This window comes from Myotis nattereri (genome assembly GCF_964212035.1).
Source record: "Myotis nattereri genome assembly, chromosome: 1".
Taxonomy (NCBI): Eukaryota; Metazoa; Chordata; class Mammalia; order Chiroptera; family Vespertilionidae; genus Myotis; species Myotis nattereri.
The window spans coordinates 43,003,054-43,147,232 of NC_138075.1; the positions used below are offsets into that span (position 1 = coordinate 43,003,054).

At 46.5% G+C, this 144,179-nt stretch overlaps 2 protein-coding genes and 2 pseudogenes across 5 annotated transcripts; 2 read left to right on the top strand and 2 right to left on the bottom strand.

Annotated features, from left to right (window-relative positions):
- Positions 1-1,490: 1,490 nt before the first annotated feature.
- Positions 1,491-50,185, bottom strand: KIF23 (kinesin family member 23). The gene is made up of 23 exons (XM_081101531.1): positions 49,476-50,185; positions 44,769-44,838; positions 41,935-42,063; positions 26,042-26,147; positions 25,464-25,600; positions 25,149-25,258; positions 24,543-24,713; positions 21,421-21,533; positions 20,959-21,080; positions 17,484-17,586; positions 13,079-13,158; positions 12,875-12,994; positions 12,505-12,631; positions 12,017-12,175; positions 11,029-11,186; positions 9,475-9,648; positions 9,036-9,215; positions 8,454-8,765; positions 5,069-5,299; positions 4,131-4,213; positions 3,853-3,931; positions 2,968-3,038; positions 1,491-2,013 (listed from the first exon to the last, which is right to left on the bottom strand). Exons 1-23 carry the CDS (start codon positions 49,667-49,669, stop codon positions 1,998-2,000), a joined length of 3,045 nt encoding a protein of 1,014 aa, XP_080957657.1. The 5' UTR covers positions 49,670-50,185; the 3' UTR covers positions 1,491-1,997.
- Positions 18,252-18,722, top strand: LOC308526425 (large ribosomal subunit protein uL23-like; annotated as a pseudogene). The gene has a single exon. The product of its transcript is annotated as a large ribosomal subunit protein uL23-like (transcript).
- LOC308527218 (large ribosomal subunit protein uL22-like) lies at positions 26,279-27,554 on the top strand (annotated as a pseudogene). The gene is made up of 2 exons: positions 26,279-26,324; positions 27,027-27,554. The product of its transcript is annotated as a large ribosomal subunit protein uL22-like (transcript).
- Positions 50,186-58,742: 8,557 nt separating the features above from the next.
- PAQR5 (progestin and adipoQ receptor family member 5) lies at positions 58,743-96,713 on the bottom strand (the record flags this gene model as incomplete). Of its 2 annotated transcripts, XM_081112103.1 has the most annotated exons (7): positions 58,743-58,984; positions 61,853-61,994; positions 64,126-64,222; positions 71,075-71,201; positions 75,347-75,552; positions 77,315-77,442; positions 96,630-96,713. In XM_081112103.1, 7 exons carry the CDS (start codon positions 96,678-96,680, stop codon positions 58,743-58,745), a joined length of 993 nt encoding a protein of 330 aa, XP_080968229.1. The 2 variants fall into 2 exon arrangements, with proteins under 2 accessions (XP_080968229.1, XP_080968228.1); XM_081112102.1 differs by lacking the exons at positions 75,347-75,552; positions 96,630-96,713 and having other exon boundaries at positions 77,315-77,354.
- Between the last annotated feature and the right edge of the window lie 47,466 nt (positions 96,714-144,179).

Sequence of the window (144,179 nt, forward strand, 5' to 3'; positions counted from 1 at the left end):
TTGATAATGGCCACTCTAACAGGTGTAAAACTACTCATTGTAGTTTTAATTTGCATTTCCCTAATTGCCAGTGAGGTTGAACATCTTATATCTATCTATTGGCTGTATGTCTTCTTGGGAGAGGTGTATTTTCAGGTCTTCTGTAGGGCTCCTCCCCCCCCCCCCCCCCCGCCCCCCTTTTATTTTGGTTATCTTTACCTGAGGACTTTTTAAAAAAATATATTTTATTGATTTTAGAGAGGAAGTGAGAGGGAGATAGAAACATCAACGACAAGAATCATTGATTTGCTGCCTCCTGCACACCCGCTACTGGGGATTGAACCCACAACTGGGCATGTGCCCTTGGCTGGAATTGAACCTGGGACCCTTCATTCTGCAGGCTGATGCTCTATCCAGTGAGCCTAACCAGCTGGGGGAGGATATTTTTCCATGGATTTTTAGAGTGGAAAGACAGAAATATCGATGTGAGAGAAATACATTGATTGGTTGCCTCCTGGACTCTCCCGACCAGAGCCTGGGCCAGGGAGGAGCCTGCAACCAAGGTATGTGCCCTTGACTGGAATCGAACCCAGAACCCTTCTATCTGCAGGCCAACACTCTATCCACTGAGCCAAACTGGCTAGGGCTAGACTTTTAAATCCATTCCACAAATGAGACCAACTAAATGTAAGGCACAATGGTAGATCCTGGAAATATGTATTATGACTATCACACAACTTTGTATAGTTTTTTTATTTAAATGTCTTTATTGATTTTAGAGAGGAAGGGAGAGAGAAACATCAATCGACTGCCTCCTACATGCCTCCCCATCAGGGATTGAGCCTCCAGTCTGGGCATGTGCCCTGACGGGAATTGAGCCAGTAACCCTTTTGGTGCATGGGATGATGCTCAACCAACTCAGTCACACCGGCCTGGGCAGGGCACACAACTTTGCATTTCTTAGTGCTTTTTATTTCAATTCTTTTGGCATATGTAAGTAGCAGAAAGTAAATATGGCCAAACCGGTTTGGCTCAGTGGATAGAGCATCTGCCTGCGGACTGAAAGGTCCCAGGTTCGATTCCGGTCAAGGGCATGTACCTTGGTTGCAGGCACATCCCCAGTGGGGGGTGTGCAGGAGGCAGCTGGTCGATGTTTCTCTCTCATCGATGTTTCTAACTCTCTGTCCCTCTCCCTTCCTCTCTGTAAAGAATCAATAAAATATATATTAAAAAAAAAAAAAAGAAAGTAAATATGTACATACAAAATAAGTTCTTAAAATGGTTTTAGTATTGGCCAGTCACTGCCATTTTTTTAAAAAGGCATTTTCCTTCAAGATTTTTAAGAAAACTTTTTAAAAAAATTGACTCTAGAGAGAGGAAGAGAGAGAAACATTGAGAGGTTGCCTCCCGCATACTCCCTGACCAAGGATTGAATCCGCAACCTGGGTGTGTACCCTGACTGGGAATCAAACCCACACCTTTTGGTATATGGGATGACGCTTCAACCAACTGAGCCACAATGGCCAGAGCCAGTCACTGATATCTTTATTTTGAAAGTTTGAATTGTCCAATATGTCTAAAGTGCATTTTTGCAGCTAATCAGTAGCAGCATTTGTTTTGTTTATAAAACCTTAAGAAATATTCAGGCAAGAGCTGGAAAAGTCACAATATAAAAGAAAGTGTGATCTATATATCTTCTTCCTTAATCACTCAAGACAAACACTTGCACGGATTAGTTTATGAGTATACAAGAAATATACAAAAAAATATCATTATTAAAAAGGTCCATACGGCAATGAGAAAAGAGGGTCTCTCTTTGCTGTTAATATTAAATATGGCAAGGCGTATAATATAAAAAGTTTGTTGAATCCTAGATATCTTTGGGAAATCTTTGATCTAGGCCAGTGCATAATGTATCTGAGGTCTGTGAGAGTCAACAAAGCTGGACTTCTCCCAGCATGGTTTTGGAAAAATCACCAAACACAATGAAAATGTTCTTTCGTTACCGAGACATTAGTTCATGGCTTCTTGCGCCTAAAATGCAAAAACAGCATTTAGTGTTGAATTTTGCTATCAATTTCACATTCGGGGCAGTTTAATCTCTAGGAGAGCTCTAAGATAATTCAGCCAAAGGACTTGCATGCATGTATATGAGCATAACCAATGGACAGACTGGGGGGTGGGGACAGCTGGGACGAGGTCAATGGGAGAAAAAGGAGTCTTATGTAATACTTTTAACAATAAAGAATAATAAGAACAGATAATTCCTGGTTTTATCATGGGAAATATTCAAGTCCTTCTGAGAAAGCAAATAACCGTTACCAACTATGCTTATCTAGTATTAAACTTAAAAAACAGGACATCTTTCCATCTTTATCCTGTTACAGCGATTTTATATATTGCCTAAGGAATACATGTGTTAAATATGAACACGTGGACTTATTTAAGTAGATATTTGAAAAGGAGGAGTTTTACTAATATGGAAAAAGACTGTGATCTGGAATGGTCTTTAGAGATCATCCAAGACTCTTGGATATGTGTTTAATAGAAGAGGGAAAGTATGATTCCTTTCCAAACCTATAAATTTCACCATTGTTTTACTTTAGTGAACACTTAATTGCTGTAACAAGACCAAGAGGCACATTAGGAAAGAATGAATTACAGGAAGAGCTATCATCCCTGACAAAAGCCTTTAACCTCCCTTCCTTATAGGTGATCTCAGTTCAGCCTCTGAAAGCTTTGACCATTGGCAGAATATGAACAAGAGTGAGCCAATCTTCCATCTCCTTCTGTTCTTGCAGCTCTAATTGCTCTTATCAAGCCCTGCAAGGTCCTCAGCCCTGTTGCTGCCTGCTGCAGTCTGCCAGTAGGGCCCAGGTACGCCAAGGGGTAAGTAAGCAAAAGCCACTTATGTCCTCTGAAAAGAAGTGGATGGTAGGGAGAAGGGTGGTGTTGGAAAACATACAGGGCCCAATTACCCATACTCACTTGGGTTGTGCATGATGCTGATATCCAGGTCCCAGCTGAGACCCTGCTCTCATCTCTACAGCCACAGAGCACTGATAGGAAAATGACAGAAGAGGAAAAGATCAGTTCCCTCAGAGTCTATAAAACACAATTCTGTTTAGATAAGTTCCATCAAGCTGAAATCCACCTTGCTTTTCTAGTTCAGCACAGGTACCTGTTAAAATACCAGTCAGATACTTGCAGCTTATTTCACATAGGCCACAAAGACTGTGATCTGGAATGGTCTTTAGAGATCATCCAAGTAATTTTCCTCGAGAAATTAGTGGCTACAGCTTGCCTGCCCCCCCCCCCCCCCCCTTCCCATATGAGTCTCTTCTTAGGAACAACAGTTCCACAGCAAAGTTCTGCTTCAGAGATTCCCATCCATCTGAAGTGAATTCTTGTTATCCTAGGGCAGCAATTTTCAACCTTTTTCATCTCGTGGCACACAAGCTAATTACTAAAATTCTGCAGCAATACCAAAAATACCTTTGCCTATCTGACAAAAAAAAAGGGTATATACTTTTGATTGATTTACAAAAAAATATATAATAGTAGTAATTATCTACCCTTTTTGCTCCAATGTGACTTTTTAAAAAAATCAGGTGCCTACACATGTATAGGATTTCTGGTACCAAGAATTAACCAAACAGACACAACCTTATTATGCGACATGACCAATAAATAAGATGCAACTTCAACATTATTATATGACCTATATATTTATGGTTCAAGACAGGGCTGCACTGGCAATGTGAGATCAGACCTCAGCTACTCCAAAGAGCATGAAAAGCTACAGCTGTGAGGCTTAAAATATGACACCCCTAATTTTTATTAAGCAGACAAGTATTTAAGTTTTACCCATACCCTGGTTTCTACATCGGTCCATTCAGACTCTGCACCATCTGGTTGGGCAGGTGCTACTGTGGAAGATCTTCGTTTTCGACTGGAGAAAGGGGAAACATGATGCAACAATTATTTCTGTTGTATATCTAACAACACAAAACATTAGAAATAGGGGAAATATCACTACAGTTCTTCAGAGAACAAGAACAGAATACACTTTTACAGGCTAGTCTGTTCCTGGAGAATGAGCAGCTAAGAAAACGACAGTCCTCTAAGGGACACATTGGATGCTAACTCACCCAGTCGGTGATTCTTGTTTCAAAGTCTCAATATCAGTAAACTGAACAGCTTGTCCACCACCCCTTGTTTTATAAACATCACCCTAGAGCCAAGAAAAAAAGTCATCATTACACTTTCATACATTCAAATGATAAGCATACAGATATACTTTAAACTGATACTGCAATCACAAAACCAGATGGTGCTTGGGACTGGTGGGCCTGTACATTAAAATACTTCAGAAATTTGAGTACAGCTCTCTCACTAAACAAGAGGTCCAATGTGATATAATCAGTAACATTCTTAATTGCAGAAAATATTATTCCTTTTCATTCAACTTATAAAAACTATGCTTAGGATCAAGAAATTTCTGAATGTTCTAAGGCATTATACTTTCCTCTCTGGGTGTGCCATCCCCTTCATATTCAAATAACTGTCTTATTTGAAACTATAGTTATAATAAGAACCATCCTCTAAATTGAATTTGAAATTTAAAACTTTTTTTTCATCTTCCCTGATAATTCATTGACTCTACGTTCAGGGGGAAATTCTTCTATAGACAGACAAGAAAGGGCTTTGGGTAGCTCAATACTAAGTAATTTTGATAGGTCAAATTTTAATGTGGGCTTTTTATCTTGAACTGACAGGAAGCAAAGGTAGTTCTTTGTTTAGGTTTACTTTTCAAGTAGGGGTTAAAGTACACATTAATTAAAAGTACATAATAAATCTGGCATTCCTCTAACAAACCTGAGAATCTAAACTTCATTAAATAGAAAGCAAATTTAGTCCTGGTTTAACAGATTCAAACCCTAAGCAGTTACTTTAGTTTTGTAACAGAGATTATATCATATACCCGTTTATGTCCCAGTGGACAGACACTGCCTGTGTATCATCGAAGGAATGGAAGGACAAATGGATTTTTGTTGACTTTTTTTCTCCTGTACAAATTTGTTTTTACCTTAATTAGTTTAGTTTCAATCTCCCCATCGGAGGCTAGTTCTTGGTGGGTCAGCATGTACTTCTCACACTTAGCTAGTGCCTTTTCATTTGCAACAGACACTGTGATGGCATGAGGGACATGTGGCTGCATGACTGTTGCAGTTTGCACGTTAGAGGCAGGCTTATGATCTACCCATCTGTCTCCTGCAGAGCGTGATCGTCTGTGTCGGAGACGAAGTGGTGGTGCGTTCTGATCAAGTTGAAAGGAATCAAGAAACAAGCATAACCCAGAATTAATTTAAGGTTATTATTAGAAGTGCAGCAGGTTTGGCTACATTAGTCGCTGACAATTTAAAACAAATGCATGAACTTTTTCAAAAGCTAAATATGTTATTCAAATGCTTTAAATGTCCTCTTTGAATTTAAACACAAAACCAACAAGCATCTTTTAACACCAGCTTGTATATTATACATTCTACCAGGAACTTCCCTTTCAACAAAGAACGGAAGGAAAAATTCTGGTAACGCTGTTAGTCTTCCCTGTGTAGGTAGTATTCAAGACAAAATCATTTCATATTCTTAATCAAAACCCAGTATTTGTGCTTGTTATTGTGAGGTAATCTATTAGGCCCACAACTATGTTAAAAGCTTCAATAATAATATCAATAAAAGCCTAAACATTTCATAGATCTCTAAATAAAAGAGAAAACATGCCTTATACAAAGACAAAAAAAATAAAAGCTGATTGGCCTGTATAATACAAAACGCTAAAGAACATAAGGTAAAATTAAGAACCCCATGTATAAAATAAGCAAATGAATGTAAATAAAGTACTTCTGAGTATTTTCTGAAATTTTAAAATCTCTAAACGGAAGTTCATTAAAAAAGGTCAAATACAACAATGGCTATAACATATCCCCAACCCCCAAACGTTTCATAAATAGTTCCAAGAACCAGATAAATAATATAATGTCAAACCATTCTCTATCATATAATGAAAAACTATTTGCTTCCAAGTCAAATGTCATGTAAGTTTGGAAAAGCTAAATTTAGCATATTCAATCTGAGAAAACATCCTATAAGACATAGTTAATAGTTTGAAACAATGAGTTATCTTTGGTAATTTGCCAATTGTTTGTTTGTAAAACTGAAAGCAAATGAAACCGTGTGCCACAGGCCAAATCCTTCCAAGCTAGTCAAGTATGAAGACTCCAATTTCAAAATGCATATCTAGAGCACTAAAGTATTTTCCCTATATAATTAGAACAAATGAAGCACTAGTGCTATATCATGACAGTATAAAACACGGCCAATATAGTTTGTCCCAGAAGATCGCCAAGCTTCACAGCAAGCAGGAAACTTTCCATTCTTAGATAGTCTGGCTCTCATGATCTACATTTAGCAAAAGTGATAGTTTTCTTGAGCACATTCAGTAATAAATGTATTCTGAAACAAGCTTCAGAAAGATGACAGACCTTAACAATCTACTACAGTTTATGAAATAAATGATATTTAAAATTTCATCCTTACTGAAGTATAATTTCAACCTATAGGACATAATTTTTGACCAACAAACCTAAATGCATAGATACTAGCCTAAACTTTTCTGCTGCACTTCTTAAGAGATTTTGATTTCAAGTGATAAGTTCAAGTATCTCTAGTAAATCCTCTTAAATATCTCCTAGCCAAATTAGGTGTTAAATTAATGTTGACTAGGCATAAGCAAACCATGAGTAGTTTTGTCCATAAGCTTTCATGAAATAAAGGGGATTTACTAGAGTTGATCAGAAAGACCAGTCCCCATCATTTGCTCCCTAAAAAGGTTTAAAGCGGTATCTGCAAAGCACAGAACTTAAGAGACTTAAAAAAAAAAAAAAATCAAAGGCAAATAGTTACTATAAGATTAATTTGTTTAGAAGAAAAAATTTAAGAGAGCTATATATTAAGATTTTACTAAATGTAAGTTCACACTAGTAACTTGGTTCATTTATTCAGATTTAGGGAGAAACTTTACCTTAATCCTTAAGAAGAAAATATAAATGTGGATTTATTTAAACACCCTTGATTGAGGCAGAGCCCTTGTAAATTGAAATAAAGGTCTTGAGATTAAAAGCAATTTATTAGGCATGCAAACCTTCAGTAGTTATAAAATAACTGGCCTGGACTTTTCAAAATAGTCCATGTCATGAAAATAAAAAAAAGAGCAGAGGACTATATATTAAAAGAGATTAAAGAAACATAACAACCACATGCAAAGCATTCACCTTGATAGAATCATGCATGGAAAACAGGAAAGCCATTCCTGGGACAACTGGGGAAATGTAAACATGAACCATATGTCAGAGGACGTTTACTCAGAGCTAATATTACCGTTCTGTAGTGTGATAAAGATTATGGTTATAAAGAATTAGTCCTTATTCTTAGGGATGAAGTATCATGAAGTCTGACTACTTTCAAAGGTTCAAGGAAAAAAATGTTTACATATCTATGTAAAGTAACGATTGGTACATGTAGGTAAGGGGAAAAAAAGATACTGTACCATTCTTTTGAGTTTGAAGTTTTTCAAAATAAAAGTTGGAAAGATAGTTTTAAAAAGTAAAAGTTAAAAAAATAAAAGTTCAAAAGCAGCAAAAAACCTAACTTGGGAAGAAGCCATAAGAAAAAAAATTTGGAGCCCGGCTGGTGTGGGTCAGTGGTTGAGCATCAACCCATGAACCAGGTCATGGTTGTATTCCCCGTCAGGATACATGCCCAGATTTCGGGCTCGATCCCAAGTAGGGGGCATGCAGGAGGCAGCCAATCAATGACTCTCTCATCATAGGGGTTTCTCTCTCTCCCTCTTTGAAATCAACAAGAAAATATTAAAAAAAAAAAAAATCAGAAAATGTGCTATGACACTCATATTCACATGCTTATTAGCTTATGCAACTAAAAAGCACAGATTACTCCGGCATGTGCCCTACTGACCGTGTTCACTGAACACAGGCACTTTAAAAAAATGTGTTTTTTAATTATTATTTTAAAATCTTTTTTTCTTTGTTTTTATTGATTTCATAGAGGAAGGGAGAGGGAAAGAGAAAAACATTGACTGGCTGTCTCCAGCATGCCCCCTACAGGGGATTGAGCTTGAAAACTGTGTGTGCTCTTACCAGTAATGAAACCAGTGACCTAGTTAGTGGTGCATGGGATGATGCTCAACCAATTGAACCACATGGGCCAGGCTTTTTCAGCTCAAGAGCTAGGCCTCAATTTTGGGATGATTTTATCTTTCAAATTAATATAAAAATTAGACCTTGTTTATAATGGACCTCACCCACCTTTCTGTCGAATTTTCTGAACCAAGGTATAAAAACACAAGATTAAATTCTATTGCTATAATGCTTTAAAATGACACTGGCACTAACCCTGTAGCATTGATCCTCTTCTACTTCTATCTCATTTCTGAATGTAGGAACCAACTCCCTGCCTTCAGTCCAGTACATCCCTCGCCTTCTGTCTGACACGATACAAGTTTTACTTTGTCCTGGCTCCTGCTGCCTACGCCTTGCAATGGATGTGACATTGGGAGGTGTGTTGTACGAAGGAATTTTCTGCTCCCATTCCGAAATACAGGAAGCTACAGAGATGCTGCTGCAAGAGTTAGAGCGCCTATGTAGATGTGGCTGGCTCATGAGTTGCTGGCCGTTGGAAATCTGAGCAATAGAGTTACCAGAAAGCTAAAAAAATTGAAAAGAAATTAATGAGCAAGACTGAAAAACTGAGAGAAAGAATTCATTACTTTTCTATAATTTAACACATGAAGGTAACGTTATAATTTATTTGTACTAAATTACTACATTTTTATACTAAATTTGTGTTTATACTAGATTAAAAACAATTAAATAGATGTCTGAGAAATGTAAGTAATATAAAACAAAAAACTGATTCTCATAAAAACAAGTCACCTAACCTATCCCTAAGTTACTACACAACTACAAATAACTTACAGGTACTGGCGATGGAGAAACAGATCTTGGAGCAGCTTTTTCTCGATCCCGCTCCCGAGAGGGTCTCTCTGGCTTTTCAGTTTTGGGTTCAGTAACAATAGCCTTCAGTTGTTTCAGTTTCTCATCTTTCACCCAGAGCTTATTTTGCATCTCCAGTTGTTTAGCTGCTACTCGACGCTCCTGTGGATTATCAGTGGTAATATATGTACACTCTACACGTCCGCCAGATGACTGAAACCCTGTCATACAAACTATAGTGCTCCAGTTCTTCCTGAGGTAACTACACTTCATGTTAATGAATTTCAAGGGCAGAGAAAGGAATGAACTGAATAGGCAACTACTGCCACCACCACCAAAACCCTAACCCAGGTAGTCATTCAAAACACTACAATTTGAAATAAGTCACCCGTCTCTGCGATAGCAGAGGGATGACACTCACGCATTCTTTCTCCCACTTCATTGTTGTTTCCGTCACCATGCCTTGCAACCTGGCTTCTAGCCTGCGTTTGTCAGAAAACTGTTGCTGAAGTTTCTGATTCTGGGCCTCAAGTTCCTGTTGCAGATTGCGCTTATCTTCTTCATAGATAGTAGTTGTTTTCTCTAAAATTTCAATCTGGAAGGCAGACCGTTATGTTCAATAATTGGTATGTAAATATATAGCTCTAAAACAATCTTTTATAATTTGTTTATGGCAAGCAGAATTGTGGAAAGAAAAAATCATGGATAAAGCATTTTCCTCTAAAATTTCACCTGAATTTACTACCTTAATTCCTAGAAATGACAACTTTTTAAACATGTTCCTCACACTGAAAGATGAAGTTATAAATGATTTAATGTAAAAATTATTTTCCCCTAAAATCAGGCCTAATATTTTTTCATTCTTCTTATCAGCCAGGTCATCCTAACAGTCCGAATTCCCAGACACTGGACTGCTGCTTGGTTTGGCCCTAAGTCTAGTCACTGGGCCTGTGCTAGTGGAGGCTGGTCAATGTTGGAGGAAGATGCTGCTTTTTCTATATCCAGCACTACCTCAGGCCCAGGGTCTCCGCACAGCTGACTACTATGTTGGCAGCAAGAAGGGCACCATGTATTATACTGAGGTGTGTTGTATGAAGGTGGAGTCAGAATGGACCTTGGTTCAGCAACCTCAGTAGAGTTCTGGCTAAGAAAGAATTCAGAGCCAACACTCAAACAATAAGACAGTTTATTTAGAAAGTCACAGAGGTAGAAGTGAGCAGTGGAAAAAAATAAGTTAGATAAAAGGGACCCTTGGAGCTTAGGAAAGACAAAGGTAAAGGTCACGGGGCGGGGGGAGAAGGGTGGGAGCCATCGTTCTCCAGAGAGGGAGAGCGCCAGGCCTAAAATTTTTTAAAATTTATTTCATTATTATTTTAAAAAAATTCTTACCAGGGGATATGTTTCCATTGAATTTTAAAAAGAGACAAAGGGAAGAAAGAGGGCAGAAGGGAGGGAGGGAGCGAGGGAGGGACATCGCTTGGTTGCCTCTGTATGCCCCATGACCAGGATCAAACCTGCCACCTTTTGGTGTATGGGACTACACTCCAACCAACTGAACCACTCGGCCAGAACCTAAAATTTTATTTTTAAGGTTATTTTGGTTGAGATTAATTTCTCTCTAAAATGAGTGTTCCCCCCAAATGATTCTCTATAAATGAGTGAACAAACATATATTGTCTAGTAATAAGTTAGAAAACCAAGCTATAATCAAAGCTAAGCTCTAGAAAGCCCTTTATAAAGCTTATTTGATTGGGCCAAAGAACATCTTCAACTGTTAACATCTAACTCATAAAATTAAAGAGCGTAACATCCCTTTTATGCTTTTCACTCACATTTCCTCTTTTTGGGGGGTGGTAGGTTGAAGATTAGCAAATAACTAAGTGATAACTCTTAGCAGTATTTATAGACCTGGAGAGCATAAGGATTAAGTCAGAGAACAGTAGTAAATACCCATTCTAATATTGTCAAAACCAACCTTATATTCTAAAGTTTTGGTTTTTTTCTCCAGTCGTTCTATTTCCATTTTTTGTCCTGAGATCACCTTTTCTTTTTCATTCAGTTTTCCTTGAATGGAGTTTTCTTTATTTGAAACACCCTTGTCAAATTCTTGCAACATACCTTTAAAAGTAAGAGCTGAAACAAAAGCATGCAGGTTTTGTTTATTCCAATTCCAAAATAACAAACGCACTCAACTTTTTTAGCCAATACTATAGTCTTTCATTTTGCACTATGACATCCCAATCCTTATGGGTAAATAATTGGCTTTAAAACAACAAATACAAAACCAGAAATAATAGATTCATCCTAGGAACAGTTAGATCCAAATCGAATCTCTAGTCACCACTTACTAGATATGTAACTTGGGCAAGTTATTTATCTGAGCACATTTCCTCATTTCAAAGTGGGAATTTAAATACCACTTATCTCATACTTTTTTTTTTTTTTTTTGGTGAAGATGAAAATGAATTGATGATGGTGCTAGAAATAGATGTATCACTGAGCATTAACTATGTACCAGGCTGTTCACTCTTCTACATGATTTTTATAAATTATCTCACAACAACCCTCTGAAGTAGAACAATTACAATCCCCATTTTGTGGACAGGGAACTAAGAAAGAGAGGATTAAATAATCTGCCCAAAGGTACAGTTATAAAGTGCCTTGCAAATAAGTAGGAACTACAAGTAGCTATTATTCCTTTGTGTACATCACTTGTTAGTTTTAAAATGGGAGACAATACACACCAACTTTTTTCGTTTGCTTTACTTTCTTTGAATACAAAAAAAAAAAAAAAAAGCCATGGGAAAAGTTCCTTGTCAGTCTAATTAAACAATGCCTTGAGCACTCACTACAAGTGCAAAGAGAGACAAAATAATCCTTTCTTAAAAATCCACCCCACTACAAAACTCAGATTCATTGCAAATTTCTAGAGTTAAAATGATTGTAAAAGGTTTTGGCCTTACATTGTTTGGTGAACTCATCCATCATCATTTGTCGTAGCTGATGGCGTTTCTCTAATGTTTCAATAAGCCTGGGGAGAGTCTGCTCATCATTGATATCCAAAATCTCGCAGGACGGCAAGGGTGGAAAACTCTGTAAGACCACTTCTGTAACCAACAGTTCTGTATTGAATTATAAAAAAAATTTTAAAGTTACACAGCAGAGAAAGAACTTATTTACACAAGTTTAACACTGATTAGAGCTCCAGTCCAATTAACTGTATTTCTTGAGTTGTCATAATCATACTTTTAGCTGTAAAAAGAAAACCAGGAAAAGTTTAAAAATATGAGTTAATCATATGTAACAAAAGAAGTCTCATTTATATACTACTGGTTCCGATTTCTTTTTGCACTTGATGCTTTAGGGTAAGAGAAATGAACAGTTTTCTTATGTGAAATAGATTAAAAAGACAGACCAATCAGTGGACAAATAATCTGATTCCAAAACATACCATCTCCAACTGGACCTGCCCGAATGTGGTTCCTGTATCGCCGTCCAGGTGTTAAACCACATATTGCCTTGTCTACTGGTCTTGCTACTTCAACTTCCTGGGTCACTTCTGCAAATCTCATGACTTGCTAAAACACAAAACAAATGGAAGTGTTTTTGTTTGTTCTTATTTTTACAAATAAACATATCCAAGTCCTGCCTCAGAAATTACTATGAAACAATATTAAATTGACCATCAGCTCATTTCTGTAACTGATGGTTCTGCACCAATTCTTTAAATGTTCAAAATGTCATTCTTCACAGATAGTTGTCAGAGAGTTGTTTTCTCTGTAGAAACCTGAGACTGTATAAGATAAATACATTAAAATTACCAAGCTTTCTTCATAATCTTCAGCCTTTGGATTCACACACACGATCATGCGTACTTTTCCTTCCCCATCAAAGTAGTTCTTGAACAGATGGGTTAACTTTGAATCTCGATATGGAACCATCTATAAATACATTCAAATCCAAATAAACATGTAAGGCAAAAAAGGCACACAAATAAACTATACAAATGAAAGGCTGTTGCTTACCTTGTTAGTTCCATACATTTGGTTCTCTCTCAGGACTTCCATACATGTTCTTAGCGTCATTAGTGATTGGTTAATGTTACCTAACAGAAAAATATACACAGAAGACATCTGAAAAAAACAGTGTAGTCTGTTTGGCTATAAAATCCCTATTGCATACAACTATTAGATGGAATTAACAGATTTTAGTGGCTCAATTTAAAGAGCTGTCCATGCATGGTCTGGCAGTATTTTAATAGCAGTGTTTCAGGAGAGGTTAAATATCATCCTTCAGGGATTCATCAAAAGGACTCTCCAATGAATGCAACATTACACTTCATGACCCATTTTCTTCCAAATCTTAAATTCCGTGAAATAGTATATTAGATGTAGCTGTTTAATGTCCTCATATAAAATATTATCTTTAAAGCATGGCCATTTCAGGCTACAGTTGGCTCCATCAACACTGAAATCTCTCCTGCACCAAGAGGGGCTCCTGTTTCTAAGTCAAATGTCTTAGGACCCAGCTAATCCTTGTCCCTCTACATTTAAAGTAACAAGTATTTTTAGGTGGCATACTTGTTACTTTTGAAACCACTCTTGTTTGGATTTCTGAACAAAGACAAGTCTGAAAAATTAATCAAGCCTCCAATAGCACAGGAGATCTCACCTGCATAAACCCCAAAAGTACGTAAGAATTTGTTTATTTTGGAACTCTGATTAAGGTTGACTAACTCAACCATATTTTCATCCTTGGCCACCCTCTCAAAACACATGGCTCATCTGTACCCTCATAATATTCCATGATTCATGATTTATCTTCCTTGACCCCCAACTCCCAATGTCTTTTCTTCTACCACAGTGCTCTCAGGAACCCATATTTGTTAACAGATTTCCCTAAATCCTCAAGCTCTCACAGAACGATCCATTCATTTCTTTCCCTAATGGCCAGGTGTCCATATTGTCCATGCATACACTTCAGGGAGTCTGCATACTTGATGGGAAATAAATTACTTCTTTATTTTTATAGCACTTAACAGTTATTGCTAATCTCATGATATTTATATTCATTACTACTTTGAAAGTATGTAGTTACTAGACCTGCTGGTGGGTTTTTACTTAAAGCAGCACATAAATTACTGTATGACAAATGTTTTAAGAATACTTTAAGTATTTCAATCTAATTGGTTTCCTTTATAATCCTATGTATTTTATGCCATATATTAAAAAAACCAGAGGCCCGATGCATGAAATTTGTGCAAGAGTAGGCCTTCCTTCCCCTGGCTGCCGGCTTCCCTCCGGCACCAGGAACCTGGGCTTCCCTCACAGCTCTGGCTTCATCTGGACAGTTGTCTAGGAGGACGTCCGGTCTAATTAGCACATTACGCTTTTATTATTAGATATTATTCTGGAAAATGTCCACAGGCTTTACCCTGTACCCATGGCACAAAGCCCTGAAACCTTATCCTTATTTTCCCGTAAGGGTAGTGCTCTCCCCCTGCAGCACTTTTTGAGTAAAAGTTGCTTGTTTTCTAAAGCCTGACATTGATAAGGATGGTGAGTAGAGGGAGGCCAGCAACGTTTTCCTAATTCCTTGCTGCTGCCTTCTAATGTTCCTCCTACATGCCAGCTCCTGGTCATTTCAGTATTTATGAGGAGAATCACTCTCACATGCAGTCAGAAGGCCCTGTCCTCAACTCCAGTAAATCTTTATCTCCTTACCAATAATGTAGCCAAACAACCACACCATCTTGGGGAACCTGAGGCTGTCACATGCCCCAACCACAATTGTCTTCTCTTCTAGTTCTCACTCCCTAAACCTGTGTTCCTCATCCATATTAACAATGACAGTCCCTCCTGTTTCTTCCCTCTAAGCATCTGAACCATTAGGTTTAAAAAAACACCAAAAAACAAAACACCAACAAATAAATCCCAGGTTTCTACTTTGTTCCCAATCCCACTACAACTCTTTCCACATCAAGGTTAATCCTTCTTATTATCTGAATTCCAGATTCCTGATCTTCTTATACAATAGTCCCCCCATATCCACAAGTGATACGTACCAAGACCCCCAGTGGATGACTGATAGTACCAAACCCTATACATACTATGTTTTTCTCTACACATACATATCTATGATAAAGTTTAATTTGTAAATTAAGCACAGTAGGGGATTAGCAACAATAACTAATAAAAATATACTATAATAAAAGTTATGTAAATGTGACATTGTTAAATAAAGGTTTCTTGAACACAAGCACTGTGATACCAGACAGTCTATGCTGAGATGGCTACTAAGTGACTAACAGGTGGACAGTGTATACAACGTGGACAGGTCCCAGGCAGGACAGTGCAAGATTTCATAATGCTACTCGGTGCAAAACTGTAAGTTATGAACTAGTTCTAGAATTTTCCATTTAACATTTCAGACTACAGTTGACTTTGGGTAACTGAAACCAGGGAAAGCAAAACCACACAGATAAGGGGACTACTGTATACACATATGTAATGTGTATTTTTTTTAGTTATTTCATAATCCCTTAAGTCACCTTCTTTGTTCTTCATAGGCTCTTTATTTATAATTTAATATATTTTTATTGATTTCAGAGAGGAAAAGGAGAGGGAGAGAGAGAGAGAGAGAAACAGCAATGCTGAGAGAATCATTGATTGCCTGCCTCCTGCATGTCCCCCACTGGGGATTGAGCTCTCAACCCGGATATGTGCGCTGACCGGGAATCGAGCTGTGACCACATAGTCGACACTCAACCACTGAGCCACAGTGACCAGGCTCCATAGGCTCTTTAAATGAATCATCAAGGGCTTATTCAAGGCTCTGCCCTCAGCTTGTTCCTCTCTGTTCCCCATGAATAATCTTATCTCCCCCATTGCTTCTATCATTTCTCTTTTGGCAAAACCTAAACATGTCAGTCTCAAGTCAAATCTCTCTCCTTCCAAATCTATGTGCTTCTGCATCTAATTACTAGGCACATCCACTTGGAATATTTGAACATACCCAACACAAAATTCATGAACTGCCCATACCTGCATCTCAAACTGCTCCCAAACCAAGCTCCTCTCCTCCTCTTTGTCACTCTTCACAAGCGGGTGGACGTGCTTCCTAACTAGTTCTCGGGTTTTGTTTGACTTTTGCCTCCAGGTCATATGATTGCTCATCTGAATTATAGTAAAAGGCAACTAACTGCTTTTCATCTCTAGGTTTGCCCCTGGTAAGTTCATTCTCTCCACTGGAAAAATGACCTTTCTAAAAAAAACGCATCCTTCATTGGCTTTATGGGGCGGCTGTACAATGGTAGAAAGACACAAATTTTGAGAGTTTGAACCCAGGCTCTAATCTTGTGGAAATTACTTCTTCCAACCTCCTCAACTGAAAAATGGCTGATACAATTCTGAAAAGTCCAAGAATCAATAAGTCAAGCACATGCATAGTAGATACTATGAAACACAACAGTCCCTTAATAACTAACTGGTAGCCACCATTATTCCCTTAGGATAAAATTCAGATTTTTTTAATATGATAGACAAGGTCTTCATGACCTTGCTCTGCCTGCTCTCCTGCCTCTTTGTCAGTTTACCACTCACACTCTCCACTTCCGTTGCCTTGACCCTGCAGGTTCTCTCAAGACTGGTCTGTTTACAAGTAGCAACCTCCTCTGTCGGGGATGATGCCTTTAATCCTGTCCTTTTTCACAGAGCTCACTCCTCAACTTAAGTGTCAACTCCATGAATTCTTCCTCCAACCCCCATCTCCCTCCTCAGATTGGATGAGGCAGCTCTACTCTGTACTCCCACAGTAACTTGTGCTCACTTCCATTACATTCTACTGAAATGGTCTCCTTATCTGCCTATCTCTTGTACGAGGCTGGGCTCTCTAGGGCAGGGCTCAATTCCATATATCTATGTTAATTCCTGGCACACAGTAGGTACTCCATAAATGTTACTAACATAAAACATAACTTGAACGGCTACACAAAATGAAAGATTAAAATAAAAACAAAACACCCACAGAGTTCCTTTTAATTGGCTTTTGTGTTCAAAGATTCCCCCCCTCCCCCTCCAGAAGCCAATTTTTACCAATATGAATGCTCAAGTAACTGTTAAATGACTTCGCTTTAAGGACCCAGGTACTGGCAATACCAGCAATAGATATAACAAATCCTTTCAATATGAATATAACTTGTATTTATTTTAGTCAGTTTTCCATGCTCTTTATTAAACAAATCAGTGTAATGTAACAGATTGATACTAAATCAGTATAACTAAAGCAACAGCACTAACCAATAAATTTAGCCTCTAAATTATGAAACTTAAGACAATTAAGCCTCAATCGCCCATCAATAAGCAGGTGATAAATTGGCATTGCAAGCTTTTAAAAGGTGTAGCAATAGATAAGTAGTATGTTTTTACTCACCAGCTTCACGTAATCGGTTCCCTTCTGCTTTTGTCCGGTTAGTTCTTTCACTTCCAGCAAGATCCACCAAGGACAACTGGCTTATAGTGATTTGTTCTTTTTCCTGAAGAGAAGATCATAATGTCAATAACGTAACATGAGCTATAAGTGGTTTACAATGTTCTTTAAACATATTTAATTAACAAATTATTATGAATATAATATTTGCACAATACAAAATGTACTAGTAGGGGCAAAGGACACAACTTTTGGGGGAAAAGTTTGCTAAAAGCATATGCTAAATATACTCATGACATTAATGATTACTTGCCCATTGTCTGGTCTTCTACATTATGCTGTAAGCTCCATGAAGGGACTCTGCCTTGTAATGACTATCTCCAGAACCTTACACAGTGCCTAGCTCTCAGCAGGAGCTCAATAAATATAAGCTAAATAAGTGAGGCTAGAATAGGGCTAGCCTAAAATTTTTTATAATCAGATATTTTAATAACATTGTGATCTAATAATTTCATAATATGCTAATAATTTTTGTAAGAAATGAAAGTCAAGAGGTACATAACTGACATTGTAATGTTAGATGTGATTTAAAGGAAATCAAGTGTATATGGAAGCTTGATTTATAACCATTTTCTAGCTAACATTTATCAAGTGTTGACTATAAGCCAAACACAGGATTAAGAACTTTATATGAGGAGTTTATTACAGTAAGGTCAAATAGCCAGGGCATTAAAAGGAAATCAAAATTCAAATCCTGGCTTTTTCACCAAGATGGCTCCGAAAGCTAAGAAGGAAGCCCCTGCCCCTCCCAAAGCCGAAGTCAAAGCAAAGGGTTTGAAGCCAAAGAAAGCAGTGTTGAAAGGCGTCCACAGCCACACAAAAAAGAAGATCCGCATGTCACCCACCTTCTGATGGCCGAAGACACTAAGGCTCTGGAGGCAGCTTAAATACCCTCGGAAGAGCGCACCCAGGAGAAACAAGCGTGACCACTAAGCCATCATCAAATCCCCCCTGACTACCGAGTCAGCCATGAAGATGATAGAAGACAATAATACACTGGTGTTCATTGTGGATGTCAAGGCCAACAAGCACCAGATCCAACTGGCTGTGAAGAAGCTCTATGACATTGACGTGGCCAAGGTCAACACCCTCATCAGGCCTGATGGCGAGAAGAAGGCTTATGTTCGACTGGCTCCTGACTATGATGCTTTGGATGTTGCCAAAAAAATTGGAATAATCTAAACTGAGTCCAGCTGCCTAATTCTAAATATAAAAATTTTACACTGTAAAAAAAAAAAAAAAATTCGAATCCTTCAGTACCATGCTGTACCATTTCTTCCTGCCACCTGGAAACTTTCGTGATACCACAATTTCATAATGTATTTTGAATAGAATTACACTTTACTAACTTAAAGTTATTAAATAATTTATATTTGGGCTCAAGTGTGGTTACTAATTGATGTAAGCCTTGTAGTGCGACAGTCCCTGCAATAAACAGTGACCAATAGGTCAGCCAAGAGAAGAACCATTTAGAATTGGACATCTCCTGAACTAATCCTACCCTGGAAAGTTAATTGCTGACAGTTTAAAACCATTAACTGAATTTCCACATACAAAATGAGTCTTTAAAGGTAAAACAATGGATCACAAATTCTTATTTATAAATATTTGTAAACCTTTTTCATAGCAAAAATCCAGGTTAGTTTTCCAAAACTGCACATCTAACAGAATAATTAAAACCAACACCTACATATATTATTAATCCTAGAGGAGCGATTTTCAACTTTTTTCATTTCATGGCACACATAAACTAGTTACTAAAATTCTGTGGCACACCACAAAATATATTTTTTGCCTATCTGACAAAAAAAAGTATAATTTTGATTCATTCACACTAGATGGCTATTGTGTTGGCTGTCATTTTTTTCAATTTGACAATCTAAGGGAAAATAGGTCAGTGCGCCTACTAAATGGTCAGGTGTTACTTGTTTTAAAAATTCTTGCGGGGAGAACCAACCAAAATAAAATAACTGAAGGCCATCTTGATGGTCTTGACACTAATTTTTATGACACAAATTTATAAACTGATTTTCTATTTTAAAAATTAAAGACCTAGATTTTAAATGTGTATTTAACTTGATGTTTTTAATCAGCATAAAGATCATTTAATAGTCATTAAAAACAGTTGCCAGAGATAATCTGCATGGAGGAAAAAAACTTGCAAATGGCTACTAAGTTGGAAGCATTATTTTTAATATGTAAGATAATCAGAATACTCACAATAAAATATACAACTTTTTTTAAAAAATTTGATTTTTAGAGAGAAACAGAGGAAGGGGAGGGGAGGAGGGAAGGAAGGAAAGGAGAGAGAGAAACATCATTTTGCTGTTCCATCCATTATGTATTCACTGGTTGATTCTTGCATGTGCCCTGACCGGGATCAAACCCACAACCTTGGTGTATAGCAGCGGTGGGGAACATCTGCCCCATGGGCCATATAAGACCTGCAAAATCATTTGTCTGGCCCTGCCAAGGCATTAGGGATGAGTTAATTATGTGTTTGACCAAATATAGCAGGCTAATTTTTAAGCTGATAATTTTGTGTGGCCGAAGAATGTTATAAATATCCAAAAGGCCCTTGACAGAAAAAAGGTTCCCCACCTCTGGTGTATAGAGATGATGCTCTAACCAACTGGGCTACCTGGCAAGGGCTCAACTTTTTTAAGTATAAGAAACCACCTTGAGTAGCATCTAGATTTGTAATGAAGAATGATACAGTTTGGATTAAGAATCTTGGGCTGGATTACACAGTGCTTTGTACTGGATCTGCCGAAACATCTGTCCAGCTTGGTATCGTGTGAAAGTCTGTTACTTTTTGGGCAGACATATATAAAAACTCAGATGGTCTCCTTAAAAATCAGATGGTCTCTTCTGCACTGAAAGCATTTTTATGTTTTCTAGTTAAAAATTAATATTTTCTTATAGACCTTGTGCAATAAAGCAGAAGCAAGATGTGTGATTTCTGCAAATGCTTTAACAGCTGGTAAAATTTAAAAAATTAATATATGTATTGGTAAAAATAAGTTTTAAATTACATTTTAATAAACTAAAAAAAAATTTCTGTGGCACACCGGTTAAAATCTTTGTTCTAGCAGTGATGGCGAACCTTTTGAGCTCAGCGTGTCAGCATTTTGAAAAACCCTAACTTAACTCTGGTGCCGTGTCACATATAGAAATTTTTTGGTATTTGCAACCATAGTAAAACAAAGATTTATATTTTTGATATTTATTTTATATATTTAAATGCCATTTAACAAAGAAAAATCAACCAAAAAAATGAGTTCGCGTGTCACCTCTGACATGCGTGTCATAGGTTTGCCATCACTGTGAGCAATCTTCATTGCAACAAAACCTCCGATTTAATTCTAATTCCAAAAATTAAGTATTCAGTTTAAAAATTTGATACACTACAACTTACCTGTAAGACATTGTCTCCATCTGCATCCAGTGGAGCTTGAACTAATTTAATATTGAATACACTATGGGAACGGCTGGACTCACGATTCAAATGTGTGTTAGCAATACGTCTCTTTTTCTGGCCTATAATGACAGGAAAAAAAATAATTGCCCAAATCTGAACTCAGCCATTGCATTATATATGCTTTCTTTCGTCTTTCTTTTTAAATTGATTTTCAGAGAGAGAGCAAGGAAGAGGGAAAGAAAACAGTGATCGGCTGCCTCCTGCATGCCCCTACTGGGGATCGAGCCCATAATCGTGTGCCCTGACCAGGAATCGAACTGGCAACCTTTTGGTGCAGAGGAATGATATTCAACCAACTGAGCCACACTGGCTAGGGCTATACACACTTTCTACTAAACCAAAAAGTACTGCTGGTCAAATATATTTATCATTTTATAGTTTTCTAATTTTAATGCTAACCTTTCCAGAAAACTTCAAAAGCCTCTTCAGTAGATTTTACTTCTACTTCTGTACATCCTGCAACATACATATTATGATTCTTGTCTTCACGAAGCAATTTAGATTGTAGAGGTCTATGGGAAAGAAAAAATATACAAGTTTGCTAAATTGTGCGTTATAGAGTTATTAATAAGTCGAGTTATCTAAAATGCCAGGCAACATAACATCCATTGTTATAATGGGAATAAACCTAAGCAAGAACCCAGAAAAATATTAAACAGTTAACTTTAAGGATATACAGTCAAGATTAGTTATAAAAACTTATTTTGTTTTAAAAGTTTTGCTCTAATTTGTTCTAACAAAGTACACGATATAACACTAAACAATTAGAGATCATAGTAGTATTATAGCAACATTACATGCACAAGTTAAGCATCAAAATTTAGTATTTCCCTAAATTTGAAAGATCAATAGATAGAGCTGATTCTGACCTCAAGGTCAGAAAAAAAAAAAAAAAATTCAGAGAGAGTTTGGTATATACCAGGAGTGGCAATCCTTCCAAAGTGGCTGGTCAAGTTTTAGTCTGTATGATAAGGTGGGAAGGGGCACTGCTTGTTTGGCCTCAGTCTTGTGAGTGGTGGAGATAAAAACATTTATCAGCCACCATCACCCACTAAATGGCTGATATTTTTCAGGAAGCAAGGAGGGGCTCATTGGTAGCAGACAGCAAAGTGCCAATGAAAAACCACCTACGTACAAACACTCCACAGATGCCAAGCACTAGTATATCTGCACCCTTCTCCTTATAAAAAGAAGAAGAAGAAAAAAGTCAACACAATCACATACACAAAGTCTGTGTTCCTCATGGGTGTGCCGCAACTGTTCCACCTACCAAAGGAACAAGGTATAAGTTACTGTTTCTACAGCAGCCGTCTCAGAGTAACACGTTCAGTCCACAGTATGTGAGTCACAATGAGTTGTATCTTAAAAATCCTCCAATGCAATATTTCTACATTGTATTAAAAACACACACACACACATGCCGAAACCGGTTTGGCTCAGTGGATAGAGCGTCGGCCTGCGGACTGAAAGGTCCTGGGTTTGATTCCGGTCAAGGGCATGGACCTGGGTTGCGGGCACATCCCCAGTGGGAGATGTGCAGGAGGCAGCTGATCGATGTTTCTCTCTCATCGATGTTTCTGGCTCTCTATCTCTCTCCCTTCCTCTCTGTAAAAAATCAATAAAAATATATTTAAAAACACACACACACACACACACACACACACACACTAAACATTAATCAGTTAAAGAAAGCAGGTAATACACCACCTAAACAAATTAAAACTGAACTCAGTGCCAAATAAGCACCTTGTGAGTTTATTCGAGTTACAAGAAATATTACAAGGAAGGCACACAAGTCATATTTGTCAGTCCTTTTGTGTAATGAAATAAAATCAAGATAAAAGGCTCCTATGAAAATAACCTTATTTAGGACAAACAAAAACTTGGCACATGTGCAGACATGAAACTGACTGTTAGTAGTGAATAACATCACAAAAGTTTAGGGAAATGGGTATGCAGAACTGACACTTTGTGTTTTTTTTTTTAATTAAACATTTTTATTGATTTTAGAGAAAAAAGGAGAGGGAGAGATAGAAACATCAATGATGAGAATCAGATTGGCTGCCTCCTGCACACCCCCTACTGGGGATTGAGCACGCAACCTGGGCCTGTGCCCTTGGCCAGAATCGAACCTGGAACCCTTAGTCCATAGGCCAACGCTCTATCCACTAAGCCAAACCGGCTAGGGCCAGAACTGACACTTTGAAACAAATGGGAAAGTAATTAGTGTATACACTGTTTAATGTAAGTAAAAGTGGATATACTGACAAGTGTTCTCAGTATGATGGTTTCCTAAATTCAACTCTTTCTCCAATAATGTTGGATTAGACATACACACAAAAGTTAAATATATGACACACATCTTTATATGATGTCCTAAAAGGCCCTAATGAAGAGGGCATCTATATATATAAAAGGCTAACATGCAAAGTGTCCCCTTGGGAGTTTGACTGCTCGCTATGACATGTGCTGACAACCAGGGGGTGGCGCAGAACAAAGGAAGGCTCTGGCTGACAGCAGGGGAAGGGAGGCCCTGGCAGGCAGCTGGAAGGCCCCAATTGGCCCTGATCACAGGCCAGGCCTAGGGACCCTACCCATGCATGAATTTCATGCACCAGGCCTCTAGTTGAAGACAAGCATTTAGCTTAAGAACAAAACCATAAACTCAAGAACAAGATATTAATATTAGATATGGGATTCCAGAGTTAGCTCTGGCATAAATGCAGATTCATTGTTTGTGATGTAAGGTTGTAATTGGTCTTCATTCTCAGAGGGCAAGACTCAAGGACAGGGAGTGGTCTTTTAACTCTGGAAGAATGACAATAGAGATGTCATTTTATATTAATCAGTGAGGGAAGGTCTGTGAATATTAGTTGTACAGACAACAGCTTTAGGTTCCATTCTGTAGAGATCACCAAGACAAATGGTTAAAATGGCTTCAAACTCCCAACACTCAGTGTCACTTTTATTTTTTTTGAAAGGCAGCCTCAGGGCACATGGATAGTGACAATTCCTTATCCAATTAAGTTCCTCCTTAAAATACAGCTTAGGGACAAGAGTTTTTAAAAATAATGTCAGGTCTCCTCCTTAGATGCTTTAACCCACTAGGTCCCCAACACATCTATATACCTAGATAATAATAAAATGAATCATCAAGCCGAAACCGGTTTGGCTCAGTGGATAGAGCGTCGGTCTGTGGACTGAAGGGTCCCGGATTCGATTCCGGTCAAGGGCATGTACCTGAGTTGCAGGCACATCCCCAGTAAGAGATGTGCCGGAGGCAGCTGTCGATGTTTCTCTCTCATAGATGTTTCTAACTCTCTATCTCTCTCCCTTCCTCTCTGTAAAAAATCAATAAAATATATTTAAAAAAAAAATGAATCATCAAGCACCAGTTCCATGATACACAGTTATATTTCATTTTCAAAACAAAAATAAGCATTACTCCTATTTAAGGCTCACTGAGGTGAGTGACTGCCCCAAGATTAAGCAGCTAAGCAGGGACTATCTTCACTACTTACTTAGGTTTTATGGGATCAAACGGCACCTCTTCCAGTAGATCATATATGTAATTATTATATATTTCAATATAAGAGACAAATACGCCATAGACACTATCCTCATCAACTTCTTCTGCTTTGCAAAATTCTTGAACATTTATCATATCTGCGAACTCTGGATCTATTTGTCTTCTGAAAAAGGGGAAAAAGCCAGAAAGTCTAATTTTCCACAGTGTGAATTAATATCAAACATGAATGATCCCAAGAGGAAGCTAAAAGATATAGCACAAATGTCCTGCCTTACAAGCAGAAATGCACTAAGAACTTTATTCACTCACCATCAGCCAACAATACTCCCATGTCCTCCCAGGTAAACAGCACAGGCTTTTACACCCTCTCCCACTCAGAGTGGCACCTTCTCTAAGCAGGGATTCAAGGACAGTGTGCTCATAAACAAAGAGAACATCTGAGCCAATAAAGTTACTTAAGAACATTCCTCATCTTTGATCTCACTAATGTCAACTTGTCAGACAATCTCTATTTCATGTGCATCATTCCCTATGCCTGAGGAAACCATCAGGCAGCGTGCCCTTCAGGCCAGCATTGTAGACAAATGCAATTACTTACTTGCTAGAAGGGGTCTTTGGGTTGGGTATGGCCTCTCTTTTCTGCCGTTCTAATAAGGCATCAACTTCACACTGTATATCCATGCTATTCCTATCATTAGATTTAAAAACCTGAAGTGGGGGCAAAAGTCAGATCATGATTTTGAGATCTTGACTTACATTGTAAGAAACATATTTGAGAACTGAGAAATTTATTTAAACATATTTAAGGTTTCAAAATGTATCCAATTAGTTCTCCCATAATGCTACTGTATCCACAAGTATCTTGGTCCCTGTGTCAAGTGAAACTGTTACAACATAAAAGAATTGTACTTACATATCTTTTAGCCTGAAAGGACCCTACACTGTTAAAGATCATGTCCAGACAACGAGGAAGTAGCCCTCCTTCCCCTGGGGAACCAGTCATGGTGTGAGTCTTCCCACTTCCCGTCACACCATATGTGAAAAGGAGACCTGCAACAGAGCATGTCACACTGGGTTATATCACAAAAGTCCTCCACTTGTAGTACTCATTGTATTAAAAAACACTTAAAATTAACCAGCTCAGCGCCTGACCAGTGTGGCTCAGTGCTTGAGTGTCAACCCATGAACCAAGAGGTCACTGGTTAGATTCCCGATCAGGGCCATGCCCGATCCTCAATAGGGGTCATGCATGAGACAGCCAATCAGTGATGTTTCTCTCTCATTGATGTTTCTATCTTTCTATCCCTCCCCCTTCCTCTCTAAAAAAAGTAAAAATAAATAAATAAGAATAACCAGCTCAAAAAAGCAGGTTTAACACCACCTACCGAATCTGAATTCAAGGCCAAACATAAATCAAATATACAAATATCAAAAAAAGTTTTATCAGAGGGGGAGAAAAAGGAAAATCCAACAAAACTCCAAGAATCATACCATTTTTGCCATGAATGAGGTCATCTACCAAGGGATTAGCCACAACATCAAAGAGCTCCTTCTGGGTGGTATGAATGCCAAATACTTGTTTAAATGAATACTGAGTCTGTGGAGAAGGAAAAAAATAAAAGTACATAAATGAATTCCACTATATCTAGGTTAGATATACATAATTAAACCCATTCAGATGTTTCTTTATGAACATCTAAGATCTAGATGCACAAAGAAAAAGTACAAATGGTTTTTAAACCTGGAATCCTGAAAAGAAATCCTGCCCTGGCTGGTGAGGCTCTGTTGATTGGGCATCATCCCATGCATCGAAAGGTTACCAGTTTAATTCCCGGTCAGGGCACGTGCCCGGGTTTTGGGCTAGATCCCTGGTAGAAGGCACACAGGAGGCAGCCAATCAATGTTTCTCTCTCTCTTTCTCTCCCTCCCTCTCTTTCTAAAAATCAACAATTTTTTTTAAAAAAGTCATGACCTACCTAAGTATACCAATTATAAATGTTAAATATTTACATTTATAACTACTGAAGAGAATGTAGAAAAATCTTAAACCCACTAATGCTTCACAGACTAAGGCTGACTTTGTTTTAATTAAATGACCAAGAAGATCAAAAGGTATTAAAATGATTCAGTCACTATACAAAAATCCAAATATTTATTACCTCATTTTACCACTTTCTATTTTTTCTCATAAAGGTGCAATTTTAAATGGCATAACAGCATAGAGCTAAGTATTTTGATGTACTGTTTTTTTTAAAAAAGCCAGCAGTGAACTGTAAATATAAACTGTATATAAAAACCCATGAGTTTTTATATAAAATAAATTTTAAATTAATTGTGATCTTTGATTCAATTATCAAATCTCTTTCAAAAATTAATTATTATAAAGTATAACCATATTGCCAAAAATATTACCAAACTTATACTTGGAAAATTAGATTGGATCCCCAAAGTGGCTGGAGGTGACCTCTGAAAATAGTTTGCTTTTCACTTGACCCAGAAAACCCCACAAAATCACGCAAATCAAGAGGCTCAAATCTTCATGTTCACTTTAAGAATACCTGTGAAACTGTGCAAGCCATTAAGGGTATGCATATTCGAAAAGACACCAAGTATCTGAAGGATGTCACTTTACAGAAGTAGTGTGCCATTCTGTCGTTACAATGATGGTGTTGGTAGGTGTGCCCAGGAGAAACAGTGGGACTGGATACAGGGTTGGTGGCCCAAAGAGTGCTGAATTTTTGCTGCACATCTTAAAAATGCAGAGAGCAATGCTGAACTTAAGAATTTAGATTTAGATTCTCTGGTCAATGAGCACATCTAGGTGAACAAAGCTCCCAAGATGTGGTGCAGAACTTAAGAGCTCATGGGCGGATTAACCCACATGAGCTCTCCCTGCCACATTGAGATGATCCTTAATGAAAAAGAGGAGATTATTCCTAAACCAGAGGAGAAGGTTGCACAGAAGAAAAAGATATCCCAATTCTCTGGAGAGAAAAGATGGTGACCAGCAAGAAGGTGGGGAGGGAGAGTGTGTGAGAGAGTGAGGGAGCGATAGAGGAGTGTGTGGACGTGTGGTGTGTATGTGAGCGAGCTAGGGACAGTTAGATGCTGCAGGTCTTCCAAGGGGCTGCCAAACTGGGCAGTCTTAGATGGTGAAACCCCGCTACCACCGTGGACACTCCGGGGGTGGCCAGTGCAGGCACAGAGACCAAACCATCTTGAGAAACAGAACTGCTTGGGACTAGAATCCTAGATTCTGGTCTCAGATGCAAACCGGCATGCTACAGCCACTAGGAACAAAGACCTGCGACCACAGCTGCAGACCCACAGACACCAAGAATCCAGACATCCTGGCTGCAGATTTCTGAGAGCCCATCCCCCTCCCTGCAGGCTTGCTGTAGTACCATAGGGACTGCTAGACCCGCCCCGCGCAAGCAAGCCTTCTGCCCACACAGGGCAGCTCTGCTACCTGAATTTGAGCCTGGGCGCGCAGACACTGGGAATCTGCTTCACGCAGCACGCAATCATGTGACCAGAACCCACGCCCACAAAGGGTGGCAGTGCCACCTGACTTTGATTCTGGGCAAGTGCACAAGGAAGTCTGTCTCCCACAGCACAAGAGTGGACCTCCTGCTAACACAGGGTGGCTGTGCAACCCGGTCCCCCAAGCAGACCAGGGATCCCGATTCTCTGCGTGAGAGGAAGCACTGAGCACTAGTGACTTGACTCTGTTTCTCATCGCACACGCCTGGGATCCCTGATTCCCAGTGCATGCACACTAAGAGCCAGTGACACCAATTCTTGGCGCATGCGCATACAGAGACCGATTCTCGGCGCGAGGCCGCACCAAGCAACAGAGACTCTGATACTTGATTCTCGACACGGGCACAAGGGGACTCTGACTCTTGGCATGCGCTAGGGGACTCTGATTTTAGGCACATGCCAGTGGGGTCTCTTTTTTCGGCGTGGCGCAGGCACGAGGTGCACGCACGAGGCCGCACTGAGCACTGGTGACTCTGATCCTGGGCGAGCATGGCTCCCACCAACCCATGGGAGTCACACGTCTTGGTGTTGGAGCTCTTCAATGACACCCAGGTGGCATGAAGCTCCCACTGCACATGGCCCAGGCCTCCGCAACTCAGCATTTGAACCTTCTGGTGATAGTTAGAATGCGGAGACAAAACAATCCCCAGAGGAAAGAAAAAGAGGCATTGCCAAGAAAAGAAATAAGTGACACAGAGGCATGCAACATGACAGAAAAAGAATTCAGCATAATGGTCGTAGAGTTCATACACCAGATGGACGAGAAAAATCAACAACCTATGCAAAAATCAGGAAGAAATCAAAGGTGATATAGCTATAATCAAAAACATCATGGAAGGTTTCAACAGTAGACTAGAAGCAGCAGAGGACCAAATTAGTGAGTTAGAATACTCTATCCAGAAAGACTATCAATCAAAATTGAAGGGGAAAGCAGGAGCTTCGAAGACAAAAAAAAAAAAGGCTAAGGGAGTTTATCACTACCAAACCAGCAATGCAAGAAATGCTAAAGGGAACCAAAGTAGGTGGGATCTCAATACCAGATATCAAGTTGTATTACAAAGCCACTGTTCTCAAAACTGCCTGGTACTGGCACAAGAATAGGCATATAGATCAATGGAATAGAATAGAGAGCCCAGAAATTGGCCCGAACCAATATGCTCAATTAATATTTGACAAAGGAGGCAAGAACATACAATGGAGCCAAGATAGTCTCTTCAATAAATGGTGTTGGGAAAATTGGACAGATATATGCAAGAAAATGAAACTAGACCACCAACTTACACCATACACAAAAATAAACTCAAAATGGATAAAGGACTTAAATGTACGACAGGAAACCATAAAAATTCTAGAAGAATCCAAAGGCAACAAAATCTCAGACATATGCCGAAGCAATTTCTTCACTGATACAGCTCCTAGGGCACTTGAAACTAAAGAGAAAATGAACAAATGGGACTACATCAAAATAAAAAGCTTCTGCACAGCGAAAGAAACCATCAACAAAACAATGAGAAAACCCACTGTGTGGGAAAACATATTTGCCAATGTCATATCTGATAAGGGCCTAATCTCCAAAATTTATAGGGAACTCATACAACTCAACAAAAGGAAGATAAACAATCCAATCAAAAAATGGGCAAAGGACCTAAATAGACACCTTTCAAAAGAGGACATTCAGAAAGCCAAGAGACATATGAAAACATGCTCAAAGTCACTAATCATCCGAGAGATGCAAATCAAAACAACAATGAGGTACCATCTCACACCTGTCAGACTGGCTATCATCAACAAATCAACAAACGACAAGAGCTGGAGAGGATGTGGAGAAAAAGGAACACTTGTGCACTGCTGGTGGGAATGCAGACTGGTGCAGCCACTATGGAAGACAGTATGGAGTTTCCTTAAAAAACTGAAAATGGAACTCCCATTTGACCCTGTGATCCCACTTCTAGGAATATATCCCAAGAAACCAGAAACACCAATCAGAAAGGATATATGCACCCCTATGTTCATAGCAGCACAATTCACCATAGCTAAGATCTGCAAACAGCCTAAGTGCCCATCAGTAGATGAATGGATTAGAAAACTGTGGTACATCTACACGATGGAATACTATGCTGCTCTAAAAAGGAAGGAACTCTTACCATTTGCAACGTCATGGATGGAACTGGAGAGCATTATGCTAAGTGAAATAAGCCAGTCAATGAAGGAAAAATACCACATGATCTCACTCATTCATGGATAATAGAGACCATTATAAACTTTTGAACAATAATAGATACAGAGGCAGAGCTACCTCAAACAGATTGTCAAACTGCAGCGGGAAGGCCGGGGAGGGTTGGGGGGCAGGAGGTAGCGGGGTAAGAGATCAACTAAAGGACTTGTATGCATGCATATAAGCATAACCAATGGACATAAGACACAGGGGGATAGGGGAGGCTAGGGGACTGTCTAGGGTGGGGGGATAAAATGGACACATATGTAATACCCTTTGTAATACTTTAAGCAATAAAAAAAAAAAAAAAATTAAAAAAAATAATAATAATAAAAAAGAAATGCTAAAGGGAATGCATTTCTGTAAAAAGAAGAAATAGAAAGGAACAAAGGCATAAAGTACAGAAATGGCTACAAACAAGTACCTATCCTATCTAATAAAAGAGAAACATGGTAATTGGCATACAACCGCTACCCTTCCCATTGGCTAATCAGGGCGATATGCAAATTAACTGTCAGCCAAGATGGCGGCCGGCAGCCAGGCAGCTTGAAACTAACATGAGGCTTGCTTGCTTCAGTGACGGAGGAAACCAACTTTCCCCACCTGCCTTGAAAGCCTCTGAGCCTGCAGTCTGAAACATTTTAACAAATATAGAAGCTAAAAAAACCCCCAAAAACCAGCTTTCAGCGAGCTGGGATCTCAGAGCTGGAGTTATACATTGTTTCGAACCGAAACAAACCAGATACCTACTTTCAGTAGCGGAGGCCTAAGAGCTGGAGCCTCAGAGCTAAAGCTGGCCCAGAATTAAAAAAAGAAAAAAAGGAGCGGTTGGGAGCTTCCGTCACCCGCCAGCCTGAAAACAGCCCTCAGCCCCTCACCCAGGCTGGCCAGGCACCCCAGTGTGGACCCCCACCCTGAAGGGTGTGTGACCAGCTGCAAACAGCCATCATCCCCTCACCCAGGCTGAACAAGCACCCCAGTGGGGACCCCCACCCTGAATGGTGTGTGACCAGCTGCAAACAGCCATCATCCTCTCACCCAGGCTGGCCAGGCACCCCAGTGGGGACCCCCACCCTGATCCAGGACACCCTTCAGGGCAAACCAGCCAGCCCCACCCATGCACCAGGCCTCTACCCTATATAGGAAAAGGGTATGCCTCCCGGCACCGGGATCAGCGTGACAGGGGGCGGGGCCACAACCTCCCTATCCGCCCTGCTCTGTTTGTGACAGGGGAAGGCGCCCCAACCTCCTGATCAGCCCTGCTCTGTGCCTGATACAGGGGAGCTCCCCAACCTCTGATCGCCCTGCGGCTCTGTGTGTGACAGGGTGCGGCGCCTCAACCCCCTGATCGGCCCTGCTCTGTGTGTGACAGGGTGCGGCGCCCCAACCCGCCCCCCCGCCCCACGGGCCCTGCTCTGTGTGTGACAGGGTAGAGCCATAACCTCCCCATCGGCCCTGCCCTGAGTGTGAGAGTGGCGGCACCCCAACCCCCTGATCGGCCCTACTCTGTGGGTGATAGAGGGTGGTGCCACAACCCCCCCCCGCCATGGGCCCTGCTCTGTGTGTGATGGGGTAGAGCCATAACCTCCCCATCGGCCCTGCCCTGAGTGTGACAGTGGTGGCGTCCCAACCTCCTGATCCACCCTGCTCTGTGTGTGACAGGGGGCGGCGCCCCAACTCCCCTATCGGCCCTACTCTGAGTGACAGGGGGGAGCTCCTCAACCCCCTGATGGGCCCTGCTCTGTGCATGACAGGGGGGAGCTCCCCAACCCCCTGATGGGCCCTGCTCTGTGCGTGACAGGGTAAGGAGCTCCCACCCCCCTGATGGGCCCTGCTCTGTGTGTGACAGGGGGTGGCGCCGCAACCTCCCCATCAACCCTGCCTTGAGTGCGACAGGGAGCGGTGCCCCAACCCCCCAATCGGCCCTACCCTGAGCGTGACTGGGGGTGGCATCGCAACCTCCCGTTCTGCCCTGCTCGGTGCATGACAGGGGGCGGCGCCCCAACACCCCAATCGGCCCTGCTCTGAGCCCGACCAGGGGCTGCACCTAGGGATTGGGCCTGCCCTCTGCCACCCGGGAGCAGGCCTAAGCCAGCAGGTCGTTATCTCCCAAGGGGTCCCAGACTGTGAGAGGGCACAGGCTGGGCTGAGGGACCCCCCTCCCCCCCGAGTGCACAAATTTTTGTGCACCGGGCCTCTAGTCAATAATAACATTAAACATAAATGGATTAAATACTCCAATCAAAAGAAATCGAGTGACTGAATGGATAAGAAAACATGACCCATATATATGCTGTCTATAGGAGACCCACCTCAGAATAAGGGACTCACACAGACTGAAAGTGAAGGGACAGAAAAATATCAGGCAAATGGAAATGAAAAAAAAGCTGGGGTAGCAATACTTATATCTTACAAAATAGACCTCAAAGTGAAGACCATAACAAGAGACAAGAAAGGCCACTTCATAATTCTAAAGGGATCGATACAACAAGAGGATATAACTGGTAAACATTTATGCATCCAATGCAGGAGCACCCAAATACATAAAAAAACTTCTGGAAGATATCAGGGGAGAGATTGACAACAACACAATCATAGTAGGAGAGTTTAATATCCCATTAACATCACTGGATAAATCCTCTAGACCAGTGGTTCTCAACCTTCCTAATGCTGTGACCCTTTAATACAGTTCCTCATGTTGTGGTGACCCCCAATTTCATTGTTACAAATTGAACATAATTAAAGCATAGTGATTAACCACAAAAACAATATGTAATTTTATGTGTGTTTTCCAATGGTCTTAGGCGACCCCTGTGACAGGGTCGTTTGACCCCCAAAGGAGTCGCGACCCACAGGTTGAGAACTGCTGCTCTAGATAAAAAGTTAGCAAAGAAACATCAACCCTAAATGACTCACTACAGGCAGTCCTCGGGTTACGTCGGACTCAACGTACATCATTTTGTGGTTACATCACCATCTCCCATTTGCAGTATTTATATATTTAAAAAAAGTTCGATGTATGTACATATGTTTTATGTTTCTTATTATTTATTTACCACAAGTAAAGGTCAGGAATTGTTATCTTTCTTTTAATTTTTTTTTTTACTGTTTCACTTCATTACTGCTGTGTATGTGCTCCATGTGAGTGACGAAGGTGCTTATGTAGGTGGATTCGGACTTATGGCGAAAATCATGTTACATCATGCCGTAGGAATGAATCTCGGACGTAACCAGAGGACCTACTGTAGATCAGATGGACTTAATTGACATCTTTAGAAGATTACACCCCCAAACTACAGAATATACATTCTTCTCAAGCGCACATGGGACATTTTCAAAGATAGACCATATATTGGGACACAGGCAAAGTCTCTCCAAATTCAAGAGGATTGAAATCATATCAAACATCTTCTCAGATCACAAAGGCATAAAATTAGAAATCAACTACAGAATAAACAATCACAAAAATTGAAACACTTGAAGGCTGACTAGCATACTATTAAACAATGAGTGGGTTACCAAAGAGATCAAAGAAGAAATAAAAACGATAACGAAAACACAAAAATCCAAAATCTTTGGGACACAGTGAAAGCAATCCTGAGAGGGAAGTTCATAGCATTACAGGCCTACCTCAAAAAACAAGAAAAACTGGTAATAGACCATCTAACTCTGCAACTTGAAAAATTAGAGAGCAACAACAAAAAAAAAGCCCAGAGTGAGCAGAAGGAAGAAAATAATAAAGATCAGAGCAGAAATAAATGACATAGAGACCAAAAAAAAACAATACAAAAAAATCAATGAAACCAAGTGCTGGTTCTTTGAAAGGATAAACAAGATTGATGAACCTCTAGCCAGGCTCACTAAGAAGCAAAGAGAGAGGACCCAAATAAACAAAATCAGAAATGATAAAGGCGAAATAACAACAGACCCCACAGAAATACAAATAATTGTTAAAAAATACTATGGGCAACTCTACTCCAACAAACTAGACAACCTGGAGGAAATGCACATACTAGTATTCCTAGAAAAATACAACATTCCAAAACTCAACCAGAGGAATAAAAAAATCTGAATAGGCCAATAATTATGGAGGAAATTGAAGCAATAATCAAAAAAACTTCCAACAAACAAAAGCCCCGGACCAGACAGCTTCACAAGGTAGTTTTATCAAACATTCAAAGAAATAAAACCTATCTTCCTCAGACTATTCCAAAAAATTCAAGAGGAAGGAACACTTCTAAGTTCTTTCTACGAAGCCAGCATTATTCTAATCCCAAAACCAGATAAAGACAATACAAAGAAAGAGAATTACAGGCCAATATACCTCATAAACATAGGCACCAAAGTCCTCTACAAAATTCTAGCAAATCGAATCCACCATTACATTAGAAAGATCATACACCATGACCAAGTGGGATTTATTCTGGGGATGCAAGGGTGGTACAATATCCACAAATCAATACATGTGATATACCACATAAACAAACTGAGATAAAAACCATATAATCATATCCATTGATGCAGAAAAAGCATTTGACAAAATCCAACACCCTATCTTAATAAAAACTCTCAGCAAGCTGGGAATAGAAGGATCATACCTCCACATAATAAAAGCCATATACAAACCCACAGCCAACATCATACTCAATGGGCAAAAACTAAAACTATTTCCCTCAAGAACAGGAACAAGACAGGGATGCCCACTCCTCTTCAACAAAGTATTGAAAGTACTAGCTAGCCATTGTGATCAGACAAGAAGAAATAAAAGGCATCCAAATTGGAAAAGAAGTAAAACTGTCCTTATTCGCAGATGACATGATATTGTACATAGAAAACCCTAAAGACTCCATCAAAAAGCTACTAGACTTAATAAATGAATTTGGCAATGTAGCAGGATACAAAATTAACATCCAGAAGTCTATGGCTTTTCTATACACCAATACTGAACTCACAGAAAGAGAAATTAAAAAAGCAATGCCATTTACCATTGCAACAAAAAAATTAAGATATCTAGTAATAAACTTAACCAAGGAGACAAAGGACCTGTACTCAGAAAATTTCAGGACGCTAAAAAAAGGGATAGAGGAAAACATGAACAAATGGAAGAATATACCATGTTCATGGATTGATACAATCAACATCATTAAAATGTCCATACTACCCAAAGCAATCTATAAATTCAACACAATCCCCATTAAAATACCAACGGCATACTTCAAAGACCTAGAACAAATTCTCCAAAAATTCATCTGGAATAAAAAAAGACCCCGAACAGCTGCAGCAATCTTGAGAAAGAAGAACAATGTTGGAGGGATCACAATACCAAATATCTAGCTATACTACAAAGCCACTGTTCTCAAAACTGCCTGGTACTGGCACAAAGAACAGACATATAGACCAGTAGAACAGAAAGGAGAACCCAGAAATCGACACACACCAGTATGCTCAATTAATATTTGCAAAGGAGTCAAGAGCATACAATGGAAACAAGACAGTCTCTTCAATAAATGGTATTGGGAAAACTGGACAGATACTTGCAAAAAAATGAAACTAGATCACCAACTTATACTATTTACAAAAATAAACTCAAAATGGATAAAGGACTTAAACCTAAGATGGGAAACCATAAAAATCTTAGAAGAAGCCATAGGCAGCAAAATAGCAGACATCTGTCATAGCAATATCTTTACTGATACAGCTCCTAAGGCAATGGAAACTAAAGAGAAAATAAACAAATGGGACTACATCAAAATAAAAAGCTTCTGCACAGCAAAAGAAAGCATCAGCAAAACAACAAGAAAGCCCACTTCCTGGGAGAACATATTTGCCAATGTTATCTCTGGTAAGGGTTTAATCTCCAACATTTATAGGGAACTCATACAACTTAACAAAAGGAAAATAAACAATCCAATCAAAAAATGGGCAAAGGACCTAAATAGACACTTTTTGAAAGAGTACATTCAGAAAGTCAAGGGACATATGAAAACACGCTCAAAGTCACTAATCATCCGAGAGATGCAAATCAAAACAACAACGAGGTACCATCTCACACCTGTCAGAATGGCTATCATCAACAAATCAACAAATGACAAGTGTGGAGAGGATGCGGAGAAAAGGGAACACTCATGCACTGCTGGTGGGAATGCAAACTGGTGCAGCCACTGTGGAAAACAGTATGGCGTTTCCTCAAAAAATTTAAAATGGAAATACCATTTGACCCAGGAATACCACTTCTAGGAATATATCCCAAGAAAACAGAAACACCAATCAGAAAGGATATATGCACCCCTATATGTTCACAGCAGCACAATTTACAATAGCTAAGATTTAGAAACAGCCTAAATGCCCATCAGCAGATGAATGGATTAGAAAACTGTGGTACATCTATGGAATGGAATACCACGCTGCTGTAAAAAAGAAAGGAATTCTTTTTTTTTTTTTTTTTTTAAATATATTTTATTGATTTTTCACAGAGAGGAAGGGAAAGAGATAGAAAGTTAGAAACATCGATGAGAGAGAAACATCGATCAGCTGCCTCCCGCACACCTCCCACTGGGGATGTGCCCGCAACCCAGGTACATGCCCTTGACCGGAATCGAACCTGGGACCTTTCAGTCCGCAGGCCGACGCTCTATCCACTGAGCCAAACCGGTTTCGGCAAGAAAGGAATTCTTACCATTTGCAACAGCATGGATGGAACTGGAAAGCATTATGCTAAGTGAAATAAGCCAGTCAGAGAAAAGTAAATACCACATGATCTCACTCATTTGTAGAATATAAAGAACATTATAAACTGTTGAACAAAAATAGAGGCAAAGAAGCATCGAACAGACTGTCAAACTACAGCGGGAAGGTAGGGGAGTGTTGGGGGGAATAAGAGATCAACCAAAGGACTTGTGTGCATGCATATAAGCACAACCAACAGACGCAAGACACTGGGGAATAGGGGAGGCCGGGGGAGGTCAATGAGAAAAAAAAGGAGACATATGTACTACTATCTGTAATACCTTAAACAATAAAATAAAATTAAAAAAAGAAAAAGATATCCCAGAAGAAACTGAAGAGACAAAAACTTATGGTCTGGGGGTAAATTCAGCATAAAATAAAAAAATTGCATTGGAGATTGGGGTATAAATTATGTAAATTAAAATGTCCTAATTGTTCAGGGGCTAGAGTTCTATTTCTATTTTTATTATTTTTTAGTTTTATTGGATTGTAGATATTGCAATTGTTTCTGCAGGTTTCCTTAATTTCTTGCAGTTTTTGCTTCATGAAATGTCAGTGCTGAGTTATTTGATGCATGAGTATTTATTACAATTTATTATGGATTACAGCCTTTGGCAAATGGCTCCCCATTTTTCTGTTTTACTACCTTTACCTTAAACTAAACCTGCTCAGATACCAATCTCATGACCCTTATGTTTTTTAAGAAAATGTTTTTATAGATTTTAGAGAGAAGGGAACAAAGAGGGATAGAAATATAGAAGCATCGATGAGAGAGAAACATCACCAACTGGCTGCCTCCTACATGCCTCCTACTGGGAATCACGCCTGCAACCCGGCATGTTCCCTGACCAGGAATCTAACCAGTGTCCTCTTGGTTCACACATCAACACTCAATTTACTGAGCCACATTGGCAGGGCATGACCCTTGTTTTTAAAATTAGCAATTTTGTCCCCCAAAAGGAGACATATAGATTAGTACTCAAATATAACAACAGCAGTAGCAGCAGCAGCAGCTGACACTTAGCGCTGACCATGTCCCAAGCACTACCTTAGCATGGTAATGAATCATTTCATTCTTACAACCTCTGATGTAAGTACTATTAATTATTATGCTCATTTTATAACTTGTTAAAGATCACACACCTACTTCAGCCCGGGCAACTCTCACCTTTGTGGAAGCTTTTCTTCCACTCCTGTGAAACAGCTCTAGAATTCATAAAAAGAACAAACAATCTTAGAATGGAAAGGATACATACAGGATGGTGCTGGCAGGGTAGTCAGATGACCTCCCAGATGACTCCAAGTCCTCATGAACAAATCCCTCCTTTCCCAGTGAAGAAAAATGAGACCCAAAGGAGGAACTTGCCCTAAATCCACAGAGCTAATCAGCATCAAAGCACTCTTTCCATTATTCAATGTTGCCTTCTGTGTCACAAGACAGAACCTTTAATCTCCACCAAACCTTTAGTACTAATTACACACACTTGAAATTAACTCTAATAAGTAAAATTCAGTAAGTTCGTTTTCAACTATTTTATATCCTCAAAGATCTACTCCTCCATGAAGCCTCCCTGGACCATTCATTCATGATTAATCCATATTTATTGTTTGGCAAACAAGACAGAGAAGATGCAACAGCCCTTGATGCTTACCTTACACCAGGGGAAAGAGACAATAAACAAGTAGATAAACCTACAGATTGTGGTAAATGCTATCAAAGTGACTGCAAGATCAGGTGACAAGGGGGAGCAGTGTTACTTCTGAAGTAGTCTGGATAAACTCTCTGAGGAGGTGATATTTAAGTTGAAACAAGATGAGGAGCCTTCCATGATAAGAGCAAAGGAAAAGTCCAGGCAGAATTCTGGTTTATCTAAGGAATCCAGGATTGGAGGAGTACTAAGAGATGAGGTGGCCAGATAGACAGGAGCAGATCAAGTAGGATTTTGCCTATTTAAAAGCTTTCTTAGAAGGTTTGAAACATAAAAATGGTGAGGTCTGACATGTTTTAAAAGATCATCTGGCTGCTCTGTGGAAAATGGATTAGAGAAGATTTGGAGTAGAAGCAGGCAGTCCAGTTGGGCTTTAGCACAGTCTTGTCAATGTTACTCAGAGTAAGGTCAGCAAACCAGTGCCTCTCTGAGAAATGCTTGTTTCCAGTCTAGGAGATAACTGCAGAAATTGAGAGGAAATGTTTAGAAACTTTTGTAGCCATTTGGCATGGCTGCAACAGGATGTGATTATCTTACTAAACAGAAAAACAGGTTCTCTGCTCCCTGACATGGTTAGTTTCAAGTGGCAAAACTGCATAAATGTATCAGTCACAATTAATTTCAAAAAGCTGCTCCTTCACCAGAGTTTGAGAAGCACTGATCTCCATGATTAATAACAGGGCTCATACGAGGGTGGTGGCAGTGGAAATAGAAAAGATGAGTTCAAGATATACACTGGAGAAGTGGTAGGACTTACTGATAAATAGGATATGAGGGGGAATCAGAGAAAGTAGGAACAAGGTTTCTGGCTTGAGCAAACAGACAGATAATGGTGGCACCATTTATTGAGAAGATAAGGGAGAAAGTGATTTAGAGGGAGGGAAAAATATCAAGAGTTGGACATCTTAAATTTGAGATGCCTGTGTGACATCCAAGCAGTGGATGTTCAAGTTTAGAGCCAGAGAAAAGATTTAGGTTGGAGATAAAAATTTCAGAATTATCCTATCTAATAAAGAGGGAATATGCTAATTGACTGCCCTGCCCTCAAAGATGGTGGTGCCCACAGCCAATAAGGAGGGGATATGCCAGCCGTGGGCAAACTACGGCCCACGGGCTGGATGCGGCCCGTTTGAAATGAATAAAACTATTGAAAAAAAAAGACCGTACCCTTTTATGTAATGATGTTTACTTTGAATTTTTTTAGTTCACACAAACACTCCATCCATGCTTTTGTTCCGGCCCTCCGGTCCAGTTTAAGAACCCATTGTGGCCCTCGAGTCAAAAAGTTTGCCCACCCCTGGACTAGAGTGTTGGCCTGTGGACTGAGGGTCTTGGGTTCAATTCCAGTGAAGGGCACGTGTCTCAGTTGCAGGCTTCATGCCTGCCCCTGGTCGGGGTGCATGTGGGAGGCAACCAATTGATACCTCTCTCTCACATCGATGTTTCTCTCTCTGTCTCTATCCCTCCCTTCCACTCTCTCTAAAAATCAATGGAAAAAATATCCTTGGGTGAGGATTAACAACAACAACAAAGAAGCACGTAGTTTGGCTGTACTTTGGATGTCGTGTGAAAGCAAGAAAATGACCTGGGATGCAAATCTAATCATTCTTGTGAAACACGTTGATGTTTTTTAACTATTCAGGGTCATATCCCTTATTTTGGTATCCAATGTCCAAATCAAAATATGACTGAAATATATTTTTATATTCCAATTTTAGGGGGGGTGAAGGATAAGAATGTACTTGATATAACATATTATTTGCAAAGCAAGTTATATATTCTTTTCAATGTTAAAAAAACCCAAACATTTTGGTAAGAACTTTCTGGAGTTTTTCTTCTTGCTGAACCCCCTGTAACTGTTCCTTAACCTTGAGTTTTTGCTTTTGTTTGGACAGAACCTGCTTTAATAGGCCTTCTGAGTTCCTTCAGGTGTCCCTGAGCAGGACACTTCTGTATCTTTATTGCCAATGAACTTTCCGACAGATGTCAGGCTTTCAATAAACAACTGTATAATGAATAAATCAGTGGCTATTCCAATTTAAAAAAATATAGGAAGTGCCCAAATGTGAAGAACTGTTCAGTGTTCAGGAAAATTAGTCAGAATGGAAACAGATTTCTTTCAACTCAAGGCAGTGAGGTGTGCATGTGATGTTTGGGAGCTCAGTGGTGCGTGAGCATCGTGTTCCTGAGAGAAATACTGTTTGCCTTAGGACAGTGAGTGAGTGAAACCATGTAAAGTCTGAGAAAGAGGATCAGGCTTAATAAAAGGCTTCTTTTGCAGCCAATTCCCAGTTTGGAATTTTGATGGAAATGATGAATGAAGAGTAAGGAAAGGACTTGTTTTAGCAGGCAGTATTTTGGTTTCCCTAACCAATTTAGACTGCTTAGTTATCGTCTATAATAATAAAAGCGTAATATGCTAATTAGACCAGATGCTCTTCTGGACAAAGCCACGGGGGGGGGGGGGTGACTGAGCACTTTGCACGAATTTTGTGCATTGGGCTTCTAGTTATGAATAAAAGCAAATAATCTCTGGGGTCTTTTTTTTTCTTTTCTCTTTTTGGCTAATTAGGAGATTATTTCACCCAGAGAAAATAATCAAGTTGTAGTCCTTCACTGGCTATCCATGCTGTCCAACACAAAAGCTTTTTAGAAAGTTCTTGATGTCACAGTAGCAATTAATGTATTTGCCTGTGTTTTCTTGAAAGATTATTTGCCTTGATATTGTAAAGCTTTATAATTTCAAAAATATTCCAGTTAAAAAATAAAATCAGAGCTCTTTGAACAGTGGTGTTGGCACAGTATAGTTTTTTCAGGGAAATTTTTTTTTTTCTTAAGTTGTACATGCAGCTTTAGCTTCTGGGAATTCTCGCTTCTGGTTTTTTTTGTGTTTTTTTTTTTTTGCCAGGAGTTTGGGGATAAACTTAGTTTATTCTGGGTCAGTTACATTTTGAAAACTAGGGCAAGATAAACCCAGGGTCATTTAGAGTCCTGCTAAAGTAGGTTAACAAAGATCTCATTCATTCCTTATAGAAATCAGAATCCTTTTTAATTAGCCCCTTGGGAGATACGAGATTTTTCTCAGCTTTTGTGTATGCATGTGCATGAATTTTGTTAAATTAAAAAAAATAAAAAAGCCATTCAGGAAAGAACATATCAAGTAAAAACAGCTTGGTTTCAATAGGAAGTACCTCCTTATAGTCTCCATTTCGGTTGAGTCTGTACCCCTCAGGAGTATGAAGCTGAACGGTTGTGTTATTGATCACTTCTATGCAGCACTCTTGATCAGGAAAGCTCAGTGGGCGCACCCTACAATATACCTGAAAATACAAGGAAGTGTTTGAAGAACAAAAGTTGACTTTTTACCTGATTTTTCATTTAAGCTTCCTATTCATCCATTCAACAAATATTTGGTATCTTAAATTAAGAGATCAATATAATAAACTTAGAGCTATGAAAATTGCTACCCAAGACTGTTAAATACAGATATTAGATATGATATAAGAGATTTTATTACTTATTTTTAAAGTATATTTTTACTGATTTCAGAGAGGAAGTGAGAGGGAGAAAGAGATAGAAACATCAGTGATGAAAGAGAATCATCACTGCCTCCTGCACATCCCAAATGGGGGTCAACCAGACATGTGTACTGAATGGGAATCGAACTATGACCTCCTGGTTCACGGGTCGATGCTCAACCACTGAGAAACACTAGCCAGGTGATATGAGAGATTTTAAATGCACATAAATCTAAAACATTTTGGTAACAAAAGCATCAAACCCAAAGCTTCTTTTCACTATTGTATTGGCACAAATTTAATAAAGTTATACTACTAATTTAAAACTCTAAAAATCAATAACATCACACAATGAGCATTATTTGAAAATCTGTTCAAATTCTTTGGAATTGAATGTCAATTAAAACTTGCCAGCTTGCCGAAACCGGTTTGGCTCAGTGGATAGAGCGTCGGCCTGCGGACTGAAGGGTCCCGGGTTCGATTCCGGTCAAGGGCATGTACCTGGGTTGCGGGCATATCCCCAGTGGGGGATGTGCAGGAGGCAGCTGATCGATGTTTCTCTCTCATCGATGTTTCTAACTCTCTCTCTCCCTTCCTCTCTGCAAAAAATCAATAAAATATATTGAAAAAAAAAAAAAAAACTTGCCAGCTTAACACTTAATGTATACATAAGTAGATGCAAGATCTGAAATGTGGTTTTCTTAATCAATGACAGTGTTGAGGAGAAACTGTTTAGCTCTATGTGCAGAGTATGTGGTTCCCTAAGACCAAGAGACACATTCCAGTACCAGTGAAGGGGAGATTTAAAATATTCCAGAGCAGCCCGGCTAGGGTGGCTCAGTGGTTGAGCATCAACCTATGAACCAGGAGGTCACAGTTTGATTCACAGTCAGGGTACATGCCCAGGTTGCAGGCTTGATCCCCAGCAGGGGGTGTACAGGAGGCAGCCGATCCATGATTCTCTCTCATCATTGATGTTTCTATCTCTCTCTCCCTCTCCCTTGCTCTTTCTAAAATCAATTAAAAAATATTTAAAAATGAAAATAAAATATTCCAGAGCAAATCAACAGTCCTATGTTTGCCCCCTGCCTTTTGTTGTTGCTGTTAATCCTCACCCAGGGATATTGTTTCTATTGATGTTCTACAACAGTGATGGTGAACCTTTTGAGCTCGGCGTGTCAGCATTTTGAAAAACCCTAACTTAACTCTGGTGCCGTGTAACATATAGAAATTTTTTGATATTTGCAACCATAGTAAAACAAAGATTTATATTTTTGATATTGATTTTATATATTTAAATGCCATTTAACAGAAAAATCAACCAAAAAAATGAGTTTGCGTGTCACCTCTGACATGCGTGTCATAGGTTCGCCATCACTGTTCTAGAAACTAAAGAGGGAGGGAGAAGGGAGGGAGAGGGAGAGAGAGAGATACATCAATGTGAGAGATATCAACTGCATCCTGACCAGGACCAGGGATCATCACCTGCAACCAAGGTATGAGCCTGTGACAGGAATCAAAGCCACGACCCTTTGGTACATGGGCTGACGCTCCAACCACTGACCCACACCGTCCAGTGCTATCACCTGCTTTTGAAAGCCTGAAACTAGTGAAGTACATGCAATTATGAATAGTCATTAGACTGAATTAAACTGTTCTATATCAGTCTTAAACTTGGTCCCATAAAGTATGGAGTTTGGGGCTTTCCTCATGAAGCATGCCATCAATTGGTGTGTTACAGTCCAGAACAGTGGGTGACAAACTCATTAGTCAACAGAGCCAAATATCAACAGTACAACGACTGAAATTTCTTTTGAGAGCCAAATTTTTTAAACTTAAACTATATAGGTAGGTACATTGTTATTAACTTAATTAGGGTACTCCTAAGCTGGCCTTTGCTAAAAACGTCCTCAATCTGATTGAGGTAGTTCACTGAGGTCGACCCCTTCCAACTCTCCCATCCACACTCGTCTTATATACTTGTTTCGTCTATCTCCTTTCTGAAAACCGACTTCTGCGCATGGGCCACGAAGTTTCAATCGCACTGTATGTGCGCGCCCACACGTGGTATTTTGTGGAAGAACCACACGCAAGGGGCCAAAGAGCCGCATGTGGCTCGCGAGCCGCGGTTTGCCGACCACTGGTCCAGAAGATGGGAGAGGATGCTCATCCAAGCAGAAAGTTTTCTACCATCTTACAGAGTATGAAGAATTCTCTGGGATAGTTGAATATTTTTCATTATCTAACTCTTCAAATTATAATTAGTTATAGTCAACTATAGCATGTAGTTGACAACTAAAAATTTCATTTTTCTGAACTAATGAATCATATGTAGAAACAAAATTAGAAAGCTGGAACCAGCCTTAAGCAATTTAGTACAGTTCTTTTATTCTTTTAACTAAATGTTCTTTTGACTCCACTTCCACATCTCCATCCATTCCAAGCATACACATAAGACATAAAAGGAATGAAGAAACAACACACACAAATTCACAGGAAGACCTTACCCCAACTGGGTCTTTAAGACTCGTCTGGGATCCTTTCTTCCCTACAGGTTTCCTGGGTGTTTTAGTCCTCCTGGTCAGAGATTAAAAAAAACACACAAAACATTTCAGTTCAGCACTAACATTCAAAAACCTCACTTATAATTCATACAGAGAAAAACTTCCAAGGTTTATAAATTATTCCTGAGCAGTTCCAAAACACTACACCCTAAATAACTAACACAAGAATAAATTGCATTAAAAAAAAAAAGAATAAATTGCATTAGTAGTGTTTGTGGCATGCATAATCCAAATATAATTAAAATTTGGTTTAGGAGACATTTTTGGTACTAAATGTACCTACTTCATAGTTAAAATAGCTGGGATATTTTCTTGAGTGACAATTTTACAGAGGCACTACAAGTTTGAAAATTCTAATGATAAATGACCACACTTACCTCAAAACACATTTATGTGTGTACACAAGCACACTCGCTGCACCAACAGCCATTGCCCAAGGTAGACTGACAAGTGGTTAACTTCAATATCCATTCTTTCATCAAGGTTTATGTCTATACTTTCTTTTTTTTTTTTTACTTCTTTTTAAAATAAATCTTTGTTCAGATTATTACAGTTGTTCCTCTCCCCCCCCCCCCGCCCCATAGCTCCCTTCCACCCAGTTCCCACCCCACCCTCTGCCCTTACCCCCTCACTGTCCTCATCTGTAGGTGTACTATTTTTGTCCAGTCTCTTCCCACACCCTCCACACCCCTATACCCCCTGAGAATTGTCAGTCCACTCCTTTTCTATGCCCCTGGTTCTATTATATTCACCAGTTTACTCTGTTCATCAGACTTTTTATTCACTTGATTTTTAGATTCACTTGTTGATAGATATGTATTTGTTCATAATTTTTTTATTAATTAAATCTTAATTGTTCAGATTACATTTGTTCCTCTCCCCCCCCCCCATAACTCCCCTCCACCCAGTTCCCACCCCACCCTCCTCCCTCACTCCCCATCCACTGTCCTCATCCATAAGTGCATTTTTGTCCAGTCTCTTCCTGCATCCCCCACACCCCTCTCCCCCGCAAGAATAGCCAGTCCACTCCCTTTCTATGCCCCTGATTCTATTATAATCACCAATTCATTCTGTTCATCAGATTATTCACTTGATTTTCAGATTCACTTGTTGATAGATGTGTATTTGTTGTTCATAATTTGTATCTTTACCTTTTTCTTCTTCTTCCTCTTCTTAAAGGATACCTTTCAGCATTTCATGTAATACTGGTTTGGTGGTGATGAACTCCTTTAGCTTTTTCTTATCAGTGAAGCTCTTTATTTGACTTTCAATTCTGAATGATAGCTTTGCTGGGTAAAGTAATCTTGGTTGTAGGTTCTTGGCATTCATCACTTTGAATATTTCTTGCCACTCCCTTCTGGCCTGCATAGTTTCTGTTGAGAAATCAGCAGACAGTTGTATGGGTACTCCCTTGTAGGTAACTGACTGTCTTTCTCTTGCTGCTTTTAAGATTTTCTCTTTGTCTTTTTGCCCTTGGCATTTTAATTATGATGTGTCTTGGTGTGGTCCTCTTTGGATTCCTTTTGTTTGGGGTTCTCTGTGCTTCCTGGACTTGTAAGTCTATTTCTTTCACCAGATAGGGGAAATTTTCTGTCAGTATTTCTTCAAATAGGTTTTCAATATTTTGCTCTCTCTCTTCTTCTGGCACCCCTATAATTCGGATGTTGGGATGCTTGAAGTTGTCCCAGAGGCTCCTTACACTATCTTGGTATTTTTGGATTCTTTTTTCTTTTTGCTTTTCTGGTTGGGTGTTTTTCACTTTTTCATATTTCAAATCTTTGACTTGATTCTTGGGATCCTCTTGTCTGCTTGGATCTCTGTATATTATTCTTTATGTCAGTCAGTGTATGCTTAATTTTTAGTTGGTCCTTTTTCATATCCTTGAGGATCTCACTAAATTTATCAGCAGTTTCTAGAAAATTTTTGAAAAACCTTATAACCATGGTTGTGAACTCTATATCCAGTAGTTTGCTTTCCTCCATTTCTGTCATTTGTGATCTGTTTCTTTGTCTCTGCATATTTTATGCTTCCCTGTGTTGATAGAGTGGCTTTCTGTGCTAGGTGTCCTATAGGGCCCAGTGGCTCAGCCCTCCCCAATTACCTGGGGTGGATACTCTTGGTGCACCCCTTTGTGGGCTGTGTGCCCAGTCTTGTTGTAGTGTTGTAGTTAAGCCTTGATTGTTGTAGGTATCACTGGGAGGAATTGACCTCCAGGCCAATTGTCTGTGAGAATCAGCTGTGTCTACAGTGGGAGAACTTCTGTGCTAAAGACACCCTTATGGGGAAAGACTTGCTTCAGTGGGGCTTTGGTGCTCCCTGAGTCTGCCCCCTGAGTGTGTCCCTTATGGATCTGAGGAGTTGTAATCTGGATAGTCCCAATCTGACCACTGGGTACACAGGCTCTTGGATCACTAAGGAGGTGCTAATTTAGCCTCTGCCTGAGGCTACCCAGCAGGAGCTAAGGAGAGATCTGCAGATTCCTCTTCTTTGTTTGGGATTTGGAGGTGCCCAGATGGGGCCCAGCTGTGAAGCAATGCAAGCTGCTGTGGGGCCTTGGGCCTTCTTTTGGATGTTCTAGGTCTTTCTGACCCAGCTGCAGTTTGTTAGGCAATTTTAGATCTCAAAAGTCCAGCCCATTCATATGCAAAAGCCTCTGTGCACAGCTTGGGTGGGGCGGAGCAAACAGCTATGGCTGCTCCTCAGTCCTGCCCTAAGAGGTCCGGGTCTCAGTGTCCCGGGAATTGCTGCAAGCACCTCTGAGAGAAAGCCGCACTCAAGTTCTGCCTGCTGCCAGACATTCTCCCCGTATGAGTCTGGGTCCCCAGAGACTCGCCTGGAACTGGAGTCAGGGCCCGAATGCAATTGCAAAAGACACCGGTGTCCTCCGTTGCCAGCCCCTTTCCGCACGCTCGAGCCTCCGTACCTCTGCACTTTACTTCTGCACCTCCTGAGTCTGTGTGCTTTTCTCTTTCCTTCTAGTTGTAGAATTTCCACTCAGCCAGCCTTCCTGTGGTTCTGGATGATGTCTATTTTGTCTTTTAGTTGTATTTTTGAAGTGGTTGTGGGAGGCAGCAATTTCCGGTGTTCACCTATGCCGCCATCTTGGTTTCTCCCTATGTCTATACTTTCAAGGTCACTGAATTCTTAAAACCTATCATTCTTTGTCCCCCAAACAAAATGTGGTCCCCAAACTGCAATTTCTTGCTCTTAAATAATGTAATGCACACAACAGGCCTCAAATGGAGCCACCTGTGCTAAGCCCACATCACCAAACCAAGACTTAATACCTAATAGCAGTTTAGTCTCTCCCAGGAATACAATCTCAGCCAGTCAGTATGGAATTTCTCGGTCAGCATCAATGAGGTAAACGCCTTCACAGATCCCTGTGGTCCCTCAAAGGAAGGTGCTTGCTCTTTGCTTCTTCCTGCCCCTTTCAGCCTAGAAAAGTCTCTTCTATGCATGCAGATAAGCATAATCAATGAACGCAAGACACTGGGGGTGGGGTGGTGGTGGTGAGGGCATGTACCAGAGGCCGGGGTAAGGTCAATGGGGAAAAAAAGGAGACATATCTACTACTATTTGTAATACTTTAAACAATAAAATAAAACTTAAAAAATAAATGCAAAAAAAGTCTCCCATTTTGTATGTAGTTCCTCAGGTCTTTCTAGCTGTTAAATGAGGAACCCCCCCCCTCCCCAATTCACGAACTGTTGAGTAAAAGCCCATAAGATTTTAAAATTTACCCAGTTGAAATTTTATCAGTAGGGACAACAGAAAAAGCTATTCTGATTTATTTCACTATTTCTCTAGGATGCCTGCCTCCCTCCCACCTCCCACTCCAATTTATCTACAGGCTGAACACTTACCACTAAAATCACGTGAAATGATTGGCTTTGGCTACAGATTATGAAACTATTTTCTCAACATTTTCCCAAATGAAAAGAAGCAAATTAGTGTTTTAAGTGCAAGATAATTGTGATAGGTTTACTTAACATTGCACGTTTTTAAAAAAAAGATAAAGGATTTTGACCTTTGCCTCTTAAGAAAACCAAGCTGCCTTTTGCAGATGACGGTAATCATGGTAACACCGACCCTCTTCCTTGCACAATTCTGTTTGCCCAGCAGCGGTCCGGGAATTGCGCTGCACGGAGCAAGTCCCCGATGCGGCGAGGAATGTGGGCGGGTCCGTCTGCGGCCGGAGGACGGGGCGAAGCCACCCGCCTCCACCGGGGCTGGGCTCGGCCCCAGGCCCCGGCGCCGGCAGGGGGGGCGCCGGCAGGGGGAACGCCCGCAGCGCTCACGAAGCCAGGGCCTGGGACCCCCGAACCGGCCCCCACACGGCGCTCAACACTCGACCCCACCCACGACACGACCCACACTAACTCGGCAAAATGCCGCCTGAGAGCGCGGGCGGCCAGGAGGGAAAGGGGCGACTTCAGAAAGGCCTGGCGGGGGCGGCCCAGAGCCAGGTGCCGGCCGCCCAGCTACCGGGAACCGGCGGCATGGCACAGCCTCCCCACTCCCCCGACTTGGGGCCGACCTCCCCGGCCGGGTCTCCGCGCCGCGCCCGACTCCATGGAGCATGTAGGGTCCGCGGCGTGAGGAGACGCCCGCCCCATCCCCGCGGCCCGCTCCCGGCCCCGTACTCACGCTGGCTTCATCATGGCAGCAAGCTCCGCGCTGCCCAGACGCGCACGCGGACGGCGGGCTGGTCGGGGAAGCCTGGCGGGGACGGCGAGTCGCAGAGGAGCGCCGCGGAAGCCCGGACGCGGGGGCCGAAGCGCTGCGCTCAGTGGAGCCGGGCGGCGCGACGGCGAGCCCAGGTGAGCTTGCGCCCGGCACATTTCAAACGGGCCAATCAGCGCCGCCCACTGAGAAGGGGCGGGGCTTCCGAGGACGCGCCTGCTCTGCCGGAAGTGGCGCTGGTCTCCTGGGAGACTGACGCGGAGAGGGTGCGGGGAGTCTGGGCGCCTACGCGGCTGCGCTGGAGCCGGGACTTTACATATGAAATACAACTCCCTCCAAGTCCGATAAGGAAACTGAAGGTCTGTTTTCCTACAGCACGAGACGTCCAAAGGCGGAGCACATCCAGGTCTGATTCAGAAGTCTGCGCTGTCGCTCCGGCCCAGGAGGGTTCTGTTCTGCCCAGCGCAGTCTCCACTCCGTCTGTGGTTTTCGCATCACCACACCATTTCGGCTTCCTTTCTCTCTTTTCTTCTCCTTTCCTGGGCTCTCCAGCTCTGTCATTTATATACCAATGTTTGATCCTGGGCATACAGAAATGAATAAATTTTGGCCCTCAAAGAACGTCCAGACCACTCTTTTCTATGATGAACTGATCCTTTCTCATTCTGATCTCTGCCCCTAACGGATGACTATCAAAGATACATTTATATCTGTGCTCTCATGGAACTCTAGTCCCGTTTCCTCACCTTCCTACAGGATCAGACACCGGTAAGGATAGACACAATGTAATATCCTTAGCCCATGTTTTTCTATACAAAAATGATTCTAATCTTTGTCATTACATAGTTACAGTGAATTCATCATTTTACACAATGCAAGTAAATCTGGAGGGTAAATTTCTAGAAGCATAATTGCTGTGTCAGAGTATACGCATGGGTAATGTTGGGCAGTATTGCCAAATTGTCCTTCCTAAAGGTTGTCCAAATGTACAATCCCATCAGGCGTGTATGACAGTGCCTGTTTCTCACAATTACCAGACAACAAAGCTGATCTAATAGGTGAAAAAAAATCACGATGTGGTTTAAATTTCCCCCCTTATGTTGAATGTGGTCGGGTGTCTGTTTTTATGTTCAAGAGCCATTTGTGTTTTCTTCTCTATGAACAGTGTTCATCTCCTTTGCCTCCTTGTTCTACTGAGTTGTTCGTTTTCCTAATTGAATTGTAAATATATTAAAGAAATTGGTCCTCATCCAAAATATGAGTTCAAAAAGTTTAATAGTTTATAATTTGGTTTTATTTCATTTATGTTGTTTTGTGACAGCTTAGAAAAATATTTAAGAGAGTCAAATTTATCAGACTTTTCTCTACTGACTTGTGTTTTGTGTCATACTAGGAAGTCTTCTCCAACTAAGATAATTTTTTTAAATATATTTTCTAGTGTTTTTTTAAAATATATTTTTATTGATTTCAGAGAGGAAGGGAGAGGGAGAGATAGAAATATCAATGATGAGAGAGAATCATTCATCAGCTGCCTTCTGCACGCCCACCACTGGGAATCAAGCGTACAACCTGGGCATATACCCTGAACAGGAATCGAGCCATGATCTCCTGTTTCATAGGTTGATGCTCAACCACTGAGCCATACCTGCTTGGCTCTAGTGCTTTTATTTTATTTATTTATTTTTTTTTTACAGAGAGGAAGGGAGAGGGATAGAGAGTTAGAAACATTGATGAGAGAGAAACATCGATCAGCTGCCTCCTGCACACCTCCTACTGGGGATGTGCCCGCAACCAAGGTACATGCCCTTGACCAGAATCGAACCTGGGACCCTTCAGTCCACAGGCCGACACTCTATCCACTGAGCCAAACCAGTCAGGGCTCTAGTGCTTTTATTACTTTGTTTTTTATGTTTAAGTCTTTGGACCATTAGAATATATATATTTTTTGTAATCAAATGAGAGGTTGGAATCTGTATTATTTAGGAATTGGGCTGGACTGTTGGCTTACCTCGTAGTTACTCTGCAGTCTGGTTTTGGCTTCAATTTCTCTATTGGAACTCTTCTCACCAAGATTACCACCTCCCTGATGCTAAATCTAATTGACCCTTCCCCACCCTTATCTTGACCTTTTAATAGCACTAAAAAATATTTCTCATTCATTTCTTCCTATGCCTTTTTTTTTCCCCTAGCTCTCTAGCCCATTTTTCTTAGCCTCATTTTTGAGTTATTTTTTTCTCCCTTAAATGTTGTGACTTAGGGTATTTTACCTGGTTTACTAGCTGGTCCCTCTCCTCAGGCACTCCCAACCATGCCCAGGGCTTCACCTTCCATTCACATTTGCTCTTCTGAGTTCCAGACTCATGTATCCAACTGCCTTATGAATTTTCCACTTGTGTGTCTCACAGGCACCTCACACCTAACATATCCTAATCTCTTCCCCTGAACCTGCTCCCCCTCAGTGGATGACATCACCATCTACCCACCCTCCCAAACCAGAGTCCAAGGGACCGTCTTTGACTTTTGCCTCCCCGCTCTATTCCAATATTCAATTACCGAATCTTGACAGTTCTACCTATAGCCTTCAAACCTCTCCACTTCTCTTCCGTCCCTTGGCCACTACCATCGGTCACCTGCATGATCTCACCTGGCTACTACCTTCCCATCCAGGATCCATTTTGCAGCCAGCTCCCCTATAAATCACAGATCTGATCATGCCACTCCTGTGCTTGTAAAACTATAGTAGCTCCCCATGGCTGCAGAACCCCAATGGAGCCCCAAGGCTCTTCCTCTTCAAGCTCATCACCTATCATTAACCCCTGCACCACTACCTCCAGCCATGCTGACCTTTGCTGTCAAGCTCTCCTTCTTCCCTTCCTCTGACAATGTCTCCTTATCCGAAGTTCTCAGCAGGTCTCTTGCCATCTACGCTGCTCTGCATGCTGGTCCCCTGCACTTCCCAGTCACCGCACCTGCTGATTTGCTTTGGCACTCACTTCCCAATTTACAATCATTATTTATTAGTCTCTTCTCCATCTTATCCCTACATCTTATCACTAGATGGCACTGTTGCACCCCGGTGTCCAACAATTGAGCTACTCCATAAATGTTGAGAGGGAATGAGTGAATCCACCCTTTTAAAGAAAACCCCAGTCAAGGACCTAGTTAAATTGCACCACCCCCAGCTTTTTTTCTGGCCAGTTTTTTCTTCCTCCCTCACTTCTATCCATATTAAGCTCTCTGGCTTATTAGTTTTCTTTAAAATGCCAATTCATTATAATATCATTTCTCAGGGTGTCCCACAGGTAACTCACACCTAACACATCCTAATCTTTTCCCCCAGAGGGCTCCCATAACCAGTAAAAGAGCTGCATTTCCCCCTAGAATTAGAGATCCAGACCAGAGGTGAGGGTAAGAGAGAGTAGAATTGGTATGCTGAGTGTTTGTTTTTTAAAGTCAGATTTATTAAGGTATAATTTACACACAGTAAAATTCAACCTCCTTAGTTGAACTGTCTACATATTTGTCAAACATATACCATCCTGTAACCATTGCCACAATTAAATATTTAAAACTAGAGGCCTGATGCACGAAATTCGTGCAAGGGGCTCCGCCCCTGCCTGGCTTTGTCAGGAAGGAAGGATGTCCAGAAGGACATCTGGTCTAATTAGCATACTGTGCTTTTATTATTATGGATTCCCATCAAACAAAAAATTCCCTTGAAGTCAATCACTGTCCCCTACCCTCAAACCCTTGGCAATCACTTTCCTAACTTGTTGAGTTTTGTCTTTTCCAGAATGTTTCTTCAACTCAGCATAATGCTTTAGCGGTTTTTCCATGTGTTGCATGTACTGGGAGTGTGTTCCCTTTTATTTCAGTAGCATTCTATTGTATGAATGCATGACCATTCATTGATTCGTTTAATGGACATTTAGGTTGTTTCCCCTTTTTGGTGATCAGGAATGAAACTAGTATAATTATTTGTGTAAAGGTCTTTATGTAGACATGTGCTTTCATTTCTCTTGGGTGGGATGACTGGTTTTGTAAGTGTAACTTTGTAAGAAACTGCCAGACTGGACTGGGAGGGTCTTATGTAAATCACTGAAAAGGAGCTGACACTACACAAATTTGAAGCCATAATAAATCCAACCAGCTACCTAAGTAAGTCCAGCTACAGGACCCTAATGAACACCAATGACCAGACCTGCAGAAGCCCAGAGTTTTGACGGAAGGTGGTAAAATGGAGACAGGACCACTGTGGAAGCTGGTACACCCAACACCCAAGGGAAAGAGTCCTCTCCCCAGCCCTGCTGTTCACTCAGTGGTCTTGGAACCAGCATCTCACATTCCCAAGCCATTTATAAAATGAATGATTGGAAGTCAGTGTTTTATATTCTCAGAAAATAAATTAATAAAACGAAGCTTGGGGGGAAGCTGTAAAATTAATAACAAAAAGAAACAAGTGAATAACATACACAGAAAGGGGCTATAACTGACCCAAGTAATGAAGACTATTTACTTTATGCCCTCAGGCTGAAGACAGAAAGATCTTGAAACTTACATTGAATTCTAATCAGTAGGCTTTTTTCAGACATAGGTCAGTAATTTTGAAATGGCATTGTGTACATTCTAGGACTGAGCAAAGAAGTACATGTATTGTGGACAACAGGAGCAGTTTTCTCTGTTAGAGCTGCATAAATATCAAAAGGGGAAGGCTAAAACGTACCTGGGGATTCTTTGTCCTATTTGGCAACATTTTTCTAAGGAAGAAATTATGTTAAAAAATAATGGACTCTGTCACTGCTTCTTTTTGGGGACGCACGGGACTTGGTTGAATGTCTGTAAGGAGGATTCTCCGAAAGGTCGGGGGCCTCTGGGGGGACCTTGCCGAAGGCGGGACCCTACCTTGACTTTTCCGAACAAGTCCGGTCCCCCGGGATGTTTTGCTAGAATCTCTATGTTTAGTCTTTAAAGACCTGACCTTGTAGAAGCATATACTGTACTTTCTCAAGGATACTTACCCTGCTGATTGTATCTAGAGATTGAGTTCAAGCTGTTTGAATAAAAGCCAAAGGAGGCAGGCGAACCTGGCTACTTGGGGGCGATAGCCAAGTAGTGCCTTAGCCCTCTCTTTCACAGAAACGTGTGTCAGAGCAATCTGTTCATCCGTCGCTCAGGGTCTGCCGGTCAGCCCCGGCACTACTTTTAAAAAGAAATTTTTAAAAAAATTGATTTCAGAGAGGAAGGGAGAGGGAGAGAGAGATAGAAACATCAATGATGAGGATCATTGAATGGCGGCCTCCTGCATGCCCCGCACTGGGGATTGAGCCTGCAACCCGGGCATGTCCTCTGACTGGAAATTGAACCGTGACCTCCTGGTTCATAGGTTGATGCTCAACCACTGAGCCTTGGAGGATGCAAAATATAAGCCAGCTTTAGAAATCTGTTGCTGAGATGAAGAGAATACGTGTGACAACTCTCTTTGTCTGAAGTACATTTATTACAGACTTGAAGCATTCATACAAGTACCCATGGGACATAGGAAAGCCCCATTCGCAATCTCCCAGGAAGAACAGGAGAAATTTGCAGAGTTCTTCAAAAAAATCAAGTCATTCAGACATCTTCTGGATGTTATACATATCAGGCATCAGTGGCCAGGTTTCCATCCATCCAATAGGACAAGTGCCTACTGGCCTTTGCAATTCCTGCTACCTTGGCCAGATACACCTCCCCCCACGCTGGCACAGCTGGCACCTTTCTGCCTATCAACCAAGTCTCTTCTCATATATAAGCTTACCAGAGTGGTCATCCACTCTCACCTATTCCTTCACTAGGCTTCTTTTCTTTTTTTAAAAAATTCATTTTTATTGGTTTCAGAGCAGAAGGGAGAGAGAGATAGAAACATCAATGAAGAGAGAGAATCATTAATCGGTTGCCTACTGCACGTCCCCTACTGGGGATTGAGCCCACAACCTGGGCATGTGCCCTTGACTGGAATCAAACCTGGGACCCTTCAGTCCGCAGGCTGATGCTCTATCCACTGAGCCAAACCAGCTAGGGCTAGGCTTATTTTCTTTATTGCACTTACCATTACCGGAATTTATCTTGTCTGACTGACTGATCAGAACATCAGATCCATGAAGGAGGGACAGTGAGGGTTTTGTTCACTTCTGTGTCCCCAGTTCCTAGGTCAGTGTTTGTTCTATATATACCAGGCACTAAAATATTCATCACATGATTTAGCAATGCACTCATGTACAGGAATCTATTTCTCATGAAAAATGAACATGTTTGTAGAGTGGTGGGTGAAATATAACCAAACCAAGTGGGAAACAGGACAACTGTATTATAATAAATAAACTTTATTTCTTTATTCCACACAATTTAAGAAAACCATACACTGGAAGAATATCTCTGAGTTTTTCATTCATATGGATCGTTGATTAGAAAATCAGGCTAGCGTTCAACAGATATGTCATAACATGTTTTACAGTGTTGATAGGTGTTTCATGTATAAAGGGTATCATGGCTAAAACAAATTTGGGATCCAACTGAAGTGCTTTTCCAACGTACCTGACAATACCATTCTACTCCACTGCCTTCCTCAGAACCTCTCATATGAGCAGGGTTCCACAGAAAGCACTTTGAAAAAGATTACAGGAGACCAAGTAGTTAAATCACTTTGTACTCAAAAGTTTCTAAACTTCCCACTTATAATTCTAATTAACAATGGATCATAACTCTCTAAGAATTGAGCAGTGGAAAATGAAACTCTATAATAAGTAAAGGGGAGATACATTTGACTAAATGGCCTCATTCAAACACATTGAAGTTTTATCACAACTATAATGTCTGATAAGTTTTAGAGTTATCATTCTCAAGCAGGGGGAGGGGAAAGAGGGACATCCCATTGTGAGTGTACCCACCCCTACATAATCCCTTTTGAGACAGGGTCAAGGTGAACAGTTGGCACCCATGGGAGTCTGGCACATCTCTATAGTGTATTGAGACATTAAAAAATTTTTGAGAACTACATTAAAAAGCATCTTCCCAGTGAGGTCTTCAACTGACCCACTGCCAACCTTTCTAACTTTCTGGAATGACTTAAGCAACACTATCAGACTTAATACTTACTGATAATTCAGATATTTGAATTCATTTTCACTACAGAGTAGAAGCTTCCAAATCAGTGTACTGCAAATTGGTATAAAATTTTAATTTGTAATACTGTCCAAAAACATACAATGGGACTAAATTTACCAAAGTTATAAAACCACTATGAAACATTTGATCTTATTTTGTTGATTTAACATTTCATTTTCACCATTAAGCATGACAAAAGTAACATAACCAAAGATTAAATCATCTAAAAGCCCTTCAAATTAATCATCCAATATTTTCCAACTATTTGTAAGCTATAGAACATGATTTTATTGTTATAAACAGAATTAGAAAGCCTTCATGTCTTTGGCATTACTAAAATAGGGTATTTAAATGTTGTACCCTTTTCCACTATAAAATTGAAGTTAAAGTAAGATGAAATGGAAGCCCACTTGCCCTGCTAGAATAAAATGTCTCTAATGATTTCAGATTGTTGCTAAAAAACAACAAATTTTGTCATGTATTTTGTAATTAATGTACCAAAAATTTACCAGCCCATATAATTTCATCAGTCTACTTCTCCAGAGGAAGTAAACAGATAATAAAACTAATGAAATCATATTTCTTGACCACTCTCATCCAATATAAATTGTTACTTGTCCTCAGAGGATTGGACGATGAGCTATTTACCAGGCCATTCAACCTGGGCCAGTAAACCACAAAGGCAGTATTCTAAGATAGGGGGTGTTCCTGAGTCAGCAAAGAGAATTCTGCATTGTAGACAGCCCCTTAAGTCATTAGCAAGTGCACACCAGGGGTTGATAGGCCTGTGTTAGCAATTGCTTTGTGTCAGCATTTCCGTATGTCCAAAAATACCACGAAATACTGAACTTTAATTAGTAATGCAACAGATGAGAAAATGCTCCGTGTTTTAGGACTGTGCGGAGTAGAAAGCTGGGAACACATCCTTCAGTGGTGAGTTGCTGAAAATTACATCAATGAAAACAAAGCCGATAAGCCTTTTGGAATTCCTGACACCAGCATTTCTTCAAGTTTGGCCCGTGGCCCCTCTGCATTAGAACCACGTGGGACTTGCTCCAGCGCAGATCCCCTCTCAGAAACCTGCATTTTACACGGGTAAAGCAGAATCTCTGGTCTCCCTGGGAATCTGCATTGGCCACAAGCTCACCATATGTTTTAGGTTCTCAGGAAAGCCTGAAAAATCGCATCTGCCCAGCCCTTTGGCAAGGTCTTTAAGCATCCTCTGCACATAAGCACTAAAATTGGCAGCGTATTTGAAATGCTGAAGCCACAGCAAATGCACGACACCCCTAAATACAGTGCTGTCACTGATTTAAAATGTGACAAATGAACACGACCGACAGGGATTAACCTGGCCAACTCCCACGGAGTGCCATGTTTTACCTGTGCTGCATAACACTTTGCAGAATCAAACTGGCAACAAGAAAACAGAGCAAAACGGGACATATGACACCCAGACATAGGCTGTGGACTCTTAAGGAAATCCAAATCCAGAGTCCCAAATCCAAATCCATTGACATGGAATTTGCACTTTGAAGCAGAATGGACTTGAGGGAAAAAGAGGGCTCTCTTTCTTTTCACTCCCTTCACTAGGTGGGAAAAGAAAGAAGAGTCCCCCCACCCCCTGAAACCAGTCCCCAGGACTCCGATAGACCCGAGTTCCTCTTTCTAAGGTCCCCTTGACCTTTCTGGCTTATTTTCCTCCCATTGTGGGAGCTCTTGGGGACTGGAGAGGCATTTGCTACATGAAACTCATCAACTTCCATTTTTAAAGAGTAAATACTGTTTAAATAGAATTGCAAAACTCATTTTAAATAAATTTAACTTAATTAAATATTAATAATTTGCCTGAATGAGGACTCGCTTGAACCCATGTTCCCCTTTTAAAACCACACATACAGAATCAGTGCACAGCTAGAGAAATTTCCTCAGTTAAATACCTTATTGATATGAGCCCATTCAAAAATGCCAAGACACCAATCATTATGAATATCTTAGACCACTGTAAACCAGTACCATGCCACTGGCTTATGGTGGTTAAGATGTTGTAGCTTAATGTTGACATCTGGCACAAAACGCTTAGGGTCTGAATCATGTTTCCTTTTTATGTAATTCTGGCTCAGGCATCCGATACAGAGCAGCTGAGAAATAAATTATGTTGACGAGGCTGAAGATGAGGCACAGAAGTATGGCTCCTGCTATCTGAGGGAAAGACAGGGCCCTGGCGTTGGCCATGAGCCATTCCCTCCTCAGAGTCTTGTCCAGAAGTATGGCTTCCATCTGCATGTGCGTAGCCAGGATCACACACACGTGGAACAGCTGGTGACTGTGACCTACAGCAAGTATACAAAAGGCCACCAAGATCAGCAATAAAAAAGGAATGACATGCTGAGTGAAAGAAGCCAGACACAAGGGACACATATTGTATGATTGCATTCATATCACTTGTCCAGAAAAGGCAAATCTATAGAAACAAACTGTAGATTAGTGGTTGCCCTGGGCAGGGGGTGGGAGTGGGGGTGAACAGCATATGGGCATGAGGGATCTTACTGGGATGCTAAAAATGTCTTAAACCTCATTTATAGTGATGGTTGTACAACTTGGTAAATTTACTAAAAGTAGCATTAAATTGTATACTTGAAATTAGGGAATTATGTGATATGCAAAATATGCTTCAATAAATTTATCTTTAAAATGTAATGTGAGAAAAAGAAAAAGGCCATGAGAGTAAACCAAATTCACCAATCCAGCTTTTCACATGAAAAAGGCATCATGTTCTGCCAGAGGTCATCTCTCTTTCTCTTTTTAAAAAATATTTTTATTGATTTCAGAGAAGAAGGGGGGGGTGGGGGGAGAGAAAGAGAGAGAGAGAGAGAGAGAGAGAGAAAGAAACATCAATGATGAGAGAGAATCATTGATCGGTTGCCTCCTGCATGCCTCCTACTGGGGATCAAGCCTACAACCCGGGCATGTGCCCTGACTGGGAATTGAACCGTGACTTCCTGGTTCATAGGCTGATGCTCAACCACTGAGCCACACCGGCCGCGCCCAAGGTAGTCTCTTAAAAGCCAGTGCTAATGAGCTCAGATTCCAACTTCAGTGCCAGAGGAGAAGCCAGCCAAAGTCTCTGTTGGCCACTTACGAGGTGGTCCACTTTCTCTTGCCGGTCAATCCCAGATGTGACCAGGAGCTCTTTCTCCCCATGACCTGCTGGACCCCAGCTCACCAGAATGCACCCACATGTGGGGAGCAGGGCGGGGGGCTCAGTAGAGTGTGCTAGGAGTGGGCAGGGACATGCACCTTTGTTGGCTGGTGAGAAAAGGAGTCCATTGCCCAGGGCTGGGTCCTGCTTTGGGGGACAACTTTCAGAAACCAAAAGCAAGATGAGAAGACCACATGTGTTGTGGGCTGATCTGTGTCCTCTTCCAAATTCATATGTTGAATTCTTAATCCCAGTACCTCAGAATAGGATCATATTTGGAGATGGGGTCTTTTAGAGACAATGAAGTTAAGATGAAGTCACTAGGGTGGGGCCCAGTATAACTGGTATCCTTATATGAGAAGAGGAGAATAGGCCGAGGACATGCACATACACAGAGGGAAGACCACATGACAAGAGCTGGAAAGATGGCAGCCCCTAGGAAGATGGTGTGTTTCAAGGTACCACCCCTGCCTTATGGGCTGCGTACGATTCCCAAACTCTGTGAGTGATGTGCTCAACAACGGAGGAACCCTGTCTCCATTAGGAAAGACATAAAAAGACGCAAGAGCCCTGGAAATATGTGAAATGTGGCTGCAGCAGGAAGAGTGGTTTCAGCAATCCCACCCAACAGGAACAGGGAGGAGCTTCCTGTGGGCAGACGCTAACCAAGCCGGCCTAGCCCTTCCCACTCGGGCTTGTGGAGAGGGAGTCCCATATCCAGCAGAGATTTAATGTTCTGTCATTAACTGTTGTCGGGCAAATTTCTCCCCATAGTGGTGTCTTTCTGCTTTGAACGGGATAGAGATGAAAAAATTAAATGTTATTAAGAAGCCAGGGAGTTGACAAAATAAGGGCCAGGGCTATTTTTCCTGCAGCCCCCAGACTTCATGCACAATCCCCTCTACTTCATCCAGCTGGTGCTGGGAGGTGAATGTGGTTGGTGGGTGCCCGTAGGCAGGTACCCCCTGGCCCTTGGGTCTCCCTCCTTTTTTGAAATCTGCCCTCTAAGCATTTTGCTTGAAATTCCTCCAGCAGGACAGAATAAGTAAAGGAGATGAAACCCTAATGAGAACGAACAAAGTAAAGCTGGCCACGTGACCTAGGTGGTAAGAGATGGAAAGTTATAGACAAAATGGGCTTGGCAGCAAACAGGGTCCTGCTCACCACAGGGAGACAAGGATGCCCCCTTGGTCCCCATAATAGCTTATCTGAGGAGCTCTCCTCCCAGCACACATCAGCCTCGCCGGAAGTGATCAGGGGCCTCCAGCCAGTCCCAGAGCCAGGGTGGGGGTCGCCTTCCGCAGGGCCTGCCCACTTCCCCAGGTAGAGAGGGAAGGAACTCTACCAGCAGGTGCAAACCCGTGGCACTGACACCTCCTGGCCACATCACTTCTCCGACTTTAGCGAGCTCAGGCTCACCTAGAGAATCACACAGCCTCTGAGGGAGTGCTGGGCCCCATCCCCCACGTTTCCGGTGTAGGGCCCGAGAATCTGCATGTTCCCGGGTGAGGCTGAGACTGCTGGTCTGGGCACCACACCTGAGAGCCACCTCTCTACCCTGACTCCTGGTCCCATCGCACCCCGCTGAACAAGACAAAGGCAGACACGGTCCCCTCCTGGGCACAGCCCTGCACAGCATCTGGCACCTCGGAGCCATGTGCACCCTGTCTGTCTTAGTCCTCTCCACGGATGCCCTCAGTGGCCATTGAATAGTGGGATTTCATGTTCTAGGTAATTCTAGGCCTACCCTGGCCCCATACCCCATAGGAATGCGTTAGAATCTTAGACCTACCTGCTCTCCCATCCTCCCTGGCCATTCACTGGCTGCGTATATCCTGGCCCCTATTAACTCACCGTTGCACTCACCTTGGCCAGCACCTGGAGAACTTCCTGAAGAGCTGCTTCTCTCCCTGCCCTGGCCTCCCCTCTGCAGCTGCATCACAGGGATGGAGCCCTCCCCAGCTGGAGGGCAAAGGCAGTAGAGCCACCACACACTCACCAACGTAGTCAAAAAATCCAGGGGCCAGGCGCTCCGGCAGGTGCGCGGAGTAGAAGAAAGAGGCCAGGAGGGTCATGACCACGTGCTTCTGGTGGTACAAGGTAACTTCGTTCTGCGGACTCTCCCCTGGGAACAGGAATACCTGCAGGTATTTAAAAGCAACATCAGGTCTTGAGAGGAGGCCCTTGTCCCTGTCATCACCTGCCGACATCTTGGCGCACACGTGGGGACTTGGGCCAGGGCCCCCACCTCCTCGGGGCTGCGCTTGGAAAGGGAACTCTCAGGGCTGTGTGAGCAGAATTCCTATTCTGAGAGGGACCAATTGAGACCCAAGGTTAATCCCCCAAAGGTTCATGAGAGCCATTTGGGTTATTTAACTTAAAAAAAGAAAAAGAAAAAAGAAGGAAGGAAAGGAAAAACCCTATTAGATACATTTCTGCTCTTTTTTTCTGGACAGAAGTAATGTGTAAGTATAGTAAAAAGTGATCATTTCACACTGGAACTCATTTCTAACCAGCACGTCCTCTGAACTGATGCTTCTTATTAAGACTTTAAGGCTTAGTAATCCCTTGAAGGCCTTCTGAGTCATCAGAAAGTATTAATTACGGCCATGAGACTGTTTCAGAGTTAAGTACAGTTTCTGTTATTGTTATAAATAAAGACAGCAGCCCCCACCTTCCGAGGGCACGAGGCCAGGCATCATTTCATGGGCACCTCAACAATTGCCATAGGCAGACTCTATTTCCCCATTTTGTACATGAGGAAGCTGGGCTGGAGGGTGACTTGCAAACCCTAATTAGAAGTGAAGTCTGGATCTGGTCTGGATCCAGGCAGACTGAGTCCAGAATCCGTGCACTCGTCAACTTCACCATTCAGGGTTAGACCTCCCATCCCACTGCCCACTGCAGCTGTGTGCCAGGCGCCCACAGATCCTGTGATGGGTGTGGTTTGGTGGCATGTGGAACTGGCTTGGTCCCTCTGCTCTAATTTCGTGTGCGTGGTCTGTGTCCCCAAGGAAGGAGTGGGGGAATGGGCTGCACCCCCAATTCTAGGTCTCCCGCAGGCCCACAAAGGCCAAGCCCAGAGCACGTGGTCAGTGCTCCAGCTGGGGGAGCCAGCTCGGCCCCTCCCCTCCACTCCCCAGCTGCCTCTGGGAGGGGCATGCCACTCACTGGGCCCTGACCATGTGCCAGGCATCACTGAGCCCAGCAGGTCTGTTGTTTTGATTAATTTCCTTTAACACCCTGTGAAGGAGGGGGTGCTAGTCCCAGTCACAGAGGAGGAAACGGAAGCTCAGAGAGGTAATGTGCACCGTTTAAGGCAGTGGTTCTCAACCTTCCTAATGCCGTGACCCTTTAATACAGTTCCTCATGTTGTGGTGACCCCCAACCAGAAAATTATTTTCATTGCTACTTCATAACTGTAATTTTGCTACTGTTATGAATCGTAATGTAAATATCTGATATGCAGGATGTATTTTCATTGTTACAAATTAAACATAATTAAAGCATAGTGATTAATCACAAAAACAATATGTAATTATATATGTGTTTTCTGATGGTCTTAGGCGACCCCTGTGAAAGGGTCGTTCGACCCCCAAAGGGGTCGTGACCCACAGGTTGAGAATCGCTGGTCTAAGGTCACACAGCCAGTGAGCAGTGGGACTGGGACTTGAACTCAGACCCACCTGTTTTGGGAGTGCATGGACTTCCTTCCTGTCTTTCCTCTTTCACCTCTTATTTCTTGTTCTCCATCTAATTCCTATCTCTCAGACCTTCATTCATACTTTCCCCATCACTACTGATAATACAGTAATTGATGATAACTAACATGGTAATAATGCTTTTCTTGGACTCTTGCCACCATTTCATGTAATCCTCCCATAGCCCGATGAAAGGAGGTGTTATTACCATGCCCATTTTACAGATGAGAAATGAAGGCACAGAGATGATAGACAGCTTGTCCATAGGCTCCCAGTGAGTAAATATTAGAGATCTGCCTTTAGAGCCTGCTCTCCTGGTCACTCCACTAAACCCCAGGCTGCTTCCCCTGCCCAGCCCTCTGGGACTGCTGCTGAGCCCCAGTGAGCACATCTCTCTCCTGTGGCTCCCCGAGGCCGCTGTGTCATGCTGCTCCCGACTCTACACGAAGCACCCGGGTCCCCACTCCCGGGTCCTGTGCTGCCCGGCATGGTGCTCTGACCCCCAGGAGCTCAGGGAACAGCTGACTTCCTAGTGGTGCCCAACAGGCAGAGGAGACGGCAGGGCCCTTACCCGGTACAAGATGGGGAGAGAGTCCCAGGTGTAGGGATAAGCAAATGCGAGGACACGGAGCATCTTACAGAGCCTGGGCTTGTGGAGCTCCAGAAACCTAGATCAGGGAAGAAAGGGAACGAAAGGGGTGTCAGTAAATTATACACACGTGCGCATTCAAAATACCCACAGGCAAGCCATCAGCGGGGACAAGCACTTTGCAAAACTTCCTCCAGCAGCTTCCCCGCCCCCCAGCCCCCCCCCCCCGCCCAATGGCTTGACCTCAGATGTGAGGAGACCTCAGGGGAATCCATCTCTTGGCATCTGAGAAGCAATGGTATATGGATGGAGCCGGCCAGGAGGGAGACAGGTGGGCAGGGGCGGCTGCGGGGCCCAGGCCCTGGGGGAGCACAGCTGCGGAGGCCGAGCTGCCTCACTGGTCAGAGCCACCCTGGTGATTACCGAGCAGAAGCCTCGGCTCAATTAGGTGTGTAATTGCTCTGAGGGACTTCTGGAGCGTGCACTACCACGCATGGATACTCCTGGCACAGGGAAACTGCATGCGGCCTTTCCTGTCCTCCTCCCCACCCCCACCCGCGTCCAATCCAAGGACAAGGGAAATCAACATGAACCCGAGTGGTGCTGACGGTCACCACAGGCAGGTCCTCCGAGATGGAAGTGACAGGACCTCAGCTGGCCGGAGGGGCAGGGACAGTACAGGTGGCAGAGGACATGGGAGGGCAGGGAGAATGTTCACACTAATCTGTAGCCCTGAACTGGGGCTCAGGTAGAGGAATGCTCACGCGCCTGGGACAGGCACCTGTTCCAATCCCGCAGAGTGTTGTGGGGGGCTGGGTCCCCCCTTGGTGCCCACAGGGCTGCACAGGTGGTGCAGAGCTAGCACGCCGAGGCTCATGGGGTGGCTGCTCTGAAGGACAGTGGAGACACTCGGGCCCTCTCCGTCTTCCCCATGGTTCTGCCCTCACCATGCTCTCCTGAGGGCATGGGGTCTGTGTCCCACCACCACGCCTCACCTCTGCTGCCCAAACCCCTTATCCCAGCCCTCAAGCCTGCAACTTCTCCCCCAAACTCGGCCTGCTGCTCCCCCAGCCCAGGCCCATTTTCCCTGGCCATGTCCCCTATGAGCCGGTGCAGGCACCTGTCTGGAAACCCCACTGCTGCCCATATCCTTGGGCGGGGACACGGCAGAGACCACCCCCCCACCTCTGCCTCCTGGGTGGTGGGCAACCTTCCCAAGGACTGGAGCTGGGGCTGCTCAGGTCTGGGTCCCCCACACCCAGCTCAGAAGCACATCTGAGGTCCTGGGCAGAACATGCAGCCCTCAGGGCCAAGCCTGGGGATCCCTGTGCTGGGGTACGAGGCAGCCCTATGGCCCCTGAGAAGCCCCGCAGCCTCCAGAGACAAGCTCCAAACCCACTCATGTCCACCAGCACATCTCTCCTTTTCTGACCCTGCCCACAAGTCAGAGACGCACCTGGCAGGCCTGGGGCAGAGAAGAAACAGAAGCTCAAGGAGAAAGAGGAAGGAAATAGGGGACCTCCAAAACAAGGGCCCCAGCCTTGGCACCCCCGCCCCCCGGGACAGGTGAGGCAGCGCAGTGCCATGATCTCGCAGGCAGTGTCTGACCGGGACAGCCTGGCTCACATCCTGCCTCTGCCCCTCATGACGGTGCGAGCCTGCAGGTCATATAAACTCTGCACACCTCAGAATCCTCATGTTAACACGGAGACAACAACCGTACCCCCTTCACAGGCTTGCTGCAAACATTTGATGAAATGATACTCACAGAGTAACACTCACTAAATGGTAGCTTTATAAGATGTGTGATGGGACCCATTCTCTCCCTCTCCCCATCATGTAGCCACCGTTGCCCCAGGAAATAGGAGCCGCAGGGAACCGACAGGTGCTGGGTGATGGGTCTAAGGTCAGGTGACTAATCAGAGACAAAACTGGGATTTAACCCTACGGCTGTCTGGCTTCCAATTCACACTCCCACCCTCCAGCAGGCTGAGAAGGCCTCAGACCGCCAGCCAGCCTTTGTTTGTCCCCCTGGGCTCTAGGGGGCAAACCGATGCCCCAGGAACCAGGGCTGGTCTCAATCGCCTCGGCCCCGCCTGGCACAGCCAGTCGACCCCAGCAAGCCTGCTCCCTCCTCCCGCACGCACTGCCACCACCTGTCACTTCTGGGCTCAGGGAGGCTCCCTGCGAAAGCTCACTCTTTCTGTGGCCACTTACACAGGAAGAAAGCTGGCTCTGGCTGGCTGGCGAGGGCCATCCCCCAAAGCATGGATTTCCTGCAACTTGAGACAACATTTCGCCCAGCCCGATAGAGTGCTTTCCCAAGGGCAATCGAATCAGCCTCTCCGACAGCAAAGCTGAGTCTATGGGGGAAAAGGGAGAAAAAGCAGAACAGAAGAGAGACAGCAACGGAGAATGAAAGGCAGAAAGGCCAGCAGCGACAGAGAGGGGCCTCCCCACTCCCAAGGTGCAATTCCAGGCCAGGCCACAGGGTGTCGCCACAGCCAGAGGTTTTGAGAGGGAAGGGTTGGCGCCACGGAATCCTGTGAAGCACCCCACACCTCAAAACCCACCCTGGCAGAGCAGTCCCTGCACCCCAGGGTTGAAGGGCCCATTTACAAGGAGTCAGGCCTCCTCTGCCTAGAACTATGTCGACAGGAAACACCACATTTCAGGAGAGGCCTCCATCAAGAGAGGGTCGATACAATACCTGTCTGTTTCAAAGCCCGATCAATCTTTCTGCTACAAAGCTGGAAGGATTTGCCAGCGAATTCCTGAATTAGCAGGCCTTTGGAGACTTCATTCTAATGCCGAGCGGTGTGTGTGTGTGTGTGTGTGTGTGTGTGTGTGTGTGGTTATGGCTGTTTTGTTGTTGCCTGGGTGACATTGCAGGGATGTGGACATTTCCGTGTGCTGGCTGCACCGTAGCAGCACTTTGTCATCTGGCCAAGCCCTCTGACCTCCAAACCCGCTTCCAGGCGTCCACACTGCTGACCTGCCACAGCTCACTTTCCACCAGGGGTGACAACCCCTTTCCATCCCTACAGCATTGACCACAAAGCATTTCACGTAAGCGAGTATTTGCCAAAAAACCCCAACGGTTGGTGGCTTGGGATGGAGAAACAAAAAAGGCCCTACAGTGACGTGTGATGCCCAGCAAACACTGTGTAACGCACACTCCTAGGGGAGTGGAGCCTTCTGGGCTTAGGGTGGTCGGCGGGCATGAGCAGGGTCTCCGTCACCCCACCCGGCTCCGGAACCACAGAGAGGCCACGCAGTCGCTCATGTCCCCTCTCCAATGCTACAGAACAAAAAGGCAGTTTTCTGGAACATGTTCATTTGGACTAAATTCCATGGTAATAAGGACCGAATCACCAGCCAGGGGAGCCCAGGGCCCTGTGTGTGGGCTTCAGGACGGGCACCGGAATGGAAGGAATGCCATGGGGACCATGATGTTCTGGGAAGCACGTGCCTAAGTGAAAAGCTGCTACTGAGGTTCAGGGCCTCCTGCTGTGCTCGGGGGGGAGAAGGTGGGCTTTCATGCTCCTGGCCGTTCCATGGGCTGAGGGGCCGGGAGGGAGAGGCAGGAGAAAATCTCGGAAAAGGAAGTGGCAGTGAGGAATGCCCAGCCCAGCAAGCCCAGGGGCATCGGCCAGAGGCCCTTGGTTACCGTGTGGACACTGAAGCCCCGAGGGGCAGAGACGGCCTCGCAATGAGTCTCTGAGATCGGGAGGCGGCCCTGCTCTCCTCTCCTCCGGCTCCTCCTACAGTTAATCAGCGCCGGAGTCCCTGCCCACATCACCTTTCTCACGCCTCAGACACTGACAACCAGGAAGACAGAGAATGAAAACAAAGAGGGGAGGCCTTGTAAGATCAGAGAGCCACCAACGTGGAAAGGAAGGAGGACAAGGTGAGGAGGAAAAGGAAGGGCCCTCCCCTGGGACACCCACTGCACCTCTGGCTCCGAGAGGGTGGCGTTTGCCCTTTCTCCCCTTCTGTTCCGGCACAGCCCCCTGGCCCCGTGGTTGTTAACACACCTGGAAGCCCCTCGGGGCCTGGAAGCTAAGCCCAGGGAGCTGTCTCCCTAGGAATGTGACCGAGCACAGGGCCAGTCCCCAGTCGGGCACACGAGGCACCTCAAATCCCCAGCCGCCTTTGGGCCCCTCTCTAGCCGCTCTCTTCCTTCCAGCCACATGGGCGCGGTGACCCGCCCTGCTGCTCCAATGCAGCCCCATCCTCTCCGGCCCCCCGCCTTGTCCAGGCTGTCTGCTCTGTCCAAACGTCCTTCTCTCCTCTCCAGCTAAAGTGTTTAACCTCCCGCAGTCCTCAGTCCTAACGTCACTCCGCAGAACCCTGGGGATCCATCCACGCAGCTGTCATTTGGTATTGTCATTATTTGTTTATGTTACATTCTGTCTCGCTCCACTCTAACGGCCATGCCCCCTGGACTTTTGTGGGGCTACAGTTTGCCTCTCCTGAGGCACTGGGCGTTCTGAGGGCAAGGACTGCGCCTCACTCCTCCTGGTGTTCCCAAATCTTAACATGATGCCTAGAGCAGGGCAGGCATTTAGGGCATGTTGAGAGGTTGGTTGGTTGGTTGGATGGATGGGTGGATGGATGGGTGGACAGATGGGTGGGTAGGTGAGTGGATGGGTGGATGAATAGATGGATGGATGGGTGGATGGATGGACAGATGGGTGGGTAGGTGGGTGAATGGATGGATGGATGGTTGGATACATGAATGGATGGTTGGATAGATGGATGGGTGGATGGATGGACAGATGAGTGGGTAGGTGGGTGATGGATGGATGGATGGATGGATGGACAGATGGGTGGGTAGGTGGGTGGATGGGTGGATGGTTGGATACATGAATGGATGGTTAGACAGATGGATGGATGGAATAGCCTCAGGTGTGCCCCATAAATAAACAGAAGTAATCCATTTCACTGATAAGGGAAAAGCCCCCCTTACATGGGCATTCAAGATATTCCTGGCTGACCTGCCCTGCCAAACAAGTTGGTCCAAAGGTACCAGGCTTGCCATATGCGTAAGACCCATTCATTGTATCTGAACAATCAGGGGAGACTCCTGGCTAGAAGGAAACAGTCTACCCTGGTAATTTTAAAAAAAGCAGCAATGTTCTAAGAATTTGCATTGAGAGTTCATGGGAAGGCAGTCCTGGCTCATGGACTCTGGACTGTTCCTCCCACACCCACAGGCCTTCCCACCCCTCAGCCCACAGTGCTTGCTGCCCTCTGATCCTAGTTTCAAACACCAGAGCTGCCTGGCCCTGCAGGACCCAACCAGACAGGACAGGGACTGGTCCAAGGACCAGATCCGGGTGTGTGGGTCCCTGGGCCAGGCTGTCCGTGAGCCCTCGCATCCACGCGCACTGCCTCGCGGGCATGCTTCACCTGTCTTGAGCGGTTTCTAGCATCCTTGTTACTTTCTATGCCTGTTACTCCTGGTCTCACACAAGGTAGGGCCCGGCCTCCTCCCCTCTCCACCATGTCTGCAGCCCCCCAGCTCCGGCAGGGCACTAGGGCTGCACTCCAGCAAGAGCTCTTAATCCCCGTGTCCTTGAGGAATGGGGGGAGGAGGAGGGAAATAATCATCCCTGACATCTGATTCCATTTCTTACCCTGTGGGAGACCATGTCTCCTCACAGCACTGGGGGAGCTCTGTGATTTTCAGAAGAGAGTTTACCACTCCTACGCCCAGACCTTTCCACGGGACAAAGTATCGCAAAACCCAGTGTTGAGACTGTGCCTAGAACTGAGACTCATGCCCACGGGAGGCCCCGCACGCTGCCACCTGTCCGAGGACAGGTCCGTGGAGGGCAAGTTGGGGCAGGTATTTGGATGCTGTTTAAGAGCCTATCTTGCCATTCTTAAACCAGTTTGTCAAGTTTGTGCAACTTGCCTACCTCTGGGTCCCAGAAAGCCTAAGTGTCACCCAAAGAAAGCTGGAGCCAAAGTGACCCTCAGAAGCATGCCTCCCGTCCCCGTTTTCTCCCGGGCAGGGGAGTGCACGGCCGCAGGTACCAGCAACTCTGAGGCCTGCAGTCTCGTAGGGGGACTCACCTGCTCCCTGGAACTGCCATCGAGGGGACTAACGGTAGGTGTGACCTATCAGCCAACCTTGGCACCTGTGAAGGCACTGGCCCAGGAAGCACCCAGCACCCCAACACCATCTAGAAGGCTGTAGCCCCGACACTGCCATTTGAGAGGTTTCCTATGTAATTTAGGGAACTGCAGCTTTGGGGCAAAGAGCTAAATAAATGAGAGTAGTTATCCTCAAAACAATGCCTCTGGCTCTCATTCCCCTAAGCCTCTGTGAGTGAAAAGGGAAAAAAATCGAGGAAATTAGAGTGAGCGAGCTGGGTGTGACTCATGGCCGGGGGCTTCCCCTGGATGTGTCCTCCGACCTCTGAATATCATGTGTCACGCGGCACACGTATCTAGAGGCCACTTAGTCCCGAGTGGCAGCCTGCCCGTTGATGGGGCGCTCCTCTGGGCCAGACTTGTACTAGGTGTTCTGGCTACATATGTACGTTCCCTGTAATCCTTACCTCCATCTCACCAGGTAGATGTTGGCCCCATTTTACAGACGAGCAAACTGAGGGTCAAGGAAGATAAGTGATTGCCCAGCAACAAGACCAGCTTCATCATTTGCAGGGCTCAGTGCAAAGTGCAAGTGTAGGATCTCCTTGTTCAAAAATCATTAAGAATTTCAGGACAGCAATAGCAGAGCATTGAACCACGTGCGGAGCTCTCTTGATCGTGGGGCACAGGCTGTTGCCCGCGAAGCTGGTCTTGCTCGAGTCCCAGGCTCCCAAATGCCTCTTGCGCTGCTGCCCCCTCCCCGCAGTCCATGGAGATGCCCACGAGGCCCCTTCCCCGTCCCATCTGAGGGGGAGCGGCCGGGTACCTGGAGTAGCAGGAGAGGCCGGTGCTGATGATGGTGTTCAGCACAGCCAGGGTCATGTAGTAGTCCCGGAAGGTGGTGCACACCAGGGTGTCCGGGAAGGAATAGGCACAGTAGGCGATGGCCGAGCCTGGGGAAGGAAAAGCAGCCGGTAAGGAGCCACTACTTGGCACTGTCTGCACTCGGGAAGATCAACCCTCGCATGTGGCCGAGCCTCATCATCCCCACCGACCAGGAACAGTCCTGCTGCTACACGCCCACCCGTGCCGTCCCGAATGCCCCTCTCCTCTGCCTACCCAGATCCTACCCTGAGAATTTACATTGGTCCGCGGGCTTTTACATATATTAACTCACATAATCATTGCAACCACCATCTTGCACTTATCCTCATTTTACAGATGCAAAACCGAGGCACAGAGTGGTTAGTAACCCACCCAGGGGCACACAGCTAGAAAGCAGCAAAGCTAAGCCTCAAGCGCAGGCAGTTCAGCGACAGTCCCTGCTTTTAACTGCATGCTACGGCCCACGATGACCTTCCAGGTGCTCCTTGCGGAAAGATCGAGGTGCAGGGAGAGAGGACCCTCGCGGAGGTGAGGAGAGCCACATCAGGGGGCTGCAGGGCTGGCCAGCTGGGAGGCTGGGTAAGAGGCTGGCCTTAGAGTTGTGTCTTGTTTTAGGTTTTGGAGTTTGTAGAGAAGGCTTAACTAAGGGGCTTCATGAGACCTGTCCGCTGCAGCTAAGAACAGGGGAGATCGCTGTCTGGGACCTAGGCCAGGTGGCCTCTCCAGGCACCCTCACCTGCTGGGAGAGGCAGCCACAGGCCGGTCAGCCCAGGGCCTGAGGGGTGAGGCCAAGCTCACCTGTTACTCTCAAGACAGTGAGCTTGGAATTCTAGCTCAAGGCGGAAACAGGGCTCGGGCGACACAACCTCTGCTCTGATCCCATTTCTCAGGTGGAGTCTGCTGAGGCCAAGTGCTGATCCCAGGTCACACAGGCAGAGGGGCCTAGAGTCGCCACCTTCTGGTATGACACTCCCCACCCCAGCAGGCCACCTGTGAGGTTTCAGCCGGGCTCCCAGGGGACAACCTGCTCTCCCAGCTGATACCACGGGGAGGTTCCCTCGTGGGCCAGAATGCATCGCTCTGTGCATGTTGTCTGGGGCCCAGGTGCCAAACGCCGTGGGTGGCACAGAGCGAGGAGCCTCCGGCCTTGCCAGAGACTGATCAGAGCAAGATTGATCAGAGCCTCTGGGCACGTTGGAGTCTGAGGTGGTTGTTAGGGTGGGCGGGCGTCCAGCACAGCGGCTGATCTGGGAAGCCTCCTTAGAGGGGGGGGGGGGGGGGAGTCCGACAGGCCCGAGGGCAGGCAGGGCTTTAAGGGGGCTGAGAGGAGCTGCCTCGGATGCCTAAGGAAAGCGAACCTCGTCCTTCAGGCAATCGGGAGGTGTCTTTCTTTTAAAAAAGTTTTTTTAAAATTACAGTTTACATTCAATATTGTTTTGTACTCGTGTCAGGTGTAACTGGAAGGTTTCTGAGTGGGGGATTAAGGTGACCAGCATCTAGTTAAAGTGCACAGGACGGCCTAGAGGGAGGAGGGCTGGAAATCAGGGTTGAGGGTTTCCGCAGGGTTGCAGGAGGGGTGTGTGTGTGCGGGGGGGTGGGGGGGGGAAGGGGGGGCAGTGGCTGCAGACATGGAACAGAGTGTCTGGTGGGATCCACAGGCTCTCACAACTGCTAGAACCTCCTTCCCTGCTCACTGAACACCCCACGTCAGGCCCTGGGCTATGGCTGGAAAGTGAAATGTGAAAGGTATATGTCTGTCCTCAGGGAGGTGTTCCCAGTGGGGGGCAGAGATAGAGGGACCACTCACAGGCTGGGGACCCAGGCCTGGGGGCTTGGAGGAAGCCACAGGCAGGGGCCCTGGCTCTGCGGTGTGACCTGGGTCACTGACCTTCACTGTGCCTCGCTATTCTCCCTGAGAGAGCGAGAGAGCGTGGGTATAATGACGGCCCCACCTCGGGGCACTGCTGTCAGGGTAACCAGGTCATCATGGGAGTGGCTACCCTCCCGTGCTTACTAAGTGCTTCCCTTCCAAACGCGTTTAATCTTCACAACACTCCTAGGAGGAAGCTGTGCCAATTTTGTGGATGAGAGATGGAGGTTGAAGAGGTTAGGAACCTTGCCCAAGAGCAGGGTGGCAGCCGGGCCCCGAGCAGCGCGTTATGCCGCCCCTGGTGCTGTGTGCCAGGTGCTCCGCGTGGAGTCTGCCTGGCAGCGACCACTCCAATATGCTCGTTCTTGTCACAGTGAGTCTGGGCAGGCGATCAAGGGCCGTGGAGGCTCCCGGCTAAGGAGTTTGGACTTCATCCCAGGAATGTGGGCACCCTGAAAGGTTTGAAGTGGGAGGGGTGCCAGGTTCAGAAGGTGTAGAAATCACGCGGACAACTGGAGGAAATGGGGTGTGGAGGGGCAGAGAGGAGCCTGCTCAAACAGTGCAGGGGAGAGGCACGAGGGTCTGAGCCAAGCCGGGGGAAGGAGCCGATCTGGAAAATGTGGAGGAGACTCAACTGAATGTGCTGATTAGAGAGGATGGAGGAAGTGGGATGGGCCAGAGAGAGAGGGAGGGGAGCTGAGGCTTCTGACTTGGAGCCAGGGCGGGGAGAATGCGGACAGTCCAGGCCACAGGGCTGGGTGTGGGGGGACCTCAGGTGAGCAGTTTAAACTAGAGACGGGGGTTGGGAGCACCTCCCAGAGGTGTCAGGGGATGGTGTGGGCACAGAGGAGAGCACCCAGGGAGCTGGGCTGTGTCAGAGCAGAAGCCCAGGGACCGGTGCTGAGCTCCCCCACCTATAGGGAGAGCAGAGGAAGAGAGCCAGCAAAGGAGGAGGTAGAGGAGGGAGTGATGCACCAGGGGGCAGAGAAAGAGAGGGGGTCTGAGGAGCACAGGGGGCCCCGCATCAAAGGCTGGAGACAGAGCCCACAGAGCTGCATGAATCCCAAGAGTCTAGTATATGTATATACTAGAGGCCCAGTGCACGAAATCCATGCATGGGTGGGGTCCCTAGCAGGTGCCAGCTGCCAGCCAGGGCCTCCCTTCCCCCGCTACAGGCTGCTGGCTGGGGCCTTCCTTCATTACACACCATCCCCTGGTGGTCAGCACACGTTATAGCGAGCTAATGAACTCCTAGTCGGCTGAACTCCTGAGGGGACACTTTGCATCATATATATATTTTAGAGGCCCGGTGCATGAAATTCGTGCACAGCAGGGCAGGGGGTCCCTCCGCCCAGCCTGTACCCTCTCCAATCTGGGATCCCTGCCAGCCTGATCCCCCTAACTGCTCTCCCCTGCTGGCCTGATCCTTCTATGTGTGTGCATGTGTATTCTACGTGTGTGCATATTCTGTGTGCACATGTATATGTGTGTATTATAGTGTATTATGTGTGTATATGTGTGTATTATGTGTGTGTCTATACATGTGGACATGTGTATGTATAGCTTGTGAAGAAAGAGAAAGAGGAAGTGGGATAGAGGTGGGCTCCTTGGGCAAGGGAAGACCTAGAGCAGGATCGGGAGGGAGAAGAGGCTAGAACCGGGATGTGAGGGGACAGATGGATCCTATGATGGGGTAGAGGAGAGGAGTCAACAAGAGGGGACATCATAGTTAAAGGAAAACACAAGAAGGTTGAGAAGATCGCTAACTCCTCTAAGCCCCTGGACGAATGAGGCTTGTGACCACCCACTTCCCTGCCAGGCACGACAGAGACCAGCGCCGATGTGCGGTTGGCTCCTCCTGGCCTGTGAGAGCAGATGTTCGTTTCAGAGAACTTGTGAGCCAGTTGTTAGACACAGCCAGTATTTGAAATTACATATCATAAAGTTACAATGAAACGAATCAGTAACAAAAGTAATCACTATTCAATTTATCCATCTACTGTGTTAGTAGAGAGGAATGACTATGTCATGGTGAGCTACTGAGTATCTCCCCACCGTGTTCAGCGCTGTCATGGCTTGAAGTCTGACATGTGGGAATATTTACACCACAGATCAGCAGACACCGCAGGCCAGGGCCTTTCTCCCCAGAGAAGTAGTTGTTAAGTATTGCCAGCCCACCTGTGGATAAGTTGCTTCTAAAACACTTGTCGGGAACCTGGAAGGGACACTGCATTCCCACAACTCGTCTGCAAGCCCACCAAAGCCTTGTGACCCCAGCTCCCAGGGGAAGGGGCAGGTCGCTCAGTCCCAGCCGAGGGAAGTCGAGAGCAAGGCCTCACCTACCCAGGCTGAAAAGGTTGACAGCGCCGTAGTCCAGGAAGAAGCAGATGTGCCGGGCGTTCTTGGACATGGAGCTGAAGGTGTGTGCACAGCTGGAGGCAAAGGGGTACACGCAGCTGGTGCTCATGTACACAAGCAGGGGCCAGGAGTAGCTGTCATTCTGGACATCTATCACATACAGTGCCGTCACAAACCTCCACACGAAGAACCTGCAACACAGCACGGCCCGCTCCATCCCTGTGGCTGGAGGCTCCTCTTCCTCCTGTTCCCCTGGGATGGCCAATCCCTGCCCGTTTCACTTTGGTGAAATGCCATGAGCAAGGGGCGGTGAGTGGGATCGTTTTTTGGTTGGAAATGAGCAGGAGAGGCAAGAAGAGAGCCTTTATCTAGTCCAGTCCCCTCTCCCTGCTGGTGGTGACAGATCTCTCTCAGCACCTTGCCCAAGTGATTCTCCAGCCTCAACTTGCATGCTTCCAGGGACAGGGAGCTCACCACCTACCCAGGCAGCTCCGAGAGTTGGAAAGCTCTTCACTGAGCTGCCACCTGTCTCTTTGGAATCTATCACCATTCGATCGGCCCGAGTGCTCCCCAGTGGGATCATCGAGAACAGGCCCATCAAATATCTTAAGGCATAACCCTCCCCACCTCTTTTAACTTCATCCTAAATACCCCGGTGCATTCAACCATCTCTCATAGGATCCACATTTGACCTGGGCACCATCCCTGTAGCTCGTCTCCATCCCCCTTACAGGAAGGCTGCTCAGTCCCAGGCAGCCCCCCCGGGGGGCCCTGAAAGTCTAGCCCAGGGGTCCTCAAACTACGGCCCACGGGCCACATGCAAATACAAATATTGTATTTGTTCCCGTTTTGTTTTTTCACTTCAAAATAAGATATGTGCAGTATGCATAGGAATTTGTTCATAGTTTTTTTTTAAACTATAGTCCGGCCCTCCAACGGTCTGAGGGACAGTGAACTGGCCCCCTGTTTAAAAAGTTTGAGGACCCCTAGTCTAGAGACAACAGGACGCTTTCTCCCTTCTCTTCCGCACGATTCCTCCACTAACACTGCAATCACTTTCCTGCGTGGCCGAGGTCCATGCTGTGTCAGATCTGTCTGACCTACAACCCACGTGAGGGGGTCCTGCCTCCAGAGCTGCTCAACTCCACGTACTGCTAATCACGGCGCCCTCCCCTTGCACCCTCCCAGGGAAGGAGACTATAAGCTCCTCACGCAGGGACCCACGGAGCATCGCTAAGTCCTCTGGCGATGGGAGGAACTTTCCCCTCCTGTCCCAGCAGAAATAAAGCTTAAGCTATTTGCTGTTTCTCACAACATATCCTTTGATCATCTTGAGATTATTCCCTAGTCCCCCTTTCTTAGGGCATCTTACTCCCGGCTCTCCCAGGGCCTCCTGCCACTCCGTACTGCTCAGCTGGGCCTGGGAGTGCAGGGGTGTGCACGCGGTGGGGCGCCTCAGCCACTGGGGCTCAGCTGGATCTGCACCCAGGGCTCAGGCCCCACAAGCTAGGTGGTCAGGCCAGCGCTCTTTGTAGCGGCACAAACTTCAAAACAGCCTAAATCACCTGTGGTTCATCCATAAAACAGACACCAGGCAGGTGTTCCAAAGCCTGAGGGGCTGTGCTCAGAGCTTCCAGGGAATAAAGGACTTGCTCAAGCTCCTGACGTTTTAACTAGGGCTTCTGGGAGACCCAGGGAGCCTCTGAGCCTGAAGGGGATCAGATCAAATCATGCCCGGGGGCAGGGAGCAGGGAAGACTCCAGAGCCAGGAGCCCCACGAATCCCACCACCATCCATGATCTGAAGCTCATCTCAGCTCCACACCCACACACCAGGCGGAGTCCCCAGTACCCCAGCACAGCATCTCAGCCCTCCCCACCCCAGCTGTGTTTAAAGCAGCCCTGGCTCCCAGGATTCCCGAATGAGACGGCTGGCCAAGGGGCTGGACAGTACCAGAAAGGCAGCAAGTGAGTCCAGATGTTGAGGGTCTCATTGGTCATTTGGAAAAGGCTGAGGATGCAGGCGGTGGCAGAGCTCTGTGGGTGTCGGTAGCCAAAGAGGATGCCCTGTTCATGGAACACCTGTGGGGGAGAGGAGGGGCACCGAGGTGAGACGAGAGGGTGGCAGGCAGGTCCGAGGAGGAACATCTCTGGCGGCATCTGGTTTTCTCCCAGGCTGTGCGCTTGAACACCTGTCAAAGTGCTCCCCCCGCCCGCCCCCGGCTTCTAAAATCCCATGTCCTCCAAGAAGCCCACAGCCAGCTGGAGGAGAGAATTCAGGGCCCTGGCTCCCTTCAGGAATCCAGCCTGTCTTCCATTCTCAGACACACTTACTCTTGTCATGAACATTGTTTAGGAATCTGGTTTGGCACCCTCTCCCTGGCAGCCTCTGCCGGGGACCTATGGCCTGGTCCTCGGATGCCTCGGTGGCTGGCTGACATATGTGCTGTCTGTCTGAGCCGACATGCCCCAGGTGTCAGGGGCTGGCAGGAAGCTCTCTGCCCAAGATCCCTCTTGCAAATATTCACCAAAGCGCTTCATAAAGGCCTTTTGATGATGAAAACTATGATGGCATCAGCTGAGGTGGAGGACAAGGCTGGCCCACACAGGCCATCCCCACCCCACGCAGCCCACTTGGCAAGCCTCTCAGGTACCAAGTGCCCATGTGATACCTGGACCGGTCGGGTAAAACACGGGCTGTCAACCCGCCTGAGGACAACATCACACCATTAAAAATGGTCGTGGTGAAGACGAGGAGGCAAGAGGGACAAAGCTCAGGCTGCAAAGTTAAGTGGAAAAAAGAAGACTGTAAGTTGTATTCCAGCCACGATGAGAAGACCTACAGGCATTTCAGCACACGTGGTGGGGCAGAGGCTGGGAGGGAACAGGAAAGTGGAGTTTTATTTGCTGAGGTAGCAGGGTTTGTGGGACACTCTTTCCCCTTTGTGTGGATTTAGATCAGAGTTTCCCAATCGCGACATGATTGACATTTGGGGCCAGATAGCCCTTGTCGTGGAGGCTGTCCTAGGCATGGTTTAGCAGTGTCCATGCCTCTCCCGAAAAGATGCGAGCAGCACCCGCTGTGTCCCCTATCACGTTGTGACAACCAAAAATGTCTCCAGAAATTGCCAACATCCCTTGGGGGTAAAATCTCCCCCTGTTAAGAACCACTGATTTACGTGAATGGTGTTATAACCGTTAGGAGGTAAATTTAATATGAGTAGATAATCGAGGCAAATAATAATGATAATATCAGTAATCATAACACAATTCAGGTCACAATAAATTTTAAATCTTTCCCTTTGATTTTCTAGGGCCGTGGGAGGAAGGGAAGGCTGGGAGAATTCCAGCCGAGACACCCATCTCTCATTTGAGTTACCATCTTCTTAGTGTAAGAGAGGATCCCGATTCAAAGATACACAACATGGAACATAACTGATACTGTCTCTTGGGGTTCTGAGTCAAGAGGTCACTTTAAGTAGTGGAGCAAGTCAGGGGTTTTATTAAAGAGTCAAATGTGGGCCACTGAGGTGCCACGTGACCTTGAGCTGGGTCATCCCTCTCTGGGCCTCAGGGTTCTCACCTGTGAAATGGGAGGCGTTAGCTAGCTGGATGGTCAGTATGTTCCTTTCTTAGTTCAATTCTGAGTTAAACTGGTCAACTGGGGGAGGAGGATAGAGAAGTTGGTTCATGGTTCAGTGAAGAAATACTATTTGAATTAGATTTGGGTCTTAGCTAATTAAAGCGATTTGTTCCAGTTATAGATTCTCCGTTCAGTTCTGCTGACATCCCGGTTTGCAGTGGAGAGGCCTCTCTAATGGGCAGCAGGGATCTTGGCTTACAGCTGTGCCCCCCCCCCCCTCCCCAGGGCTGCGGGCAAGGAGGCAAATGGGCCAGCCTTCGGCCTTTGATCCACGTGAGGAGGATGGTGTGGGCTTGGCACACACTCAGAAGGCCCTCTTGTAGCCCTAGCTGGTTTGGCTCAGTGGGTAGAGCATTGGACTGTGGACCAGAGTCCCAGTTCGATTCCAGTTAAGGGTATCTACCTCAGTTGCAGGCTCCTCCCCGGCCCAGGCCCTGGTCTGGGTGCATGCAGGAGGCAACCAATCGATGTGTTTCTCTCACCTCGATATGTCTCTCTGTCTTTTCCTCTCTCTTCCACTCTCTCTAAAAATCAATGGAAAAATATCCTCCAGTGAGGATTAAAAAAAAAATTAAGAAGGCCCTCTTGTAGAAGCTATGGGTCATTCATTCTCTCTCTTACGTTTTCTCTTTCCTTTAAAAATTTTTTTTTTTGTTTAAATGAAAGCATTTGTTTAAATTAAAATGCAAAGACTCTGGAAAGGAGGAACTGTTACGAGTCACTCCTTGCCATGAACGAGGTCAGCAGATCCTGTGCAGCAGGCGATCTTGTGACGAGGGTCCTGCAGGGCGCCTGCGTGCTGGGGTGGGACTGAGGGAGGAGGCGGGGTGGGACTGAGGGAGGAGGTGGGGTGGGACTGAGGGAGGAGGCGGGTGGGGCTGCAGGACAGCAGGGCGCAGGGGGGAGGGGGGGCATGAGCCAGAGAGGGAGACCCCCTACATTTTGCCCAGGGTGGTTCCGGTGTGACTACTGTCCTTCTCTCTTTGGACCCCGAATTTTTGGGGAGGCAAGAGAGGATGCTGACACAGTCAAAAGCCAGAGGAGAACAGAGCGGCTGGAAATACACACACTGCACACTGACCACACTGGAGAATCTGCCCAGACCTGCGGAGGACACCTCACTACACAGCCAGGGCTGCGCTCAGATCGACAGAACCTGCTTCCCTGAGCTGCTGTCCTGACCCCGGACGTGGGTGGGAACCCCACATGTAACACGCCATAGAGGCGGGATTTAAAGGAGCCCTCCCTCCTCAAAGAATCGATGGGTAAAGGATGAGAGACGGAGTCCCTCTGTCCCCGAACAGCGATGTCTGACCCGCCCCTTCCCTGCCTCCCAACCTGAACCATGGTTTGCGAGGCCAATTGCCAGGCTCCAGTGCTGAGCCCCCTGAGCCCGGCAGGGGACTCGTTCTCCCCACCGTCCCGCTCTAGCCTCGGCAGTGCTGTGCATGGAGGAGATCTTCACAGAGTGCAGGCTACATAAACCCAAACAAACGAAACATTTGAAAGCAATTTTGGACTCACACCTAGTTTGACCCCAAAAGGCAAATGGCAACCACTGCCGCACGCTCTGTGGCTGGGCCTCACTTCTGAGCACCCCCAGGTGAGGGGCGCCGGCTCCCCTGCGCAGCGGAATTGATTCGTAGGACCCCGCCTTGCACCGCTGGTTGCAGGCTGGGCCATTTAGAGCGAAATGAAATCAAATCGTGCACAGCCTATTATTTAGACGTGAGAACCCCCGGGCACCGGGCTGGGAGGGCACGCCAGCAGGTTTTCCCTTCGGTGCCTGGCCCGGGCGTGGCTCCCACAAAGACCCTGCGCACCTGCCAGCCGATGCCTGGCATTCCACCGCGGCCTTTTTAAACCCTTGGTTTTTCTAGCGATTAAACTGCAAATCACCTGCGGAAAGTGATCGGGAATTCTGGCTGGTGGTGAAGAAGTGGATTTTGTTAGCAGGCGAAGGGGCGAGGCAGAGTCTGCATTTCCTGTCCAGATCTCATGGCATCCTCACGGCCCAGTGAGGGAGGGCCTGCTATGGTTCCCATTTCACAGAAAGGGGAACTACGGCCTGAGGAGGGGAAGGCATATACCGAGATCCCAGAAATAGTGGGAGCAAGGCTGAAACTTTTAAAAAATATTTTTATTGATTTCAGAGAGGAAGGGAGAGAGAGAGAGAAACATCAATGATGAGAGAGAATCATTGATCGGCTGCCTCCTGCACTCCCCCACTGGGGATCAAGCCCACAATCCGGGCATGTGTCCAGACCCGGAATTGAACCGTGACCTTCTGGTTCACAGGTTGATGCTCAAACACTGAGCCACGCCAGCCAGGTGCAAAGCTACCACTTAAATGCAAACATGAGACTCCACCCCCAGCCTCTTCCACTGTCATCGCTGCCACTCAGAGGGGCTGTTGGAGACGAAGCGCTCACCTCCTGGCCCACAGGGTGATTTTGGATTGTCACCGACTTCTCTCAGCCTCTGTCTCTTCTTCTTTAAAATGGCATTACGGGCTGAATTTTGTCCCCCACAAAATTCATATATTGAAGCCCTAATCCCCAGCACTTCAGAATGTAACCATTTTTGGAATATAGGGTTTTAAAAGTGGTGATTACGTTAAATCGAGGCCACTAAGGTGGGTCCCAACCCAATCTAACCAGTGTCCCTGTAGGAAGAGGGAATTTGGCCACACGGGGAGACACGGGTGTGTGTGCACAGAGGGGTGACCACAGGAAGAAGCAGTAAGAAGGGGACCATCTGCAAACCAAGGGGGTGGCTTTAGAAGAACCAACCGTGTTGGCACCTTGACCTAGGGCAGTGGTTCTCAACCTTCCTAATGCCGCGAGTTCCTCATGTTGTGGTGGCCCCCAACCATAAAATTATTTTCGTTGCTACTTCATAACTGTCATGTTGCTACTGTTATGAATCGTAATGTAAATAGCTGATATGCAGGATGTATTTTCATTGTTACAAATTGAACATAATTAAAGCATAGTGATTAATCACAAAAACAATATGTAATTATATATGTGTTTTCCGATGGTCTTAGGCGACCCCTGTGAAAGGGTTGTTTGACCGCCAAAGGGGTAGCGACCCACAGGTTGAGAACTGCTGTTCTACGGGGTCAATAAAAGAAAAAAGGAGACACATGTAATACTTTCAATAATAAAGACTTACATAATAAATAAATAAATAAATAAATGAATAAATAGAAAATGGTTCTATTTCTACCTTGACAATATCCCTTCATGACAAAAACAATATGTAAAACTCTGATTTTTATATAGCTGAAGTCAGCTAAATGTCAAAGACAACTAAATTCAGTTATTATTGCACATCTGGATGTTATAATAATGGATTAGTGATATTTGGAAGAGTAATAAAATAAAAACATACATAATTTGTGAATTACTACATGTTTATTCCATAGTTTCTTTGTCTTGCTTTCATTTCAGCAGAATTATGAGTTATATTGTTGTAATGAACATTATCACAAAATTTGTATTCTATTAGCAGTGATGCCAATTTACAACACTATTCTTAGTCATTGAGTCTTAGTTTGTTTTTTTAATTAATTTCATTTGGAAGAAATTTCTGCCAAGTTACTGCTCAGTTCTGTTACATATTCTTAAAGCCATGTTTAGAATCAGAAATGAACTATAAATTTTACATATTAAGTTTAAACATTGTAATGAAGTTGCATAATTATAATTTAGAAGAAATTAAATATTTTAATTTAATATGGATCACCAGGTTTTATATTGCTGTTTCTACTCTCTCTTAATGGCACTTATTTGGCATTCCCATTGTGTGACTAAGAATAGTTTATGGTCAGATTTGTTATGCATTTCAACAAGCTATCCCATCGTGGAGAGGATTCAGAGAATGTCTGCATAATCTTTGAATTGTTCCAAAGGAAGCCATCGATTTTCCTAGTAAGAAATTGCAACCATGTGCTGCCATTTCTGGCTCGAAGATTGCTTTTGGATTTTTGGTCCCATTCTGACCTTGTGTTTGTTTTCTATTGTTGCCATAAGAAATTACCACAAACTTGGTGGCTTAAAAAAGAAAATACGTTTATTATCTTACAGTTCTGTAGGATCGAAGTCTGGTGTGGGTCTCAGGCTAAAATCAAGGTGATAGAGGCTCAGGGGTGGGGGGCAATCTGCTTCCTTGCCTTTTCCAGCTCCCACAGACCACTGGTAGCATTCCTTGGCTCCCGGCCCCTTCCTCCATCTGCAAAAGCCAGCAATGTTGGGTCTCTCGACTATCCTTCCACAGTCACAGTTCCCCTGCCTCTCTCCTGCCTTCCTCTTCCACGTGTAAGGACCCTTGTGATGAGCTGGGCCCACCTGAAAAGCCCAGATGGGACTCCTATTGTAATGTTATCTGATGAGCAACTTGAATTCCACCTGAGACCCCGATTCCGCTGTGCTGTGTAACCTGATACAGTCAGAGGTTCTGGCGATTAGGACTCGGACATCTTTGGGGGCCATTTTTCTGCCTACCCCAGACTTTCTAATCATGTTATACCGTTACCGCAGGCTTGCCCACGGCAGATTTTTCAAACAATGCCTATAACTGAAAACCGTTTTCCTAGTCCTTAAATCAAAGACTGCCTTTTATAACAAATGTGAACCCGAGGGGACACTTCCTTGTGTCAGCTTCCTCACGCTCATCTTCTGTGTCGGCGCCCGGGATGGTGCCAGCCATTCAACAGGACTTGGCCCAGGTGCCCCCTACCTGAACGGAGTCAGAGTTACTTTTTTGTGTTTTTTTAAATATATTTTATTGATTTTTTTTACAGAGAGGAAGGGAGAGGGATAGAGAGTTAGAAACATCGATGAGAGAGAAACATCGATCAGCTGCCTCCCGCACACTCCCCACTGGGGATGTGCCTGCAACCAAGGTACATGCCCTTGACCGGAATCGAACCTGGGACCCTTCAGTCCACAGGCTGACGCTCTAGCCACTGAGCCAAACTGGTTAGGGCCAGAGTTACTTTTTAAAGGCATTTTATGTCTTCTTTTTTTCACTTTATTGTTCATTAAATTACGAATCTCCTTTAGATCCTCCATCCTAGATAGTAATAATTTGTTTCATTGCTCTTTATCCTTCTTATATGTTTGGCCAGCAGACATGTACCACTGTCTTTTATAAATACTGTGCTGCATGTACAGCACGCATCCTTACTGGATATTGGGCAGTTATGTTTTAGAGAATATCACACCAGTGTTCTAAATTAGCACTTACCTGTAATGGCTTGATACCAACAACAGTTGTCTGTTAGAGTTCAAGTAATTGCATATGGGTTGTGGCAAGTGATGTTTAATTGGGAACCTAAGCAGGGTCCTGCAGGAGACAGTGCTTAGTGTCCAACCCAGGGCCAGGCACACGGCAGGCACTCACTCAGTGAAAGGTTAAAGTGGATGCAGCCGTTCTCGCCCTGCCTTCTTCCCTCCCGGCTCTCTCCAGGCCTTCTGCCCAGACAGTTCACTAGGCTTCTCAGTGGTCTCTATCCCCTGCCCTGGCTTTTCATGCCCATGTTTTTGGGTTCATTTTGTCCCATTTAGGGAACCTCCCCTTCTGTGATGAACTGATTCTAGGCAGGGAGGTGGCAGCAGGATGCTGAGGCAGGAGCCTGGGTTAGGAAGCTGCAGCATCAGCATGCCCAGGGAGCTGGTCAGAAATGCACTCTTCGCCCTGGCCAGGTAGCTCCATTTGTTAGATCATCCCGATCTGCCAAGATTTCAGGTTCAAGGGCCCTGTACAAGAAGCAACCAATGAATGCATAAATAAGTGGAACAACAAATCTTTCTCTCTCTCTCTCTCTCTCTCTCACCCCCATCTCTCTTTCTCTCCCAACCCCCCTCCCCCAAATAAATTTTAAAATGTAAAAAAAGAAAAAAAAAGAAATTTGGACTCTATCCTAACCCCACACAATTACAATAAGACCCCCAGGTGACCTGCAGGCACCTGCAGAGAAAGTTTGAGAGACCTTGGCTTAGGGACTTGACCACCCAACCTTACCACCTGTGTACCAGTCCACTCGGACTGCCAAGGCACAGTATAACAAAGTGCACAGACTGACTGGCTGAAACAACAGAAGTTTATTTTCTCATGTTCTAGAGGCCAGAAGCCCTAGGTCAGCGGTTCTCAACCTGTGGGTCGTGACCCCTTTGGGGGTCGAACGGCCCTTTCACAGGGGTCGCCTAAGACCATCAGAAAACACATATATAATTACATATTGTTTTTGTGATTAATCACTATGCTTTAATTATGTTCAATTTGTAACAATGAAAATACATTCTGCATATCAGGTATTTACATTATGATTCATAACAGTAGCAAAATTACAGTTATGAAGTAGCAACGAAAATAATTTTATGGTTGGGGGTCACCACAACATGAGGAACTGTATTAAAGGGCCGCGGCATTAGGAAGGTTAAGAACCACTGTTCTACCCAGTCCTGCTTCCCTCAATTCCTCCAGGTGTTGTTCCTGAGAACTCACCCTGATAAACTTCCTGCACACAGATCTTTGTTTCTGGGGAGCCCAACTTAAACATCGCCCTTTCTTCCCCTCCTGTGGCAAACCAGAGGCCACATGCTCCAGACAGTGCAACTACAAGACGGTAGATCTCCCATCTCCCACTTCCCCACTGAGCACTTAGTTATGTGAAGTGAATGTGAGATAAAACTTTGCCATGTTAAGTCATTGAGCTATCTGGAGGAATTTTAAAAAAATTTATTTTTATTATTCACAGTCCCCCAACCCTCTCCTCTTTCCCCCTCCATCCAGCCCCCACTACACCCCAGGTCTTCACCACACTGAAATCTGTCCGTCTGTTCCATGCGTCCATGTCTCTGGACCTATTTTGTTCATCAGATTATTCTGTTCACTAGATAACACATGTAAGTGTGGTCATCTGATATTTGTCTTTCTCTGACTGGCTTATTTCACTTAGTATAATACTCTCCAGGCCCATCCAGGCTGTCACAGAATGTAAGAGATCCTTCTTTTTTACAGCCGCATGATATTCCATTGTGCAAATGTACAACTTTTTATCCACGCATCTACTGTGGGCACTTGGACAGATTGTAAATAATGCTGCTATGAACATTGGGGTACATATATTATTTCTGATGGGTGTTTGGGATTCTTAGGCTATATTCCCAGAAGGGGGATCGCTGGGTCAAACGAAAGTTCCATTTTTAATTTTTTGAGGAAACTCCATACTGTTTTCCACAGTGGCTGCACCAGTCTGCGTTCCCACCAGCAGTACACGAGGGTTCCTTTTTCTCCACATTCTTACCAGAACTGTTGTTTGTTGATTTGTTAATTGTAGCCGTTCTGGTAGGTGTGAGGTGAATACCTCACTGTAGTTTGAATTTACATCTCTCTGATGACTAAGTGACATTGAGGAGGTTTTTTTCCCCATATATCTCTTGGTCAACTGTATGTCCTCTTTGGAGAAGTGTCTATTTGTCCATTGGCCACTTATTAATTTATGGGGAGAAATTCTGAAAGTCAGCATAGTTTAGCCCTTTCTGCCTAGTATAGTTATTCCTATTAAAACAGCTGGAGTAGCCACAAAACCAATAAATATAGAGCATATTTCTAAATAGAGTTATAAAAGAAGTGAAGGGGAAAATAGAATGTTAAAAGGAAAATAGAGAACAAGAATATGAAACTCAATCCAAAGAAAGCAAAAAAGCAAAGGATAACTAAACAGAGAAAACAGGACAAATGGAAAGCACTTAAGATGATCGAAACAAATGCAAATATGTCAATACTTGTTATAGATATAATCAGACTAAACTGTCCAGTTAACAACCAATACTGTCAAACTAGATAAAATCCAACTATGTGTCATTTACATGAGACACAGTTACAATATAAGGACAGGGAGGGATTGAAAGTCCAAGGAAGGAAAGAAAGAAACCAGACAAATACAAAACCACAAAGCTGGAGTGTCTGCGTGACGGTCAGATTCAAGACAAAAAGCGTTACTAGACACAAAGAGAATCCCTACGAAATAATAAGAAATTTACTTCCCCAGGAAGATATAACGATTATAAACTTGGATATACCTAAAAAACACAGGCTCAAAATATATAAAGTAAAAATTTACTTATCTACAAGGAATAATTCACAAATCTGCTATCATAGTGGAATATTTTAATACATCTCAATTATGGTAGATGAAGCTGAACAAAATTAGTAATAATATAAAATTATTTGACCTTGTGGGACATACATGGAATGCTGCCCCCAGCTATTGGAGACTATAAATATTTTCAGGTACACTTAGAAGACTTATGAAAATTGATCATGTGTTAGATCATATAGCTAGTCTGAACAAATTTCAAGGCCTGGAATAATACAGAGGGCATTCAATTAAGTTAAATCAATAACATTAAAACTCCATTTTACACTTGGGAATTAAAAAATAAACATGTCTAAGCAATCATAAGTCACATAAAAAATCAAAATGGACATTAGAAATTAATTAGAATAGCACATATAGGCTGAAGTTAAAGCAATACGGAATCAGATATAAGGCAGCGATTAACTTAAGAAGTCAGAGGAGGAACAGAAAATAAAATAAACCCAAAGTAGAAAAAATTAACCATAATAAAGGAACCCTAGCCAGTTTGGCTCAGTGGTTGGAGCATCAGCCCACGGACTGAAGGGTCCCGAGTTCGATTCCAGACAAGGGCATGTACTTCAGTTGCAGGACTGGTCCCAGGCCCTAGTCAGGGTGCATGTGGGAGGCAACCAATCAATTTCTCTCACATCAATGCTTCTCTCTCTCTCTCTCACCCTCCCTTCCACTTTTTCTAAAAATCAATGGAAAAAATATCCTCGGGTGAGGATTATCCCAAACAAAACAAAACAACAATGGAATTGGAGATATAAAATACATAATAGAAGCTCCACTGAGTACAAATTTGCCTCTTTTCAAATATTAAAAAATACAAATTGGCAAGATTAATCCAGAAGAGAGAAAAACAAAAATCACATGATTATGCCAGTAGATGCAGAAAAAGCATTTAATAAGATCCAATACCCTTTCATAATAAGAAAGCACTCAAAAAATAGGAACAGAACTTGTTCAACCCAATAAAGCCCATCTATGAAGAACCCACAGGTAATGTACTTCTTTGTGTGTGTGTGTGTCTCTCTGAAGGGTTTTTTCCACTTAACCCCCTTCACCTTTTCATCCAGCCCCCCAACCACCCACTAACATACACACTTACTGAAAGAAAAAGAAGAGCTTTCTCCTTAAGATTAGGAACAAGACCAGGATGCCTGCTCTCACTGTTTCTATTCAATATCATAGAGGAGGGTCTAGCTAGGTCAACCTGACAAGGAAAAGAAATAAAAAGCATCTAAACTGGGAAGGAAGAAGCAGAAGTGTTTGTAGATGACATGATCTTACATATAGGAAATCTTAAAGGATGCACTAAAAAACGATTGGAACTAATAAATGAGTTCAGCAAGGTTGCAGTATATCAGATCAATATACCAAATTCAGTTTCATTTCTATATACAAGCAGTGAACAGTCTGAAAATCAACTTAAGGGAACAATTTCATTTATAACAGCATCAAAAACAATAACATATTTAGAAATAAATTTAACAGATTATTTTAATGGTATAAGACCTGTACACTTAGAACTACAAAACATCACTGAAAGAAATTAAAGAAGACCTAAATAAATGCAAGGACAACCCATGTTCATGGATTAAAAGAGTTAATATTATTAGAATGATAACGCTCCCCAAATTGATCAACAAATTCAATGTAATCCCTATCAAAATTCTGTCTTTGTGTGTGTGTGTGTGTGTGTGTGTGTGTGTGTGTGTGAGTGTAGAAACTAACAAGCTGATCCTTAAATTCATATGGAAATGCAAGGAATCCTGAACAGCCAAAACAATCTTGAAGAACAACAACAAAGTTGAAAGTCTCACATTTCCCAAAACTTATTACAAAGCCACATAATCAAGACAATGTGGTAGTGGCATAAGAATAGACAAATAGATCAATGGAATAGAACTTACAGTACAGAAAGAGCCCTTGTATTTACAGTCAATTGATTTTTAATAAAGGTGCCAAGGCAATTTAATGAAGAATAGTCCTTCTAACATATGGTCCTGGAACTACTTGATACTCATACATAAAAGAAAAGACTAAAGTTGGAATCTTTTCTCACGCCACATGTAATAATTAAAAAATGGATCACAAAAGAGATAAAACTCTTAGAAGAAAATATGAGTAAATCCTCATGACCGTGCTATCATCAACAAACGACAAGTGCTGATGAGGATATGGAGAAAAAGGAACCCTCCTTCACTGCTGGTGGGAATGCAGACTGGTGCAGCCACTGTGGAAAACAGTATGGAATTTCCTCAAAAAATTAAAAATGGAACTCCCATTTGACCCAGTGATCCCACTTCTAGGACTATATCCCAAGAAACCAGAGACACCAATCAGAAAGGATATATGCACCCCTACGTTCATAGCAGCACAATTCACCATAGCTAAGATTTGGAAACAGCCTAAGTGTCCATCAGCAGATGAGTGGATTAAAAAGCTGTGGTACATCTACACAATGGAATACTACGTTTCTGTAAAAAAGAAGGAGTTCTTACCATTTGCAACAGCATGGATGGAATTGGAGGGCATTATGCGAAGCAAAATAAGCCAGTCAGAGAAAGATAAATATCACACCATCTCACTCATTTGTGGAATATAATGAACAACATAAACTGATGAACAAAAATAGATAGAGACAGAGAAGCACTGAACAGGCTGTCAAACTTCAGTGGGAAGGCGAGGTGGGGGGTCAGAGATCAATCAAAGAACTTGTATACATGCATACAAGCATAACCAATGGACACAGACACTAGGAGGGTAAGGGCATGTGCAGGGTAGGGGGATGGTAGGGGGAATGGCTGCGGGGAGGTCAATGAGGGAAAAAGGAAACATATGTAATACTATATGTAATACTTTAAACAATTAAAAACAAACAAACAAAAAATCTTCATGACCGTGGATTAGCCAAAGGTTTCTTATATATGACACCAAAAGCACAAGGAACAACAACAATAAAATAGGTGATATCAAAATTTAAAACTTTTGTGCTTCAAAGGATATCATCAATAAAATGAAAAAAATTAACACGTAGAATGGAAGAAAATGCTTGCAAATCATAAGCTGATAAAGGACTTGTGTCCAGAAAATATAAATATCTTTTACAACTCAACAGTAAAAACACAATTGGCCCAATTTAAAAATGGGCAAGTGACTTGAGTAGACATTTCTCCAAAGATATACAAATAGCCAATAAACACATGAAAAGATGTTCAACGTCACTAATCATTAAGGAAAAGCAAATCAAAACTACAATGAGAGCCTGGACAATGTGGCTCAGTGGTTGAGCTTCCACCTATAAACCAGGAGGTCACGGTTCAATTCCTGCTCAGTGTACATGCCTGGATTGTAGGCTCCATCCCAGTGTGGAGCATGCAGGAGGCAGCCGATCATGATTCTCTCTCATCATGGATGTTTCTATCTCTCCCTCTTTCTTCCTCTCTGAAATCAATAAAAAAAAAATATATATATAAATAAAAAATATATATATTTAAAAAAACTACGAGATACCACCTCATACCCCTTAGGATGGCTACTATGTATTAAAAACAAAACAAAACTCAAAACAACAGTGTTGGTGAGGATGTGGACAAATTGGAACCCTTGTGCTTGTCGATGGGAATGTAAAATGGTAGAGCCACTGTGGAAAACAGAATGGTGGTTCCTCAAAAACTTAACAATTACCAAATGACCCAGCAATTCCACTTCTGGGTATATACCCAAAATAATTGAAAGGAGAGTCAAAGTATTCACAACAGCTAAAACATAGAGGCAAGTCAGTGTTCATGGAGAGAGGAAGGGATAAACAAAATGTGGTATATACGAACAACGGAATATTATTCAGCCCTAAAAAGGAAGTAAATTCTGACATATGTTACAACATGAATGAACCTTGAGGACATTATGTTAAGTGAAATGAATAAGCCAGTTATGAAAGGACAAATATTGTCTGATTCCACTTATATGAAGAACTAGAGTAGTCAAATTCATAAAGACAGAAAGTATAATGGTAGTTGTCTGAGGCTGGGGGGAGGGGAAATGGGAGTTATTGTTTAATGGATGTCGAGTTTCAGTTTTATAAGATAAAAAGAATTATGGAGATGAATGGTGGGGGCAGTTGCACAACATGTGAATCTATGTAATACCACTGAACTGTGCACTTAAAAATGTTAAGATGGTAACTTTGATGCTAAGTATATTTTACAATAAAAAACTTCAGCACAGAGTTACCACATGACCCAATAATTCCGCTTGCAGGTGCGTACCTAACAGAACTAAAAATACGTCTACATAAAAACTAGTACACAAATGTTCACAGCAACATTACTCACAATAGCCAAAAAATTGAATTAACTCATGTGTCCATCAACTGATGAATGAATAAAAAACCATGGTGTATCTACATAATGGAATATCATCCCGCCATAACAAGTAAATGCAGTATTAACACGTGCTACTGCACAGCTGAACCTTAAAACCATTGTGCTAAGTGCAAGAAGGCATTTGCCAAAGGCCACCTATGGTATGAGCCCATTCATATGAAATGTCCCAAACAGGCAAATCCATAGAGAGAGGAAGTCAATTAATGGTTGCCATAGGCCTGGGAGCAGGGGTGGAGGGGAGATGTCTGCTAACTGGTAGTTTCTTTCTAATGTGATGAAAATGGTCTAAAATTGATTGTGGTGATGGTTTTCTGCAACATGCTTTGTGTATGTAAACATACTAAATACCACTGCACTGTATAATTTTAAAGGGTGAATTTTATGGTATGTGACATGTTTCAACAAAGCTGTTACATAAAACAATTTTTCCACAAAAAAATTCAGCTATAGAATTAAGTTGTTCCCTGAACAATTTTACAGGTTGCCATTAATGTAGACAAAAAGGTGAGTGGTGCTCCCTTGGAGTAGGCTAAATGGTGGCCCTGCTCAGACATTTTACAGATAAATCCTACCAAACACTCAGAAAAGTGTGATTCTAATATGATAAATTTTTCCATACAATAAATAAGCAACATTCTTCAACTTGTTTGTGGTTGGCATAATCTTAATTCCAAATCCAGGCAAAGGGTAGTATAAGAAGGAAAAATTATAGGCCAGCTCATTAAATAGATTTAAGGATCCTAAACAAAATATTAGTTTATGGATTCCAGCAATAGATTAATAGAATATTACACCATGACCAAGTTGTATTTAAATGCAAGGTTAGTTTAACATTAGTAATCAATCAATGTAACTCACCACATTAACAGTTTAAATGAGTCCTATATGACCACCTCAAAAGATATAGATACAGAGGGGGGGAAAGGTCTTGTAAAAATTCCTAATTAGCGAAAAAAAAATCCTAGGAAACTAGGGATAAAGAAGATTATCCTTAACCTGATAAAGATTATTTACTTTTACACACACACACACACACACACACACACTAACATTCTCTTAAATGATGAAATGTTGAAAGCATTTCTTTTGATTACAATAAAGAGGACACCAAGATAACTGCAATCGAGACTGCTATTGCATCTTACTAAGCTCCCAGGTAATTCTGATGCTGGTGATCCAAGCATCCACTGAGAAATCCTGGGCTAGAGGAACCATTTCCCTGTTGAGATGGCTCCTTGCTCCTGGGCGCCCAAGTCCACCCACCTACCCAACACCACTCCCAGCCATTTGCTGGCCTATGCCTCCATTCTTTCATAATAATCCCACTGTTTTATTTAATTTAAATATATATATATAATTTTAGAGAGAGAGGAAGGGAGAGGGAGACATAGAAACATTGATGAGAGAATGTGCCCTACGGGGACTCAAACCAGCAACCTCCTGGTGTCCGCTGCAACACTCAGCCAAACCAGTGAGCCACGCCGGCCAGGCTGTTCTGTTTAATTTTTCTTGGATCTTCACAATAGCCCTGTGAGGCTGGCCTACCACATACTGCCTCCTTTTTACAGATGAGGAAACTGAGGCTTAGAGAGTTTCCAGTCTTGTCGGAATTCCCACAGTAAGGGGCAGAGCTGCAGGGCGAGGCTGGGAGATTGATTCTCTTTGCAAAGCACCTCAGAAGATCCCCTGCCTTGTGCCCTGAACTCAGGCATCTGGGCCGGTCATGTGCCTACCTGTAACCTGCAGGCCAAGGCTGTAGTTAATAAAAGATTTCTCAATTTGACACAAAATGCCCTTGTTTCGTGTCAACGTGTCATGCTGTATCCATGTGAACTGCTATCTGGACATCACTATTGTCTCTAAATTGGGTCTGTGTAGGAATCAATGCCTAGATATTTCTTCTATCCCTTAGCTATTTGTTCAAATCTTTAATAACTGGCGAACATACCCAGGCCTGTTTTTAGCTACAAGGGAGACTAGAAATTAGGAGGCATATACCCAAGTCCCACCTTGTAAGGAAAGGGAGAAACTGCCCTTTCCTGTGAGGAATCTCTCAGCCAGGAATGTGCCAGAATTATAATTCTGACAATGCCGAGAGGTGGTGGGTGTCCTGCTCTCCCCGGCCCCATGGGTGAGGCTCCGAGAGGGTGGGGAAGTGCCTCGGGCCACACAGCTGGTTAATATACAGGGCAGAGGTCCTAACCAACAGCTGGAGGGCCACGGGGAAGGGAGCGGACATCTGCAGCTGGTTGAAGGAGGAAGCCAGAAAGGGGAACAGAGCGTAGGGCAGTGATGACGAACCTCTGACACGCGAACTCATTTTTTTGGTTGATTTTTCTTTGTTAAATGGCATTTAAATATATAAAATAAATATCAAAAATATAAATCTTTGTTTTACTATGGTTGCAAATATCAAAAAATTTCTATATGTGACACGGCACCAGAGTTAAGTTAGGTTTTTACAAAACGCCGACACGCCAAGCTCAAAAGGTTCCATCACTGGTGTAGGGGGTAAGAAAGCCTTCTTCAAACAGGGGTCAAGAGAATGTCCAAGCTGGTGAGGAGGCTAAAGAGACCACCGGTGTGGCTAGAGAAGAGGGTGCAGGACGGGAAACCGAGCAGGAGGTGGGTAGGAGCCAGGCCTGCCTAATACCAGGCTAGGAAGCCTGGGTTCGAGTCTGTGTGAGGGGCTGCTCAAAGTCTCCTGCCCACATGCTCTATTGATCCAAGTCAGCTGGAGGACTTAGGAAAGTCAACAACAATGATGGCAGCCAATATTAGTTCGCCATATGCCAGGCACTTCACACGAGTTATCTCACTTAACCCCCAGCATACTCCTAGGAAGCAGATACTAGTATCCCCCCATTTTACAGATGGGGAAATTGAGGTAGGCAGATTAGGTATCTTGCCCAAGGTCACTCTGCAGACTGTCTTGGGATCCACAGAATCCACCAAAAGTAAGCTTAACATTTATATGAAGTCTCCTATTTTATTTTTTTATGCAAATTATGCATTTTTCTCTTTAATATACTTGCACCTGTTTTAATACCAAAAATTGCCTTTCCCTTCTCTCACCAAATCCTCCTGTAACACTACCTTCCAGGTGGGTGGAGTCACTCTGTGTTCTCATCTGGGGCAGGAACCGTGGGCATGATGCTGGGAAGCCCAGTAGTGGGTGTGGGAGCCCAAGGAAGGTTTTGATGTTGGTTCTCCACCTCTGGTTAGTGCCATTTTACTAAAAAGGGTACTGCCATCTCCCTCATTTACAGAAACTGGACAGAGAAGACATGTTCATCTTTTTAGCGTCCTGAAGTTTCCTGGTCCTCGTCTTTGGAGTTCCAGCAGGTTACCCAAAGCTCCCATTGAGACCACTCTCCACTTCTTTCCTGCACATGCTCTGAACCCGACCTTGACCGGAACACCCAGGGAGATGTCCGATGATCACCATCCTGAGTCCCACCCCTGCCCTGAGATCTCCCATCTCCAGGTCTTTGCTCACACTGTTCCTCCCACCTGGAATGCTCTTCCCGCAACCCGCACAACACATCTGAAAGGCGGCCCTTCACTGGGCTGTCCCTCCCCGCTTCCCCTAACCTGCCGTCAGTGCCCAATCCCTCCTCTGACCCTATCTGTCCCTCTCTTGGGACACACCCTCACCCACTTTGCAACAGAGGTGCTCGTGCAAGGGCAGGATTTGTGTGTGATTATTCCACAGAGTCATGCCTTGTACAGAGCAGGCAGTCAGTAAAAACGTAACGCGTGAATGGGCCAAAGAGTCACCTTGCGATCCCACCAATCACAGCCACCAGTGCTCTCTCTGTGGGTAGATCAGCCACCTAAACCCTCGCACCAGGAAGGCAAGTGGATGGCCCTGTGGGACCCGAGGCAGGCGCTCTGCTCAACAGCCAGGCAACCCCGCTTCATTCTGATGCGTCTGTTACCTGCTGCATTCCTCACGTCTTCCCACCAACAGCCCTGCGTCGTCTTCGGTTTCCCCTCAGTGTCATCTTGCCGGCATCACCCAGCTTCACCCGCTGTCAGGGAGAGCGCCTGGCGGTGCATCTCCTCCTAGCCTTCCATTCACGCTGCTGTGGAGCGCTGTCCGCCTGGCGGTCGACCACGTGCCAAGGAGCGCCCCCTCCCCCCGGGACCCCCTCCCGGTGAGAAGGCCCGCCCTGGGCTAACGCTTCTCCAGTCAAAGAGCAAGGAAACTGGACACCGGAATGAGGGCATCGCGCAGCCGTGTTTTCCGTGCAAGGGAAGGAGGGCTGGCCCCAGCTGGCCAGAGCACAGCTCACCAGAAGGCCGGCCTCACCGAAGGCGTGCTTAACGTGCAGGCTGCCAGGAGTCCCCGGTGTTCTGGGACGACTGCCCCTGAGTTCCCAGGCTCAGGAGACCAGGGCAGGGCGAAGGCCCACCAACACCCTTCTCACCACCTTGACCCCTGCCCGGCCCGGGCCTCCTGTAAGTGATGGGGACCACAGCAAAGCATGTGCTGGGTGTCTTCACCTCGGGCCCGAGTCCAAGCACCCAAGGGAGGATCTAAAAAAACCCTCTGCCCAGCAAGATGATGGTGGCTTCACCTCCTCCGCTCAAATCTGTAGTCTCAGCGACGTCACTTCAGGATAAAATACAGATGTCACAGGGAAGGGTTATGCCAGCGGTTCTCAACCTGTGGGTCGCCACCCCTTTGGCGGTCGAAGGACCCTTTCACAGGGGTCGCCTAAGACCATCCTGCATATCAGATATTTACATGACGATTCGTAACAGTAGCAACATGATAGATATGAAGTAGCAACGAAAATAATTTTATGGTTGGGGCACACAACATGAGGAACTGTATCTAAAGGGCCAGAAGGTTGAGAACCACTGGGTTATGCCATAAACAGTTTCGGGAGCACTTCCATTTCCAGGCTGGGTGTAAGTGAAGGAACAGGAAGCTCTCCCCCGCGAGGAGTCTGGGAGGAAGGCTTTGAAGAGAGCGGGCCTGCACAGAGCTGACTGAAGACAGAGCCATCCCCGGTTGCAGAGGCCACATCCTCGCCACCACCTGGAACTCAGCCATGCGAGGGAGGGCACCTACCTGGGGCATCTGGTCTATGCTGAACAGCCTGGGCAGTTTCAGGCTCAGCATCTTGAGGCCGGGCGGGGAAGGCCAGTGGGTGGTCGCCGCTCTCCGTTACCGGGCCTCACTCGAAGGGCTCACATGGCCGGGGGAGCCTCTGGCCACGGGTGCCCGGCTGCTTCCCTGAAAGAGGAGCGGAAAGAAACCCGGTCGGTCTTAGCCCAACTCCAGCCGGATCAAGGCTGTCAGGTGTGAATGGATCAGACCTTGCTTACGATGGCAAAATAACCAGGCATTCCTAAAACCAAGAGGCAAACCAGAGCACTGGAGGCACTCCAGAGCACTGGAGGAAGGTATGAAATCGGAACATGGGCGATCACTAAACTATAGAGCTGGAATGGGCGGCAGAGGGCACCCCAGCCCCTCACACTGCACACGCGGGTCGGGGGGGGGGGGGTAACTTCCCCAGGTTGCACAGCTAGGGGAGGGCCAGGACTGCTCACTTCCCACTGCACCGCGTGCTGCCCCCGAACAGACGGTGGGACCCCACATCTGCGTCCACCCAGTGGGCAGAAGAGGACCGAGAGCCATGCTCCCAATCACCCAAGGAGAAGCAGCTCTTCCGGAAGGCAAACCAGAGCGTGTCTGCCCCAGCACAAAAGAACCAGACCAGGAAAACCCATCGCACTTGCTGGAGACAGAGCACCTCGGACTAACAAGGTTGCTTACATGTAGGAGTAAGACTGCTTAACAGCTGTGACTAATGTGAACTAGAGAAACTCAAGTCCCCGGGGCAGGCCCAAGAAACAGAAAAACACAAGCTGATTTAGCAAAGGAAGAGCAGAGCTCGGAATGTACCACAGTCCACGCTTCCTCTGCCCCATTAGCATTGGGCCCAAATCTGCCACCTCTAAAAGCCCCCTGAGGGCTGGGTCCCTGTCGCTGAAGCCCTCGGGCCCTGCCTGTGCCTCTGCCGTGGCCTGAGCCACATCCTCCTGCAGGGAAAGCCACCTGCCTGGGCCTGGTTCCCTGCTGTTGGAGAGGACACTCCGGATGCTTGGAAACTCAGGTGGTGCCTGGCTCATCCTGGGCCTTCATAAAACATGTATTTAATTCTGTTAATTTAAGCCATGCTGTTCCTCCTCTGAACGTAGGTGTGGGTTTTGTGTCTGTGTGGTTCGTTTACACTTTTACTTCTTATAGTTCTTTATGCTCTGGCATTATGTAGCAAAATCGGTTGTATTTGTTTCATTGTCATAAATGTGCCATCTTAACAACACTGATGTATTACTCACAATAGTCAAAAGGCGGACACAACACACAGGCCCATCAGCAGAAGGATGAACAAAAGAACAAGTAAACAGAGTGTGGCCGTACCATGGAATGTTATTCCTTTTTCAAGAAAAAAGAAGTTCTGACGCATGCTACAACATGGGTGGAGCTTGAACACATTATGTGAAGTGAGAGAAGCTAGTCACCAAAGGACAAGTGTATGGTTCCACTTCGTGAGGTGCCAAGAACAGGCAAACTCACGGAGACAAAAAGTAGAATAGGGGTTGGGTGGAGGGAAGACCGGGAAGTTTTGTAATGGGCATAGAGTTTCTGTTGGGGATGATGGAAAGTTCTGGAAATGGGTAGTAGTGATGGTTGTACGGCAACCATGTGACTATTCACTGAATTGTACACGTAAAATGGTTGAAAGGGTAAACGTTATGTTGCACATATTTTACCACATTAAAAAAGTTATGTAATATTTCCAAATTACAGAATAATTAAGAGAATACTTTTTTAAAGCACATGTACACTTTACCCAGGTTAAAAAAACGAAAGTTAATGCTTTGCAAACAAACAGCGCTGATGTGAGTGGGGCTCTGCGCACCTTGGCTTTCCAGGTCTCAGTCGCCAAGCCGGCAGCGCCACGGAGTCACCAGTGGCAGCACCCGAGATGGAGGCCCGGTGCTGGGGCATCTCAGGGGCACCAGCAAAACCCAGCCCCCGGCTGCGTCTCCACAGACCTGCCACCTTGGTCCTCTGGTTCTCCCCGGAGTCCCCCCAATGTCATGGGCAGGAAGAAGAAAAGAGATGGTCCCTGCTCTCACAGCACACACTATCCAGGGAGGATGACCACACGAAACATCAAAAGTGAGGGGTAACAGGGCCCCTGGTCAGATGGCAGAGCAGGCACATGCTGTGCTCGCCTCCTCCCGTCACCACATCAACATTACAGCACGGTCACCCCGGAGAACCGCCTGAAGACTAGCCGAACAGAACTCCGGTAACTAACGGGCTGAATGTCAACTGTAACTGAAAAAATAAAGTAAAATAATAAAAAAGTGAGAGGTAAGGCAAGTGGTACATGATTCACCCACGGCTTCATCCAGCCACTGTTCACTGCATTTTTATCATGTGATGAGGACGGGGGAGGGCTGAGGTGCAGCTGGTGACTCTCGGTGGGCTGCTCCAGCTTGAAGGAAAAGGTGAGAATTTAACGGACATGAACATGGTAGAGGTTTGTGACACACAGAATACGGGGGAGTGGGTATCCTCTGTACCATCTTATTTTTTGTTACATAGGAAAAAAGATAAATAAGGCTGTCCCTGTTCCCAAGAAATGTATAAAGAAAGAGATGAGACAGATATGCACCAAGCAACTAGCACAAGTCACCCTGAGAATAGGGGAGACCCTCACCTACTCTGCACCCAGCCCGTGAGGTCACCCTGCTGCCTGCTCTATCTCGTTCACCCTCACCACGCCATCTCGGGAAGCTGGCAGGGCAGGTGAGGACCCGGGACTAGATTCAAGCCACATGGGTTCAAAGCCCGGTTTGCCATTTCCTTTGCGATCCTGGGCAACGGACCCAACTCCACATGCCTCAGTGTCCTCGTCTGTAAAATGGACACAACAGTAGTACTTTCTTCGCAGGGTTGTTGTTATGATCAAAGAGAGAGAAGCCATGTAAAGGGCCTGCTATAAAGTAAGGTTCCAACCAATACTTGCTGCTATTACTAATTTTCTTTTCTTTTTTTAATTTTATTTTATTGCTTACAGTCTTACAAAGGGTATTACATATGTGTCCCTTTTTTTTTCCCCCGCCCTTGACAATCCCCTGGCCTCCTACTAATTTTCACAGAGAAAATTAATTGTATATTTTACAGGCAGGAAAACTGAGGTATCAAAAAGCTAGGGGGCTTGCCCTAGATGACACATGACTTGCATCTGAACTCCAGCCTGGCTGCAGCCAGGGTCACATGCCCCCCTCAGCAAAATTACAGACAACTTTCAAACAGCTGACTGTTCATTAAAACCGCGATCATCGCGTCCAGTAACGCAGTGTTCTCCACGCTGCAGGTCACAACCTGTCAGATCATAAAATCGACTTAGTGGGTCATGACTAGCACTTAAACACAGAATAGTATGAAAAATAATAGAACAAAGTATCAGTGTGCTGCCTAGAGTCAAGGTAAGTATTGCTCTGTGATATTCCTGTTGGTTATGCATGTTAAGCTATACAGGTCTGCTATGCTGTTCTTGCCAATATCTGTGCTGGGTTAGGAAAAAAGGTATTTCTTACGGAAGGTCACACTCAAAAAAAGTTAGAGAGAACGTGCAAATGCCACCGGACACGTGTACTGATTGCGAGGAGCTATGGCTTTTAAAAATGTCGTCGAGAGTCACACACCCATGATGTGTCTGTGGGGTTTGGGGGACCAATGCTTCCGGATATCTAGACAAAAGGGCTGGGCAGGAAGCCCCTCCTAACAATCCGTGGTATGTTGTAGCAAGCACCCTGGCCCCCTGAGCTTGGAGAATGTTCAAGAAGCCTTCTGAGGGAGGTGCGACAGGAGGGAGGCGCATGGGGCTGGGGACCAGGGAGGCCAAGGCCTGGTCTCCCCTGTGCCGTCTCCTAGATTCGACCTCGGCTGGGCTGAGGGACTCTCCCCGACTCATCGTTGCCATTGGTGAAATAAGCATATTGACATCTACCCAGTCAGAGCTGTGGGCAGTTAGAGTGAAATAATGGATATAAAGTTATTACTACGAATTCTAAGTAAATACCAGTAGTGTTACTCTCCCCCTAGCGGTCATGCCGCTACTATTACTATAAATCACCACACACTCAGGAGAGGGGCCCATCCGCTGCAACAAGTCCTGGGGTGGGGGTCTGTAACCCGAGGTTAATAAAATTATAGGAAAAATCGTGTGTGCGCATGTGTCTGCATGTGTGGGCACATGTGAGTACATAAACACGTATGTTTGTGTCACGGGGGACAGGGCCATGGCTTTCAGTGTTGTCGCGGTGAGCTGGAAAGGTTCCGGACCCGTGGCCCCTTCCAGGCCAGGAGTCACCGGGCCGGCTCTGACCGTGGAAAATGGGTGGACTCTCTGAGTCGTGTCCACCCACTGGTGAAGGAGAAGAGCGTTCCTTTGCAGAAACCTGCTCCTGCGCCCAGACCCCGGCCCGCGGTCTGGAAGGCATGCCCGCAGCAGGTGAACTCCAGAGAACCTCATCTGCAGGCTGCGCTGGCCTCGCCTCTAACAGGAACGCCCACACCCAGGCCACACCCTGGCCCCACCCGTGGGCCACGGGAGTGGCTCTCACTGCAGACCCTGCTCTCCCCGGGGTGGGGCGGGCAGGGCTGGGAAAGTGGGCCAGGGGGACCCGGCAGGCACTGACAGTGCCTGCCCGCTACTGAGCTGGGCACTGCGGGCACCATTACCACTGCGGGCCACCAGGGAGAGCCAGGTGGGGGAACGCTCCCAGCCCCTCCCTTAAACTCCTGGGAATCTCCCACTCCCGCCAGGCTTCAGCCTACCCTCAGCTGTGCACACCTTCTCCCTGTCCACTCTCTGCCTGCCTTCCAGGCCCAGGCCTCCCAGGAGCCTTCCCTGCTCTCATCTTCCCCTGAGCGACCCGACACGTGAGAGGGTGGCAATCAGACGCTGGTCAGGCGGATCGGGGTTCCAGCCCAGGCTCCTCTACGCACATGGACAGCCCTGGAGCGCACTGCGAGCCTCCTTAGCCGGGTCTCCTCCCTAACACGTAAGCTCGGAAGTGAGCGCAATGATGCACCGGAGGCTCTCGGCACAGTGCGCGGCCTGCAGCCCCGCAGCAAACGGCAGTTGTTACGGCCTTTGTTACATGGTCTCAGATTCTTTCAGGTGTGCTTGTTTCGGTGCCTACAATTTAGATTTCTTAGAGATGGGGCTAGATCTGCTTTTATATAAAAGGAGAGACAATAAAAACTTAACTGACTGTTTTACTCAAAGGCAGCCCATTGGTTTATTTGTCCATTCCTTCCTCCATCCATCACATAGTGAGTCTACGTGCCAGGCACTGCCCCGAGAGCGGGGGACGCAGTGGTGCGACCACAGCCGAGCCTTGGGGGGTCCCTGCAGAAGAAGAGAGCCACGCAGACCAGTGCCTGGGCAGGTTAGCTGCCAGCGGGTGATGAAAACAAAATTCTATGGAAGCCTGTGGTGGGGACAGGGTCAGATTTGGGGGGAAGAAGCAGCGGAGGGCTACAGCTTTTCAGAGAAGGTGGCATTTGTTGTGAGCACAGAGATCAGAAAAATCTGTCAGTTTGCAGAGGGCACAGCTGGCAGAAGGAACAGCGTGCACAAAGGCACACAGCTATGTTATAGGACAGACAGTCACCCTTTGAGCTGCTTTAGCGGAGTGGGAGGTATGTGTCTTCTTCTGGCTAATTGGGGGCAAAGTTGGGGAGTGAGTGTGTGTGTGTGCGCGTGTGCGCGTGTGCGTGTGTGTGTGTGTGTGTGTGTAGGAGGTGGCAGGAGGGAGCCCAGGGTTGCCACGAGGCGGGGGCAGCCCCACCAAGGAGACGGTTTTTATCTTTTTTTGGGGGAACATTTTTGTTCTCAAATGTTTCCCCATGCTTGCCTGCTCACCCACGTTCTGGCAGGAGGCTGACGTGTGGGCAGGAGGGAGGGAAAGCTGGTACAGTGGAGGCATTCCCTGAGGCGACTCCTTCTCACTGCCCTGGAGACCCCTGCTGGCTCCTGCTGAGGATTCCAGCACCTGCCACCCAAAGCTGTGTTTGCCCTCCACTCTCCCCTCCCTAAACTGTACTTGCTGGGGCACCCGCTCACTCCCCCCGGCAGGTCTCTGTCCCAGGTCTCCGTCTCAGGCCACAGACTCTCTCCCTGTTGTCGACTGTGCCCAGCAGCCCTGCAGGCATTTACTCTGCGCACAGCGACTCCCCAAAGCACTCCAGCCCTGTCCCAGGCACCGAGGACACGCAGACTTCCAGACTTCTTAGGTCTCTCTGAGCGCCTGCAGGAGCTCACGTCAGGTAGAGAGAGGAGACGGACCAGAAACTGTCCGGGTGCGGGGATGGGGAACTCCAAGGAGCACAGAGAGGTGAGAAGAGCTGAACACAGAGTGTGGTAGAGACAAGGAAAAGGAGGATGGAGTGGGAGGAAAGTGTAGAAAGCAGACTTTGGGCTTCTGATGTGCTTTTAAAAATAACAGGGTTACAAAAATAAAATAAAATAAAATAAAATAAAATAAAATAAAATAAAATAAAATAAAATAACAGGATTACACTGTCGTGGAGGATACATGACATTATCATTGGTCAAAGCCCATTCAATGTACTATAGAGAGTGAACCCTGGTGTGAACAATGGAGTTAATACTAGAGGCCTGGTGCACAAATTTGTGCACAAGTGGGGTCCCTCAGCCTGGCTGGCAATTGGGGCCGAATGGGCCGGCCACGGGAGGTTGGCTGTGGGAGCGCACTGACCACCAGGGGGCAGATCCTGTGTTGAGCATCTGTTCCTCGTGGTCAGTGCACATCATAGCTACCAGCCAGTCATCCGGTCTTCTGGTCGTACGGTCGTAACGGTTGCTTAGGCTTTTATATATATATATAGGTTGGTTCATCAGTTGTAACAAATGTATCTCACTAATGCAAGATCTTAATAATACAGACTTGGGGGAGGGCAAGAAGGGACATATGGGAGCTCTCTGTACCTTTTGCACAATTTTTCTCTAAACCGAAAACTGCTCTAAAAAACAAAGTCTATTAAGAAAAAAAAAATCTAGGCAAACATTAAAATAATCAAGGGCCCTCACATAAAAGCCCAACAAATCTGAAGACTTACAGTGCTGGGCCGAGTTCACACATGATGACAAGTGGCTGCTCCTTCCCTGGCCAAGCGCTTGCTGCTTGCTCTCAGTTCAGTGTGGGCAACCCCACACTCCTGCCAGACTCCGCTGGGAGCTCTGCAGGTGGGGCCCTGGGGGACAAGGTCAAGTGTCCAATCACAGGGAGAGAGAGAGCTGGGGTCTTGGAGCACCATCTCCCAGGGGCTGGGAAATGGTGACACCCATGAAGAAAGGGAGGAAGATGAGGGCAGTTTTCAGACAAGGTGAATTTGATTGGCACAGATTTGCAGATTGAAGATATGTGAGCACGTCATGGAGGGGAAGTGGAGGCTACAGATCAATTTAGGAGGCAGAGAGACATGAGTTTCAAAGCACTGAGGTCCCCCAAGAGAAAGGAGCACAGAAGACCCAAGAGATAAGAAAAAGTCAGGGTCATGGGGTTGGGGGCAACACTAACAAAGGTGGGGCAGGACAGAGGGGTGATAAAGAGGATTCACCAGGACCTCAGTTTCCCTGGAAGGGAAAGAATAGGGACTGTGAGAGAAAGGGGTGAGCCGGGCTTAAGGAGGATGAGGTTGGGGCAGGTGTTGTGGGGCAACGCTGGGGAGCCAGCCAGGTGAGAGGCAGGGCAGCCAGCAGATGCCTGCCATCTGCCTGGGATAAAGCAGTCCCTGTGCTCTCCGCTGGCCCTGGGGCTGGGAGCAGAAATGGAGAGTGGACGCAAATACGCTCTATCACTGACTCATTCACAGCACACACCCTGAATATCTGCTATGTGTCCAAGGCTATGGCAGGATACGGGGATGGAGAAACAGATAAGACAGTTCTATCCCTTAAGAGCTCACCTGCCAGGGTAGAAGACTGACACTAATAATTGACACAGAGCACGTCTGATGAGCTGTTAGGACCAGATGCTTCTGGGGAAACACAGAGGAGGGACATCACACTAGGGCGTCAGGAGAGACTTCTTGAAGAAATGGAACTTGAGCTGAGTCTTGAAAATAAACAGGAGCACAGCAGCCACAGAGGAGAGAGTGCGTTCTAAGCTGAGGGTGCAGTAGGAGCCAAGGGAAGGAGGTCGAAAGAGTGCACAGTTCTGGGAGCTGTCCGCAGTTCCTCCCGGGTGGTGGAGGGCGTGGAGTCGCAGGCGCCAGGGTGGTCCTGGAGAAGAGCCAGATGAAGACGAGTGCACCCCATCTGAATGTGGTGGGAATGAGTGCCCTAGGGGGCTGGTGAGTTAGGATTCGGGGAGGGAGCTGTCTCAGGGATGGTGATGGGAGAGAGGATGGTGACCCTAGGTCAGACAAGGAGAATTCTGAGGAGTGGATATTTCAAATATTTGGATATTTGAAATATCCATTTCAAATCCTGGCTCCGTCATTTACTGCACACCTCCAGCAGATGACCTAATCTCTTCAACTTGAATATTCTTATCAATTAAAAGAGGATAATGAAAGTATCAATGGCTCCTGTGAGGATGAAAGACCATGGGATCTATCAGAAAACCAGCACTGCATAAATGGTGGCTATCATCACCGTTGTACCCCAAACCACCTGAATTCTGCATTAATGCTCCCTCATGCTCCCTCTGCCCTTGGTTTGTAATTCTGCATGAAAACAGACTGCTTCCCTCTGGCTCTGACCCACCTCCCAGGCTGAAGCTGTGACTAATGGGCGCTCCATGTGCTGCGAGAAGGGGTTGCCATGGCGACCTTCCAGCTTGGCTTTTGGACTCCGTGAGTGACCTGAGCCTTTTCTTTGTTCCAGCTATCCCAGCTATTCTAGCTATTTACCACTAGGCGACCTGTGCACATTTGAAAAAGCCTGCAGGATATTCTTTAGCACATTGTAGAGAAACACTGGAAACAATCCAAACTTCTGGCAAGAGAGAGCTGGCGGGTGAAGTTATGGTACACCCATGCAAAATTGTACTGTGCGGCTATTAAAAATATTACAGATCTGTGGTTACTGACAGGAAACAGTATCACCACTTGTTGTTAAATGAAACCAGCAGGTTATGGAACAACATAAATCTTGTAACACCACCTATATATAAAATTGTGTTACATTTAACAGCTTGTATTCATGGACAGAAAAGTGTATGGAAGGATGTTCCCCAAAGTGTGCACAGTGGTTCTCTCTATGTGGTAGAGGTCAGCTCTGGGGATTTGCTTTACTTTCTTCTTTACACTTTTTTAAAACACAGTTTGCCTAAATGAGCATGTGTGCTATTATTGCCCAGTGCACAAAATTCATGCACAGGTAGGGTCCCTAGCAGCTGCTGGCTGCCGGTTGCTGGCCAGGGCCTTCGTTCGCTCCACACCACCCCCTGGTGGTCAGCTCACATCATAGTGAGAGATCGAACTCCTGGTCAGTCGAACTCCCAATGGGACACTTTGCATATTAGGCTTTTATATAGAGAGAGGCTCAGATCTTGAAATTCTTGCACTGGTAGGGTCCCCTAGCGGCTGCCGGCTGGGTACTCCCTCCCTTCTCTGGCCGGCCCCACCCCCTGGTCGAGCTCCCAGACAACGCCCGGTTGAGGGAACAATTTGCATACTACACTTTCATTATATAGGAGGACTAGCAAAGCAACAATACCACTAAAAGGAAATAAAATGAATGAGTCCTCTAACCCTTGGCCGGTCTTAAAGAAATTAGCTATGTGAGCCAAATCATGGCAAGTTTGTACTGCAAATATTTGCAAATCTACTGCGAACAATGGCATGTCTTCACATACCTACCTGAGAAGCCTGTCTGCCTGGGCCCTGCCAGGGGCAACAACGGCCTGGCCGTCCTCCATCAGGGTGACTGGGACCCAGGTCCTAAAGCCAACAGCTCATGCATTTTGGAAAAACAACCACCTTTCCCAAGTCAAAGGCCTCCGGGGATTCCTCTGTCATCACCATGGTGAAGGCAGAGGTGGGCAGGAGTGCCCTGCACTGGGAACACTAGGTCAGCAGTCAGCACTCACACATTGAGCACTTTCTGTATGCCAGGCACCATGCCAGCCTTGAAATACAGGGAAATGGGGGCCAATAGAGGGCTGCTCCCACCGGACTCCTGGCATCATAGCTATGGGGCTCCAGGAAGGGCTTGGAAATCGGAACCCCTCTGAGTTCCTGCAAGGGCCTGCTCTCCTGACTCATGGCCCACCCTTTATGCTCCTACAACAAAATCCTCGGGTCCCCTCCATATCCTCAAGCTTTCCACAGCCCACCCAGCCCCAGCCCCACCTCCCACCAGCCTTGCCATATGCCGCACACACCATCGCTGGTCTCTGCCCTTTAACACGATGGCTTTCACACCTCCATGCTTTTTGTACTTGCTGTTTACTCAGGTGAGACCCCCCTTCCTCCGCTTTCTCTTCCTGACAAAATTCTACCCATTCAAGTCTAAATTCCCATATCACTTGATAGGGTCTACATCATCCCATCTGCAAACTTCACGGTGACATACCAGTGCCCTGGCTCCCGCAGGTCAAGACTGGCCGAGTCTGTCTGGTTCCCTGCTGTGTGCAAGGTGCTCAGCCCAGGACGGGGCACTGTGTTGCTGCTGAACGAATGCACGTTTGCTGAACAGCGGTACTTCTGCCGCCTACCACAATCTGAACCCTAGTGGCAGGGTCTGGCAATTTCTCTAGACCCTTCTACCCAGTGGTTGGCATGCTTTATTCATGAATCCTGTACTTCAGTGCCCAAATGGAGTTTGCTTGGTTCAAAATTTTATTTCAGAATTTGTAAGATCTGAAATCTCAAACCAACTATAAAAAAAAATGTATGAGAGCCCTGGCTGGTGTGGCTCAGTTGGTTGAGAGTCGTCCCGTGCACCAATAGAGGGCTGGTTCAATTCCTGATCAGGGCATATGCCTGGATTGTGGGTTTGATACCTGGTGGGGTGAATATGGGAGGCAACCGATTGATGTTTCTCTCTCACACTGATGTTTTTCTCTCTCTCTCTCCCTCTTTCTGAAATCAATAGAAAGAAAGAAAGAAAAGAAAGAAAGAAAGAAAGAAAGAAAGAAAGAAAGAAAGAAACAGACAATTAGGGAAACCTGACCATTGGATATTTTATAATCATGAGAAATAATCCGTTCTTCAGGTGCAATAATAGTACTATGGTTATGTTTTTTAAAGGGCCCTTTCATTGAGAGACGTGTACTGAAGTAGTTACAAATGAAATGATATGAGGTCTTGCACCTGCTTCCACAGAATCTACTTAGGAACAGGGGTGGTGGGTAAGGGTGGATGTGAGAAAGCCTGGCCATGAGCTGATGACTGTGGAGGCCAGGCATGGAAGTTCATTATACCAATCTCTCAATTTCTTTTATATGTTGTTAAAAGGAGATAACCACCGTGTCAAAAAATACCCCTGGAATGTGAACTATGTCTTGCCTTCTTCTCAGACACTGCATGGCAGAAGATAAAAAGTATGTTGTAGGAATAATTATCACTGTATTCCCATTTCCTAACATATGAAATATCAACATGACAGTTTTGAAACTGACATAAGAACCACCATCTGAACAAGATAAAACTAAGGAACTTAAGGACAAATGGGAAATGCTTTAGAAACACAAACTATGGCTCCTGATAAAAGACAGCAGTACCCGAAAAAAAAAAAAAAAAAAAAAGCCGAAAGGCCTTGTCAGCGGAAAATATTCAAAGATATCTGACAAATATATCTTCTCGCCATTCCCCAGCTAGGGTAGAGTCAGGAAAATTTCTAGGAAACTTATAGGAGAAAACATATTTGTGACATATGATACTGCCAATGTCCTTTGAATTTAAGCTTCTGCTTTAAAAAGGATCAAATAATATTTCACCTTCAATTTTTCATGACTAAATTTGTGTTTCTGAAGTATGTAGATTTTAATGTCTTGTCTTTTTATTCTTTTTAGTTTTTTAAAATATTTTTATTAAGTTATTACATATGTGTCCGTATCCCCACGTTTAATGTCTTGAATACTTCCTTTTTGTTTACCTGCTAATATAGACCAGAATTATAATGTCTATTTTTATAAATTCACATTTACTTGATATTCTAAACTGTTATACACTTTTGTATTTAAAAATTATGAAATATTTGGTTTTACTAACTCAAATGCTTCATTAAACACCTTCCTGTAAATTACCAGGATTTAGTCTAGTGCTGTGCGGTATGCAGAGTAAGACAGCCAAGGTTATTTCACTCCAGTGTAGCTATTTCTACCCGTTGTCAGAGCCGGACAGGAGGGTGCTGGGCATCTAGCCCAGCGTCCTGAACTCTGACGTGCCTCAGAACCACCTGGAACTTTAAAACATGCTGTTCCCCCAGGCCCACCACAGCCCAGGTGAGTCACGTTTTCCCAACGTCACAGCCAGTGTTGAGACCACTGGGAGTCTAGGCCGCGGTGAGAGCAGACCTACCCAGAGCGGGTCTGCCACTGAGCCACACAATGAGGACCGGGGAGCCTCTGCTATGGCCTGTGGGCCTCCAGGGTGGGTACAGTAAGCAGGTCCCTCCCTCAGGCTGGAACAGGGTGAAGCCCTGCCAGGTTCATGGAAGGTGAATGCAGGCCCTGAGTGTTGGGGTTCCCCTCCCCCAACGGGGACATGTCAGGCTGCTGAGGGTAGGCACGATCTTATCTCCACCCCCTCCCAAGCTTCTAATCTGATCAAGACTTAACGTCTGAGATAAGGCTGTCAGCCTGGGCGAGCCCAGACCACAGGAGGAGGAAAAAGAGGGAGACCCAGTAAAGATGGGGCAGCAGACAGCTTCCCACATCCTGGGGAAGCAGGTGTGGAAACCCGGGGGAGGCCAGGCGGTCTCTGAGGGCAGAACCAGGACCCCCAGATGGCAGCTTTGGAGAGGTAGGCTTCAGCTCAAGCCACAGAGGCCTGTCTCCCCATGAGGAAGGGCCGCTCCGTAGGCACTGAGTTCCACGCCCAGAAAATGCCCAGTGGAGTCTGGGTGCTGATCCCTGGGAGGGGGATGCTGACCCCTGGGAGTCTGGGTGCTGACCCCTGGGAGGGGGATGAAGTTACGGGGAGGGACAGGGGCCTGGAAAAGCTCTCTAGCAGTAAGTCCCAAACCCAACAGCGCAAACACAGAGCTCACCAAAAACTCATCTCCAGCTTTCTGAGTCAGAATCCCCAGCGGGCAGCCTGGTTAGCGAGCTCTAATGGCGATTCCCATGCACGGCCCATAGGAACGGCTGCCCTGAGCACCTGTGACTGTGCAGCCTCCTGTGGCCTAGAATTCACTCAGGAGGAGGCACTCAGGGCCCAAAGTCGCAGAAGGACGGGAGCTGGGGACCTGGGCCAGCAGGGCGGTGGGAGCAGGTGTAGGGTGGGGCAGGAGGGAGTGGAGGGAGGGGCCCTGGAGGAGGAGAGGTTTAGATTCAGTCCCACCTCTCCTAGGCTCCATGCTCAGGTCCCTGGTGAGCGTGTAAGAAACCATGGCTGCCCTCCAGGAGGATGCCTTCCTCTGCAGAGACAGACACAGTCATAAAACGGCGAGCGACCAGCGCAAAGGAAGGAGACAGGTTCTTGGAGAGGCCGCCTGCCTTCGGGGCAGCCACACTTGGGTGTTTCACAGCCGCCTCAAACCCACACACCACAGCGGGACCCCTGTGTGACCCTGAATCCTGCCCTGGCACACGCTGCTCCCTCTGCTTCGAGATGCCCGGACCCTCATCCCTTGTCTGCCTGGAAAATCCCACTCACCCAAGGCCCCGCATCAGACTCCAGTTTGCCTCACTCCCATCAGCCCCCAGGCCACTGGGAACTCCTCTGCACCCCTGCCACACTTCAGGCTGCACGGGTGCCCTGGAGCACGACTGTCCCTCCTGGGCTACAGGCTGGCACCCTGCTCAGGGCGGGCCCAGGGGCCAAGCACAGCGCCTGACATGACATGCTGGGGAGTGCTCAAAACTTTGCCCAATGGTGTGGGGGTGTTCAGAGAAGGGAGGATGAAGCAAGGATGTTGGGGCAGTCAGGGAAGGCTTCTGGAGGAGGCAGCGCTCGGGGTGGATCCCAAAAGGCGGGGAGGGCTTGCTTTGGCAGAGGAGAGGGAACGGTGCCCCAAGGGAATTTTAGAGCAAAGGCCCAGAGAAGAAAAGCAGCTAACAGAGAGTGAGAGGGAGGCCTACTGGTGTTGAACTCAGACACAAGAGATGGGAGGCCAGCAGGGGAGGGGCCCAGGGAGCTGGCCAGGACACGGTGCCCCTGGTGCGTCTCTCCCCCAGGCCAGGGTGCTCAGAGCAACCTCCCTCCTCCCAGCCAGCTCTCCTTGGCAATCATTAACCCTGAGCTTCACGGGCAGGACCAGGACAGCAGGACAGGGGAGTGTGTGTGTGTGTGTGTGTGTGTGTGTGTGTGTGTGTGTGTTGTTAACTGATCAAACTGTTGAGTGAACCATTTCACACAATTATTACCCAAAAACACACCCCGCAGGTAAGGGGGAAACGGTCAGGGCATCCAGGGTCATTCAAACTAGCAGAGGAAGTAGGTCACGTGGACCAGGCAGGGGACCCGCGTGTGCCCACACCTTTAGATTAGAGGACAGTGGGGGTCAGAGAAGGACATAGGGCCCAGGTGGGAACAGGTGTGAGTGGAAAATGAACCCACAGCCAATACGGAGCTCAGATGAGCGGAGCCTCGCTCCCAGACAATGCTTCCCGTGGGTGAGGCGTGGGTCTGGGCCCTGGAGTCAGGGCGACCCGGGGTTTGTGTCCTGAGGTCTCTCCAGGCCTCGCTTTCCTCCGCTGTAACATGGGGCTGATGGTGTTGACTTGAAATCTCCTGTCTGTGCCAAGCCCTGTACGGGCATTTTATACTCCCCTGGGCTTTCACAACGTGCCCCTGGGTGAGCATGTTTATAATCCCCAGAGTGACGACCTCTTGGGTCTGTTTCTGGCATTGACAAGAGCCCATGAGTGAGGGCTGGGGGCACGACAGGTGTTCAAAAGGGCCCCTGCCCTCACGAGGTTGTTAAGGCGAGGACCCCCCTCAAACCTGCCACAGGCTACACGGTGGTTCTCCTTCCTCCTCGCTAGGTTGGTATTTTTCCTGCTAACCCAATGGCACAAGAAACACATTTCACATTTGAATGCAGCGGTGGATTAAGAGCCCCAGTGGCTGCAATGTGACACAAGGTCATTATTCTAGCATTATTAAGCACAGGCTTTTTAAAAGGGCTGAGGCAAATGCATTATTCAAAAACCATGGAGAATGGAATAATGGTTCCTTCGGAATCAGCCTCCAAGAACAGTCAGCCAGCACTCGGGAAGGGGGCCCGGTAACCCCTGCCTGCCTCCCATGTGTCCAGACTGCCCGCCCCTCAGGCTCCAGGTTGGCCTTGCGCCCCTGCCCTGAGCTCACCGAGGCCCCAGGAGGGCTGGCCCTGGAGGCAGCAGCTTGGGTGGGCGTGGGGATTCTGGCCGAAGCTGTCCTGGTCATCCCTTTGGGGCCCCCAAAGCTCCAACAGCCACTGGTTATTGTGGAAAATAACTCACTCTGCCCAGGGAGGCAAAGCCAGGTCCCTATATGAAAAGTGAGAATGAAAGAAAAATTCACTTTCCTGCTTAAAACGCCTCCCCCGAACACATGCCCCTGCAGTGTACCATAGCGCCGTGAAGTAGGAAGCACGCTGGAAGATGGATCTCTGTATTTCTCTCTTTCTTTTTTTTTAAATGTCTTTACTGACTTGAGAGAGAGGATGGGAGAGAGAGAGAGAGCTAGAAACATCGATGAGAGAGAAACATAGATCGGCTGCCTCCTGCACACCCTCAGGGGGATCCAGCCCACAACTAGGGCATGCGCCCTGACCAGAATCCAACCAGTGACCTCTTGGTGCATAGGGTGACGTTCAACCCACTGAACCACACCGGCTGGGTGGGTCTCTGTATTGCTTGGCCCAGGAATGTCATACTGGGCTTGGCTTCTGTAGAAGGAGGCGGAAAAGTGGTCACCTCAGCAGCACTGGTATGAATCAAGGGCCCCTCCCACATCGCGAGGCTGGAAATGTCACCATTACCCATTCACTTCTTTGGGCCTTAGGAGCACACTGGTACTTTGGGGAGAAGGCGGGTGCCATGGTGATTCACTGGAATTAGAGGACATTTCTCTCTCTCATTTTTCACACAGAGGCCCAGATCTTCCTACCTGAGCAAGTGAATTCATTTCCACAATAATCGGTGGCAGTTGGCAGTCTGCCGGGAGGTAGATCAGAGTAGGAGGCGGGAGCGGAGGGGCGGGAGCCCAGCTGTGTTAGCCGCATCACAGCCGTTTGTGGGAGGAGAACACTGGGCAGGAGCCCGAAGACCTGGTTCACGTCTGACGGAGCAGTCCGAGCCAGTGCATACGCTGGGTGGGGGTGCCTCAGTTTCCCTACATTAGTATGAGACAATGGAGATGGCCAGCCTTGCCAGCACCCATAGGCTCCCAGTGAGCAATGCTGGAGGCTGGCTGGGCACCCGGGGGAGGAATCGCTTAACGCCCCAGAGACCTCCTCACACCAGCAGGACGCTGGAACTAAAACTGGGAGCCCAAACAAAGCTGTCTTTAAGGGAACAAGACCCACTTTATCAGGAGCCAGGCTTCCCTTTGAAAGTCAAATCTGAGGCTTTCAGACAAGGAGGGGTGTTCACCACACACCCAGGCCAGAGTCTGTACCCCTTTCCCGCCCAGGCCTGCGGGAGCTGAACCAGGGGAACTCACCTCCTCAAACTCCTCCGCTGCTCTTTGCAGGCCCTTAAGGAAATCTCAGGGATGACGAACAAAGGTTTGACTGTTAGGAGGAACCTAAAAGGCGCCTAAAAAACAAAACTGATGCTTCCAGGAGAGAAGCCAGGTGTGAAACCCTGGCCCAGAGACGCTGGGTGGCTTGCTCAGGGTCACACAGCAGGCTGGGCCCGGGGTAAGTCCTGAAGCCTCCAGTCTTGAGAAGCAGCATTCCAAGAGCTGGGCATCTGTGGGACTTGGAGGAACGGTTCCTAAGAGGATGGTGAAGGTTAAGCCACACCAGACTAGGAAGGAGGGAAGAGGGAAGAGAGAGGGGGACCGGGAGGAGGGAGCAGGCAGTGGAGTCAGCCACTTTCCCTTCCTCCCGCCTCCTTCCTCAGCCTCATGATTAAACCAAAGGTTCCATCCTCCTGCTCACAATTTCCGTTTTTTATCACTTACATTTTTTAAAACCACCGGTCAGGTTCTAGAGAGGATGTGTTCCAAAAACATTCAAGATATAAAGGATTGAGGTCCCATTTTTCAGAAATAAACGCCCTCGTGTCTTAGCGCCCTTCTCGCACTGCGGCTGCCCCCTCCCTTTCACAGGCAGGGCTCCCTGGGAGAAGCAATGCTGAGGCCTGATCTGGGGAAACACTGGTTTCCAGCCCTGGGGGCAACAGAGGGGTCCTTCAGGAGGCAACAGCCCCCACTGGGAGTTTTCTTTTTAAAAATATATTTTTTATTGATTTCAGAGATGAAGGAAGAGGGAGGGAGGGAGGGAGGGAGGGAGGGAGAGAGAGAGAGAGAGAGAGAGAGAGAGAGAGAGAGAGAGAGAGAAACATCCATGATGAGAGAGAATCATTTGATCGGCTACCTCCTGCACGCCCCCTACTGGGGATCGAGCCGGCAACCTGGGCACGTGCCCTTGACTAGAATCGAACCTGGGACGCCTCAGTCCACAGGCCAACGCTCTATCCACTGAGCTAAACCAGCTAGGGCTCCACTGGAAGTTTTCAAAGCCTTGCTGGCCCTCAGAGAAATGCAAGATCCGAGTCTGACCTCTCCTGTCTAGCTCGAGGCTCCATCACCCACTGGGGCTCCCCTATTAGCGAAGGCCCCCCATATGACAGAGCCCACGAGGACTCCACCACCTCCTCTCCCTTTCCATCTAGAGCAGTGGTTCTCAACCTTCCTAATGCTGCGGCCCTTTAATACAGTTCCTCATGTTGTGGTGACCCCCAACCAGAAAATTATTTTCGTTGCTACTTCATAACTGTAATTTTGCTACTGTTATGAATCGTAATGTAAATATATGATATGCAGAATGTATTTTCATTGTTACAAATTGAACATAATTAAAGCACAGTGATTCATCACAAAAACAATATGTAATTATATATGTGTTTTCCGATGGTCTTAGGCAACCTCTGTGAAAGGGTCATTCGACCACCAAAGGGGTCGCAACCCACAGGTTGAGAACTGCTGATCTAGAGGCTCACGTTGTACCAGGTGACCATCCTCCTCCTCCTCCTGTCACCTGGATGGTCAGTCTCCCCCAGATACCTGGCCAGAGCGAGGGGCCTCCTCACCAGCCCTCATCTCCCCTCCCTTCGCCTTTGCCACTTTTTCCAGATCCACTGTCTGCTCCAGCTCTTCCTCTTTCAAGAAGTCTTCTCTGCCAGCCATGCCCAGCGGCTGCCTTGCTCCTCTGCACTGGCACCCGCGGCTGCATTGGAGGATTGTTACATGGTGCCCTTCTTGCCACAAACCTGTGAGACCCACAGCACCGGGCCCAGGCCAGAGTTCATAAGAAGGAGGTGAGCGCTTGCTGAAGGTGAGATTATTTCCCCCAAATTCCACTCTCAAGAAGGTAAATAATTCTCTAGGCAACAATAAAAGAGAAGTCACAAAGTAGCATGAGTCATCACCAATTGTGTACATGCGTTTGGGAGCTTCTGGTGGATGTATTGACTTATAGCCCAGAGGACTGGAATGTAGGCCAACGCTATTAAAATTGGCAGATTCTCTCCCGCATTCTCCTGAAAAAAAGATTCGGTTCTGATCGCTGCCCCCCAATACCCCCACCCAGCCCCCACCGCCCGCTCACACACTCTCCTCCCTGTTGCTTTCCAGCCTGTGGGCCTGTATTCCCACCGTAAGGCCTCGCCTCTTCTCCAGCCCTTCCCCTCTCTGAGAGCTCGCCGATTCAACCACCTACGCTGGGATAGTTCTGGAGCCTTGCTGGGACCCGAGGTTCCCTGAGCCTCATACTCTCTGCCTGTCCAAGGGTCCCTGATGTCTCAATTGTACCCACAGGATTTTAATTCATGGAGTTGATGGAATGGACCGGGGAGGCTAATGCCATTGAAAGATAACTTATTACTTATATTTCCCAAGTGAAGGGGATACATCACACACACAGGACTACAAGGGGGGCACTAGGTTTTGGTTAAGAGTCAGAACAGGAGTGAGGGGAAGGCCTCGGCTAGAGCCTTTATTGGGTTTCCATGGGAAAGGCAAGGCAGGCAGGTTGAAAAGCTTAGGACTGGCTCATTTGAATAATTCCAGTGGGTCTGGGGCATAGGAGCTGTCCCTGCTTGTCTGGTACCTGCCCTGGAATGGTTTAGGGAAGGGGGAGATATTGGCTTGGTGTGTGAGACTGAGATAAGGAGGTGGTTCGAGCATGGACTCTGGGTCGCAGGCGAGGTGCAAATCATTTTGGCGGTTAGTTTGGTCCCGTGATCAATGGGTGCCAAACAGACCGACAGACTCGAAGCAAGCATAGAGCACCCATCCACTCACTTCCCCTCAACTAGCTCAGCTTCGAGGGTTCATTAATCTAATCACTCTCATGCTAATACAGTAATTCTCCTGCTCTGATACCTCCTTAATGCAACCCCATCCCTGGACAAACTTAACTATCAGCCTTCACTCCCTCAACTTGTGGCCACCAACCCTCTAGCACCAGCACCTCTCCCTTGCTTCTGGCTGTTACAACAGCAGAGGTGTCCTCGGCCTTCCCAGTCTGGAATGTAGCCCAGTGCTTCCTCGGGATCTTTGTGCCAGTGCCACCCTCTCTAGTGAACCTCTCCCATTAGCATTCGTAATTCTGTATTTTATTTTTTTAAATGTTTTTATTTATTTCAGAGAGAGAATGGGAGAGGGAGAGAGGGATAGAAACATTAATGATAAGAGATAATCATTGATTGGCTGCCTCCTGCACACCCCCTACTGGGGATTGAGTCCGAAACCCGGGCATGTGCACTGAACGGGAATCCAACCGTGACCTCCTGGTTCATGGGTTGACATTCAACCACTGAGCAACACTGGCCAGACATACTTGTTTATTTTTAATCCTCACCTGAGGATATATATTTTATTGGCTTTTAGAGAGAGAGGAATGGAGAAAGAAACATCGATGTGAGAGAGAAACATCAATCAGTTGCCTCCTGTACATGCCCTGACTGGGGATCGAACCCACAACCTTTCGGTGTACAGGATAACACTCCAATCAACTGAGCCACCCAGCCAAGGCAGCATTCATAATTCTTAAAAGGAAAAAATAGTAGCAACAGCAAAAAACTCCTTGATAAACTTATAATTGGGGAGAGGGGCCACTTATAATATAATACAAACTTATAATTTATATGCTAAACAAAAGACTAGTTTCCCAAATACATAAAGATCATTTTCCATTCAATGAAAACAGACCAACAACCTAATAGAAAATGGACAAAACATACACATAGATAGTTCATAGAAAAGGACATAGAAAATGCTCTTATGTCTATGAAAGCATTTTCAACCCGATTCATAGCAGGGAAAATGCAAGGTTAAGCTATATTGAGAAATTATTTTTGCCTTCCAGATTGGCGAATATCAGTAAGTTTGGTAACACTGTACATCGGAGGGTGTGGAAAAATTAGCATCCTCACACATGGCTGGTAGGCGGTACGCATTCTTAGCAATTCTGTGGGGAGCTAATTGCTAATAGCTTTTGAACTACACACTCACATAGTTCTGACCCATCAATTCCACTCCTGGGACCTTATGCCACATGCACCTACCTACACTGCAAAATAACTAAAGCGCAGGCAGTTCTGTGGGGCGTTGTTCGTGGTGTCCAAAAAACAGGAAACGGGTTAACTTATATGACATCAGGTAGTGGTAGGATATTAGTTAGCTATAAACAAGAATAAGACACTGTGTACTGCTCTGGAAACAACTGGGAAAAGAATGAATCAAGGGCAGATGCATGCAGTGTGCCACCAATAGCAGGGAGAGACTCCACATATGTGTTTACTGGTTCATGCATGAAGTATCTCTGGAAGAATCTGGAAGAAACTGGTGAAGTTGCCTCAACGGTGGGGAGAAGGGATTGGGAGGTCAAAGGAAATGGGGGTGAATACTTTTCACACTGAAATCTCATTTTTTGAATTCTGAACCTTGTACATTTATTTTCTAAGGAAAAAAAAAAGGTGTGTGTGTGTGTAACATGCAAGATTAAAAAAGCAAAACAAAACCTTCCCTAACCCACTCCCCTTTCTGGCATCCAGCTTCCCTCCTGCCCCATTCCTCAGCTACCTCCGTCTGACTTCTCCCATGGCGTTTACTGGTCTCTAAGTCCAGTGGCTGCTCCCATCCTGTCTTACTTGCTGTAGCTCCAGAGACGTCACAGGCCCAGGCCCTGCTCCTTGGACACGCTTTCAGGGCACCACACATCTGGGCTCCTCTGCTCCTTCTCTGGGAGCTTTTCCAGTCTCTGCAGGCTCCTCCTCACCCTCTCAGTGCGGCCCTCCTGGAGCTCACGCCTAGGCCTCCTCTCTGCTCTGCTCTTCACGGTCCTCACACTCTCCCTGGCTCATCCCCTCCCGGGCTTCACTCACCTACGTGCACGTAACTCCCAAATCCACATCTCCAGCCAGACCTCACTTCTCACCTCAGGGCTCCGCCTGGGTGTCTCCCAGGGACCTCCAACCCAACATAATCGAAATGTAACTCGCCATCTTCCAGCCCGTTTCATCCTCCACCCCCGGGAGGCCTCCCTGCCTGTGATCCGTGGTGAGTGTCGCTAGTTCATCCACTCTTCCCCTGCTCACCTACTGGGTATCTCTTCATTGGCTCCACCACCCTCCTCACAGGTCTTCCTCAGGCTTTTTCCTATCTCAGGGACTTTGCACACATATGAACCCTCTCCTCCACTCTCCATACCTGCTTTATCTTTTTAAAAAAATTATTTGTAGCCAGAACCGGTTTGGCTCAGTGGATAGAGCGTCGGCCTGCGGACTAAAAGGTCCCAGGTTCGATTCCGGTCAAGGGCATGTACCTGGGTTGCGGGCACATCCCCATAGGAGATGTGCAGGAGGCAGCTGATCGATGTTTCTCTCTCATCGATGTTTCTAACTCTCTATCTCTCTCCCTTCCTCTCTGTAAAAAATCAATAAAATATATTAAAAAAAAATTATTTGTACTGGTTTTCAGAGAGAAACGGGGGGTGGCGGGGGGGGGGGAGAGAGAGAGAGAGAGAGAGAGAGAGAGAGAGAGAGAGAGAGGAGAGAGAGAGAGAGAGAGAGAGAGAGAGAGAGAGAAACATCAACTGGCTGCCTCCTGCATGCCCCCCACCGGGAATTGAGCCTGAAACGTGGCCATGTGGCAACCTTCCAGTGCACAAGATGATGTCCAACCAACTGAGCCACACCAGCCCGGGTCATACCTGCTTTATCTTAATGCTTATCTGTCTTCTAAAACTCAGATTAACATCATTTCCTCAAGAAACCTTTCCTGACCTTTTAGACCATAAATCTCAATTAAGGTTGACTTTATCCCTCCTCCCCCCCTCCCCGGGGACATTTGACAACGTCTGGGGACATTTTTTGTTGCATAGCTGGGGTGGGGGTGTGTATGGCTACAAGCATCTGGGTAGAAGCCAGGGATGCTGCTAAGCATCCTACAATGCACAGGGCAGCCCCACAGCAAAGGAGTACCTGGCCCAACATGTCCACAGTGCAGAGTGAGAAACCCTGCCCAGACTAAATCACGTCCCCATGACACACTTTCACAACACGCTCTATTTCTCTTGCATATCACCTATCACAATCGTGATTAAATATTTAACTGTGCAAAGGCGTTGGCCAACTTCCATTTTCTAAGCTTTATGGGGTGAATAAGTGAATTAAAGTCACTGGCTCATGTTTACCTATCTCCACCCCCAATGACCACCCTCAAGCACAGAACCTTGAACTTGGCAGTGAAAAGGTACATGATATGCTCACGGCAGGGACTGACCCGTCCTGCACAGATGCCACCCCGGGTCCTACCCTCCAACTCCCCTGGGTCCTCTATGCCGTCCAACAGCAGTCCTGTCCCTTGCCCTTGACCAGATGCTCTCCCTACACTACAGCTCCTAGCTCTGCACAGCTCTGGACACCCCTCAAACCCTCATCTCCACCCAGGTGGCTCCAGGGGCCCCTCCAAACCAACAGGGCCCAAGCTATTGCCTCGTCATCTTGTCAAACTGGCCGCTCTTTCTGTTAGCTTACCCACGATACACCCAGCCTCCAAACCAGAAACCTGCGCGCCCTTGTGTGGCACATCCATCCTTCAGACCTGCTCCCTCCCCCCACCCAACGATATAGCTTCAGTGTTACCCAGTTTTCTCCCACTTGGTTGTTCTTGCTTTAAGTCTCTTTCCTTCCTAGTCTACCTGGGACATCATGCCCACCTATGTCCTTCTAAGGTGACAAATGGCATGTATCACTTCCTGATAAAAACAAAACAAAACCCTCCAATGCTTCTCACTGCCTACAGTGTGGAGGCCAGGCTCCCTAACCTGGTCCAAGACCCGTCATACTCTACCCTGCCATGGCCTTGTCACCAGTCACACCCCTGTTCAGTCCCAAGCACAAAATCCACTGTGCCACTAGCTTCATGCCCTCCCTTCCCCTCTCCCCTTCCTTCCCCTCCTCTTAACTCCTCTCTCCTTTCTCTTACCTTCCCCTTCCTCTGTTTAGATAACTGGAGATCTCATGTTCATTCTTAAAATCTAGTCCAAACACTTCTTCCTCAACCGTATGGCAGTTCCTCAAAAAATAAAACATAAATTGCCATAGGATCTAGTGTTTCTACTCCTGGGTATATGCCTCAAAGAACTGAAAGCAGGAACTCAAAATAGAGAGTTGCACACCAATGTTCACAGCAGCACTACTCACAACAGCCGGAAGGTGGAAGCAGCCCGAGTGTCCATCACAGGTGAATGAATAAACAAAACGTGTCTAACCATATGATGGAATAGTATCCAGCCTCAAAAAGGAAGGGCATTCTGAGGCATGCTACAACACAGGTGAACCTTAAAACATGATGGTAAGCGAAAGAAGCCAGACACAAAAGGTCACGTGTTGTATGATTCTACTTACATGTGCTACCTAGAATAGTCAAATCCATGGAGACAGAAAGAAGAATGATGGTTGCCAGGGGCTGGGGGAGGAGGGGATGGGGAGTTAGTGTTAGAGTTTTAGGAAGTGAAAAGAGTTCCACAGTTGGGCGGTGGTGATGGTTGTACAATGATGTGAATGTACTTAAAGACACTGAAGTGTGTACTTTAAAATGATAAAAATAGTAAATGCTATGTCATATGTACATTTTACCACAATAAAAAAAGGCAAAAACAAAACCCAAACCCACTTATTTGTGTTGAGTACCTCTATACCCGTCCGCCAATTCCTAATTCCCTACAACACCCGCTGGGTGGGGCTGACCGGGCCCTCCTCTGCGTAGGCTCGCACACATCCTTAGCACACATCCTTAGCACATGGCAATTACGGACGGACACCCTGTCCGCCCAGACTGAAGGTTTCTGCAGGCAGGGACTAGGTCTGCCTCACTGCTCCTGCCCCAGCATCTAGGCCACAGTCGAGAGCAGCCTACAGTCCTCCAATGAGTACTGTAACCCAAATCAACCATTTGGATTAACACTACCCCAAATCTCACAGCCTGTTGTCCCTAGAACAGTGATTTACTTCCAAGATTCATCAACAAGCCCCTCCCTCTCCTGGAGAAGATAAACCTCCCCTCTTTCATTAAGCAACTTGGTCAGAAGGGGCTTCCATGGAGAAGGATAATAAACAGCCAGCTCGGGAGGAACAAATAAAATAAAGCCAGGCTGGGTCGGGGCAGGCGTGCTTGGCCATGTGTCTCACGTCACCAGGCTCTGTCTTCTCCCTCTCTGCGCCGATGACGGGCTGATTCACTTCCTGTGTCCCCAAGAGGGGACCATGGAGAAGCCGAGTCCTTTGAGCCCGGAGAGATGATTAGTCACTGGCTAGAAGGCTGCTGACCTTAGTGTGGGGGCCGACCACAGGCCTGCTGCCCCTGCCCCCACTTTCTTATGTAACCCAAGGTCTGGAAAGCAAAGAGAACTTGGCCGTGGCTCTCAGCAAGCGGCTCAGCAGGCCCAGAGCCTTCCCCTTTCTCACATCCTGCCCTGCCAGCCCTTGGAGCCCCCACCCACAGATTCCCACCCGGCCCAGATCTACAATTGGAGCTGGAAGAGGAAACTGCATCTGGGTCCTGAGAGTGATCCTTGGGAGGGAGGGTACTCAGAGGGCATCTAGCCCAGTGCGTCTCAACCAGAGACCATTTCGCCCCAGAGGGCGATTGGCATTGTCCGGAGACATGTTTGGTTGTAATGAAGGAAGCGAGAGGTGGTGCTACTGACATCTGGTGGGTAGAGGCAGGGATGCTGCTCAGGACAGCCCCACAGCAAAGAAGTATCCCGGCTACCACGTCAATGGTCCCCGATCTAAGCCACGCCGTCTCTTTCACAAACGGGGAAACAGAGGCCCAAGAAGGGACAAAGCCAAAGTCAACTGTGAGTTAGCGTCAGAACAGAATCCAGGATCCCCACCAGTCACACCGGCCACACCAGCCTTCAGCTCCCAAGAGTGCAGTGACCAGCTCAGCGGCAGGTGGCAAGGGGGCGGAGCGGCTGACTTTGGGAGCATGGAGTCTAGAAGCCCATGGTGGCCAGGCTCTGTGCCCCTGGCAGGCTCCACACGGACCCCGCCAGGGTCAGCCTGGCCATGGGCTCCCAAAAACCAGAGAGAAAGAATGTCTTAAGGGGCTATGGTGTGTCCAGGCAAAATGCCTGGTTGAGGCTTAGGTGAAATTTGCCACCCAAGTCCCGACAGAACATGCTGGGGGTGATCCCAGCCTGGCGTCAAGGCCAGAAGGGAGCACGACTCTATAGGGTAAACCCTGACTCAGAGAACAGGGCATGGGTGGGAGTTACACCCTAGATTACTGCTTTGGGGGACACTGTCTTTTCCCCCAGATGCCAAAAATGACTGCATCTCTCATACCTGTCGGCTCCTCACTGCCATCTGTGTAATTTCAAAATAACATCTCGAGTCACCCTTGTTCTTCCCCCAGGAGCCAACACCATGTCTCCAACCATGGGCCAGACACTAGGGCACCGGTCCAGGCAGCAGAACTGATGGTGCAACCCCATCATTTGTGAAGGACTGACTCACATCATATCACAGCAGGAGTACTTTTCCACCCACTATTGCTAAAAGCCACCAGACTTGCAGCGATGGCGGCGATAAAGAGGTCAGGGGACAGAAATGCACGAGCTATGTCTCAGGTCAAGGCCGCACCCTCTTCAGGGCCAGGGAGCCCACAGAGAGTGGTTGGGGGGTGGGGGACAACGAGGGTTGGGTGGGGGTCCCTACAGGGGCTTCAGATGCACTACGAATTCATTCCTTCAGACTAAGAATGCTTATTGCTCTCTCCACCTACCCAGGCCCCTTCCTCTCCAATTTTTCCAACAAGCAGGTGAACTCTTATGAATCCTCAAGGCCCAACTTCTGGAATCTCTTCCCTAACATAAAGTCTCAGGTGCATTCCAACTCTGAATTTGGCAAACCACATACCAATGGGAGAGGATTTGGGGGACAGCAGGGTTTGGGGGGCAGTTAGGCCAACGCCCCCGTGGACCTAACGTGTGGGCTTGCACAGGCGCTGCTTCTGCGGCGAGGGGTGTGCCGACTACCCTGGTCTCCGGGCTCTCCGTTCCAGCCATGTGGCCAGCCTGGTTGATTGAGGCAGCACGGCGCAGAGGCTAAGGCTGCAGGGTCTGGAGCCAGACTGTCCGGGCTCGTTCTGGCACCCCCTGTCCCTGCCCAAGTGTCATCTTGGGCAAAGTTAGGTCACCTTTCTGAGGCTCAGGTTCCCCATCTGTAAAATGGAGATATCGTTTCAACCTGGTGGTAACTGCAAGGATTAACTAATACATGTAAAGTGCTTAGAACAGGGCCTGCCACAAAGCTAACAGTTATTGATTGTCTATTACTGTTACTAAAAAGGCAGTAGTACTTCCCGGGAGTGGAGGAGGAGAGGTACCTCCAGGGACCGCATCTCCCACCTGTGCTCCTGCAATAGGCCCTCGGGCGGCCTCCTTGCCCCCAGTGACTTCCCCTCCGATTAATTCTACGCGGCTCAGGGCTTTGACTCAGAACAGATCATATTCCTTTGCCGAAACCATGGCAGGGAAGGATGAGGGGGGAGGGAGGATGAAGCTGTTTGGTGTGTGTAGATGTGTCTCCCATATTTTCTTTTCTTTTTCTTTTTTAAATATATCTTTTATTGTTGATAGTATTACAGGTATATCCCTCCCTCTCCTTCCCCCCCTTCCCATATTCTCTATCCCATAGAAAGCCCCAGCTTCTATCCAACCATGGCTCTTGGATTTTCACCTCCACACCTCACTGGAGCTTCTCCATCCTGCTTGTCTCTACACCGTGTCTCCAAAATTCAAGCTCCTGGGCCCCCCAGGGAACCACCCTAATCAGATTCCTAAGTGGGGCCTCAGCGCCCCGAGCCTTCCCAGGGCCTTGGGCAGAATAATGTCCTCCCTCTTCCCGGCCCACATCTGGTTGCACCATCTCAGACAGGTTTGCCATCCCTGGCCCCGTGATCTGAAGCTCCGCCCTCCTCCCCAGGTCTGCGGGGACCTGGCTTTGGTCCTCCTGGATTCTCCCCGGCCCTGGGGAACTTTCACAGGCGGCCTGGAGGGGGCGCAACTTTCACCACTGACAGGAATGGCCACCTTCCGGCCAGCATTAGGTTTCTTTTCAGATGGGGTCTGGCCCGGAGCGCTCCTCCCTGGCTCTCAAATCAGCCTGTGGGGGTGGCTGTCTGTTCAGCACAGGAGCTGCCCCCTTGGGTGACCGAAGGCAGCTGGCAGGGAGCACCCCCAGCAACCTGGTGCAGGGGGCAGAGACCCAGCTTTGAATTAGTTGCCGCCCAATCGGGAAAAGCTCCAGCGCTGCCTCCAACAGGCCACTCCTCATCTCTGGGCTTCAATCTCCCATCTGCACAAGGAGGAAGGGCAGGCTGCAGGCACCGTTTATTCAACATGCATTAACCGAGCACTCACTACACACCAGGCACTGCTCTGATCCTTGGGGATAGAGCAGTGATAACACAGACAGAAAGCCCTGCCCTCACAGGGCTGATATTCTAACAGTGATGACAGACAATAAACAAGATAAGAGGTTGTTAGATGGTGATAAGTACTATGGAAAATATAGCAGGGAAGGGGGGTAGGGATATAGCCTCTAAGGCTGATTCCAGCTGAGAAGTTGTGGGTCTAGAGCTCTTGTTAAGACCCAGGAACCAGCAGTAGGAAGCTGGGAAGGGACAGCGGGGAGTGGGGTGAGTTTGGGATGGAGGGGGGGAGAGGGGGAGGTTGGTTCAGGAGCTTAAATCCCAGCTATGTTCTCAGTGGCCTCCTCTAGGGAACAAACTGACCAACTTTGGGTGTCCTGATCTGTCCTTAGGCCAAAGCAGACATTGGGGTTATGGGTTCCTAGCCTCGGTGTCCAGGGCACTGCCATGGAAAATCTTCTAGGGTCCTCCATCAACACCCCACTTGACCTTGCCTGGCCTTGCATAAACAAGACAATGACCTTTTCCACTTCCAGGGGCTCTCACACCACTCCTGTCCCTCCTCCTGGACCGTCTTATACAGTAGCCTGCCCCCTATCTTTACATGGGGAGGGGAAAAAGGATTAAAAACTCTCCCCTTTTCCCACCAATTTCAGCAATTTCTCTCCCTGTCGAGACTGTAAATACTTCCTGTAAACCTACTGTGTGCTCAGGATGAGGTCAGCCTCATGGATTCCAAGATGCATGGTGGCTTCCCAGAGGAATTTACAGCCCAGCTGGGCAGGGCAGGCTGACACTATGGTTTGCTCTGAAGCTTACAGAGCCCTTTGGACTACTTTCTCTCCTGTAAAACCATGCAGATTGTGTTGCCATCATTTTATAGGCCCACAAATGAAGGCCCACAAAAGCAAGTTCTCGGCCCTCTATCCACAGTTGCCCCAGGGAGTGCTAAGGAGAGAGAGGAGGCGATGGAGATTAACATTTCCAAATAAGACTTCTGGAGCAGCGGTTCTCAACCTGTGGGTCGCGACCCCTTTGGGGGTCGAACGACCCTTTCACAGGGGTCGCCTAAGACCATCAGAAAACACATATATAATTACATATTGTTTTGTGATTAATCACTATGCTTTAATTATGTTCAATTTGTAACAATGACATTGGGGGTCACCACAACATGAGGAACTGTATTAAAGGGTCGCGGCATTAGGAAGGTTGAGAACCACTGTTCTGGAGGGATGGATAAGACAGGGGTAGGACAGGGGTCCCCCGCCTCCAACCCAGGGCAGGCAGAGCTGGACATGGAACCGCCTCCCTCTGCTTCTCCCTGGCCTGACACGGAGCGGACCGAGGGCGAAGCGAAAGCCTGTCTGTCTGGAAAAGTACATGGGGTTGCGGATGCGCTCCCTGGTTTAAAAAACGCCCAAGTGCCTCAAGTGGGCAAGGATGCCAAAGGCCTTTGGTGATGGTGGTGGCGGGCCCCTTTCTGGTCCAACTTCTCAGGTGCCCTTTCCTCTGCTGGCCAAGGGCAGAGAGCCGTCAGCTGGGAGCGAATCCCTGCTGCTTCAGGTTCGTTCATTCAGTGCTGGTTGAGCACCTTTGCTCCGGGTACCCTGCTCCCGCTCTCCGCCCAGCAAGGAGCTGACTCTCTCTTGGAGGAGCTTCGTGACCATTTTTTATTTCTTCTTGGAGGTGCCCTTTCCTGGCCGACCCCTTCCAGGGGAGGGGCCTCGGGGGGAGGGAGAAGAAATAAACCCCTGCTGAGTCAGGGGCCCCGCAAACATGTTGAGGGGCAACCACCTGGCTCTAGAAGGCTGATGTGAGGTCCAGGCCCACCGCTTCTCATGAGCACGCTGCTTAACTTCCTGGAGCCTTTTCCTCCTCTGCCAGTGGAACAAGACCTACTTAGGGCACTGGTGTTGGGGGGTAAAATGACATCAGAGATGTGTCCATGTTAGCTCCTCTCTGACCCACTGAGCTCCCCAGCCTGCTCTCTCTGGCTCTGCATGGGAAGGAGCACCTTTCAGACCCATCCTTACCCTGAGCTGAGCCCTCCTTCCAGTCGCGGCTGGAGAAAGCCCCTTCTGCTCAAATCAGCAGGGGCCACTGCGCCCTAGGTCTATGCCCCTGCAGTGCCGCAGGCCACCCTTTCTGCGCTCGTCTCCTGGGGCTTGGAAAGTACTGGGGGAGCCAAGGATGCCCAGCCACAGACAGCACAGAGGCCAGGCTCCCCTTGCCTGGGCACCCACTCCTCCAACAGCGCCCAGAGGGCCCCTGGAGCCGAGGGCGCCGCCTCACCCTCACCCCCACCCCGGCTGCAGCCCGCTGTCCTAGCGTGTATCTGGCCCGAGGAGGCGGGAAGCACAAATGTAAACATCCCTTAAGTTCCAGTGGGTCTCAACCCTCTGGCCCTTTAAATACAGTTCCTCATGTTGTGACCCAACCATAAAATTATTTTCGTTGCTACTTCATAACTGTAATGTTGCTACTGTTATGAATCGTCATGTAAATATCTGATATGCAGGATGGTCTTAGGCGACCCCTGTGAAAGGGTCGTTCCACTGCCAAAGCGGTCGCGACCCACAGGTTGAGAACCGCTGCAAGCCATCGCCAGCTCTGCAGTCCCATCCAAAGGTCTTTTCCAGGGGGCGGGTGGCGCGGGGAGGATCGCGGGCTCGGAAGACTGAGAGATGCGAAAAGTGAGAGGGCAAAACTCAGCGGATTTCCGCGGAGACCAGTGCGCCCCGGCGGCCGCCCCCGTGGCCCCGGGCTCCCCGCCGCGGGAGGCGGAGGCGGGCGGAGGGCGCCGGGGAAGCGGCTGCATTTCCCTGCCGCCCCGCGACAGCCGTCCGGGGTGAAGTTTCCCAGACCCGCCCTCGGAGCGGAGGTCCGGCCCGGGGAGCACGCGGCGGCCGCGGAGCTGGTGCGCGTGGAGCCGGGAGGGCGCGTGCGCGGGGCCCGCGGCGGCCTCGGCGAGGCGTCCCACCCGCGGTTACCTGGGCTCCGAGGGTCACGGGCGTCGGGCTGGGAGGGCGCGGGCAGCCGGCGCTCCTCTTGGCGCAGCGGCCCCCAGACACGCGGGCGCTGCACCTGGCCCGGCCGGTCGGCGCGCCTACCCCGCCGGTCCCGCCCGCGATCCCCTGCCGCGCGGGGCGGGGCGGGGCGCGGGGCGGGGAGGCGGAGGAGGAGCCGCGGGCCAGGGGCACCCTCCCCGCGCGGGGCAGGCATTTCACCACCTGCCAGCCACCGGCTGGGTGACCTCCCATCACTCGCCAGGCTGAGGTGCGACCAAAGCCCTGCGCCCAGGGGGTGCGCATAGGCCCCCTCACCCCCAACCCCCTGCGCCCCACTCCCAGGGGCCGAGGGTGGGGAGCCTGAGGCCTCCTTCAGGGCCAGGCCCCTGAGCATGCCCTTCAGAAGAATGCATGGGGTGGAGTACAGGGAAGGAAAAAACCAAACAAACTGGGTACCGCAGCCACACCCCACACGCCCTCCTCTGGAGCCAGGGAGGAGGGGGGGTAGTAGGGGGGGGGGGGAGGAAGGCTCCTGGCTGTGCGGGCCCTGTTGTCAGCCAGACCTGGCTCTCTCCCCAGTGGCCAAGGAGCCGGTTGGAGGGGGGGTGGTGTTGAGGGAGGTATTGCTTTGCACCCACCCCTCACCTTTCCCCCCAGGTTTCCATTTCCCAGGTTTGGAAGGTGCTGGACCTGGGCCTCTGCCACTCAGTGGACACAGAGATAAGAGCTGAAAGGACACAAAGGACAAAGAACGTTTGGTCTCTGGGACCCAGACTTTGTGGCTGCTCCCAGGTGCATAAGGAACAGGTTGCAACCACTTCCTGCCCCCACCCTGCACCCTCCCGGACAAGGGGGAGCATCCACCCCTTGGACAAAAGTCCTGGACTGAAGTGAGGAGTCAGACCTCCTTGCTGCCTCAGGCTCGGACTGAAGTGGGGGGTCAGACCCCCTTGCTGCCTCAGGCTCTCAGAGCCCCTCTGCTCCCCGCTTTGCCTTGTGTGCTAAGTGCACAGACAGTGGAAGGAGCACTATCCCTAGAGCCCAGAGGCCTCCATTGAGCTGTGACCTTGGGCAAGTCTTGTCCCTTTCCCGGCTTCAGTTTCCGCATTTGAAGCGAGTGGGTTGCAGTGGATGATCTCTAAGGCCCTTTCTATGGTCCCTGAATTGTGTTATTGGGCATCTTGCTTTATAAGGTTTTCTGTGGCTGCACGTCTTGTAAAGGTGTGTGTGTGTGACCCTCAGTCTATATTAGCCTGATAAGTTCTTTTATTTTTTTAAGAAATCCTCACCTGAAGATATTTTTGTCCATTGATTTTTAGAGAGAGTGGAAGATAGGGAGAGAAACATCGATGTGAGAGAGACACATCTATTGGTTGCCTCCCACATGCACCTTGGGATCGAACCTGCAACCCAGGTACATGCTCTTGACCAGGAATTGAACGGGCTGACGCTCTAACCACTGAGCCCACTGGCCAAGGCTCAGACTTAATAAGTTTGTATGAGGACATACAAACAGGTAGGCAGTCATCCAGTGCAAAGCAGAGCTTGACAAGAATGGCTGGCCTTCGGGGAGTGGCTCTTGGTCCCAGCTTATGCTGAACTCCGTGTGGCCTCAGACAAGTCCCTCGTAAATAATCCTCCCTTCGCCTTCCCAAGGGTTTTGGGGGCTCACTGAGATATTGGCTATGGAACTCTCTGAATGGGGAAGGCAAGAGGTTGTGTGCTTTCTGGTGTCATCTTTGGATGCCTGGGACAGTGAGGGACTTCAGAGGGAGAAGAGGGCTTGAGATGTTCACAGCCTAGCGCTGGCCCCGTCCCCACCCTGCAGAGGCAGCAGCAGCGTGCACAGCGGCCTGTGCCCCACCCTGCTCCCACCCCACCCCAGCGAAGTGCACAGCTGCACAGCGCCTCGCCAGACTCCAGCCCACCGCAGTCCCTTTGTGCGCACCCTGGGAAACGAAAGAGGGAAGATCAAGCGGCTCCCAACCTACAGGGAGGTGGCCAGTGGATTGCCAGTGAACCGATCAGCATGTCCCGGCTGAATACCTACCTGGTTGGCAGGTGCCACAGACACCCCCCTGCACTCGGAGGGAGATTAGATCTAGCTGAATGATTAAACAGGAACACTTTGGAGAAATACATGGAACAAGGAGAGGCCGTTGTGGATGGTAAACACTCAGGGAGGGCAGAGCAGGAGAAAGGGCAGGGGGGGAGCCTGGGGATTTTGGAGGCCACACCAGTTGTGGAGAGACAGGCGTGGGGTGTTCCCGAGAGGTACAGGCCCCAAACTCCCCAGTGAGGCAGCAGACGACAGGCCAGGAAGGCAGGGAGGTGACATGGGAAGAGCCCCAGGAGCCGGGCAGCCTGTACTGAAACGACTGTGAGCAGTTGTTTCTCTTCTCTGGCCCTCGGTTTCTTTATCTATAGAGTGGGGGTCACAACGTCTTTTCTTTTAGGGTTATCACGGGACCGCAGGATGCAGTTGGAAGTGCGCCGTGAACTGCTGAGTGCTGAGCGGATGCAATATTTGGGGTTCTGTTGTTTCCTTTCAGGGCCTCAGTAAACATATGTGGAACTGACCACGTTGGGTTGGGCTCTGCTGGTCTCTTCATGGCAGGGGGTGCATGGGCCGTGAAAGGGGGGTCAGCAAATGGTCAGAGGGACCCGTCAGGGCGGGAAGAGGGGAGAGTGCCAGTCACAAATGTCACATCCCCTTTGTTTTTAATATCTTTTATTGATTCCAGAGAGAGGAAGGGAGAGGGAGAGAGAAACCTCAATGATGAAAGAGAATCATTGATCGGATGCCTCTTGCACGCCCCCTACTGGGAATCAAGCCTGCAACCCCGGCATGTGCCCTGACCAGGAACCAAACTGCGATCTCCTGGTTCATAGATTGATGCTCAGCCACTGAGCCACGCGGCCCGGGCTCACATCTCCTTTGGACACCTTTACAGTGCAACTCAGCTACCCTCTTTGGGAGAATAGTCCCGTCCCACCCATAGGACTCAGAATCTCCCACCTCGGCCTCTGCCCTCCTGGCCCTAAGGGGTCAGGGGGCACCATATCAGAACGTACTGTCCTAACCAGCCCCCACTCCTCACAGGGCTCGCCAGCTCCTCCTGGGAGGGCCCAGCCTGTCCTCTTTTTTCAAAATGCCTCTCACGACAACAGGAACAATACAAAAGGGACCGAAATCCCCACTCAATACAGGACTTGGCCCTCTAGCACCCAACCTGACTTAACACATAAGTCCTCCCCCGCTTGTCTCCTCTGGGGTGGCTCCATCCGGGTTTACTGCTCCAACTGAGGCTGGGAGAGGTGGCCACAACCCTCTATGCAAGGGCTGGGGCAGCCCCCTGCTTGCAAGGGGAGAGCTAGGGGACTGGTTTGAAGCTACGTTAGCAGAGAAGCGTCGTTTTATTGGCCTGGAAGGTTTATTTGGGTGGCTGGGGAAAGGGCCTGCATAGAGACTATGAAGGGGGTTTGGCTCCCCACCCCACCCAACATCATCGCTACCCCACAATGACCTCTGTTTCCCCTACTAGCCTCAGAGGGTCACTGTCCTTGCACCCACAAACGCTCTAACAAGAAAATATAACGCCCGATGCAGTGGTCTCGGTCCTGGCTGATGTCCGCACCAGCCACCAATTCACTGCGAATCTCTGGAGGTGGGGCCAGGTCTTTTGAAAGTTCCCCAGCTGATTCTGCTGTGCAGCCAGCGTGGTGGCCCCAGGTGGTCCAACTCCCTCAGCTGCCTGAGTCCGGGGCACCTAGAGAGCCTCGGTCACGTCTGTGTCCTCATCATCCTGCCCCCAGGGCTCCCGGGTGGGAATCAGCTCACAGCAAGGATGCTGTGTGCACAGGAAGTGTGTGCGGAGACGGGGCGCCTGCCTTGACCACCGTGGCACGTAGTGACAGTGGGGGATGTCCCCAGCAGCCACTGCAGCTGCACTTCCTGCCTGAATCCCGGGCCATCCAGTGCACGCGGCTCACCACTTCCCTGGGTTTCTTCCTCTCCCAGCCGCCTCATCCCCACTGCGGTCGTGCGCGTTGGAGGAGTGGGAAGGAGGGAGCTCCTCTGGGCAGCCTCTGGCTTCTGCTCTCAGCCCGGGGCTCTGCCTCCGCGCCAGGCAAGCCTTTAAGGATCGCCCCTGCGAAGTCTTGACTGCCCAGTGAACCCAGAGACGGCCCTCTTCCCCCCTCGCTGACCCCCAGCTCTCCCAGTCCCCAGGTACCAGCTGCCTGCAAGCTCGAGGCAAAACCTGGACTCTGCTCTCTTTCAAGAGCCACACCAACATTCATCACCTTTAACCCAGCAATCCCACACCTAAGAATGCATCCTAAGGGAGTAATCCCCAAACAATGAAAACGCTCTTTGAACAGAGTTCCAGCATTCTACCTAACCAGAGCATGGCTGCCCAGCTCCAGACCGCTGGTTTGCAGCAGCCAACCCATTTTAAAAGCTCCTTGTGAAGACGGTTGCAACACGGGGAAACGCGGATGATGCTGTGGTATTGAGTGCAACATTCAGTGGGTAGGAGTCCAGCTGAGAGAAAGCAGTGTATGTGCCTGTACAAGGGCTGGAGGGGATTGGGGAGAAAACCAAAATTCCATTTCCTAGATCTGGGATTGTGAGTGATTCTTTTTTTTTCTGGTTTCTGGTATTGTGGGAATAAGTATGCAATAAATACATAATCGTATGAGTATATGATAGTGATTGTTATTAGCCTTGCATTCTGGGAAGGCTCTTGAATAGCCTATTCAAGCTCAGGTGTAAATGAGCACAGGCCTCCTGTGGGCTGCCTCGGTGGAGGATTTGCATTTGAAAGAAGCTAAAGTTTCAGACAAACTGGCATTTGGGCCAGGGTGGCAGCGCCATTGTAAGGCAGGCAGGGCCTGAGGTGCCCACCTAGAGATGAGCCCTCTTCTCCACGCTCCCACCCAGCAGCCCGCTGAGCTCAGGGCGCCCACCTTGTGGGGGCGGGAGGTGGGGCGGAGGGGGGGGCAGCAGAGGGAGAGCTCACTGCTGAGAGCCTTGAGGGCCCTGCCCATTGTTCTATTCATTGATAAGCGTATCTGCGGGGTCACACGGGGACACTGGCTAGGTAAGAACGTGCCGAGGCCCCAGCTAGCACAGGCAGTGCCCAGGTGGGGCTCAGCCAAGGGGAAGGGCCTTCTCCCCTCTGCCTTTGGGCACCCCCACCCCCAGGTGGAGGGGTGACCCGGAGCCTCCGCAGAGGCAGCCTGGGTGGCCAAGGACACATTTAGAAATAGGGCTGACCCCAGGGAGAGGGGCTGGCACTGGGCCCCAGGCTTTCCTCAAGTCTGGGTGTGGACCCCTTTGAAGTTGTGTTTTCAGGAAAGGCCAGAGGAAGCCTTGCTGTGCTCTTTGTCCACACCCAGCTCAGGAGCTGTTCGCGGTGGGAGGCAGAAGTGCTGCCTGCTGCTCTCCGGGCCTGGCCTGGAGGGCAGCTCCGGACTCCCACGCAACCCACACATGCCCGGTCCAGTCTGCTTAAGGCGTGGAAGTCCAAATCTGCACCAAACATCTAGCCCGGCAGGAAGCCTTCATTTTGACAAGAGGATGAGAATAACCAGTGTTTACCAGGCTCTTACTACAGGCTAGACACGGTATCTCAAGGCTTACTGCACCCCATGCCCATCAGTAGCCCCGCTGCATAGACTGGAAAGCCGAGGCAGTGACTTGTACAGGGTCACGCAGTTGCTCAGGACTGGTCTAACGTCTGTGCTCTCAGTCGCTGCTACACTGCCTTTCTCAGTAATCAGAGGATACATGTCAAAGTCCAAAAATTAAATACATACACAATTTTTCCTGGAACATGTCTTCACCACAACATATATTCTATAGCTAATGTTCAAAATATGACGCCTTTTCACATTAGCCAGCCAATCTTGAGGCTTTCACAGGAGCAAGCCTTTGAGAAATCGTCCATTTATGGGATGATTTGTGGAGAACTTATGGTCAATTTCAGACATTAGAATACAGGAAGGTGAGATCTATTAGCTATTCCAGGAAAAGTAAGACCCTAAGAGGGCAAACAGTTCGTCTGAGGTCGCTCCGTAAACCAGAGGCTGAAGCATTAGATTGCCACCTGCCTGGCTGGGTTTCTTCCTCCTCAAACATTCTCGGGTCACTGTTTTCAGGGTGGTTTCCGACGAGTGTCTACTAGCCGGATCCTTCGGGTTCAGTCTGTGTCCCATCAGCCCACACGGTTTCTTCTGTTTGCCTTTCAAAGATCCAAGTGCAATGTCTTTCTTCCAGCACACAGACCTGAGGGGGCCCAGTGGGCTGCACTGGCCTCCAGTGAGGGCCGCAGAGGCTGGGATCCGCCAAAAGCCGTGGTCACAATCCTCTCACCATCGAGTCCCCTTCTGACCCAGAGCGCGGTTTGAGAATACTCGTACTTATGAAGTCCGTACTAAAGGTTTCAGCGCGGGCAGGGGGTTGCTAAAGAGAGGGAGAAGGTAGCTGAAGGCTGTGTAAATATTTCATTTAGCCCCAAGCTGGTATCCCTACAGACATTGAAGTCTTTATCATAATATTCCCGAGTCTAAGGACAAACAGCCCCTTTCTGGCTCCCATTGAACCCCGGTCAGAAGACCTCAGACAGAGCCCCTTTATATTGCTTGAATGCTCTGTTCCCTCCATCCTCCCAGCCCACACCCATGTTGCCCTTCACATCCCGGGCGCAGTCTCAGCACCAAGGGCCATGGGCGAGGCGGGATGGAGTGCACCATCCCTGCTTACGGAGAAGGAAGCTGGAGCTTAAAGGGCCAGGGAAACAGGGAGATGCTGAGCCCAGGTTATTTTCACCCAGATTCTGAGCATTTCCTGCCCCACCTTGGGGTCCCCAGGGAGGCCCCCAGAACCACAGGCCCTATGGCTCTTCCCATGTCAGGGTTCAGTTCCCCTGTAATGAATGACTAAAGGGAGTCAGCAAATCACACAAAGGGCCATGTAAGACCTAAAGCCTCATTCATGCCCAGAACTGCCAGGGCTGGGGGCCAGAGGCCTGGGTGTGGTGGTGGCCACGGCTAATCCCAGGCTACCCAGAGCCAGTCAGCACCCGCCCACTGGCTCCAGCTCCCCCTTTCACCTCTTCGCCAGCAGTGGCATCCCTGCCCTCCTGCACCACCCCAGGGCCAGACAGCATTCCGGCTCTCCAGTTCTCCCTACTCCCTGCTGAGGCTGATGTTACCCAACCCCCACCTCCCCTCGCAGATGAAGTCACTGAAGAGGAGGAGGCACAGACTGGTTAAATGCCCAATTCAAGCTCACGCCCTTGGCAAATGGCTGAGTCAGGACTTGAACCCAAAGTGCATGTTCTCTTGGTGACCCCAGACACTAAGCTTGCCCAACTGGCGCCCCGTATTCCCCTCACAGCCGACCTTCAGATCATCAGTCGGCCTGGCCTGTGCTTGAGGAGTGCCACCTGCTGGGTCCATTTGGGGCCTCACCTTCCCAGTGCACATGGTGCGTGGCCACTTGAATTGAAGGACCCCTGTGCCAAGGAGCATTGCAGGGTCTCACTGCCTCAGGACCAGGTCAGAAGCTCACAGGTGGGCCTGGGCTCACAGGATGGGGAAGGGCAAGCTTCATAGGGCCCCTGATTTCATAATAATAATAATTATTATTATTATTATCTAAAGTTTTACATATGTCTCCTTCTCCCCCAATTGACCCAGCCATTCCCACCCCGGGCAAACCCCCGCCGCCCCAGTGTCTGTGTCCATTGGTTATGCTAATAGGCATGCATACAAGTCCTTTGGTTGCTCTCTAATCCCTCCCCTCCCCTGCCATTTGTCTCTGGATCTATTCTTGTTCATCAAATTATATTGATCATTATATCCCACATATGAGTGAGATCATGTGATATTTATCTTTCTCCCACTGGGTTATTTCGCTTAGCATAATGCTCTCCAGTTCCATCCATGCTGTTGCAAATGGTATAAGTTCCTTCTTTTTTATAGTGGTGGAGTATTCCATTGTGTAGATACACCAGTTTTTTAATCCACTCATCTGCTGATGGGGCCCCTGATTTCTTCCTTCCTCCGCTCACTCATTCATTCTTTTGAGATCCTTACTGAGAGCCGGCTCTGTGACCGATGCTGTGGGAAGCTCAAGAATGTCCCATCCTGATCCCAGATCCCATGAAAATGTTGCCTTGCACAGCGAACAGGATTTTGCAGATGTGCGTAAGTTAAGGATCTTGAAATAGGACCACTATCCTGGATTATCAGAGTGAGCCCTTTGCAGCCATAAGGGTTCTTGTAAGAGAAAGGCAGACGGGTCAGAGGTCAGGCTTCCCATACACACTTTGGGTTCAGTAGGTCTGGGCTGAGAATTTGCATTCTAACAAGCTCCCAGGAGATGCCGAGGCCTCTGGTTGCTGACCACACTTTGAGAACCGCTGGGGTAGAGCAGCGGTTCTCCAGATTTAATGTACATTCAATGTCCTGGGGATCTCGTTAACACGCAGGTTCTGCAGTCACCGGTTCCATTTATTTGTTGCGTGTGCATGGCCTGAGCCCTCTGCTAGAGCATCAGGGCTGTGGAAGCAGCACCTTCGCTGCTTGCTGCTAGAGCAGTGCCTGGCAATCATTCGTAGCGACACCAGCTGAATGAATGGTGAGTGCACAAGGGCTTGGAGCCTGCAGGAACCCTTGAAGCTGAACATGGGGATGTGGGTGTCCTGGGCGCCTTGCTGATGCCACAGAGGGAGTGAAACCCATGGGGATCCATGAGGATCGGGAAGGAAAAAAGGATGGAGAGGGTCAGCAGGAGTATCCACACAAAAGGAGCAGCTGGAGGAGAGGGGAGAGTGAGGACAACGCTGGGGGAGGGGGTGTGGCCAGGAGGAAGGGAGGTCAGGAGCTGGAGAGCAGAGAGCCAAAAGGGGCCTCTGGATGAGCTGAGGGAGGAGCTGGGTGGTGTCTCCTCTGCAAAGAACTGAACACTTAGGGAGGGGTTAGCGAGCCTAAGCCTGTGGGTCGCAACCCCTTTGGCGGTCGAACGGCACTTTCACAGGGGTCACCATCCTGCATATCAGATATTTACATGATGATTCATAACAGTAGCAACATTACAGTTATGAAGTAGCAACGAAAATAATTTTATGGTTGGTCACAACATGAGGAACTGTATTTAAAGGGCCAGAAGGTTGAGAACCACTGGCTTAGGGGCTCAGACTTACATCCATTTTTTTCTCTCTCGACTTAATTAGACAATTTATAAGAGTCATATGCGTATGTTGGGAAACATTTTGGAGAATTCTGAGACGTATAAGGAAGAAAACTGAAATCTCATATAACTACCACCCCCAGAAATGAGCCCTATTTATATTTTTATGTGCTTCATTCTTTATTTAATAAAAGTATTTAACACACACACACACACACACACAATTTTCCTTCAAGTTGAGGTTACACCAGCCGTGGGCAAACTACGGCCCGCGGGCCGGATCCGGCCTGTTTGAAATGAATAAAACTATTGAAATAAAAGACCGTACCCTTTTATGTAATGATGTTTACTTTGAATTTATATTAGTTCACACAAACACTCCATCCATGCTTTTGTTCTGGCCCTCCGGTCTAGTTTAAGAACCCATTGTGGCACTCAAGTCAAAAAGTTTGCCCACCCCTGGGTTACACTGTTTATATATTTATATCGTAATTTTTAACTTAATATTTTGTCCCATAATTATTTTGTATGTTATTTTGAAGAACAAAACATAATTTTTGAAAGGTGGATAATATACTTTTGTAGAAATGTACCATAATTTAACTATACTCTTATAGCAGCCTTCCCTTATCCATAGCTTCATTTTCTATGGTTTCGGTTACCCATGGTCAACCTCAGTCTGAAAAAATCTTAAATGGAAAATTCCAGAAATGGACAATTCAAAAGTTTTAACCTATGCACCATTTAAAGTAACATGATGAGAGGGGAAACCAAGATGGCGGCATAGGTAAACACCGGAGTTTGCTGCCTTGAACAACCACTTCAAAAATACAACTAAAAGACGGAACGGACATTGCCCAGAACCACAGGAAAGCTGGCTGAGGGGAAATTCTTCAACTAGAAGGAAAGAGAACAGCATACTGAGACTCAGAGGAGGCGCAGTGCGGAAAATACAAAGGTGGGGAGGTGCGTGCAGAGCGGGCTGGCGGCTGAGGGCACAGTTGTTGTTTTCAATCGGGAGGGAGACTCAGGCCCTGAGCTCCAGTTCTGGGCGAGTCTCTAGGGACCCAGACTCAAATGGGAGAAGCGGGACTGCCTGGCATCGGTCGGAACGCGAGGGCAGCTTTCTCTTCGAGGTTTGCAGCAGTTGCTGGGACTCTGAGAGGCAGAGCCTCTGGGGACAGGACTGAGAACAGCCATAACTGCTCCTTCCACCCGCCCTGTTGATCCCGTGCCACCCGCCCTGCCCAAGCCCTGCGCAGAGCCATTTGCCAGATAGCCTCAGGCAAAGGCTAGATTAGCACCTCCCCAGAGGACAGAAGTTTTCCCACTGCAGACACAGCTGATTCTCACAGCCAGTTGGCCTGGAGGTCAAATCCCCCTAGTATTAACTATAACAATCAAGGCTTAACTACAACAAGACTGAGCACAAAGACCACTAAGGGGGTGCACCAACCATGAAAGCATAAAAAATGCGGAGACAAAGAAACAGGACAAAATTGTCAATGGAGGATATAGAGTTCAAAACCACACTTTTAAGGTCTCTCAAGAACTGTCTAGAAGCCGCCAATAAACTTAGCAAGGCCCTCGAAAAGACTGGTGAGACTGCCAATAAATATAGTGAGATCCTCAAGAAATCTAATGAGACCCTCGATGTTGTGATAAAGAACCAACTAGAAATTAAGCATACACGGACTGAAATAAAGAATATTATACAGACTCCCAACAGCAGACCAGAGGAGCACAAGAATCAAGTCAAATATTTGAAATGCAAAGAAGCAAAAAACACCCAACCGGAAAAGCAAAATGAAAAAAGAATCCGAAAATACGAAGATAGTGTAAGGAGCCTCTGGGACAGCTTCAAGCATACCAACATCTGAATTATAGGGGTGCCAGAAGATGAGAGAGAGCAAGATATTGAAAACCTATTTGAAGAAATAATGACAGAAAACTTCCCCTTCCTGGTGAAAGAAATAGACTTACAAGTCCAGGAAGCACGGAGAACCCCAAACAAAAGGAATCCAAAGAGGACCACACCAAGACACATCATAATTAAAATGCCAAGAGCAAAAGACAAAGAGAGAATCTTAAAAGCAGCAAGAGGAAGAAACTCAGTTACCTACAAGGGAATACCCATACGACTGTCAGCTGATTTCTCAACAGAAACTTTGCAGGCCAGAAGGGAGTGGCAAGAAATATTCAAAGTGATGAATGCCAAGAACCTACAACCAAGATTACTTTATCCAGCAAAGCTATCATTCAGAATTGAAGGTCAGATAAAGAGCTTCACAGATAAGGAAAAGCTAAAGGAGTTCATCACCACCAAACCAGGATTATATGAAATGCTGAAAGGTATCCTTTAAGAAGAGGAAGAAGAAGAAAAAGGTAAAGATACAAATTATGAACAACAAATATGCATCTATCAACAAGTGAATCTAAGAATCAAGTGAATAAATAATCTGATGAACAGAATGAACTGGTGATTATAATAGAATCAGGGACATAGAAAGGGAATGGACTGACTATTCTTGGTGGGGGAAGGGGTGTGGGAGATGCGGGAAGAGACTGGACAAAAATCGTGCACCTATGGATGAGGACAGTGGGGGGGTAAGGGCAGAGGGTGGGGTGGGAACTGGGTGGAGGGGAGCTATGGGGGGAAAAAAAGAGGAACAAATATAATAATCTGAACAATAAAGATTTAATAAAATAAAAAAAAAATAAAGTAACATGATGAAATCTCCCACCTTCCTGCTACAGGCATATGCTCCCCACCCATCAGCCACTTAGTAGCCAACTCTGTTATCAGATAGAGACAGACAGATAAGAAGAGAGAGAGAGAGAGAGAGAGAGAGAGAGAGAGAGAGAGAGAGAGAGAAAGAGAGAGAGAGAGAAAGAGAAAGGGAGAGAGAGAGAGAGAAAGGGAGAGTGCACTCACATACTTTTTATTACAGTATACTGTTATAATTGTGCTTCTTTATTATTAGTTGTTGCTGTTAATCTCTTATTGTGCCTCCTTTATAAATTAAACTTTATCATAGGTATGTATGTATAGGAGAAAACAATACAGCACGTATATGGTCCAGCATATCTGAAGTTTCAGGCATCCACTGGGGTCCTGGGACGTGTGCCCCGCACTAAGGGGGATGCTGTGCCTCAGAGCAGTTGGGGTCCTCCGTGCGGTGTTAGTTCACATCCCTCTCAGATGAACGATGCCCGGCATCTCTCAGGTGCCGGCCTTAGTTCTTCCTGGTGAAATATCGTTTGAAATCTTTTGCGTATTTTAAATTGGGTTATTTCTTTTTTTATTATTTTTTAAAAACTTTATTTTCACAGAATACATTTCACATTAGGGATTCTTGCAGTGGGAAAATAACAATTTATTACTTAAAGTTTTATATCTGTGGACATTATTTCAGGACAAGTAAAATGAACACATTTGAGGATTGTGTCTCAGCTTAGAATGTGTAATATCCCCCTGATTGGAACTCCTCTATGTTCAGAAATTCTTCAGCTCTTTTCCCAGGATTTAGAAATTACTAATGTGAAATATCAGCATTTCCTAACTTTAAAGTCTCCCGAAGACATATAACCACCAGTGACTGGTACCAACTGAACCAAGGGGGCAGTTAGCCATTAAGTACTGCCTAAGTGTCTGCAGTCTTTGCTCATGAATTAATAGTTTCTCCCTTTTCCCATCATTCCCAGAGCGAGTATAGATGTTTGATCAGGTATTGACCATAACAAAGCTGAATTCCCTTGGATGCTTGGTAAATTCAACTGCGAAAGCTCATGTATCATGTTCAGTTACCTGTGAGCCTGTGAGAAGCTGGAAGACCGCCTCATTCACTCGCCAGAACATGGAACTCCGTCTCTCAGTTTCTTGGGTCCAATTCCTCTCAAGCCTTTTCCTCAGAGTAAACTCTGAAACCAGCCAGGTGGTTAGAGGAAGAGGTTTATCTCGCCAGTGGACTGCTCTGTCATTTCCTCCTTATTGGGAGATGAATGGCAGGACAGCGCGGAGGCAAAGACTGTGCAGTCAGTTCTCAAGGTACTCAGTCAAAAAGGTCAGCGCTTCCACAGCCTGGCAGCAGCTTCGCACGTGCCCACATCGAGATGGTTGAAATAACAAAGCCCAGCAAAGGTGACAGCGGAGGGTGCCAAGAGGCCTGCCTTGGCAGCTTTCGGCAACGCACCCTGTTGAACAGTCAGTGACAACCTGTCCACGCCCGTGACGGTGGCGAGTGAGGGCTGCGGCCAGGGAGCGGTGCTCCTAGAGGAAGGATTCCACAGGCAGCGGGAAGCGGGCGCAGGAGCAGGACACGGGCAGCTCTCACAGCCCAGCGGACAGACCCAGCCTTGGAACCGGCACGGCGGCGGGGGCACAGGTGCCTGTGCTGTATTCCACACCACCCTGGGGCAAATGCCGAGGTTTGAGCAGGTCTGACCCCTCGGTTCGGGGGAAGAGAGCTCGGCCGCCTGGAGCACCGCGCAGGACACCCAGCCCCAGATACTCGCCATCGCGCCCCCGGGCGCTTCTTCTCGCCGACTCCTTTATACATTCTGAATATTGGTGAAGTCCAATTTATTATCGATTTTTCCTTTTACAGATTATGCTCTTGGTATCTAAGAACTCTTTGCTGAACCCGAAGTTACAAATATTTTACGTTTAAGACTATGATCTATTTTGGGGTTAATTTTTGTATAAGATGTGGGGTAGGTGAGAGATTTTTTTTTTTTTGTCTTGCAAATAGAAGTTCAGTTGTCTCAGGCATTCATGCACTTGTGCAAAGCACGTGTGTGTGCACCCTGGGGCTGGATGCTCATGTAATCACATCGCCATTCACACACAGAATGGGCAGAGGAATTCACCTTTACACCACACTCCTGTCCCACGAGGGGAGACAGTAGTTGGCGAGAAGCGCCCGGGCTTGGGATCAGATCGCTCCTTGCTTCTGGCCTGCCTCTGATTCTCCAGAAGAAAACATGCCGTCTCCGCAGGCCTCAGCTTCCGCATCTGAAAACGGGCAACAGCAATCCTGACCTCACTGGGTTGACTGAGGGCTATGGAGGATTCTAAACACACACGTTTGCAGCCTGAGGAGCTGTCCTGGGCAAGGAGATGGGCCTGCCCGGGAGCTGTAGGTGAAGGGACAGGTTTGGCTCGAATGGGACAGCATTCCCACGGAGCTGTATCTCTGGAAACCCTGGGAAGCAGCTAAAGGCTGCGTGGTCCTGCCCTATTCTGTTTCTTGTAGTGAAAGGGCTCCCTTCTGCAGTCCGAGGATTGAAGCGAGACATCAGGGAGAACGTTCCTTCTGCCAGAGGGAGAAGTGAGCGAATGGTGGCAGAGCAGCGTGGGTCTCCTGGCTGCACTTGTCTGAACTTCCTTCATCACGCGAGGTCCTCTGTGGGCCGGAGCCAGCCAGGCCTCTTCGTGCTCCCAGTTCTTGCTCTGAGGTGCGCTGGCTCGCTCTGGAAGGGCCCCTGCTGCCCTGCAGGTGGCGCCCTCGTGCCGGCTCAAGAGGCGGCGCAGGTTTGGTCCTGCTCTGCAGCAGCTGGGACCCGGGGCCACATGTCTGGTCTCTAACCCCGGCCACGTAAAGCCTCAAGAAAGGCGCTGCAGGACCCAGGCCGCAGGCCTGACGGGGCCAGAAGGAGCTGCTGTGGCGTTAGTGTGACGACAGAGAAAACCCTGGGTTTGGGGGCTGCCTTCCCCCGGCGTGCCTTTCCAGGGTGGTGCTCGGTCTGTGGTGAGTCGGCTACGGATGCGGCCTGAGGACGCCTACAAGTCCATAGCTGCTCTGTTTCCCCACCTTAAAAATGTAAATATCCTTCCTCCTTCGTAAGGCTGTCAGGACACACTTGGTAAATGTTAGCGCTTAATAAATGCTACCAATTCTTGTTCCTCAGCTCACAAGATGTGTCAGAGTCAGGAAAGATTATATTGCCTGATGGACAGCGAATGCTAGAATCACAAGTGGTTTTACTTTTATAAACTAGTTAAGATAAAATTTTAAAAAATCAAATAGAAAATTTCAGGTTTAAGTAATTTTGACTTTAAGTTTTGATATTCACAACATAACTTGTACTTGGCCTTTTAAATTTAATAGATACTTTTTAATATTTTAGAAAAATAACGTTATTTTCACATACCTTTTTTAAAAGTTCATCTTTTACAATTGATCTAATTTACATTGCTATGATGAAAATATATTCAAATTTTATACTCTTGGTGTAATTAGTTTTATTTTTAACCCCATGGATCATTGAGAATGAGTGCAACTAGAGATCATGATAGAAAGAGCAATTATAAACGTGGAGCTCAAACCAGAGGTGAAAAGAAATAGAAAATCTGGAAAGTGACAGCCTGCTTAAAATTTTTTAAACTGCCAACAAGTGAGCAGATTTTACCGGTACCCCCCAAAAACATACAATTATTAAAAACGGGAAAAGGAGCTGATTAGACAGCCAACTGTGGACAGTTTTCAATAAAAATAAGCAAACACCAATAAGGAACATTGATGGGATGTTCTTAAAGGACAAAATGATATTCCCTGTATCCAGCCAAACAGAATGTTGTATTTGGGAGAGGCACTAAAGACATTATATATGCAGGAAACTAATAAAGCTTAGGTTTAGTAGAAATGACTTTAAATTTTATGTTAAAATAGGCAAACATGTAACTGGAATTTTAAAAAGTGAAACAAATAATTATCTAGGATGTAGAATTCACAATGAGATTATTAATTTGAAGGGTAAAAAGTGAGAGAAGAAATTGAATAAAAAAACAAATATTACTCTGATCAATTACATTGTATCAGAGACAAAAGCTACATTGAATGACTAATATTATTGTACTAGAGGCCTGGTGCATGAATTTGTGCATGGGTGGGGTCCAGCTGGCCCACCCCGATAGTGGACCATCGATCCAGGCTGGCGGGGGGGAGGGGCTGTGGGCAGTTGGCCAGCTGGCCCCACCCCCTGGTTGAACTCTGGGTCAAACTCCCTAGTCAAGGAGACAATTTTCATATTAGCCTTTTATTATATAGGATTAGTTTTGAACTACAGAAAAAG

Coding starts and splice junctions, on each gene's coding strand:
- KIF23 (XM_081101531.1), bottom strand. CDS start 49,669: ATGTGCCGGGCGCAAGCTCACCTGGGCTCGCCGTCGCGCCGCCCGGCT. Junction 12,995..13,078: donor AAATGTATGGAACTAACAAG/GTAAGCAACAGC, acceptor ATGTATTTATAG/ATGGTTCCATATCGAGATTC. Junction 3,932..4,130: donor AAACAAGAATCACCGACTGG/GTGAGTTAGCAT, acceptor CCCTTTCTCCAG/TCGAAAACGAAGATCTTCCA.